Here is a 144179-nt window from a genome sequence, read left to right as displayed (position 1 = left end):
TTTCCTGAGTGGATCGAGGTGACCACTGATGGAGAAAAGGAATGAGGTGGTCCCTAAGATATTATTATTATTATTATTATTATTATTATTATTATTATTATCTTTATTTGTACCCCGCTAGCATCTCCCGAAGGACTCGATGCGGCTTACAAAGGCCAAGGCCACAAAACACAACACAAACAATATAACACCAAAAGTAAAATTAAAAACAGTTAAAGCAATATTAACGACATGCAATAGACAGTATATCAAGACACAATAAAAACTGGGCCGGGCCAGAGTAATGGGTACAGGATTAAAAGTGCTGATATAAAGGTCCTTGGCCATTTTGAGCTCTAAATGTCAGGATCAGTATCTTGTAAGAGATCCGATGTTCTATCGGTAGCCAATGCAGTTGTTGCAGAATCTGTGTAATATGGGATCTTATAGATGATCCCGCAAGCAGCCTGGCCGCCACATTTTGGACCATCCGAATCTTCTGGGAAAGCCGGCATATAAAGTATTGCAATAGTCCAACCTCGTGGTGACTGTTGCGTGGATTACTGTTGCCAATGCTTCTACCGAAAGGTAGGATGCCAATTTTCTTGCCTGGCGAAGATGAAAAAAGGCTTGCTTACTTATGGCAGTGATCTGGGCCTCCATCGTCAGCTATGAGTCCAACACAACCTCAAGGCTTTTAACAGTGGCAGACGGAACCAGAGCTTCCCCATGGAAATCAGGCAGAGACTGGATTAATTCTGGCGGCTGGCTGGGCCAGATTATCCCAGTTTTAGCAGGATTCACTTTTAGTCTGCTCGTTCTTAGCCAACTCATCACTGCTTCCAAACACAGCCTAAAGTTCTCAGGAATCGCGGTTGTCCCAGGTTCGAGATGCAAGAGTATCTGGGTATCATCTGCATACTGGTAGCACTCTATGCCAAAGCTCCGCACCAGTCCAGCAAGTGGTTGGACGTAGATGTTAAATAACAGGGGCGAGAGGATAACATCCTGGGGAACTCCACAGCAAAGGCAGGAGCTCTCAGAGCTTTGGCCTGACCACTCCACCCTCTGTCTCCGGTACCGGAGGAACGAATTGAACCATTTCAGGGCTAAACCTCGTACACCAGACATAGCCAATCGATGAATCAGCAAGTCATTCTCTCTCCTTTAATAAGTCAGGGGTCCTCAAACTTTTTAAACAGAGGGCCAGGTCACAATCCTTCAAACTGTTGGAGGGCTGGATTATAATTTGAAAAAAACTTGAATGAATTCCTATGCACACTGCATATATATTATTTGTAGTGCAACCCCCCCCCCCACTTAAAACAACACAATAATTAAAACGAAGAACAATTTTAACAAATATAGACTTATTAGTATTTCAATGGGAAGTGTGGGCCTGCTTTTGGCTGGTGAGATAGGATTGTTGTTGTTGTGTGCTTTCAAGTCATTTCAGACTTAGGGTGACCCTGAGCGAGGGCCGTGTAAATCATCTTGGAGGGCCGTATCTGGCCCCCGGGCCTTAGTTTGAGGACCCTTGCTTTAAGTCATTGATCACCTTAGAATTATACACAAACCTTAAATATAACGCTAATCATTCTTTCCTAATTCTTTAAGATTGGTTATTTTCTTTTGTTACAACATTTCAATCGTGAAGCCCATCCTATCAAGTTTGAGTGATGCTAATTAAGTCATATTTGCCTTCTTACCTTAAGAGTTAAGATTCAAAGTATCATCAAAGGCTTCATGGCTGGAATCACTGGGTTGCTGTGTGTTTTTGGGCTCTAAGGCCATGTTCCAGCATAATTCTCTCCTAATGTTTTACCTGTATCTGTGACTGGCAATCCTCAGAAGCTAGCCACAGATGCAAACAAAATGTTAGGAGAGAATGCTGCTGGAACATGGCCTTATAGCCCGAAAAACTCACAGCAACCCAGTTTAGGTCCATTTTGTTCATCTTGTTTCCTGTGATCTATACATTACAGTAAATAGATTTAAGATCATGGATCTTAAATTACTTCTTCATTGCTCCCCCCCCCCCCCGATAGATTGGGTTCTTGTACTATCAGCCCAGTTTCCACTGTATCACTGAGGGTATTGTTTCCAATCCATGGTGTCCTCTCTCTCTCTCTCTCTCTCTCTCTCTCTCTCTTATCTAACTCAATTTAAAACCCCTGTGATTATGGATCACTTGATGAGAATCACAGATAATCTGTTTCCAGCAACATGCCCAGAGGTCCTCCTTCATGGAACCATAAACAAAGCCAAAACTTTCTAGATAACCCCAGGACTAGTTTATGGTCAAATCACTGAAATGCTCCAACCCCACACTAACTAAGGTCCAGTCATGAAATAAAAGGGTGTATTTTCTTCCTCTCTTTCCACTGCTTCTTCCAGAATTTCCTGGTACTTAGATTTTGGAGAGATGAGACCACAATTGAAGAGAGATATTGACAAGCTGGAAAGTGTCCAGAGGAGGGTGACTAAAATGATCAAGGGTCTGGAGAACAAGCCCTATGAGGAGCGGCTTAAGGAGCTGGGCATGTTTAACCTGAAGAAGAGAAAGCTGAGAGGAGAGATGATAGCCGTGTATAAATATGTGAGAGGAAGTCATAGGGAGGAGGGAGCAAGCTTGTTTTCTGCTGCCCTGGAGTCTAGGACGCGGAAGAATGGCTTCAAATCACAAGAAAGAAGATTTCATCTGAACATTATTTATTTATTTATGTATTTATTTTGGTTATTTTTACCCCGCCCTTCTCAACCCCCTAGGGGGGACTCAGGGCGGTTTCCAGCCGGCACATATTTGATGCTTACAATTAAACACAGTAAAATACACAACAACAGTAATTATAAATAATTAAAACATTAAATTAATATAATAAAATCTAATAGCAAAGAAGCCAGCCTGGTGGCTGTCAGGAAGAACTTATGCGGAACAATGGCTTCAAACTACAAGAAAGGAGATTCCATTTGAACACGAGGAAGAACTTCCTGACTGTGAGAGCCGTTCAGCAGTGGAACTCTCTGCCCCGGAGTGTGGTGGAGGCTCTTTCTTTGGAAGCTTTTAAACAGAGGCTGGATGGCCATCTGTCAGGGGTGATTTGAATGCAATATTCCTGCTTCTTGGCAGGGGGTTGGACTGGATGGCCCATGAAGTCTCTTCCAACTCTTTGATTCTATGATTCTCAGACCAGAGAGGGCTGGAAGAGTGGGTGAAGGGTGTTATCAATTCCTCCTTAGAACAAGGTAGAAGTCCAACCTAACTAAAGGAGGTGGTTGTGATGCCTGCAATAAAAGCCATTACTGAACATTTCTATAATGAACAACTATCTGCCAGTGTCCAACCTTCTGTTTTAGAGCATGGTATTGGAGCATGTGGTGGTCTTTCAATGTCAGGAGTTTCTGGATGAAATGGATTGTCTAGTTTCAACCCTGATTATGGGACAGAGATAGCTTTTGTTGCCTAGGCGAATGACCTACACAGAGAACCGGATAAGGGGAATGTGTTCCTGTTGGTTCTACTGGATCGCTCAGTGCCTTTTGATACCATTGATCATGATGTCCTTCTGGACTACGTCGCTGAGTTGCAACTTGGGGGCACTGATTTACAATGACTCCATTTCTTCCTGGAGGGGCACACCCAGAAGGTGGTGCTGTGGGATTCCTATTTGAGCCCCTTATATGTTTTAATACATGTATGCCATTGATTTTAAAATGTATTGCCTTTTAATGCCGAACAAGGCATAGAGTTACAGCCTGTGTTGGATGGGGTCACACTCCCCCTGAAGACGCAGGTTTGCAGCTTGGGTGTGATCTTGGACTCATCACTGAGCCTGGAACCGCAGGTTTCAGCGGTGACCAGGGGAGCATTCGCACAGACTTGTGGCCAGACTTGGGAAGTCTGACTTGGCCACAGTAGTCCACGCTCTGGTTACATCCCGTAAAGACTACTGCAACACTCTCTACGTGGGGTTGCCTTTGAAGATTGCTCAGAAGCTTCAAATGGTCCAGCGTTCAGCAGCCAGGTTGCTAACAGGAGCGGCACTCAGGGAGCATACTACTCCTCTGTTGTGCCAGCTCCACTGGCTGCCAGTTTGCTACCGGGCACAATTCAAAGTGCTGGCATTAGCCTATAAAGCCCTAAACGGTTCTGGCCCTACTTACCTCTCTGAACGCATCTCCTCCTATGAACCAACTAGGACATTAAGATCATCTGGGGAGGCCCTGCTCTCTGTCTTGCCTGCATCACAGGCGCGCTTGGCAGGGACGAGAGATAGGGCCTTCTCAGTGGTGGCCCCTCGGTTGTGGAACGCCCTGCCCAGATCGGCCCCCTCCCTGCTGGCGTTTTGGGGGAAAGTGAAGACCTGTCTGTTCGAACAAGCATTTGATTAAACAGTGTAATTGAACATAGGAATACGGAATAATGGATGATGAGACTGGATTCTGATTTTACTGTTGAGGCGCTAATGATTGATATATGGATGTTTAATTATTTATGTTACAATTGTTTTTAATTGCCCTATACCTACACTTGTTTTGTGATGTTTTGTATCGATGTTGTTCACCGCTTTGAGTCGCCTGAGGGCTGAGAAAAGCGGTATATAAATAAAGTAAATAAATAAATAAATAAAATAAATGCTGTGAGACACTTTGTGTCTCAATCAAGAGAGAAAATAATAATAATAATAATAATAATAATATTAATGCAAAAAATACTTGGGATTAAGCTGTTGATATCACCAAGGTTGTTTTGTTGAAAATGAACTCTCACATAAGGATATTTATGTTGCTATCTATTATTCTTTTTATATTCATTTTTATTAATATGTTACATTAGTTTACATGCTAGTTTTCCTAGAATTTTTTGGAAGAAGAGTCCTATTTCAAAAACATTGAATCATCGTTATTTGCCCTAAGATAGAGTGTACTTAAAATACAGACAAGTACTCCACACAACTCTTTGGCATGTCTCAAATGGTTGTGATGTCATCCATCTGGAAACAATGAATAGTGCTAATCATCTCTGGGGAGCCATTGGGTTGTTCCTGCATTGCCACCCCCATCAGCATTTGTAATCTAGAGTGGATTTTTCCTTATTTTTAACTCTTGCACTAATCATTCTGTGAGAATATCCATACTTCTGTTTGACATATTGGTGACAAAGTCTGGATTGACTTTTTTTTCTCTTATCAACAAGAATAAACTTTCAATTCCACATCACATGGGATTTTGCACATTTCTTAAACGATCCTTACTCATTGTGATTCAACTGCAATCAAGAAACAAAACAGATGAGACAATCCATTTGGGTTGGACTAACAGTTAGATGGAAGTGTGCAAATTTTCAGCCTCTATTATGCTTCTTTCCAACAGAATTATTGAAACAATAGTAGATTCAAATGCAAGTTGAACTGGGCCCGGTCCTGTTCAACATCTTTATTAATGACTTAGATGAAGGGTTAGAAGGCAGGATCATCATGTTTACAGACGACACCAAATTAGGAGGGATAGCCAATACTCCAGAGGACAGGAGCAGGATTCAAAACGATCTTGACAGATTAGAGAGATGGGCCAAAACTAACAAAATGAAGTTCAACAGTGACAAATGCAAGATACTCCACTTTGGCAGAAAAAACGAAATGCAAAGATACAGAAAGGGGGACAATGCCTGGCTCGAGAGCAGTACGCGTGAAAAAGATCTTGGAGTCCTCGTGGACAACAGGTTAAACCTGAGCCAACAATGTGATGTGGCAGCAAAAAAAGCCAATGCGATTTTGGCCTGCATCAATAGGAGCATAGGGTCTAGATCTAGGGAAGTAATGCTATCCATGCTCTATTCTGCTTTGGTTAGACCACACCTGGAATATTGTGTCCAATTCTGGGCACCACAATTCAAGAGAGAAATTGACAAGCTGGAATGTGTCCAGAGGAGGGTGACTAAAATGATCAAGGGTCTGGAGAACAAGCCCTATGAGGAGCGGCTTAAGGAGCTGGGCATGTTTAGTTTGAAGAAGAGAAGGCTGAGAGGAGATATGATGGCCATGTATACATATGTGAGAGGAAGCCCCAGGGAGAAGGGAGCAAGCTTGTTTTCTGCTTCCCTGGGGACTAAGACGCGGAACAATGGCTTCAAACTACAAGAAAGGAGATTCCATTTGAACATGAGGAAGAACTTCCTGACTGTGAGAGCCATTCAGCAGTGGAACTCTCTGCCCCAGAGTATGGTGGAGGCTCCTTCTTTGGAGGTTTTTAAACAGTGGCTGGATGGCCATCTGTCGGGGGTGCTTTGAATGCGATATTCCTACTTCTTGGCAGGGGGTTGAACTGGATGGCCCATGAGGTCTCTTCCAACTCTTTGATTCTATGATTCTATCAAAACAATACTCCATTCACCTTTTTATCTTGGTTTCCTTGCATTAGGTGTTCTAGGCTCACAAAAAGAAAAACAGACTATCCTAGGGTTCAACTACCATCCGTTGCTTAGATGATTTCTAGGGCCTCATGATGCAGAAGCTATTTTAAACTTTTTGCTCTGCTCCCACACCACAGCTGTCAGAATGAAAGGACTGCTCTGAGCCTCTTTCTCCTTCTGTGGTGTGTTGTGTGTCAGACATGGAAAAGTGGGTGCCAGACCTGAATGCATTAATGGCTGGAAAATCAGACACCACGGAACATTTAAAAAGTGACATCACAGGCCAGACCCTCAAAATGCATAATCCAGTCAGCAATCCAGAGAAATGACAAGTACTCCCCCTGGACCAAAGGGTTTTTGAGGAACTATATCCAAAATCAGAAACAATAAGTAGAATTTTTTCTCAGCTTCTCTTGTCAACCTCCAAGCCTTTTCCTTCTGGCTTGCAAAAGCAAGTTGTAGGCTGGAATATCAAAGTGGTTTATCAGCACAATCGACTCCAAATCTTATTTTATCAAAAGGTAGGGGAATAAGGGATGATGGGTTGTTGTAGGTTTTTTTCCGGGCTATATGGCCATGGTCTAGAGGTATTCTCTCCTGACGTTTCGCCTGCATCTATGGCAAGCATCCTCAGAGGTAGTGTGGGTTCATATACGGAGATGCGGTCACGCAGGTAGGCGGGTCCCAAACCGTTTAGGGCTTTGTAGGTAAGCACCTGTACCTTGAATTGGGACCGGAAAATGAATGGCAGCCAATGGAGCTCCTTAAACAGGAGGGTTGACCTCTCTCTGTAAGGAGCACCAGTTAACAACCTGGCCGCCACCCGTTGGACCAGTTGGAATTTCCGGTCCGTTTCTTTGACATTTCTATTTTATAAGAGGTTTCTCATTGCATCCTATGTTGTTGTTGTTCATTTGTTCGATCGCTTCCAACTCTTCGTAACCTCATGGACCAGGCCAGAGCTCCCTGTCAGCCATCACCACCCCCAGCTCCTTTAAGGTCAAGCCAGTCACTTCAAGGATACCATCCATCCATCTTGCCCTTGGTCGGCCCCTCTTCCTTTTTCCTTCCATTTTCCCCAGCATAATTGTCTTCTCTAAGCTTTCCTTTCTTCTCCCGATGTGGCCAAAATACTTCATCTTTAACTCTAATATCCTTCCCTCCAATGAGCATTTGGGCTTTATTTCCTGAAGTATGGACTGGTTGGATCTTCTCGCGGTCCAAGGCATCCTATGTTATTTTCCACTAAATACTAAAGTTTACTTATAAATATTCGTAGCTCTTTTGTGATATGATTAAATGTGAGACACATCATTATGTAGAACAGTGTGATCTATATATTTTAGAGAACATAACTAATTTTGTGCTGTTCTTGTTAATACATTAGAATCATAGAATCATAGAGTTGGAAGAGACCTCATGGGCCATCCAGTCCAACCCCCTGCCAAGAACCAGGAATATTGCATTCAAATCACCCCTGACAGATGGCCATCCAGCCTCTGTTCAAAAGCCTCCAAAGAAGGAGCCTCCACCACACTCCAGGGCAGAGAGTTCCACTGCTGAACGGCTCTCACAGTCAGGAAGTTCTTCCTCATGTTCAGATGGAATCTCCTCTCTTGTAGTTTGAAGCCATTTTTCTGCATCCCAGTCTCCAGGGCAGCAGAAAACAAGCTTGCTCCCTCCTCCCTGTGGCTTCCTCTCACATATTTATACATGGCTATCATATCTCCTCTCAGCCTTCTCTTCCTCAGGCTAAACATGCCCAGCTCTTTAAGCCGCTCTTCATAGGGCTTGTTCTCCAGACCCTTCATCATTTTAGTCACCCTCCTCTGGACACATTCCAGCTTGTCAATATTTCTCTTCAATTGTGTTGCTCAGAATTGGACACAATATTCCAGGTGTGGTCTAACCAAAGCAGAATAGAGGGGTAGCATTACTTCCCTGGACCTAGACACTATGCTCCTATTGATGCAGGCCAAAATCCCGTTGGCTTTTTTTGCCGCCACATCACATTGTTGGTTTATGTTTAACTTGTTGTCCACGAGGACTCCAAGATCTTTTTCACACGTACTGCTCTCGAGCCAGGCATCGTCCCCCATTCTGTATCTTTGCATTTCGTTTTTTCATTAAATGGAATTATATCTGTTATTTTTTAGTATTGTCCTTGAGGATGCCCAACTTTGCTAGTGTTAAATCACTTTGACTTTTCACATGTGCTCATCATAGTCTCTTTCGGGAAAACCCTTGGAGAAAAAAGGCTTAGACTGAAGTTATGGGTATAAGTCTATGTGGATGAAATGTTCTCTTCTGGGAGAATATTCAGTCATGTAAGCCCCAACCTGCACTCTTGAGATGGTATGGCCCAGCCAATGTTGATCCACCTCATCTGAGAGTATGAGCAACATTTTCCAACATGCTCAATGACTGCTAGTGCTTTCCTGTTAATCTTCTCATTTCTGGACATTTATCTTTAGGGTAACCTGCTTTCTGTCAAAGTCAAAACAAACTGAGGAAGAAAAATATCATATCCTGTCTGCCTGTTCCAACCAACTTGAGACAGGGTCCTTCAGACTGCAAACAATCCATGATTGCTGGGAAAATGAAGATTTCCTGCAAAGCAGCAGACCTTCCCCCTCCCAGTAGGCACTTGTGGGTAAGTGTAGTGTCCTTCCATGGTCAAGGCAGTGCCACTTTAGAAGCTGACCTGTATTGATTTTTATGAATGAATGAATGAAATGAATGAATGAATGAACGAAGAGGGCATGCTGTGGTTCTTGAGGGATGGAGGTAACATAGCGCAGCTGTCTCGATGGGTATAAACAGGCATAGCTGCCTGCCTGCCTGCAGCAGCTGTGTTGATTACCCAATGTTTTCCTCTTGTCTCCAGACACCACTTCTCATAAATCCCTTGGCTGTTTTTACTTTGGAGCAGAGTTTGAGACTTTAGGCAAACGTGTTCCTTCATGCTCCTGACCTCAGGCAAACAAGAAATCATTGGATACAACCCTGGGAGTAACTCTGGCCTGGAGCGGGCAACCTTTTGGAGCTCACTGCAGACAAGCTTTGGAAAAGAAAACAACAGAAGGAAGTGCACTCAACCAAAGAGAACAAGTTTTGTATTGCAGCTGAGAATACAGAGGTTTTCTTCTTGAATAAAATAGTAAAAAAACAACAACCAACTCTTCAGGTTCCTATATGTAATCTGTGAGCGCTACCAGATGGCACCAAAATGTGGGTTCTAAAAGTGGGGCAAAAAATCCTGGGACCTGATAGCAAGTCTACACACAGATCTGTCAGTTTCAGGAAATGCTCCCCCAGTATCCTCACACCTTCCATTAAAGCGGATCAAGATGGGTGGCAGATGGGGGACATCTGGTGGAAGTTTTTTTAAAAAATTGTCTCCGAGATGTGCTGGACCTCATATGTGCACGTGCAGAGACAGGCCCATAGCCAGGATTTCGATTCGGGGGGGGGGGGGCTGAGTTTTTACAGGGGGGTTTGGGCGGGCTGAGTTTCGGGGGAGGGGGCTGAGTCTGAGTGAAAGAGGGTCTACCCTAGCAAACCTTTTGTATCATTACCCCAATACCCCCATGCATATGGGATATATTGAGTATGGTGATCAGATCATGATATGAATAAACATAGCAGTTTAAATAATGCACCAGTAAGGCCTTTTCGCGAACCACCATGAGAATTTGGGGGGGGGGGGGCTGAAGCCCCTCAAGCCCCCCCCCCCCCCGGCTACATGCCTGTGCAGAGATGATATCCAAATGTAATCACAAACAGATTTCTTATTCTCTCTCTTCATCTAACTGTTAAGTCAAGCTCTGTTTAATATTATAAAGATCTAAATAAAGAAACGGTTGCAGAGAGTTCTATTTGCTTTCCAATTTTGCCTCCCTTTAGCCACCTGTGTGTCCATGGCTTCATGTTTTGATAGCCTGATCAGTTGTTTTGGGCTTTTAAAAAGTGCACGTGTGCTGGAGCAGTCCACATAGGACAAAGGCAAGGAAATCACATGTTTTTCATGACTCCAGGGATATACAGTCATATGAGGCAAGCATTTTGGGGGCAGATTCGGGTTTTAAGTGCATCTTTTTAACACGTGCTTTTCAGCTGTTAACCTTTTATTCTATTTACTTCTGGTTTTTCGGCATATGTTGGGGTTGAGTTCAGAATTCCTATTACATTTAATATACCTTGGTTTTTTAAAAAACTGACAAAGAAGTTCATTTTGTAGTCTGTTCAACTCTATTTTTTCTTTGTTTTTATCTATCTGAAATTTTTATTTAGCAACATTGACATTTTGTCTCAGGTATCTACAGCATATAATGCAATAAAGCCTGAGCTGGGAAAAATGGGACACCACTAAAGGGATACTAGGGTCAGATTGGATCGCCCGAATGTGGTGTAATTTGAAAAATAAAATCGGAAGTTTTTGCCTTCCAAAGGGACTTCCACCACTTTTCCACAAGGCTGTAGTCCCCTATAGTTTCGACTCGTCTTGCGCAATTGATTTCAGGGATGTGGAAGTGAGTCAGAACTATGATGAAACATTTTAACGCAACTAATCCTGCTGGGAGATGAAGCCTAAGCTTTGGGGAGGGGTGTGTGTGCAGAAAATTAGGAATAAAATGTGTAACAGTGGTAAAAACCAGGGCTGTATATACACAGAACAATCAAAATGTGATCAACAAGACCAGGAAAATGAAGAGAGCCAAGACTTTATTGATAGGGCAGATGTTACTGATACAGGAAGGGAAGAAAAGCAGCGGGGCAGTATAGCAAATGCCTCCAAGAAGTAACTAGAGTTGATTCAAATGTGGTGGAAGTCTCTTTGGAAGGCAAAAACATCCAATTCTTTACCAATCTCCCCCCCCCCCCCCTCGGGAATCAAAATCCTGACTACGGGCCTGCATGACAGATAAAATTAACTTCCCCAACTGAGTGCCTTCAAGATGTTTTGAATTATAACTTGCATTTTTCCAGCTGTCTGGAGATGATGGGAGTTGCAGTTCATCACATTAGGACGATGATGGGTGCAGAAGAAAGTCCTGCAATGTCACTGCATTGTAGAAAATGAGAAGAAGTGGAAATCTAGTTTTTAAAAAGTTGGAGTTTTGAGCACATTTGTGCTCATGCACATGGCATATAAAGAGGCATAATCTACTAAATCAATCATTCAAACAATAGGAAAAAAGAAAGAAAAGCTATACATCTGTTTCGAATTACTGCGGATGATTCAAAGCATAGAGAATATTACAGTGAGTAATAGCATCATGGTTACTCAATGTATATAACTAGAAACAGAGATCTGAATGAATTGCTTTTTTTGTTGCCAGGCCAAAGAGAAAATAATAAATAACTAAATGCTACACAAATAAAAAGAACTGCAGAAATAAAGCTGAAACTTTGCCCTCAGCACCAGTACCATTTGATTTTCAGGGTGTGTTTTGATTTTCCTTGACAACAGGTACCTACATACACATATACAAATACCATTCATGGGCAGTGCTGTTACCGAGCATAGAAGATTCCCCCCTCCCCCAGTCTAAATAATTAAATTGATTAACTTAAACTGCAGCGGAACATTCCTCAGGTTAACACAGGCTCTTACTTTTATCATTATGAATTACCTGTCTGATAACGGTGGATCAGCGCTACTGGTACTTCTCGACCTTACCGCAGCGTTTGACACTGTTGACTATGATCTAATGATTCACTGTCTCGCCATGTCCGGAGTTCGCGGTCAGGCCCTCAATTGGTTCGACTCATTTCTCCGAAACCGGAGCCAATGCGTGGAGTATATGGATCAAGTCTCTGAAAGATCACCCCTCCTATGTGGGGTACTCCAAGGTGCAATTCTCTCCCCTCTTCTCTTCAACATCTATGTTAGACCTCTTGCTAGTTTGGCTCGGAGTTTCGGCCTAGACTGCTATCAATATGCGGACGACACCCAACTCCTTCTGCATTTGGAGCCTGGAGCAACGTCAATACCAGACAATTTCACCTTATGTCTGGAGGCTCTGTCGAACTGGCTACGTGCTAGTAGACTGAAGGTGAACCCGGCGAAGACTGAGATTCTCTGCAATGGCCGCTTGGTAGGTCTGACCTATTTGCTACCCACCTTCAATGGTGCTGCCCTATCTTCTTCGCCTACCGTTAAGAGCTTGGGTGTTGTTTTGGATTTGCAGCTGACAATGGAAGATCAGGTCGCTGCTGCCAGCAAACAGGCCTTTTTCCATCCACGACAAGCGAGGCAACTGGCACCCTACCTATCTGATGAGGCTCTGGCAACTGTCATCCATGTCACGGTCATGACTAGGCTGGACAATTGCAACGCCCTGTATGTGGGCCTTCCAATGTCTATGACCCGAAAGCTCCGTATTGTTCAGAATGCGGCAGCCAGGTTACTCACAAGAACGCCCATGAAATGCCATATAACACCAGTGTTGCAGCATTTGCATTGGCTTCCAACTGATTACCGTGGTCTATATAAGATGCTAGTTCTGACCCTTAACGCAGGGATTTTTCTATTTCTGCCTCTGCCTTGTGGAATTCCTTGCCACCCTATATGAGAGCCATGCGTGAGTTAGGGCCTTTTACCCTAGCACTAGGAGCCCCCGGTGGCGCAGTGGGTTAAAGCACTGTGCCGGCAGGACTGAAGACCGACAGGTCGCAGGTTCGTATCCGGGGAGAGGCGGATGAGCTCCCTCTATTAGCTCCAGCTCCCTATGCGGGGACATGAGAGAAGCCTCCCATAAGGATGATAAAACATTAAAAATCATCCAGGCATCCCCTGGGCAACGTCCTTGCAGACGGCCAATTCTCTCACAACAGGAGTGGTTGCTCCTGACACGACAAAAAACAAACAAAAACAAAACAAAAAACAAAAAAAACAAAACCCTAGCACTTAAGACCTGGCTTTTTACTAGAGCTTTTGATCTTTGTTAATTTTATCAATATCTGTATGTATGTATTTTTATCCTTTACAATTTTAGCTTGTAAATCACCTAGAGCATCTTGGATGGAGGGCGATTAATAAGTAATTAAATGTCTGGACAGCCCCTTCTTTATTGCAGGAGTTACAACAATAAAGCTACTGTCTGGATGGGTCCTAAGAGGAGAAACTGAGAGAAGGCATGAACATATCTACATCTATCTATAGTGGTATCAGTTTCTTGGGTTAATGAGTTGTAGGTGTTCAGTTAATTCAGAGTAGCAGGAATGGAATTCATCTTCTTCTCTTTGAAATAGAGGTATCCAATCAAAGTTGATGAACACCCCTCATTTCCTTCAGTGTGCTTTGCCAGCTGAATAGAGGATTTTCAAAAGGGCCACAACACTTCCGAATACTTTCCCCCAGTGTCTTTTAGTCTGTATTTTCATCATAAATGACATCATTGCCTACAAAATATAATCTTCTAAGAATAAACATGTGTGATTGCCATATAGGAAGGAATAAAAACATCAGTGTTAGGAGAAGACTTGTCATCGAGTTCACTCTTGGCATCAGCTATATTTAGTAAAAAAACACCAGTAAGTATCCGTTCTGTAATTTTTTCTTTAATTTGATTTCCATTTCTTAATTTTGTAAATGGATCTGAAAAACATGACTTTGAGCAGGCGTTTTAAGACATTTTAAAATATCCAGGTACAAATAATGACTTTCCCCCCTCTACACTGCCACTTTTTTTGAGGGTGGGGGAAAACACGCTGACAGATTTTAGAGTGAGGCATATTACTTTCTAACTTTTTATCTGGCTTAAGTGGAATGTTCCATACTTTGGAGTTTGGCATGTTGGTCTATTTGAGATTTTCATTTCAGGAATAATTTAAATTACATTTGACATTTTACTGTCTATAGAGTCATGGGGGTTGCCTTTTCTGCCAAATATTGTTGATGCCTCACCAAACAACAAATCCCAGGATTCCATATAATTGAACCAGGGCAGTTAAAGTGGTGTCAAACTACATTTGTTCTATATTGTAAATGCAGTTTAAAAATTAGTATGATAAAATAAGTATCACTAGAGACAGAGTTTGGAACAGTAGGTATAAAAATAAATTCATCAATAATAATAATAATAATAATAATAATAATAATAAATATTCGTTATAGGGTGGGTATAAATTTAATTAATTGCATTTAAATAGTTAATAATTAAGCCAAATACTTAAACTAGTTAAATCAATTGAATTGGTAGTTTTACAAGAAGCAATATAATCTATAATTAATAGCATGTTTATCGGTCACAATTTCCACCCATTTTGTTCTTAGCTCCTTCAGTGTCCAAAATGTAAATTTTATCGGTTTGGCCCAGTACAAATGTGATTAAAAACATAAGTATAAAAATTATATAGGTAGAAAATTGTATACGTAGATTGCAGTGCTATATACATAGTGAATCCTGTCCCTTTCAATCCCCATTTACAAGGAAGCAGCTGCTGTGATGGATGGGACTCTATTCCCCCAATGACAAGGAAGCAGATGATTGATGTCTCCACTTCCTTCCACAAATGATCTCCATTCTGAAAGGCAGGAACAGGACCCAGTATCAACTCATCTTGTTCATACAAAGAGGTGGGTGGGATCATCAGTCAGCTACTTCCTGATCAACAGGGGAATAGACCCTCACTGATCACAGCAGCTGCTACCTGTTGCATTGCAGTTGGGGACTTCAATGGCCCTGTGTAGCCCCCAAACTTTGGAATAGTCACAAATGCATGTCAGTGCTATGTCTTTATAACTAAGTAGAAAGAGGGCACCAGTTTAGCTTATCTCAGAAGAAAGTTCCAGAACTCAGGTGCAGTCACAGAAAATGCCCTTTTTCATGTTCTCATTATATGGGACACAGACAAAGGCCTCCCTTGAAGATCTCAAACCATGGGCTGATTCATATGGGAGAATGCAATCCCTCAGGTACCATGGATTTAAGCCATATGAGCTTCTAAACATCATCACAATATGATATCTCTAGGCAGAGTTCACGGGTTAGTACCACCCAGGTTCTAAGATTCCAGAGTCAGAACCTGAGCCCAAGGGATGGCTCCTTGTCATGTTACAAAGGGTGGGCTGTGATGATGTTATTAAGCATTGATGCATTGGCATAGATTACAGATGATAAGATTATATCATTGAAAAATTTAAAAAGCACACCCAACTTTCTTGCCCTGAAAGTCTTCTCTCTTGGCTTGAGGACCAAAGATGAAGGATGTGGTCTTGAAATCTATCTCCAACAAAGCTCCTATTAACAATCACTGCTTAAGGACAAGGGAAAAAGCAGCTTGTTATGCTGCCTCAACCTAAATCCCCTAAGGACAACTCCTTCCCCAAGGTAAGCAGATTTCAAGAACTCTCTGTATGTGTCCATATGCCTTCAACTGCCTATCAACCTATGGCGATGCCATTACTTTCATAGGGTTTTCTTAGGCATGGAATATTCAGAGATAGTTTTGCCAACAACTTCCTCAGAAACTTTGGCAGTCTCCTGTTTAAGTACTAATAAGGACTGGCCCTGCTTGGCTTCAAAGATCAGATGGGATCTGTTGCCTTAGGGCAGTGGTTCTCAACCTGGGGTCCCCAGATGTTTTTGACCTACAACTCCCAGAAATCCCTGCCATTTTACTAGCTGTTAGGATTTCTGGGAGTCGAAGGCCAAAAAACATCTGGGGACCCCAGGTTGAGAACCACTGCCTTAGGGGATTTAGGTTGAGGCAGCATAACAAAATGCAAATGTATTTGCCGCAAATGTTCTAGTGGTCCAAAGCAACAATTATAATGAGGCAAACCTCATTACACAAATAAATCAGTGAGTACCATTTACAGGAAAAATGACATCATTTGGGTTTGTTAGATGAGAGAAGGAATGAATTAATTATTAATATGTTGATCCTAACACATTTTCTTTGGGTTCTAGCCAGAGGAACACTTACCAAGTCTGGCTATGTTACAAAATCTACATCATCATCACCACCATCACCATCAACAGCATCATCATCGCCATCATATGGGGAAATATGTGGCTGAAAAACTCTGGAGAAACTTATAAAACTAATCTGCACTTCAGCTACTTGGCCTACTGAAAGACATGACTACTTGTTTTGAATTCCTTAAAAAACATTATGGCCTGAAGAAACATTATATGATCACTGAGAAAACCATTAGCTGGCATTTTCTGATATTAGAAGGTAAGCAGGGTCAGCTCTGTGATGAGAACGAATGTCAGGTGCTGTAGACTAAATTTCAGAGGTAGGGCCTGCTCAAACCACATCTAAGGTCCCTTCTACATCAAATAATCCACATTTTCTTATTTGAACTTGCTTATGTGAGTCTACACTGCCAGATAATCCAGTTCAAAGCAGATAATCTGGATTTTATATGGCAGTGTAGAAGAGGCCTGAGTATTGCTTGCCTAAGAAAGCCCTAAGGAATTTATGGGATGATCATAAGCAGAGGCGGCTCAACCCATTACGCAAAGTAAGCATTTGCAGTATAGTTGATTTTGCCCAGGGGCGCTCTTGAGGTGCTTTTGGGGGAAAATAGACCTTGACATATGTGAGTTGTAGTTACTGGGATGTATAGTTCACCTACAATCAAAGAGCATTCTGAACTCCACCAATGATGGAATTGAACCAAATATGGCACACAGAACTCCCACGACGAACAGAAAATATATATCAGTGATTGGTTGGGGGGTGGGTGCCAAAATACTGTTTGTTTACCGTTGAAAATTACCTAGAGCCGCCTCTGATCATAAGTCAACAAGTGAACACACACACTCAAAGATGAGAGTCTTGGTGCCCTCTCTAGTGACTTTCTCTTCTCTTACAGCCAAACCCATTAATTCCCCTGAAAACTTGGCACATGCTCAAGATTTCTCTTCTCTTCACATAGTTTTTAGGACAGATATTTTGATTTGCTGGGATATAATATTGTTTCCAAATAATTTTTCTCATGTGTACTATGTTCCTTTTCTTTGCTTTTTAGACTTGAATTCTATAAATAAGGGCCCTTCCACAAAGCCCTATATCCCAGAATATCAAGGCAGAAAATCCCACATTATCTGAGTGTGGACTCAGATAACCCAGTTCAAAGCCGATACTGTGTAATTTCTTACCTTGATATTCTGGGATGTAGGGCTGTGTGGAAGGATCCTAAAGCATGACCCTGAGCAGAGCAAAGTGCTACTGAAATAATTAGAATGGGTGTAACTTTGAGTTTAATGGCAAGTTTGGCACAAAATCAAACCTCACAATAATGGAGTGAAATCTCGGGAAGTGTATATGTGGTGGGGAACAAAATTCATGAGGTTTGTGGGATGGAGAAACTGCTGATCTGCATCTTCCTCTTCCCAAGGGGAGGCAGAATGCAGGACTGCCCTGACAAATAAGATTTCAGTTCCATGAACTTTAGAAATAGGCTTAACGACACCTAAAGGAAAAGGGCAGGGACAGTTATTTAGAGAATGGAAACATAACATATAGAAGAGTTGTCAATGCTGCACTCTCTGCAAGGTTAGAAATTTGGGGAATGTAGGAAACATTTCATTGGGGTAAGCAGAATTCTCATTTGGGAACAATGTCATCAATTTGACATCATTCTGTAGTTATATCCTTGCCCCAAACCCACCTCACTAAATCTATAGGTATCCCACAGACAATCGGCAGCTGAGCAGCTACAAACTGTAGGCTACTTACCCTTTTGACCGTGCCTTCTTCATTTCTTCCTAGTACTTGTGTAATGAAATGAGAGGGTGACATGACTACTTCAACCTCAAAAGCTGAAGGTCAAATGGTGCTCCTTACAGAGAGAGGTCAACCCTCCTATTTAAGGAGCTCCATTGACTGCCATTCATTTTCTGGTCCCAATTCAAGGTGCAGGTGCTCACCTACAAAGACCTAAACGATTTGAGACCTGCCTACCTATGTGACTGCATCTCTGTATATGAACCCACACGTTCCCTCCATTCATCTGGAGAGGCCCTGCTCGCGATCCCACCTGCGTCGCAAGCATGCTTGGTGGGGACGAGGGACAGGGCCTTCTTGGTAGTGGCCCTCTGACTCTGGAACACCTTCCCCAAGGACATCAGCCAAGCCCCAACGGCAGTCTTTAGGAAGAACTTGAAGACCTGGCTGTTCTAGTGTGCCTTTCCAGAACAGGAAACTCCCAGCATCGTGTCCCAATCGCACTTTATTAGAGATTTAAGACTGTCTGCACATTGCACCTACCCTAGAATCCTTACATTTCACCTGCCATGTCCAGCACTTTTAACTGTACCCATTACATTGGCCCGGCCCTAGTTTTAATGTGTCACGGTGTATTGCTTTATTGTTTTTACGGTTACTGCTTTAATGTTTTTGGTTTGCTTAGGAGTTTTATTGCGTATTTGTTATGCTTTTGTTTTATTGAGGCCTTGGCCTGTGTAAGCCGCATTGAGTCCTTCGGGAGATGTTAGCGGGGTACAAATAAAGTTAATAATAATAATAATAATAATAATAATAATAACCACTTTGAGATTGGAGGATAGCAGCAAGGACCTGATTTCACATCTTTGGCATGATCGAGGTGCTTCCATCTACACTGTAGAATTAATGCAGTTTGACAATGCTTTAACTGCCATTGCTCAATGTGATGAAATCATAAGAATCGTAGTTTGGTGAGCCAACAAATGACACCCCGCCCCCCCATGATTCCATAGCATTCAGCAATAACAATAAATGTGGTGTCAAACTGCATTAATTCTACAGTTAAATGCAGTCTTGGCGTGTGTAATACAGGGTGACCAAAAAGTCTCCATATATACTGTGGTGCTGGAGGAAAGTTCTGAGAGTGCCTTGGACCGCAAGAAGATCCAACCAGCCCATACTTCAAGAAATAAAGCCTGACTGCTCATTAGAGGGAAGAATAGTAGAGGCCAAGATGAAGTACTTTGGCCACATCATGAGAAGAAAGGAAAGCTTAGAGAAGACGATGCTGGGGGAAATGGAAGGAAAAAGGAAGAGGGGCCGACCAAGGGCAAGATGGTTGGATGGTCTCCTTGAAGTGACTGGATTGACCTTTTTTAAAAATATATAATTGTTTTTATTTAGAATAAGTGCTCTCAAGAGTGGAGCAAAATAGAAAAGTGATCAGACTTTGTAATGCCCTTAAAAAAGAAAATAAAGGAAATCTGTTACATGGAAAGTGGAGGAACAATATTAGCGGATAGACAGTGCAAAAAAACAAAACAAAAAATAATAATAAGAAAAAATAAGGAGGGGGGGGGGGGGAAGAGGGTTGAAAGGGGATGGATGGACAGATGATCCAAGAGCTGATCTCTGACGGCATGGTGTCTTCCAGGTTTTCCAGGTCAAATATTACTCTTCAATATGAAGACAATATGCCTTTTATTCCTCTTGCCTTGGGGACTTGTGTCCTTTCTTCCCATTTCTTATTCACACATTTTTAATTTTGAGATTTTTCTTTCCTTATTCTCCTTTTCGAGAAAGTTTAGAAGTTTATCCCAGTTCGTCATTTTTGTTTTATTTGTGTTTTGTGTCATCCTTTGTGTTAATATGTCCATATTAATTATATCTAGAGTTTTTTCTAACCACTGCTCTATTGTGGGTATTTCTTTGTTTTTCCAAAATTGTGCTAATTTAATTCTAGCTGCTGTAACTAGATGGAAGAATATTTTGTTTGTATTGCTATCTATATCGAAGTCAGTGATGCCCAATAAGAAATATTCTGGTTTAAGGTCGAATTTGAACTGTAAAATTAACTCAATTTTTTTGTGGATCTGATGCCAAAAGGTTTTTACTATTTTACCTTTCCACCACATGTGGATAAAATCTCCCACATTTCCAGCAGTTACCTTCCTTCCTTCCCTTATTAAATTTTGCCAATTGAACTGGGGTTAGGTACCACCTATGGAAGAGTTTTAGCCAGTTTTCTTTGAGGTCAATGGAATATGTAAATTTTCAGAATGGGAAGAAATATGGCTTAGTGACTGGATTGACCTTGAAGGAGCTGGGGGTGGTGACAGCCGACAGGGAGCTCTGGCGTGGGCTGGTCCATGAAGTCACAAAGAGTTGGAAACAACCGAACGAATGAACAACAAATATAAGAAAAAATTAATGAATGCATATAATTCTATATGTTTGCACAATCTGTTGGACTACACCCAAAACAAGGTTTGAGGTGACATCCTCCTTATCTTTGAGTCATCTGTGCCAAGGGGTACTTCTGCATTTTCATAACAACAAATACCTTGGAATGTGTTCATCATGAGCAGAGGAGAAGACTTCGTGCTTGTGTAGAAAGAGGTGGTTGACATGTAAATCATATTTTGTAAATGATTTATAATATTTCTAATGACTATTGTGTAAATAAAGTTGGGACCATACCTTTGGCTTTTAAATTATGACGCAAAGGCAACATGCACCCTTGGACTGTGTCTATATTATATTTTTGTTCAAGCCATACACTCAGGGGCAGCTTGTCCATTACGCGAAGTAAGCAGTTGCAGAACACTTTTTTTGCCAGGGGCGCAGAGGCGCCTCTGTAAATGCCCCTCGACCGCCACTTGAGGAGCGCCCCCTCAGCTCACAACAGCCCTAGCAGTCCGGGGGGAGCCTCAGCTTTCTTGCTTTGCTGCCGGGCGATCCTCTTCCCAAAGGGGCCGGGCCCTTGAGCCTCGCCTAGCCCCTCTCGTTCCTGCTCCACCTGGTCACCGGGTGCGTGAGCAGAGCCAGCGCTCAATCGTTCTCTGCGTTCGATCCCTTCCCCATGACCGGCTCCCTTTCCCGATCCCCTGGCGCTCCACCCGCCTCCTCTCCTCTCCTCAAGAGAGAGAGAGAGAGAGATATCCTCCGGCTGGAGGTATCTCCCACCTCCGCTCCCTCCTTTGTTTTTGCGCCTTCCTTCAGGAAAGGTGGGCATCTCCACCTCTCTCTCTCTCTCTCTCTCTCTCTCGGTCCCAATGGCTGAGGAGAAAGTCAGGAGAAGAGGTGACTTTTGGTGTACACGCATGCCTCCGGACCCAAAGCAGGCCAGGCAAGGGAGCAAGTGTGGCAAGTGTAGTTACTGGGATGTATAGTTCACCTACAATCAAAGAGCATTCTGAACTCCACCAATGATGGAATTGAACCAAATATGGCACACAGAACTCCCATGACAAACAGAAAATATATATCAATGATTGGTTGGGGGGGGGGGCGCCAAAATACTGTTTGCTTACCATTGAAAACTACCTAGGGCCACCTCTGCATACACTTGATTTTTTTTTATAAGTGTAGATGTTCAGAGCCAAGACTCAAGGAGATTAAGTTTTATGTTTCCCTTATTTATGGTGACTTTTGGGACATTTTAATCCTGTTGAATGAAGAAGAGTGGCAAGCCTGTCAAACCTGGGTGATTTCCACATTTCCTCCTCACATCACCTCACCTCCTGAATTGGGTGAGCATCAAGTTTTACAGGAAAAGGGATTCCATCTAAACACCAGAAGAACTGTCTGTTCCATTGAAGAAGAGATGTAATTCTCCTTGTTGTTTAGCAATAAACAGACACTGAACCATTCATGCTTGGTTAGTATGCTTTTTTCACATGTTCCCTGACTAAAGAATTAAATGCTGCTTAGTTATAGGGCATAATCTTCAGTAAGATGTCTACACTATTTGTAAAAACAATGTACACATTTGATAATGCTCCAATTCTGTACTGAAATGCATATAAAGGAAAGGGATCAACACTTCTTATTTTACGAGACAATTCTATAGAAAGCAAATGTGAATAGATATTATGCTGGTCTTGCTTGCAGGCATCTACAGAATATGGCAAGAGAGTTAATGGCATAGTTCTTTGATGAGAGCTGAGTCTGTTTTGGATGCTTGTGTTATAGAGTAGGAATCCCCTTCACTGGCTCCTTGATCTTAATCCAGAAGTGTAGGAGTAAAATAAACACTATGAGGAAAGTGGGCAGGAAATGGGAAGAACTAAATTTTCCCTCTCATGGTGCGTACATGGCTCACACCACGCAGAGGGGCATCAGCTGCTAGCACTGAAAATTAACCACTTTTTTGCAGAGGGAAAAAGAAAAAAGCTTTGTAAGTAGTTTGTAAGAGAGATCGCTAAAGTTGGGACCATACCTTTGGCTTTTAAATTATGATGCAAAGGCTACATGCATCCTTGGACTGTGACTATGTTATTATATTGTTCAAGCCATACACTTGATTTTTTTTCTTTTATAAGAGTTGTTCGGTCGCGCACTGGGCCTGTAAAGAATTTCCTTTAAAATAGGACGTGCAACCTTTGCCCAACGGGAAGCCAGGGCCCCCCAAAGAGAAGTTCTCAGGGATTTTCCTGAAGTGATGTTCTTTAGAGTCTTTAATGATGCAACAAAGTATTTATTATGGAACAAACAACAAATCTTCAATGGTTCAAACAACACTTCAAGGCTTTCTCAGTCTAGTCCTCAATGGACTGGTACCTGACTTTGATTAACTAAACTTTCTCTGTAGGAAAAACTCTTTTTAACTTCTCCTAGGCTGACTGTAATCTAATCCTTACTGATGTGGGCTCCACTACCGGGTCGATCTGCGTCTCGAGCACCGAGTGGGCCTACCAGGAAGGCTAGTAGATTCTCCAGCTGGAGTTCTTTGGTCTTTCAAACTGTTCACCCTCCGAAATTCCTCAACGCTTTAGGGATGGAGGTCAGAACCGCCCTGTCTATCCTGACATATAGGAAACGGGTGAAGACGTGGCTGTGGAGTCAGGCTTTCGATGAATGAGACAACACCCTAGGATTCTGGATGGAAGATGATGTAGATCTGATTTTAATACGACGACTGACCACCGTAGTTTTATATATAGTGTTATTTTAAATCTGTTATTGTAATTGTGATATATGATATTTTAATGATTGTATGTGTTTTTATGGTTGGAAACCGGGCTGAGTCCCTCAATGAGGTTGAGAAGTTCGGCATAGAAAACTTTGAAATAAATAAATAAATAAATAAACAAACAAATGTTTCCCTGGAAATCTTTGGAGAGCTTTGGATGCTCTTAAGACTGTTCTCCCCCAGAAAGTCTTAAGGGTTGAAGCTTTTGTACAGGAGAAGCTTGTACACGTCCTCTACATTAGCTTTCCTTACTGAGACTAACTAAAAATGGCTCCCTTCCCAATTGCCCTCAGCAAGGGACGGAACCAAAACTTAACGATGATGGACTATGACTGCAACCAAAGGAAGCCACCTTTCTGCAGAACCCTGAAACCTTGGACTGCAAGCAAACATTTAATACAAAGCAAATAAAGTTGGAGCTCCTGATACAGCTGTACCACAAGAGTAGATATTCAGAGCCAAGACTCAAGGAGATTAAGTTTTATGTTTCCATAAGTAGAACTGCTGGCTTTCCATGTAGGGTAGAATTATATGTGTGTCTTTTTAAAGAATCCAATTATTTTTGTTCTCAGCATTCATTGGTAGGTTGCTCAGAAGAACTCATGAGTTACTAGTCAAATCCAGTTTTACATTTGTTGGTCTGGAAAAATGCTGTGCTGTCTTTATTGGGAGTTGCAATGGCAACCCCCTTTAAACCAGTGGTTCTCAACCTGTGGGTCCCCAGATGTTTTGGCCTTCAACTCCCAGAAATCCTAACAGCTGGTAAACTGGCTGGGATTTTTGGGAGTTGTAGGCCAAAACACCTGGGGACCCACAGGTTGAGAACCACTGCTTTAAACAAATCTTATCAAGAAAATACAGTGATAATTTAACCTTACGGTTGCCAGAATTTGAAAACAACTTGAAGGTACACAGCAACATTTTTATTTTGGCAATTTCCCCCCCATGTCATAAGCTACTTGAGTCGCTTCTGGTGTGAGAGAATTGGCCATCTGCAAGGACGTTGCCCAGGAGATGCCCAGAGGTTTTGATGTTTTATCATCCTTGTGGGAGTCTTCTCTCATGTCCCCACATGGAGAGCTGGAGCTGATAAAGGGAGCTCATCCTCGCCCTCCCTGGATTCCAACCTACGACCTGTCAGTTTTCAGTCCTGCTGGCACAAGAGTTTAACCCACTGCACCACCGGAGGCTCCTTTTGCAATGCTGACAGGATATCTATATTTATATATTGATATCTATAACTACATTCTATCGCTATATATTGGACTACAAATCCCAGCTGCCCCAACCAACAGAACCATTTGTGAGGAATCTTAGGTTTGCAGAACAAACAACATGGGGGTGAGGGATGGCGCTGGCATGATGATCATCTCCATTTAGGCCAGTGGTTCTCAACCTGGGGTCCCCAGATGTTTTTGGCCTTCAACTCCAGAAATCCTAACAAGCTGGTAAACTAGCTGGGATTTCTGGGAGTTGTAGGTCAAAACACCTGAGGACCCACAGGTTGAGAACCACTGCTATAGCCAATCATGAAAAAAAAATCTAAGAAGACTGTGAGAGGGGGTGTTTGGTTCGCATCCTTTCCTTAACTCTACCTTTATTTATTTATTTCATTTATTTACAGTATTTATATTCTGCCCTTCAGGCGGATTACAACGTACACATATATGGCAAACATTCAATGCCAAAAACACACAACACATATAGACAGTCAGAGGCTATTTAACTTTTTCTGGCCGCCAGGGGAGCTGTCGCTTTCATCGTACATCTGTGACACCGATGAAGTACTTCCGCATTCCCCACATGCTTTTGCTGGAGTGCTTTGCTGGTCTTTTTTATGACCTCATAAATTAGTTAAATTAGCCTCCCCACACTTTAAGGTGGTACCTAATTTTCCTACTTGACAGATGCAACTGTCTTTTGGGTTGCAAAGGTTGACAACAAGCTGTACAATTGGTCAGAAGCTCACTCCGACCTGGGCTGGCTTCAAACTCATGGCCTTTTGGTCAGAAGTGATCTTAGTGCAGCTGACACTCAGCTACCTGCGCCACAGTCCCAGTGCCTTTGGCTTTGCTATCTCATCAACATTTCATAATCATAGATCACCCAGCATGGCAATGCACAATTCATTTTGCACAGGGACAAACTAATTCTAAATCGACCAACTGGTGAAGGCATGTGGCACAGCCAATTTCCTCTGTGATTCTAGGATAAGTGCCATTCAAATCTGTTATTCAGAAGGATTTAAAGGACATGAATGGGCGGCTGGAAATGTCCACGGTTTTTTCTAATCTGTTCCAAATTGTGTGTGAAATTCATTTTATTTTCCTAGAACAAGATTGCCAAAATCCAGCGTATGAGCCACATGCAGTTGGATTAGGGAGGAGAAACTCAAGGGAATCTGTGATTTGGTACCTCAAGGTTGCCAGAGACAGGTTCTGAATGGACGGCTGTTCTTTTAAGAAGGGAATTTCTGTGCCTTGTAGGTTGTTCTGTTCCTTGCAGAACCATGATAGGTAAAGCTCCGCCTGGCAAAACCCTAGCTGAGACCAGGCAAACCTGGGGCACTTGTGCTATGCGAGGGTGAGCCTGACCTAGATTGTGATGCACAGATCGTATGGCTAGGAATTCTGTCCAACAGAAGCTCATTCCTGGAAATGAGGGCTAGCCTGCAAACATATCCAAGCAAGCTAAGCTTCCATGCCATCAAGTCATTGGGATACTAAAATATTCCAGTGCCACCCTTGTTTGGTTATCCTTGTTTGGTGCTGTTTTGAGGTAGTTTCCAACCAGGAATTGTCATTTACAAGTGGAGATCTAGAGACCCAATTACAATCAGCAAAGTAGTATTATCTTACCTCCACCAGACTGGAGAAAATCTTGATTGGGATTCCATCAAAGGCTTTGCTCCCAATTTTACTCCAAAAATAATAAAAGAAGGAAATATTTCACACTTCCATTAAGCCCTGCTTCTAGCAGCTGAGGAAAGGCTCTCTCCCCACAGTCCAGTTAATATGGCTCTGACATCGGAGGGAGAGAAAAGCAGCTAGCATCTATTATTATTATTATTATTATTATTATTATTATTATTATTATTATTAAACTTTATTTGTACCCCGCTAGCATCTCCCGAAGGACTCGAGGCCTCAACACACAATATAACAATACAAAACCTAAGGCAAATTAAAAACAATTAAAGCAATATAAACTACTAGCTGTACCCGGCCACGCGTTGCTGTGGCGTAGTGTTGTTTTGGAAAATGTAGTTCTGACAAAGTAGTGGTATTCAAGAACTCCTTCTCCTGCTCTCTTTGCGTAATTGTCCTCTGCGACGCGTTGCTGTGGCCCAATCTGTGTGTATGTGTTTTTTGTGTGTGTATATATGTGTATATGTGTGTGTGTATGTGTTTATGCATAAATACACATGTGGTTATGCTGAAGCCCGCAGTGGGTTAAGCTGAGGAACTTGGTTACGGAAAGGTTGGTGGTTTGAATGCAGGGAGCGGCATGAGCTCCTGGTGTTTGCCCCAGCTTATGGTAACCTAGGAATTTGGAAATCTGAGAATGTGAGTAGATCAATAGGTACCTCTCTTGCGGGAAGGTAAGGTTGCTCCATGGTGGGCTCATGACTTTGGAGGTGTGTATGGATAGGGCCGGGTTTTGGGCTTAGAAATGGAGATGAGCAGCAACACCCCCCCATTCCCCGAATTTGGACACAACTGGACTTAATGTCAGGGGAACAATGTGGTTATGTGCATGCATTGTAGTGGATTTTTTGGGTTTGTAAGTCTTGTCTGCGGTGTTTTTCAGTGTTTTTATGAGTGATGGTTTCTCAATGGCCTGATAGATGTATTGTCCTTTCCTTCCTTCCTTCCTTCCATTTCAGTCTTCCCTTTCTGCTTTCCTTCCTTCCTTTTTTGTTTCCTTCCTTCCTTTATTTCTTCTGTCTTTCCTTCCTTCCTTCCTTCCTTCCTTCCTTCCTTCCTTCCTTCCTTCTCCTCCTCCTTCTCCTTCCTTCCTTCCTTCCTTCCTTCCTTCCTTCCTTCCTTCCTTCCTTCCTTCTCTTCCTCCCTCCCTCCCTCATTCCTTCCTTCGTTCTGTTTCTGCCTCCCCCTTCCCCTCCGTGATGTTGTGGCCGACTCTGGTGGTGGACCCACAACCGGTAAGAGGGGCGAGATTCCCGGGTCTTCCTGGAGAGGAGGAGGCGGCAGAGGCGGAGCCGGGCCCCTCCTGGCCCGCCCTCGGCCTTTCCCTCGTTCCCTCTTTCCTTCCTTCCTTCCTTCCTTCCTTCCCTCCCTCCCTCCCTCTGTCTTTCTCTCCTTCCTTCTGTTTCCTTTAACTTTATTTCCTTTTCTCCTTCCTTCCCCCTTTGCCTCCTTCATTCCTTCTCTTTCCCTTCTTCTCTCATTTCTTCTGGACTGTCCCTTTCAACGGTAATGCCGCGGGGGAGGGGGGGTGAGGGGCGGCAAGTGCGCGCGTGGCGGGGAGTTTGCGCCGCGCGCGCGTGTGTGCCGCGGGGGGGGGCGAGGGGCGGCAAGTGCGCGCGTGGCGGGGAGTTTGCGCCGCGCGCGCGTGTGTGCCGCGGGGGGGGGGCGAGGGGCGGCAAGTGCGCGCGTGGCGGGGAGTTTGCGCCGCGCGCGCGTGTGTGCCGCCGGGGGGGGGGGCGAGGGGCGGCGGGGTGCGCGCATGGCGGGGAGTTTGCGCCGCGCGCGCGTGTGTGCCGCGGGGGGGGGGGGTGAGGGGCGGCAAGTGCGCGCGTGGCGGGGAGTTTGCGCCGCGCGCGCGTGTGTGCCGCCGGGGGGGGGGCGAGGGGCGGCGGGTGCGTGCGTGGCCGGGAGTTTGCGCCAGTGCGCATGTTCAGTTGTTTTGTGGTGTTTTTGTCGTCGCAGTTGTGTTTATTTTATTTTGGAGTAGATTAGTTTGTAGCGAGTGGGCTGTCCTAGGGGCATGGCAATTTTGGTTCAGTTTCGTTGGGGGGTTGTGGAGTTATGCGGCTCTGTACGACGCCCCCTACAGATTTATATATATAGATAACAAGCAATAAACAATACACTAAGACACAATAAAACTGGGCCGGGCCAGAGTAATGCGTGTTGTTGTTGTTGTTGTTCATTCGTTCAGTCGTCTCCGACTCTTCGTGACCTCATGGACCAGCCCACGCCAGAGCTCCCTGTCGGCCGTCACCACCCCCAGCTTCTTCAAGGTCAGTCCAGTCACTTCAAGGATGCCATCCATCCATCTTGCCCTTGGTCGGCCCCTCTTCCTTTTGCCTTCCACTTTCCCCAGCATAATTGTCTTCTCTAGGCTTTGCTGTCTCCTCATGATGTGGCCAAAGTACTTCAGCTTTGTCTCTAGTATCCTTCCCTCCAATGAGCATTCGGGCTTTATTTCCTGGAGGATGGACTGGTTGGATCTTCTCGCAGTCCAAGGCACTCTCAGCACTTTCCTCCAGCACCACAGCTCAAAAGCATCTATCTTCCTTCGCTCAGCCTTCCCTAAGGTCCAGCTCTCACATCCGTGGGTTACTACAGGGAATACCATGGCTTTGACTATGCGGATCTTTGTTGCCAGTGTGATGTCTCTACTCTTTACTATTTTATCGAGACTGGACATTGCTCTCCTCCCAAGAAGTAAGCGTCTTCTGATTTCCTGGCCACAGTCTGCATCTGCAGAGTAATGGGTACAAGATTAAAAGTGCTGATGTGACAGGTGGTATATAAGGTTTATAGGGCAAGTGCAGTGTGCGGTGTGCAGCAATCTTAGTTCTAATAAAGTGCTTATGGGACTTGGTATTGGAGATTTCCTATTCTGGAAAGGCACATCGGAACAGCCAGGTCTTCAAGTTCTTTCTAAAGACTGCCAGTGTAGGGGGCTGTCTAAGGTCTTTGGGGAGGGTGTTCCAGAGTCGGGGGGCCACCACAGAAAAGGCCCTGTCTCGTGTCCCCACCAAACGCGCTTGCGACGCAGGCGGGATCACGAGCAGGGCCTCTCCAGATGACCGAAGTGAACACGTGGGTTCGTAGACAGAGATGCGGTCACGCAGGTAGGATGGTCCCAAACCGTTCAGGGCTTTGTAGGTAAGCACCTGCACCTTAAATTGGGCTTGGAAAATAAACGGCAGCCAGTGGAGCTCCTTGAATAGGAGGGTTGACCTCTCTCTGTAAGGGGCCCCCGTTAACATCCTGGCCGCTGCCCGTTGGACCAGTTGGAACTTCCGAGCCGTTTTCAAGGGCAGCCCCACGTAGAGCGCATTGCAGTAGTCCAATCTTAAGTGGACTTAATCCTCTCCCCGACTGTCACCCTTTTATCCTTTGGTTTCATGTCTTTATAAATCATAAGACTGAGGACAGGTCACTGTCAAATTAAGAATTGTGAACCACTTGTGTAAAGTGCCATGGCACTAAATAAATACAAATAATAAATAAATAAAAATATTTATTAAATAAGACAACAAACCATTTTAAAAACATACAATGAAATTCCAGAAGAAAAAGAAGGAAGAGGAGGAGGTAGTTGCTTTTCATACAGCTGAAGAGATGATGGAAAGCTCTCAGGTGCTGTCTTAAGTAACTCTGCTTAGGATAGAAACTGCAGCTACAGCCTAAATCAGTGGCTCTCAACCTGGGGTCCCCAGGTGTTTTGGCCTTCAACTCCCAGAAATCCTAACAGCTGGTGAACTGGCTGGGATTTCTGGGAGTTGTAGACCAACAACATCTGTAGACCACTGCTCTAGGTGCTCTAACTGCCTATTACAGGGAAAACCAGCTGATCCCTAATCCATCTAAAACACAGACATGTGCTTTTCACCTTAAGAACAGACAAGCATCCCGAGCTCTGAGGATTACCTGGGAAGAAACCCCACTGGAGCATGGCAGCACACCCAAATACCTGGGAGTCACTCTGGACCATGCTCTGACCTACAAGAAGCACTTCCTGAACATCAAGCAAAAAGTGGGCGCTAGAAACAATATCATACGAAAGCTGACTGGCACAACCTGGGGATCACAACCAGACACAGTGAAAACATCTGCCCTTGTGCTATGCTACTCTACTGCTGAGTATGCATGCCCAGTGTGGAACACATCTCACCACGCTAAAACAGTAGATGTGGCTCTTAATGACTTAATGAGACATGCCGCATTACCACTGGGTGTCTGCGCCCTACACCACTGGAGAAAGAGCCCGCGGTGGCGCAGTGGGTTAAACCCCTGTGCCGGCAGGACTGAAGACCGACAGGTCGCAGGTTCGAATCCGGGGAGAGGTGGATGAGCTCCCTCTATCAGCTCCAGCTCCTCATGTGGGGACATGAGAAAAGCCTCCCACAAGGATGATTAAAACATCAATTCATCCGGGCGTCCCCTGGGCAACATCCTTGTAGACGGCCAATTCTCTCACATTAGAAGCGACTTGCAATTTCTCAAGTCGCTCCTGACACAACCAAAAAACGACTGGAGAAATTACACTGTTTAGCTGGCATTGTACCACCTGACATCCGCCAGGAAGTAGCAACCAAAAGTGAAAGGACCAAGGCAGTGACATCTCCAGCTCATCCCCTGTTTGGGTATCAGGCAGCGCGTCAACGACTTAAATCAAGAAATAGTTTTCTAAGATCTACAGAGACACTCACTGGAACACCCCAGCAAGCGAGAGTCCAAAAGTGGCAGGCTCAAACACAGAACCTCAATCCATGGCTGATACCAAATGAGAGACTCCCTCCTGAGCACACAGAAAACTGGGCAACTTGGAAGGTGCTGAACAGACTGCGCTCTGGTACCTATTGGTCAAAGGACACTTAATCAACTACCAAGCCTGCAAACTTTGTGTTTTGTTTGTTTGTGTGTTTGTGAAAATGCAATACAACTGTTTGGTTTGCTCCTGACATGATAAATAAAATGACTGCAAAAACAAACAAACAAACAAACAAAAACCACAGCATGCATAGGCTGGGAAGGGCAAACACAGGCAGGAAGCAAAGCTTTATGGAAGAATAATCATGGGATTTTGCACCAACAAACTGCCAGTTTTACACAATTGCAGTGAGGTGTGAAAATGATAGTTCCAACAACTGTTTGCTTAAAAATATGGCTGCAATGAAACAATGGGATGGTATGATAAAGTCCAATAGTGGTAGCTTGAGATGACCATTTTGTTTCATCTTGTTTCTTATGATAATTTACAATTTTTCACAAATATCCTCATTTTCAAGATGAAGATAATGAGGTTTTCTAAAGTTAAAAATAGGAACTACAAATTTGATAAGCATGCCCTCTAATCTAAACCATCATCCAAGCCATTAAAAAGGATCTAAAGAAAAATACCTTTTTAACAATTAAAGTTAAGGACCCAAAAGTAACAGATTGCAAATTTTGCATTAGTAGGCACATTGCCAAAAGAATTTTGAAAGCGAAAATCTCACTTATCCATATGCATCACAAAAACTTTGCTCATCTTTTATTACCCTTCGAAGTTCAGGAATAAGCCAGCCACAGCTACCCTTTATGGTTTAATAATAGTTAAAAAATACATTATCCTCATGTTCGCATGATGATGTAATTGCTTAATTCTTCTTGAACAGCAAAAACAAATATCTAGCTCGTAGCTAGGGATTTCAATAACTTCAGCATTCAGTCATTTTGGTAAATCAAAAAAGGGAGCTATTCTTTCACCTAGGCAATTTTCTGTAGAAGAAATGACATTATGCTTCAGTACCAAGGCCAAATTATAGAACTGGGATTAAGTATACTTGATGAACTGCAACAGAGGATTTAGAGCAACCAGCTGTTCACTTATTTCATTCCAGCTCAAGAGCATCTTAAAGCTGCAATCCAATATATACCAGTTTGATTACTTTTGAATAAATAAGTACTGTAAAGAACAGACTTTGGACTTCATCATACGTGTCTTTGCAAGAGTCCTAGGGGCCCCACGCCACCCACTACATGACACATACTAATTTCCGGTGGGACTCCATCAATCAACTGTGGGGCAAGCATCTTATGTTGGTCCTCCCTGAAGATAGGAGGCATCTCATGTTCCGTTGGGAACAATGGGGTCAGTGCGGGGAGAAGCCACACAGCAACACTTCCCCATGTGTGATGGGGAAATATTGCTGTGGGCAAGCCAGGGTGTGGGGCGCGAGGTGCTGGGATTGCCCCGCTGCCCCATGGATTCGCCTGCATGCCCTCATCAATGTGATGAGGGTCTTCATCATGTGTGTCTTCACAAGTGTCTTAGGATACTTGCAGCACAGATTATGCATGGAGCCCTATGCGGCCCATCACACAATGGACACTAGGAAACTCTGCCCAGAACATGAGATGGGGGAGTGTTGGTGCAGGTGAGGTGGGGTGCAGAGGATTGGGATTGCCCTGTGAATTTGTCACAGAGTGTGGTAAATTGGCCTGTGCCCCTCAGTGTGATGAGGTCTAAGGTCATCACATTGACCTTGATGAGACCTAGATCCTATTGTTGTAGGGAAACAACTTCTGACTTGGTTGGAGGTGGGAAACATGAGACCAAAATACAAAAAAGGTTTTGACTTGGTTGGAGGTGGGAAACACGAGACTAAAACACAAAAAAAGTTTAACATAACCATCATTACGTTTATCAAGCAGTGTATCTGTGGGGTGAAGGGAGATGTGGGCATTGTCCACCAAATCAGAATTTTGCCCCCCAAATATTAGTTCCCCATTTTCTAGCCATTAAGAAAGTGAGCCATTGAAAATTAATACTGAGAATCTTTATACCTGTTCTCATTCCTTTTATAATTGCCTGTCCCTTTTCTTTGAATATGTATGCTCTATTTCTAAGTTGTCAACTTAAGTTTTAAGTTAATGCAATGCTAGTATTTTGTAGACTGTAGGAAACTTTCACTGGGGAGCATAATTCTGATTGAGGGAATGTCCTTATTTTGTCTCCTATATAGTTATACCTCTGCCCTGGATTCTCAGTCTGCCAGTCAGAAAGGGATGATTTTCTACATGCCACCCCTTGAATGGAAGAACTCTACAGGTAAATAGGGAGCATACAAGGGAAAGAGTTAACCAGCTCAACCCTTAAAGACATGTGGTGAGGATATCACAATCCCCTATGAAAAGGGATCTTATATCACCTTAAAAACAGAGAGAATGAAGGTGGTAGCATAAGCTTTCATAGATTGCCACTCTGCGTCCCCTTCAGGATGAGAAGGGAGGCATATAAATGTAAATAAACAAATAATAATAATAATAATAATAATAAACCTTTATTTATACCCCGCTACCATCTCCCGAAGGACTCAATGTGGCTTACAAGAGGCCGAGCCCAAATACAAAAATAAGAACAACAGCAACAACAACAATGCAATAACTCAAAAAACAAAGCAATAACATTAACAACACCCAATGATGTAATTAAAAACAATGGCCGGGCCAAATGTAATAATTAAAAATTAAAAGTGCTGGGCATGGCAAGGTGGAGTGTTTGGAGGGGGATGGGCAGATATCCAGAATCTCTGATAAAGTGTGTTGGGACATAATGCTAGGAGTTTCCTTATTCTGGAAAGGCACACTGGAACAACCACATTTTCAAGCTCCTCCTAAAGTTTGCTAGTGACGGAGCATGCCTGATGTCCTTAGGGAGAGAGTTCCAGAGTCGCGGGGCCACCACCGAGAAAGCCCTATCCCTCGTCCCCACCAATTGCGCTTGCGATGCAGGTGGGATCGTAAGCAGGGCCTCTCCAGATGAACGAAGAGATCGTGTGGGTTTGTACACAGAGATGCGGTCACGCAGGTAGGCGGGTCCCAAACCATTTAGGGCTTTGTAGGTAAGCACCTGCACCTTGAATTGGGACCGGAAAATGAATGGCAGCCAGTGAAGCTCCTTAAACAGGAGGGTTGACCTCTCTCTGTAAGGAGCACCAGTTAACAACCTGACCACCGCCCATTGGACCAATTGGAATTTCCCGGCCGTTTTCAAGGGCAGCCCCACGTAGAGTGCATTACAGTAGTCCAATCTGGAAGTGACTAAGGCGTGGACTATCCTGGCCAGATCTGCCTTCACGAGGTACCGTCGCAGTTGGCGCACGAGTCTTAATTGTGCGAAGGCCCTCCCGGCTACCGCTGATGCCTGAGCTTCAAGCGACAGTGATGAGTCCAGGAGGACACCCAGACTGCGGACCTGTGACTTCAGAGGGAGTGTAACCCCGTCCAGCACAGGTTGCCACCCTATACCCCGATACGGTTTACGATCGACCAGGAGGACCTCTGTCTTGTCGGGATTGATCTTCAGCTTATTCTTCCTCATCCAGATAGCCACAGCGGTCAGGCACTCGTCAGACACAAATAAATAAAAAGACTAAAGTCCCATCTACACTGATTATTCAATGCAGCCTCAAGATGATTTGAAACTGAGGAGGCTACAACACACATGCCACCAATGCACACTGCAAACCCATATTAAAGAGGTACAGAAAGAAAGCCATAGAAAACTCAAAGTTAAGCCTTTAATGTGCTGCAGCAGATCCCTTTGTCCCAGATACCAGGGCAAAATCGGTTCCACAGAATGCATTGTAGACACTCGCCCTTGCTGAAGCACTTTGTAGAATTCAGAAGGCAGAGCAAAGGAGCTGTTGAAAAGTTCTCCAAGAGTATGGCTGGCTAGCAGGAGGCTAATTGACCTCCTGGGAGGAGTAATTAATTACTTCAACTTCTAACTGTCACTTTCCCTTTATTTTTCATCTCTTAAGATTTTGGAACGCTGATGCGCTTCTCTTGAGAAAATGGGCGAAGGAACCCGCGTAGCATTTTAAGGCCAGTTTCTGTGGTAATCGTGACTACCTTCCTGGCCTCAAACCAGTATTTATATGTTTTTAATGCTTTTTACATGGTTTTTGTAATATGCGTTTAATGTTTTAATTTTGTTTTTATGATAGTTGTGGTATTGAATTGTGCCAGTGTAAGCCACCTCGAGTCACCTTTCAGCTGAGAGGGGTGGCATAGAAATGCAGTATTTATTTATTTACTGTATTTGTATACTGCCTTTCTCAGCCTATCGGCGACTCAAGGCGGTTTCCAACAAAACAGTATACACAGTATCATAGATCAATTTAAAACATTACAATTACATAAACCACAATAACAATAAAACAACATCATTAGAGCCTCCTTATTGTCAAGCATTGTCCAGTTCCATCGTCAATTGTCCATTCCTATATCATTTATCCATATCCGTTACTGTGTTTGAGAACGCTTGCTTAAACAGCCATGTTTTGATTTGCTTCCGAAACATGAGGAGGGAGGGAGCAGATCTAATCTCTCTAGGGAGGGCATTCCATAGCCGAGGGGCCACTGCTGAGAAGGCCCTGTCTCTCATCCCCGCCAAACTTACTTGCGGGAAGGAGGGAGGGTGCGCGGGGCAGCAAGAGCCACTCCCCGCACCTTCCCTATCACTGGCAACTGCTGGCAAAACAGTACAGCCCCAGGGGCTGTGTGAAAAGGTGGTAACACAGCAATGTCTTCAAATTCTGGATCCCTGAATGAGTCACCATAAGATATCATCACTGGAGACAAGGGGGAAAGATTAAAAATGAACAGGCAGCATCCATTTTGTTGTACAACCCAACATGGATCAACATCTTTATTAATGACTTAGATGAAGTTTAGAAGGCATGGTCATCAAGTTTGCAGACAACACCAAATTGGGAGGGATAGCCAATACTCCAGAAGACAGGAGCAGAATTCAACAATTAACAGATTAGAGAGATGGGCCAAAACTAACAAAACAAAGTTCAACAGTGACAAATGCAAAATACTCCACTTAGGCAGAAAAAAATGAAATGCAAAGATACAGAATGGGGGACAATGCCTGGCTTGAGAGCAGTACGTGTGAAAAAGATCTTGGAGTCCTTGTGGACAACAAGTTAAACATGAGCAAACAATGTGATGTGGCTACAAAAAAAGCCAATGGGGTTTTGGCCTGCATCAATAGGAGCATAGTGTCTAGATCTAGGGAAGTAATGCTACCCCTCTATTCCGCTTTGGTTAGACTACACCTGGAATATTGTGTCCAATTCTGGGCAGCACAATTCAAGAGAGATATTGACAAGCTGGAATGTGTCCAGAGGAGGGCGACTAAAATGATCAAGGGTCTGGAGAGCAAGCCCTATGAGGAGCGGCTTAAAGAGCTGGGCATGTTTAGCCTAAAGAAGAGAAGGCTGAGAGGAGATATGATAGCCATGTATAAATATGTGAGAGGAAGTCATAGGGAGGAGGGAGCGAACTTGTTTTCTGCTTCCTTGGAGACTAGGACGCGGAACAATGGCTTCAAACTACAAGAAAGGAGATTCCATCTGAACATGAGGAAGAACTTCCTGACTGTGAGAGCTGTTCAGCAGTGGAACTCTCTTCCCCAGAGTGTGGTGGAAGCTCTTTCTTTGGAAGCTTTTAAACAGAGGCTGGATGGCCATCTGTCAGGGATGCTTTGAATACCATTTTCCTGCTTCTTGGCAGGGGGTTGGACTGGATGGCCCATGAGGTCTCTTCCAACTCTATGATTATATGATTCTAAGAGCCACTCCCCACAAATTCCCTCTTACTATTAACTGCCAGCAAAACAGTACGACCCCAGGGGCTGTGTGAAGGGGTGGTAACATAGCCGTAGCTTCAAATTCTGAATCCCTGGATGAGTCCCCATAAGACATCACTACTGGAGAAAAGGAGGAAAGATTAAAAATGAGCAGGCAGCATCCATTTTGTTGTACAACCCAACATGGATCACATAGCCATTTAGAAAATACCAGTTTCTGTATAGCACATTCTGCTATGCTCTTCGCATGGATGTTCTTAAAGGAAAAGTAACAAAAATGCTGTTGGAGCTCATTTGTTGCATGAAATGGCAGATTATGGCTGGCCTCCTGTTAGTGACATAAGTAGGGAATAAATGGCACTCTGCATGAGGAATGTTTTTGATGTTGTTGTTAAGAATACATAACAGTTATATCTAGCTGATGGCAAGGAAAACAGAGTTGCACATTTAGGATTGTTATGGACATAGTAGCACATTAAAGTATACTGAACAGCGAGTGAAGCTTTCATGAGATTTGTGAATACAGAATCTGGATATCTGAGGCAGGAAGATGGATCTGAAGTGAAGGGGTGTTGGAATAGGACTGTGGCACAGCTGGCTGGGAGTCAGCTGCATTAAGATCACTACTGACCAAAAGGTCATGAGTTCGAAGCCAGCCTGGGTCAGAGTGAGTGTCTGTCACATTGCCAGGGCTCTGCCTTATTTAGGTAGAGATGAACCAAACTCCCAGTTTTATCAAACAGTTTAATTAAAACATCACTTACTGTCTGGCTGTTTCAATAATCCAAAATATAAAACACAAAGATAGCACTCAGCCACAGAATAAACAAAAGCTGATAGCAAAAACAACTCCGTAGTCAAAAGGTCCAGTCCAGTGGTGAAATGCAGAGAGTTCAATAAACAAAGTCCAGGGATCAAGAGTCTATACCATAGTCAAAAGCCAGTCCAGAAGTTCAAGGTTCCAGGGTTCCAAGGGTTCAGGAGACAGACCCAGATACCGGAAATCCACAAACCTGGGGGGAAACCAGCACCATCTACCACCAAGGCTAGCTCCTTATATCCAGAAACACCCAGCTGCAACCCATCTCTTGCATACCTCCACCCTTAATTGTTTTCACCCATGAGCTTTTACTTACAGATTACTCAACCCTTTAGAACTAAGTCTCACATTAACCCTTCCATCACCAACTGCTAGGCCTACCACCACCATCAATTACAGAACATAATATATGACAGTGTCCAACCAATTTTTGTAACTTGCTGTCGACATTTGCAGCCTGTAAAGCAGCTGCATCTGTCAAGTGGGAAATTTAGGTACTGCCTACTTGGGGAGGCTCATTTAACTAATTAACGATGCCATAAAAATCTTGAGCAAGCCTGCAAAGAATGAGAAAGTACTTCATCAGTGTCACGGTGAAGCAACAGCTCCCCTGGTGGCCAGAATACCCTCATAAAAAGTTAAATTGCCTCTGTGTCTGTCTATATATGTTGTGTGTCTATGGCATTGAATGTTTGCCATGTATAGAAGGGCGGAATATAAATACTATAATTAATTCATTAAATAAATAAATAAATAAATAAATAAGTAAATAAATAAGTAAATAAATATTTATTCAGCAGCCTGATCTGAATGTCTGTTCAGTAGTCATACCAGTTAGTACCTTTTTTCTCTCTTCTACAGCTCAGCTCCTGCCTGTAACAAGAAGCGTCTTTTGAAGTCTGTGTGGTGTTTTATCTATTTTAACACTTGAGTGTCTTTCTCTGAAAAGTGACTCATATCACACTTGACAGAAAGGGGCTCCTTGCTGGGCTCCATGGAAAGAAAACAGCTGGGAGATAATGGCAGTCCGATCATTTCCGGCAAGCATCACAAGGCAATCAACCTCTAGACAAGGATCTTCCTCCTCCAGGGAGTACATTTATATGTCAAATGACTCCCAGGCATTTTATTTAGGGACTAAAATAGAAAACAGTGTTCTGCAATTTGGATCAGAAGAAGACAAAAAAAGAAGTGCAAGTAGGACATAGCTTTGGAGGGAGGGTTGCCGTCTTTCCTTCCCAATAAAAATGTGCCTCCTCAATTTTTTCTTTCATCTCCAAATTTCTGGTATGGCAGAGAAGGACAATAAAAATAGTTCACACTTAGAACTTATCTATTTGCTGTGTTTACAGTTTCTTGGTCACTTTGTCTGCTCAGTTTCTTTGGATTTCTAAACTCTGTTTCAAAATGATTAATGGAAGCTTTAAGTGACTGCAATAAATCGAGATGCTGAAGGAAAAGCAGTAGCTAGTTTGGGGGCCTCCAGCAAAAACATCAATATATAAGGTAATTTGAAACAGCTAAAACAGTGGCAGTGACAGACTTTGTATTTCTAGGTGCAAATATTACAGCAGACACAAACTGCAGCCAGGAAATCAGAAGACGCTTACTTCTTGGGAGGAAAGCAATGACCAAGCTCAGTAAAGTTGTGAAGAGTAGAGACATCACACTGGCAACGAAGATTCGCATAGTAAAAGCAATGGAATTCCCCGTAGTCACCTACGGATGTGAGAGCTGGACTATAAGGAAGGCTGAGTGAAGGAAGATAGATGCCTTTGAACTCTGGTGTTGGAGGAAAGTTCTGAGAGAGCCTTGGACCGCCAGAAGATCCAACCAGTCCATACTTCAGGAAGTAAAGCCTGACTGGTCATTGGAGGGAAGGATAGTAGAGGCAAAGATGAAGTACTTTGGCCACATCATGAGAAGAAAGCATCATTGTCTTAGAGAAGACAATGATGCTGGGGGAAATGGAAGGAAAAAGGAAGAGGGGCCGACCAAGGGCAAGATGATGATGATGATGTTGATGATGATGATGATGATTATTTAAAACACTTATATTCCGCCCTTCTCACCCCAAAGGGGACTCAGAGCGGAGCACAACATATACATGGCAAACATTCAATGCCTGGGTACAATACATAAACATTAAAAACATTTATCTATTTTTGAAACAGATAAATTGAAATAGATAAATATTGGAAAGGGATACATGAAGAAATGCAGATAATATTCAACAAAAAATTCCCGAGAAAAGCTGAATACTATTTACTGGGATTCATAGACGGAGATATATGTTTAGATACAAATGAAGATACTTTATTTATCTACTTGACGACAGTTGCCAGAATAGTTTTTGCGCAACTATGGAAGCAGAAAGAAGTACCGGCGAAATTCCAGTGGGTAAAGAAAATAAATGAAATTAAGGACATGGATACATTAACCTTTTTATTAAAAAAGAATACAGGCAATCCAATAAAACAGACAGACTGGTCAATAATTGAAGATTACATTGAAAATAGGTCTAAGGACATGTAATTAAACAGAAGAGGTAATAAAACCTCACAAGGATGAATACATAAAAAGATTTGGCAAAAAGACAATGTACGGGCAGGGCCAGAAGGAGGTCCAATTTTTGTGGACTTTTTTTTCTTTTTCTTTTTTTCGTTTTCCATTTTTACCGCATTTTTTTCTATTTTTTACTTTTTCGTAATTTTTTTCTCCTCTTTTGTTGTTGTTGTGATTTGTATCTATAACTTTCCCACTTTTCTATCTTCTTCATATTATTCACCCTCTTTTGTTGTAGTTTATGATAATTCAATAAAAAGTTATTAAAAAAACATTTATCTAAATATTAAAATACACGATTTAAAATAACGCAATTTAAAACCATCCCAGCCATCCGTATCAAATCCATTGGCCCTGTCATCTTTCCCATTGTCGCTTCATTGCCCTGTCCCGAAAGCTTGGTCCCACAGCCAAGTTTTTACCATCCTTCTGAAGGACAGGAGGGAGGGGGCCGACCTGATCTCTCCAGGAAGGGAGTTCCATAGCCAGGGAGCAATCACCGAGAAGGCCCTGTCTCTTGTCCCCACCAATTGCGCCTGTGACAATGGCGGGACGGAAAGCAGGGCCTCCCCGGAGGATCTTAATCTCCGCAATGGTACATAGAGGGAGATGCATTTGGACAGGTAATTTGGGCCGGGGCCGTTTAGGGCTAGCACTTTTAATTGTGCCCGGTAGCAAACTGGCAGCCAGTGGAGCTGGCGTAACATGGGAGTTGTATGCTCCCTGTATGCCGCCCCAGTTATTAACCTGGCTGCCTCTCGTTGGACTATTTGAAGCTCCCGAGCAGTCTTCAAAGGCAACCCCACGTAGAGTGCGTTGCAGTAGTCTATTCTAGATGTAACGAGAGCGTGCACCACTGTGGCCAAGTCTGACTTCCCAAGGTGGATGGATGGCATCCTTGAAGTGACCGGCTTGACCTAGAAGGAGCTGGGGGTGGTGACGGCCAACAGGGAGCTCCGGTGTGGGCTGATTCATGAAGCCACGAAGAGTAAATGAATGAACAACAACAACAAATTCCAACCTGTATACAACTAGTTAAAAGGTAAGGAACCCATCACTGTTTTGATATGATTGGGGAGCTATGAGACCTCTTAAGTTGGACATGGCTTGAGGTAGAAATGAAGGTTGTGGAGTTCTCCAAAAGTTGTTGAATTGCAAGCTGGCATTCCAAAACATTGGCTTTGCTCTCTGGGGCTGCTGGGTGTTAAGTTCAACAATATCTGGAGAGCGGCATGATTTCCAGCCCTTGGTTTAAAACTTTTGCATGTGTTACTCTAGCCTTGGAAATTCTGGTGTCTCCTAATCTCAGATCCATGCCATTGACTCAGCAGCTTTTCTCCCCTAGTTGCTGACAGTGGCTGTGTATACAATCTTCATGATGCACCTGGTCTCCAAGACTCAGAGTCCAATTCTCAAACTACTACAGCACTCTTTAAATACCTTCATCAAACTATAAATCCCCAGATTCCAATAGACAGATCCATGACAATCGAGGCATCATTGCACTGATATGATTGCACAGGATACAAAAGAGAAAGAGAAAGAAAGGTAAAGAAGGAAAAGGTGTAGAGAATTTCCTAGAGAACAGGGAAGATAAAAATAGATAGGCAGTACCAGGGTGGAAATATAAGGCACAGTATGTCTTCCAGAGGGGCTGTGGTGGCACAGTGGGTTAAACCGCTAATCTGCAGAACTTGGTAACCAGAAGGTTGGCAGTTTGAATTCACAGAACAGGGTGAGCTCCTGTTGTTAGCCTCAGGTTCTGCCAACCAATAATAATAATAATAATAATAATAATAATAATAATAATCATCATCATCATCATCATCATCATCTTTATTTATACCCCGCCACCCCGCCACCATCTCCCCAGTGGGGACTCGGAGCGGCTTACATGGGGCCAAGCCCGGACAACATATTACAGCAATAAAATCAGAGCATAAACAACAGACAACAACATCATCAAAATTACATAAAAATTACATTAAAAAAACACACAGTCATAAAATAAGATTCCAATAAACACAATCACAATAAGGATAACAATGCGCGGGCCACATATACAGGATAAAACAATTAAAAGACTGTAATGAGATAAAATAGGAGTAAGACGTTTACAGGGAACTCATAAAACCCACAGAATTGTGAGGTTGAACTTCCCATTTGGAGGGCGCGAACTCCAGTCGCAAAAACAAAGGCGCACTACTCACCAAAGGCGCAGCAGAAGAGCCAGGTTTTAAGGTTCTTTTTGAACGTTTCTAGTGAAGGGGCTTTCCTGATTTCTCCAGGTAAAGTGTTCCAAAGTTGGGGAATCTAGCAATTTGAAAACATGCAAAAGTGAGTAGATCAATGGGTACCTCTCTGGTGGGAAGGTAATGGAGCTCCATGTAGTCATGCTGGCCACATGACCTAGGAGGTGTCTTCGGACAATGCCAGCTCTTTGGCTAGAAATGGAGATGAGCACGACCCTCAGTCGGACTTGACTAGACTTATGTAAAGTGGAAACCTTTACCTTTACCTTATGGCTTCCAGAGTTCCCTTTCCCCAATTTTGAAGCACTGAACTGTGGAAGGAGCCGGGGAATTGGCTCTGACCCATTGCTAATGAACTTCAGTTTTGCTTTCCTCCAGAATTCCAGTCAAGAGGGAAAAGAGTGATTCATGTTTAGAAAGTACCACCATCTGCCCACTCTCCTGTCCTTTAGGGAACCTTAAGAAGGACTTTCCTAATGGGAAAGGAGAAGTAGACAGTAAATTAATATAGGCTGAGTGAATCATCAAAATCCTCTTACAGTGTTATCCACATTTATAAATACTTGGGGGTTCCTTCGACATCTGATATCTTTCAAATGAGCTGTGAAAGAAATGCTATAACCAGACAAAACTGGTCTGCATTTTGGGTGGGGCCACAAATGAGAAAGTCAGACCAAGTTCAGAGAAAAAGTTGTAAAAAGTTCGTGAACCTTTCAAGTGCGCCCAAGGACCTCTTCATATGGCTCTTTTGGGCCGTGCCATTGTGCTAGCAGAAGAGAAGGCATGCAGGGTGGCTTGTGGAGCCCTGAATGCCCTTCCTGCTTCCCCTATCACATGGAGGGGACAAGACAGGGTGCATTGACTCTGTCCCCATAAGATGGGAGAAATGGCAGTTTGGGTGTCCTCTTGGACTCATCACTTGTGCTTGAGGCTCAGGCGTCGGCGGTGGCTGGGAAGGCTTTCGCACAATTGAGACTCGTGCACCAACTGCGACTGTACCTCATGAAGGCTGATCTGGCCGAGGTGGTCCATGCCTTGGTCACCTCCAGATTGGACTACTGCAATACACTCTACGTGGGGCTGCCTTTGAAAATGGCCCGGAAATTCCAACTGGTTCAACGGGTGGCGGCCAGGTTGTTAACTGGTGCTCCTTACAGAGAGAGGTCAACCCTCCTGTTTAAGGAGCTCCATTGGCTGCCGTTCATTTTCCGGTCCCAATTCAAGGTGCAGGTGCTTACCTACAAAGCCCTAAACGATTTGGGACCCGCCTACCTGCGTGACCGCATCTCCGTATATGAACCCACACTATCTCTCCGATCATCTGGAGAGGCCCTGCTCACGATCCCACCAGCGTTGTAAGCTCGTTTGGTGGGGACGAGGGACAGGGCCTTCTCTGTGGTAGCCCCCTGACTCTGGAACTCTCTCCCCAAGGACATCAGACAAGCCCCAACGTTGGCAGTCTTTAGGAAGAGCTTGAAGACGTGGCTGTTCCAGTGTGCCTTTCCAGAATAGGAAACTCCCAGCATCATGTCCCAGATGCACTTTACTAGAGATCTAAGATTGCCTGCACACCGCTCTTACCTCTGAAAACCTATACATTTTACCTGTCATGTCCAGCACTTTTAAAATTTTATTCGCTACATTTGGCCCGGCCTTAGTATTAAATGCGTCGTGGTGTTATTGTTCTAATGTTTATTGTTATTGCTTTAATGTTTATTGTTTTGCTTTATGAGTTTTATTGTATTTGTTATGCTGTTGTTTTATTTGTAAGCCGCACCGAGTCCTTCGGGAGATGTTAGCGGGGTATAAATAAAGATAATAATAATAATAATAATAATAATAATAATAATAATAATAATATAATGGCGGCAACATGCACTGCCCTGCCGCCTTTCCCCCCATCATATGGAGAAAAGGGGATGAAAGTGCAGGTAGCTCAATTGGACCTACGCAAACTACACCCCCCCCCCATAGTGATGGAGGAAGCACATTTTGTTGCTTCCACCCCAGTTTGGGAGGAATGTGGGTGGGGCTGCCATGCATTGTGTGATGGTACACAACAAAGCAGCAAAATGAGGCAAAAATGCCCCGTGAGAAGAGGTGGTACGTGAGCCTGGCTTTCAGGAGGAAGGAAAGCCAAAAAGTGTACCCAAATAATAGAACAATGCAGAATTTTGTAGCATTAGATCAGATGGGTTTCACAGGGCAGGAAACTCCCTTGTGGGTAGGGAAAGCCCTGGTCCACATGAAACCTCTTCCCCATTTTCTAAAACTTGTTTACTGATATTAAAGTGAAAAGGAATGATCTGACTCTAACTCAAAAGAACTCAATTTGCCTATTGAAGCCTCTACAAGTACAACATAGACCATGGGGGGGGGGGGGGGGGGAGACGCTTGGAAACAAATCACAACCCACAGCAACAGCTTCCTACTTCAAATAAATAGCTCATCTGTTTGTTTTCTCCCTCTAAATTTCCTTGGGAAAGCAAAGATACATCATAGAGCCCCATTTATTTGTGTGTGTTTGTACGTGTGTGTGTGTTTAATTGGTTTCAAAAGTATTCACAGAGTATATTGAGTGCTCTGCCCCCAGTTAGGAGCACAAGTGGATGCCAGGAAATGAAAATGTTAGGCATGAACCATTCACATCAGCCAGCACACTCAATTTCTCAAACAAACAAATACCTACAAGACAACCTATATTTTTTATAGAAAGGTGTACATTTGCAGATTTGACTTTTATAAATTTTATTATTCACATATTTGATTAAAACATTGTATCTACGTTCGCCAGTGCAATTCTATAGAAACCTTCCAGCAAAAGTTGACTGTAGACTCATACTGGAAGACATATGACCTATTCATATGCCCAGGGACAGGAGGCATGGGTGCTCCACTTTGCTGTGCCTCGCTTTTCTTGCCGACAGGGCAATCACATGGGGGGAAGTGTGATGCGCGCGGCTTCCCCCATTTATTGGGCAACGCAGGATGCCTCCCATGTTGCCTGGGTGGTGGTGGCATACCAGTTCCTCCCCTCTGCACCCACAGAGCCAGCACAACATTGTGTGAATAGAGCTGACCGGCCCCCGTGGGTGGTGGGGGCTAGATAGGTGTTTGCTCCCAAATTTAGCCCCATATGGTGAGGTCCACAGAAATTCCATAGCCCTCTTCTCTCTGTGTGTAAGGTTCCGTGTAGTTTTGGCCTTTGGATGGTTTGTAAGCTGAAGTACAAAAGAAAACACCAGTGCCTTGAGGCCGTTACTGGATGGTTGCGTGCCAGCAGGGTGAGGGTGAACCCAGCGAAGACGGAGATCCTTTGGCTGGGCCGTCCGGGTGGGAGGGAGATCCAGCTGCCTACCCTTGATGGTGAAACACTACGTCCGTCACCTTCTGTAAAAAGTCTTGGTGTCTTATTGGACCCTCTGCTCACAATGGAGGCCCAGGTCTCTGCGGTGAGCAGATCTGCGTTTTTCCATCTATGTCAGGCTAGGCGAATGCCTCCATTCCTATCTAGGAACGACCTGGCTATGGTGATCCAGGTGACGGTCATCTCGAGGCTTGACTACTGTAACACCCTCTACATTGGCCTTCCTTTGTCAGTGATCCGGAAACTGAAGCTGGTGCAAAATGCGGCGGCTAGTCTTCTCACCGGGGTGCCGGCGAGGTGTCGTATTACCCCAATTCTCCAACAGCTGCACTGGCTACCGATTGAGTACCAGATCACTTTCAAGGTGCTGGTACTAACCTTTAAGGCCTGGGGCCGGCGTACCTAAGGGCCCCCTTATCCCCCTACCAACCCCAAAGATTACTCCGGTGTGAAGACCAAAATCTGCTTGCAGTCCCCAACATCTGGACCTATCATTTGTCATCTACTAGGCAGAGAGCCTTCTCTATTGTAGCCCCTAATTTATGGAATGCCTTGCCTGTTGAAACTCGAACCATCCGAGACCTACTTGCTTTTCGGAAAGTCTGTAAAACAATCCGGGCTATGCCTGTTCTCGCTGCCTATTGTTATTGTTATGGTCATTTTACAGCTAATTGTATTGTTTTAATCTGTTTCTGTAAACAGCTCCGAGCCAAATTGGGAGTAGCGGTATACAAGTTGAATAAATGAATAAATGAATGAACATGCAGTCTGGGAAATCTATATCCACCACAATGTCACAGGATAATGTTTTTGAATAGCTGCTGAGGCTCACAAACCATGGAAGAATAAGTGATCAAGTGTCACTGGTAGTGAGGTGACATCAGAAGAGAGGGGGAGCAGCTAGGACATCTTCCCAGAGGCCCTAAAACCTGGAACTTCAAATGTGGAATGACGTACCAGAAGAAAGCCGACAGCTGTCAACATTTAAAACACTTCTGAAGACATATCTCTTCTGATACATCAATTTTAACTTGTGAATTTTAATCTGCATTTTATCAGTGAATTATAATCTGCATTTTCACTGTATCTGCTTATATGTATTTTAATACTTTTGTGTTTTATCTCTCTGTTTCAACCATTCTGTACTCAGTCTTGAGCTGCAAGAAGAGTTGAGTAATAACATGATTATTATGGTTGGTATTTATTTATCGTGTCATCCACAAACAGAACACTGTATTACATTTCTAACAGAACAAAACAAACAAGCAGATAAAAAAACACACAAATTTTGCAAACTTGGTAGCTGATTAAATGTCCTTTGACCAGTATCTGGCCACTTGGAGTGCTTCTGGTGTTGCCGCGAGAAGGTCCTCCATTGTGCATGTGGCAGGGCTCAGGTTGCATTACAGCAGGTGGTCAGTGGTTTGCTCCTCTCCGCACTCGCATGTTGTGGATTCAACTTTGTAGCCCCGTTTCTTAAGATTGGCTCTGCATCTCGTGGTGCCAGAGCGCAGTCTGTTCAGCGCCTTCCAAGTCGCCCAGTCGTCTGTGTGCCCAGGGGGGAGTCTCTCATCTGGTATCACCCACGGATTGAGGTGCTGGGTTTGAGCCTGCCACTTTTGAACTCTCGCTTGCTGAGGTGTTCCAGTGAGTGTCTCTGTAGATCTAAGAAAACTATTTCTTGATTTAATTCGTTGACGTGCTGGCTGATACCCAAACAGGGGATGAGCTGGAGATGTCTCTGCCTTGGTCCTTTCACTATTGGCTGCAACTTCCCGGCGGATGTCAGGTGGTGCAATACCGGCTAAGTAGTGTAATTTCTCCAGTGGTGTAGGGCGCAGACACCCTGTGATAATGCGGCATGTCTCATTAAGAGCCACATCCACTGTTTTAGTGTGGTGAGATGTGTTCCACACTGGGCATGCGTACTCAGCAGCAGAGTAGCATAGCGCAAGGGCAGATGTCTTCACTGTATCTGGTTGTGACCCCCAGGTTGTGCCAGTCAGCTTTCGTATGATATTGTTTCTAGCACCCACTTTTTGTTTGATGTTCAGGCAGTGCTTCTTGTAGGTCAGAGAACGGTCCAGAGTGACTCCCAGGTATTTGGGTGCGCTGCAATGCTCTCCGAAGCTCTAGGTGCCCTTACTGCCTATTACAGGGAAAACCAATTGATCCCTAATCCATCTAAAACACAGACATGTGCCTTTCACCTTAAGAACAGACAAGCATCCCGAGCTCTGAGGATGACCTGGGAAGAAATCCCACTGGAGCATTGCAGCGCACCCAAATACCTGGGAGTCACTCTGGACCGTTCTCTGACCTACAAGAAGCACTGCCTGAACATTATGGTTGGTAGAATGGATGAGACTTCGGAATAGAATTCGCCAAATTCCTGTTGATAATTCATGATACCTAAATGGAACTTCTATGTACAGAGGGCATGTAGTGCAATTTGGTGTGTGTGTGTAGGGATAATTCAACCAAAAATGAGAGCTGTTTCCAGTCCTTGTGGGCAGTTCAAGAAAACTCTCCATTGTAGAGGACTGTACAGAATGAGACATTAGACTAGACAGGCTCATCTGATTACATTCCCCATTTGGCCTCAGGGCTCTTCCTGTGCCCTTGTTGAACTAGTACTCATACATAGCTACTACTGATGCAATATACCACTTTTGCTCACATTCTCCTCTTTCAAGTAAGCCAAATCCAGACTGGCCTATTTGCATGGATGCAGCACATTACTGGACTATATCAGCCCACAAGATGTGTTTTTTTTTGGGAATGTTTCTTGGGTTCCCAAAAAAATATGAACCCAAGAAACATTCTGGGATAAGATATTGAAATCAGAAAAAAAAGTAATTAAAAAAATATACCAACAACTGTTAACGTGGGCTACCGAAACAGAACAGGTAAAAGGAGTCATGATACAATGGTCAAAAGACATAGGAAGATCAATACATATGACAGAATGGGAGGAAGTGTGGTGCAATAAAACAAAATACTCTTACGCAGCGGCGATGAAAGAAAATTGGTATAAGTCTTTTTATAGATGGTACCTAACGCCTGAGAAAATATCAAAGTTCAGCAGAGGTAGAATTAGAGATGTCTGTTGGAGATGTGGAAAACAAAAAGGTAACTATATCCACATGTGGTGGAAATGCAAAAAGATCAAGACCTTTTGGTGTGAAGTTAAAAAGATAATGGAGGCCATTTTAAAGGAAAAAATAGAACTTAAACCGGAGGCAATGTTGTTGGGAATCATTGACTCCATCAAAGATAAGAAATCAGAAAAGCTTTTTTTTTTACTTCACCACTGCCGCGAGAATAGTGGTAGCTAGAATATGGAAATCTAAGAAAGCACCAACAGTGGAGCAATGGTTACTGAAAACATGGGACACTATGAATATGGACATCCTTACCCAAAAAATGTCGCAAGGTATAGTTAAACCCCCTAGGACTAATTGGGGGGGCTTTATGGAATACATAAAAGGGCTATATAATGAAATATATATCAGTACTATATACTAAAGAAACTCGAAGGTATAGTAACATGAAGCTGGCGATTACGCTATTATCATTATAGACAGTAGAAAAGAAAGGGGGATTTAAGTATAGTATACTCCCCGGTGCCTGACCAGCAAATCCTGGAAGTATTTTAAAATCACTTTGGGGGATATTTGTGGGTGTTGGTAAGTGTTGTCGTTGATTCGTTGTGGTATTGTATTTAATTGTATGTCAATTTATTTATTCGTATGTTTATTCGTATGTTAGTTCGTATTGTCCCTGCACTAATACACTTCTCTTCTATCAGCTCATCTAAGAGCAATATATTCCAAATAAACATATTCAAAAAAAAAGATGTGTTTTTTTAAAATGAGTTTAGATCTTCGCTCAACTTGAAAGTTGTTCAGGCTACTCCTGTCCTTGTGAGACCTGAAGGCTCTGTGGTAGCCATAAATTCCTCTGTGGAGCACAGATGTGGCTTGAACCCACATCCTGAAGTGTTTTCACAGGCAGCATCCTTTGAATTTCTGTGTCGCATAAATACACACCTGGCCTGACCCATCTGGGAGATATAACCGAGTCCAGATGGAGTGGGTGGTCATGTCTGAGCAGTACGTAACCCACCCACACCAGACTTTGCTCATGCTTCATGCTGGCAAGCAGTGAATTGACCTAAATGATTTACAAGATGGTGAGGGAAGTGCAGTAAGATTTTTAGTCAATGCTAAAAAAAATGTTTTGCAAGTAATCTGAGAAGCTTTAAAATATCCTTCCTTCTCTAACTTTATGTTTACAATGATGGAATGAGTGGAGGTATAAGCTTTGGGAAATAAAATTCTGATGAGATGTGGTAATGCTGAAAGAAAAGTTGGGGGGTTTCTTGTTGTTATTTTGTGCCTTCAAGTCAACTCTGACTCATAACAACAGTATTCTAACAGTATTTCTTGTTCAGATTTATTCAGAGGAAATTTACCATTGCCTTCCTCTATGACTGAGAGGAGTCCAAGGCCTCTCAGTGGGTTCAAACCACCACATCACACTGGCTCTCTTTTCTTGTCTTGCTGACAATAGAATTACACTTCAATTGAAGCCACAGTTGCCATGGGGTGGCCGCAAAGTTGGTCTGCTTAGGTCATGTTTACCTTGCCACATTTATTTCAAGCCAAAGAACATACCACAAGAACTATGGAAGAACATGTTGAGATTAACTTCACAATTCAGCAGCAGATCAGTTGCACAACTTCAGTGCTTTCCAGTAGCTTCTTCCTGCACAGTATTTTCAGTCAACTGCTCCCACAGCCTGCAGTCACTCTGGAACCTTTTACAGACACTTGAGCACATGCCCGGCCATTGTCAGTTTTACCATTGTCTTTCCCCCAGTCTAGATGACACTACAAACTTACCACAGCACACAGTTATATCTTGTCTTAGCAGACTGGTTCTTTTAATTATATATAGCCTTCGACGAACAACATCACAGCACAAGGAGAAATATACACTGTACATGACTTCCTTATATACAATTCTATACAATTACACATAGCAATCTCTGATTGGTTCCCAACTCACTGAATCAACCCAAACCCAGGATTGCATCATTCACAATCACCTGGACTTGGCCAGAACGCACTCCCCAAATGAAGTTCTATATACAGTTAATGCATGATTCAGCATTTCCAATAGAAGCCCATTAGCAGTGCATGACTCAGCTATATTACATTACAATACATTGTAAAACCTGACAGAACAGTATTCAGACAAAAGACGCAATGGGTCTCACTGAAGCTTACCAGACAGCAGTATTGAGAGGCATTGTTAAGAAAATTAAAGAGAGGTATCGGGAGTTGATCACCTCTTCCAGTCCTTCCTCACTCATCTGTATTCATTCTCCTTCATTCTCCTCAGCAGACTTTTAGTGCTTCCCCATAGGTGTCCCCTATCTTCCTCATCACACAGAGGCAATAGGTCTCCACCCCCAGCTTTTTTCTTTTTAAATAAATTTTTATTTGCTCTAAAGGAAAAAAGTATAATTTCCAAGTAAAGTGGGGGAACATAGTATTTTGGAGAAAAGTAGGAAAACAAGGAGATTGAGGTAAAGAAAAGGAAAAAGAAAGAAGAGAAAGAAGAAGAAAAAGGACAAAATATTTATTTATTTATTTATTTATTTATTTATTGTGTCATCAGCAACCAGACTGAGTGATTCCTAGCTGGTTCCTTGATCTCTTTAACCTTCCTCACAGGAGTGTTGTGGGAATAAATCAGAAAGAAATGATAATACTTGAATATGACAGTTTAAAATAAATATGCAACATTTTTAACCAGAGTCAAGATCCTGTATCAAGACCAATTTCCTCCTGCAGAGAACTCCCTTCCAAAGTCATTTAGCAGTGGAGAGTGGTGGCGGGATGTCAGATATGCATCTGGCTATTTTCCTTGAGACAAACGTGAGAGGATGCCACAGGAATGGAGCCAGATGCTTCTCTGACAACCCACACCTCCATCCAAGGAGGAGGGGGGTGTCACTGTGTGAGTAAGGTAGTGAATTCCCTCCTCCACAAATGAAGGTTCAATCTGCAGACATGACTATGTGTGTGTGTGGGGGGGGGGGGGGGATAAATACATCTCTATATTTAAGCTGGAAGACACATTAACAACCTTAGATATCCAGATGACACCACTTTGATGGGCGAAAGCGAGGAGGAGCTGAGGAGCCTTCTAATCAAGGTGAAAGAAGAAAGCGCAAAAGCTGGGTTGCAGTTAAACATAAAAAAAAACTAAGATTATGGCAACAAGAATGATGGACAACTGGGAAATAGAGGGAGAAAACATGGAGGTCATGACAGATTTTGTATTTCTATGTGCAAAGATTACTGCAGACGCAGACTGCAGCCGGGATATCAGGAGACACTTACTTCTTGGGAGGAGAGCAATGGCCAATCTCGATAAAATAATGAAGAGTAGACACATCACACTGCTAACGAAGATCCTCATAGTTAAAAAGCAATGGTATTCCCCGTAGTCACCTATGGATGTGAAAGCTGGACCATAGGGAAGGCGGGATTGTGGGGCAGCTGGCTGAGTGTCAGTTGCATTAAGAACACTCTGACCAAAAGGTCATGGGTTCAAAGCCAGCTCGGGTGGAGTGGGTTTCCAACCAATTGTGTAGCCTGCTGTCGACCTTTGCAACCCGAAAGATAGTTGCATCTGTCAAGTAGGAAAATTAGGTACCACCTTGTGTGGGGAGGCTAAATTAACTAATTTATGAGGCCATAAAAAAAGACTCCAGCAAAGCATACGGGGAATGTGGAAGTACTTCATCAGTGTCGCAGATGGACAATGAAAGTGACAGCTCCCCTGGCGGCGAGAAAAAGTTAAATAGCATCTGTGTATGTCTGTATATGTTGTATGTCAAAATTGGCACTGAATGTTTGCCATATATGTGTACACTGTAATCCGCCCTGAGTCCCCTGCGGGGTGAGAAGGGCGGAATATAAATACTGTAAACAAATAAATAAATAAATGCTTTTGAACTGTGGTGTTGGAGGAAAGTTCTGAGAGTGCCTTGGACCACCAGAAGGTTCAACCAGTCCATACTTCAGGAAATAAAGCCTGACTGCTCATTGGAGGGAAGGATATTAGAGACAAAGTTGAAGTTCTTAGGGCACATCATGAGGAGACAGGAAAGCTTGGAGAAGACAATGATGCTGGGGAAATGGAAGGAAAAAGGAAGAGGGGCCGACCAAGGGCAAGATGGATGGTTGGCATCCTTGAAGTGACTGGATTAACATTGAAGGAGCTGGGGGTGGTGTCGGCTGACAGGGAGCTGTGCCATGGACTGGTCCATGAGGTCACGAAGAGTCGGAAACGACTGAATGAATGAACAACAATATTTAAGCTATAGATGGCAAAGAGATAGAAAATATATTCACTTGAATGACAGTTCTCTATGACAGACAGAGCACCCCTTGCCTTGGAAATCTGCACTGTGGCAAGTTGTGATGGATTAAATAAAAGACTTTCCCAACAGTGCACGTGTTTGAAAATGCAAACAATTTAAAAATGGAGACCTAACTGACAAATACATCTACATATTATTTAATTAATAGAAAAAAGCATACAAAAAGAAGCAGCATGGGGAAAATGTGTCTCAAAAACGTTCACAAATTTCCAGCTGGGAAGAAAACATGTCTCACAATCAGATATACAAAAGATATGAGAAGAGAGGGGGAAATCCAGTGAAATGCAAGAAGTTAAACACGGAAACTATTGGGTTGTTACAGGTTTTTTCGGGCTATATGGCCATGTTCTAGAGGCATTTCTCCAGACGTTTCGCCTGCATCTATGGCAAGCATCCTCACTACCTCTGAGGATGCTTGCCATAGATGCAGGCGAAACGTCAGGAGAAATGCCTCTAGAACATGGCCATATAGCCCGAAAAAACCTACAACAACCCAGTGATTCCGGCCATGAAAGCCTTCGATAATGCACGGAAACTATTTCCCATCCTCAATGATAGGATTGTTTGTGTGAAGTGCTTCTGCCCCACAGATTAGCATCAATCTAGGTTTCTTCCCTTGAACATAAAACACACATTATGGTGATGCTAAAAGCAAGCTCTCTGTGTTATTAAAACTGCTCCTTGACACCTTGGACTCTTGGCCTTCTATGGATGTTTACAAGATCACATCCTTTACATTCCTATTTAATTAATATCCTATTAATGTCCTTGTCTGAGTCTTCCTTTATAGTCACTGGTATTATACTTCCCAGTCCTTATATTACTGTAGACAAAGCCTTTACAATTCTGGGCTCTTTGCCAACAAATTCCTTATTTCAAATATCCAGACACAACAGCCGTAATGGTTTTGCCCACTCCTGGTTTGTATTAGCCACTGTCAGAGATGGGAGTCATTTTGGAAAAGTGGAAGAAAAGTGGAGACAGCCTTGCCAATGCTTTTTTTTTTGCTAAGGTCTAGTATGGCAGGGGAACTGTTAAACAACTTGTCTCCACTTCAAAGTGCTGATTCAGGAGACCACAAGCTCCCCTAAAGTCATTGCTTTATCAGGTCCTGGCTCAATGACAGCCAATTATGAGTCAAGGTGAGCCTGACCTATCCAAGAACTGACTTCTTTTTAAGGAAAACTTGTCTGGTGCACATTCTACAGCCCTTCCAAGCTGTCAGGATCCCACCCTTATAGACTTGCTTTACAGGCTTGCTGAGGAGTCCTATATTTATGGATATACATCTTTCAAACTCCTCCTTTGTTCCTTCTAAAAGACTGTGGCTTTCCACTCCCTTGAATGGCTAATGAACTCCATGGGGGATGCAGTTTTCCGTGGGTAATATCCTAGGAGAAACCAAGAAAATTAGCTAATGATCTCATCACTCAAGGGCATTCTTCTTGGAAGCTCTTCCGCACCCCCAGCAAAATGTTATTTTTCCATTTCTGCATGCAGGGGGATTTCTTGCACTGGATTCCTGTAGGAGGCATTTCCTTCTTGAGAACCTTGCCAGAAACAGTAAGGAAGCTTCAGTCCTGAAGACTGATTAATGCTCTTTGGGCATTTTTGGATGGTTTTTGAGGCTTAACATACCCTGCCGCTCCCTTGGTTTTGCAGGCATACGCCCAATTCATCTTCTGCTGTCCCATATTCCAGCTGCTTTTAAAAGGTTCCAGCTTTTCTCTCCCCCCTTCACCCTCTTAAGCCTCAGCTTCAGTTGTTGCCAACTGAATTCAAAGTGCAAAGCAGGTTGTACTCAACTAGCTCAGCAGGGAGAGGCAAGGAGGAGGTGGATTCCAACCTTTTCCAGGAGGCTGGGGCAAAAGCAAAGTGCTGCAGCCCCTCCTATCTTGTTTGTTCTTTCTGTTGACTTCCCATATTTACTTGACTCTTATTTACACCTTTTTTGGATAAATTACCTCACCAAAATTAGGGTGTGCATTAGGTTTGCATAATATGGAAATCTTAGAGCCATCGCAAACTCTGTTCCTGCGGGAGCAAACCTTGCTAGCACGTCCCTGACGTCATGAGCCTGCACCTCTCGCCCCGCCCCTTTCTCCGCCCCTTTCTCTTTGCCAGCGTGGTTTTTCCTTTGCTAGGGCAGCATTTCCAGCGTACTCTCTCAGTTGAATTCTGCCAACTGAGAGAGTATGCTGGCAATGCTGCCCTAGCAAAGGAAAAACCACTCTCACAAGGAGAAAGAGGCGGAGAAAGGGGCGGGGCGAGAGGCGGAGTCTCATGACGTCAGGGACATGCTAGCAAGGTTTCCTCCCGCAGGAACAGTTTGCAACGGGTCTTAGTGCTGAACTAAAGCAAAGGGGAAGCTGCCTTGGAGTCCTCGTGGACAAATTAAACATGAGCCAACAATGTCATGCAGTGGCAAAAAAGCCAATGGGATTTGGGCCTGCATCAATAGGAGCAGAGTGTCTAGATCCAGGGAAGTCATGCTCCCCCTCTATTCTGCCTTGGTTAGACCACACCTGGATTATTGTGTCCAGTTCTGGGCACCACAACTGAAGAGAGATATTGACAAGCTGGAATGTGTCCAGAGGAGGGTGACCAAAATGATCAAGGGTCTGGAGAACAAGTCCTATGAGGAGTGGCTTAAAGAGCTGGGCATGTTTAGCCTGAAGAAGAGAAGACTGAGAGGTGACATGATGGCCATGTATAAATATGTGAGAGGAAGCCACAGGGAGGAGGGAGCAAGCTTGTTGCTTCCCTGGAGACTAGGATGCAGAACAATGGCTTCAAACTATAAGAAAGGAAATTCTACCTGAACTTGTGGAAGAACTTCTTGACTGTGAGAGCTGTTCAGCAGTGGAACTCTCTGTCCCAGAGCGTGTTGGAGGTTCCTTCTTTAGAGGCTTTTAAGCAGAGGCTGGATGGCCATCTGCCAGGGGTGCTTTGAATGCAATATTCCTGCTTCTTGACAGGGGGTTGGACTGGATGGCCCATGAGGTCTCTTCTAACTCCTATGATTCTATGATTCTATAGGGAATTTTCTGATGTTTAATTATATATTTTTTGAGAACCCTTTAAAGCAGGTACATCTTAAAGAGAGCCAGCATGTTGTGGTAGGTTGAGGAAGGGACTATGGACTTTGTCATATGAGGGAGGAAAAGTGAGGAAAACTGTGTGTGTGTAGGTGCCATCTTTTTTAGCACCACGTTTTGTGCTTTTCTGTGTTGTTTACAACTGGATAATTGCTGTCACCCTCATCAAACGTGTTACTCCTACTGTTTTAACAGCAATCACCTGCTCAATTTGTCTTCATAAAATACAACGTAGACATACAACAATAGTTGCCATCACACCTTCAAGTACTCACCATTCCAAGTGAATTGAGAGATTGTGAGTCGATAGCTACCAAGCACCAAAAAAACACCAATTTTAGACACTTTAAAACCAGAGTCGCACAAGCAATCCCTGGAAGTAGTCTTGCATCATCTAATGGCCTCTGTGGGACTCTGTTTTTAAAGTGTCTAGAAATGGGGGGAAGCCTGGATGTGATGAGGTCCTAGAACTTTGGGAACCAATGTTCAATTCCCTGCTTGGCCATGGAAACCCACTGGGTCTTCTTAGGTGAGTCACACACTCTCACTACCATAAAAGTTGCAATCAGGTCTCCATAAGTTGGAAACAATGTGAAAGCACACAACAGCAACATCTTAAATCCTGAGAACCTGCATGGTGAAATGGTCTGAACATTGGACTAGGACACTGGAAGGCCAGAGTTTGAATTACTGTTCAGCCATGGGAAACCTTGACAAAGCCATATTCTTTCAGCCTCAGAAGAATTTAATAATAGCACTTAGACTATCTGTTCCTCAACTTTTGTGTGGATCACACCTTTTGTATTTGCCTTCATTCGTATCTATTTCAAGAGTTGACCAGTGCACCATTGAACAATCATGTTTGTCTCTCACATTATATGCCATGTGAAATGAATCAGGCCATTGGGTGGGAGGATGACCAAGAAGTCTCATCCATCCCTGTGGGTGACATGTTGCCATGGCATTGCTCCAGCGCCCAACTGTTCTGTGCATCATGTGGCCTGCAAAGTGATGTTTAAACTGGGCAACATGTCGTAGAAGATCTTTCACTTTTGATATTTTTTCCAAACATCCTCTTGTGCAGTCTGTGTTCTCACTGCTTTTGTAGAGACATCCCAATGAGCCATCTTTCGAGGGAGGCATGCGTGACCCGTAGTTGTTCCAAGAGAGCCTTTGTCATTGTTTTTGTCTCTGCACCATAGCATAAGGCAGGTAGCATGATTGAGTTGAACAATTGAGCTTGTAGAAATGTATTTCCAGTTGAGTCTGCAGCAGATTTGATAGAATTGTAAGCAGCCCATCCTACTTTCCTGAGTCTGTTCAATTCTGGCTTCAGTTCATTCCTTGATGTTCACAGCCTTCCAAGGTAGACATAACCTTCTACATTTTCAAGGCTGACGATATCTACTGTCACTGTCTTAGGTTCAACATTAAGCAGAAATGACTTGAAGGCACACCCAGCCATGATTTTTCTCACCTAAATCATTTGGAATTTAGTGTATTTTGTTTTGTAAGTGGCCACTGTAATGTAAGCATGCGTTTAACTTGGAATACTGATTGCTGAGACTTATCTCTAAGGGTACCCCATGTGGGGAGGAGAAAGAGATTAATTTCAGGGAATACACATTCCTTTTCATGCCCTACTTGACTTTCAGGTGCCAGTTGTTACACAGTGAGGTTACACAGCCCATATGGTCTTGATAAGAGCAGTTTTAAGTGTAAGTCCAGTGGCAACAAGGCAAAGAAGGCAGATTCATTTTCTTACTTCTACTTCAGATGTAGCCAGAAAAAAATGCCATTAGAGAAATGCCATTGGAAAGCAGATAATGCCTCAATTTAATATTCTGCCATTTAGGAAAGAGGAAGCCCTGTAACAAAGAGGTCCCCAAAACCTCACAAAACTAGTTATTCAGCATTTCTAGTATATTTTTCCAAGCAAAATAGTGAAGATTTAAAATTGCAGACTGAAATGGTTGCATTAGGCAGATATTTTTGGCCAAGCCTACTTGAGCCCCGAGGAGTCGCTTGGAAAGACACCAGAGTGAGTTTCACACAATATGAAGCACATGTAAAGTAACTCAAATGTCTTAAGCCATTTCCCCTTTCCACTGAAAGAAACAGGAATTCCAACAGAATGCCAAAGGGAAATGGCTTTGCCAGTCTTTGTGTAAATCTCATTTGAAACAGCATGTATTTCTGGATCTATTTTTCATGTAAAATGAAAATAGATCCAAATATAGAATTTTGTGGTACTGCTGTGACAGTCTAGCTGTGGAAGCATGTGTGCTTTGTTCCACAATCTAGAAAAGAGGATGAGACCTTCAAGGTCCATAAAAGAAAAATTTCCTTAGAATAAATTTCAAATATTATAATTCTTCCTTAAAAGTGATGCTCAGTTCTCTCAAAGGGAAACCAAAACTGCCGCATAGGTGTACTGGAGCATAGCATGTAAAACATTGTTTCAAATCAGAAGTTGACCCAAAAGCCATGATAAGGTGGAGACATGCTAAAGGAAAAAAATATGCAAAACCAAAGAAACATTCTAAAGCTGCAGAGATAGTAAACTGCCTGGGAAGTCAAGGTGTTCTGTCGTGCGCTGGGCTTGAAACAAATTGCCTTTAAACAGGACGTGCAACTTTAGCCCAGTGGGAAGCCAGGGGGCCTGAAGAGAAATTCGTAAGGATTTTCACCATAAACAGTCTTTAGAGGGCTTGTAAAATATAACAAAGTATTTTATTGGTGAACAATCAACAGAAACTTCTTTTGTCTTCAAAAGGTTAAACAAATGCTTTTAGGCCTTTGTGCAACTGGTGGCTTCTAACTGTTACTTTTACTCTAAAAGAAAATCCCTTTCCAAACTTCTCCCAGGCTAACTGTGATCCTAAACCTAACTGATGTGGGCTCCACTACCGGGTTGATCTGCGTCTCAAAGCACCGAGTGGACCTACCAGTAGGCCTGTAGTCACTTCAGCTGGAGTTCTTGGATGTTCAAAGCTGTTTTTCCCTCTGAAATTCCTCAGAGCTTTAGGGCTGTTTTCCCTGGGAATCTTTGGGAATCCTTTGCTCTTAAAACTGTTTTCCCCTGGGAGGTCTTAAGGGTTGAAGCCTTTGTACAGGAGAAATCTGTACACGTCCTATACAATGACTTTCCATGCTGAGACTGACTGAAAATGGCTCCCTTTCCTTCTCAATTGTTCTGAACAAGGGGCGGAACCAAACTTAATGATGATGGACAGGGTCCTGCCCTATAACTGCAAACTTCAACAGGAAGCCACCCTTCTGTAGAATCCCAAGCCTTGGGCTGCAAGCAAACACTTAATACAAGGCAAATAAAGTGGAAGCTTCTGGTAGAGCTGTACCAGCACACAAGGAAAGGCAGATTATGCATTCTTCCACCCTTTAAAAGGGTTATCCAAGGCGCTAAAGTATTTTGGTGGTGAGGTTTGGTTACTTGCATAGCTCATTAAAGCTCAGATTAAAAACAGGAGTGGAGTCATTGCCCCATGGACATAGGAGATACCAGTCACCATTGTCCAGTGTCAAGCTCCATTTTGCCTGGGAAAGGAAGGAAGAGACTGAGCAGAAGAAAGACTCACAGGATAAAGAGGAGGAACTGGCTCTGCCCATGGCCATGTCTTCACTTACCTGGTGGATCTGGTTCTTCCTTTTCATCCTGTTTGTTGGTTGCCTGTTGCCCCAGTATTCCTCTTTCTTTTCTTGGGAGGAACAGAGATCTCAGAAGGCAGGAAGCAGAACTCTTACTTGTGCGTCATGAGTCTATGGACCTCATCACATTGAGATCCTGAAGCCAGGTGACAGCAGGGAAATCTGTGGGACAACCTGGGGAATCTATTTAATGGTTAACCATCAGCTCTTTCGGATGGGAGATATAAAAAAGTGGAATGTTCCAAAAGAGTTTGTTCTTGTGACTTGGTCTCTGTTGAAACACTTCATATTTGAAAGCTAAGGATAATGGGCATGGAGAGGAAAGTATCATACTAGACATCTTGGGAGAAGAACAGGAAAAGGGAGGTGTGCTTTGGTCTACCGCCCATTTTTTGTGATGTTGGAATATGGCCACAGCTGACAAACCTTCCATCACAACCTGAATCCTTTGTCTTAATTTTTTTTGGGCAGAAGGAAACCAGACAACCCACTAGGCCTGTGTTTGGATGTTGCAAGAAAAACAAACAAACACATGGCTTCTTTAGGTAATTGATCTACAGTCCAAATGGAAAAGCAACCTTACTTCAATCTCTGGGACAGAGTCACTTAACAATAGGAGAAAACCTGTTTCACTGCAATGAGGAGACAATGAAAGTTTTCCTATGAGGATACCTAACAAAGAAAGATGGAAGACTGTCTCTCTCTTTCTCTCCCTCCCTCTCTCTCTGTGCAATTTGAATACAAATCAATACAAAACAAAACAGTACTTTCGAATCTTAGAAGAATGCAGTTAATCATTAAATATATCTATTTGCCTCTGTTTGGAAATGAGGAGCCATTTTTTAAAGGACTTTGGATCAAAGAGATATTTTCAGGACCCATAAACTTAAGATCTCAACATCACATGGTCTCAACCTAAAGGTTAATGCTTGAAACCACCATCCACTTAAGAATGCTATGGATATAACTCACTTTTAGTTTGGTCAGATGAAGAACACAGCATCTCATTCATTTCATAATTTTCCCATTTCATAAGAGGGCTATTTGATAAGTTTTTCATAAACGTCTCTGATATTAAAAATGCCTAGACAGCATTAGACAGGATCAGACAATATTTTAAAATGCTATAAGCTTTTATAAATATTAAAATTTTCCATAACAAGTTACCCTATAAAAGTATCAGAGCACTGTGACATTGAGTTAGCTGAGCTGTATTTTTAGGTTCCAGATTTAGTAAAGTGTTTTTGCAGGCCCTAGCCCTGCTAAACTCTCAGACCACAGGTCACAAACTTTAAAAACATGTTTCCAGTCAAAGAAAAGGGCAAATCTGGATTCCCTTGTTGCTTTGGGAGCAACCAATAAATATTTTCAATAGTTGGAATGCACATTCCCTCATTTCACTTTATGATTGAATTTTCAAATTCAGAAGTAGGGATTTTTGCATTTATTATGATATCAAAAACTAGACCCAAAAAGGATGTCTCCATAGGGATTAATATGGGAGCCTACGTTGACCATTTCCCCGTTTTCCAGCCACATTTCATTACCCCACTCCACAAATGTTGCATAAGCACCATAAACTTCTCAGACCTCAGGGGATGGCCCCACATTGGTTTGCATAATCTCTTCACAATATCCTGAGACGACCCATGAACACATAATGGGCTTAGAAGAAAGCCATGAGGGTTTCCTTTTTTTTTTTGTCGTGTCAGGAGTGACCTGAGAAACTACAACTCACTTTTGGTGTGAGATAATTGGCCATCTGCAAGGACGTTGTCCGGGGGACGCCCGGATGATTTGATGTTTTTATCATCCTTGTGGGAGGCTTCTCTCATGTCCCCGCATGAGGAGCTGGAGCTGATAGAGGGAGCTCATCCGCCTCTCCCCGGATTCGAACCTGTGACCTATCGGTCTTCAGTCCTGCTGGCACAGGGGTTTAACCCACTATGCCACCAGCGGATCCGGATAGGGCTTTCCTGATACAATCTGATTCTATTCCTGGGTACATTTCCTCGCCTTTATTGCCAAATTGGATCCCCTCCTTGGAGTCCCCATAGAATTTGCCCACATCCTGAACACCCTTTTGTTTATCTGACTGGCAAAAATCCAGCCCATTATCCCTTGCATATGTATTTTCATCATTCATGATATATCTGATTTGAATTGTATACTCTATTCAGGTGTGGTTGATGCTGAAAGGACACACCAGGGATGATCATTCAGTTGAAAGTTCTGGCCCTGAAATCTCAGAGCTTGGGATTATACAGGGTGAGGCAGCATAACTTCCTTTTTTCAAAACTTAATAAAACCCATTGTATGAATCAGAAATGTTTATTTTTTTAAATAATGTAGGTGCATACCTAAAGTTTTGTTTTATGTAGTTTTGAAGATCAAATTAGGTAGGTGACGTCCCCCATTCTCCATACACTGAGTAAACCGATTTCTGGACTTTGTCATGACTCTTGCCAGCATAGCAGGCGTTATGTTGGCAATTTCTTCCTGGATGTTGGTCTTCAAATCTTGTAGGGTCCTTGGACGGTTCACGTAAACACGGGATTTCAAAAAAACCCCATAGAAAAAAATCACAAGGGGCCAAATCTGGAGAGCAGGCCGGCCACTCCAAATCCGCTCGAAAAGTAGGCCTCAGTGGCAAAAGCACGCTCCTCACTGTTCCAATGCATGATGGCGACTGAACTGTGTGAGGACAAAACTTTATACTCCCGCCTCTCGAACGAGACCACCAGTGCTCAGTTACGTCTTCAACCGACTGAATGGCACACATTTTTAAAAAGGAAGTTATGCTGCCTCACCCTGTAGTAACCTGGAAACTAGTGTTGCCAGTTCAGGATTGTCCTGGATTCTGAATATTTTGGGAGACAACCTGATTGCTAAGGATGTCTGCTGCTGATGCCAGCAAGTATCATACATTGAGTTGCTCACAGGTTGTCATCTATATACTCACATACAAACTTTGTTTTCTGTTTGAAAATTAAGACAATGAAGAAAATTAAGGCAAAAACTTTTGCTAACAGATCTGTTCCCAGAACAATGAAATGAGGACATTATTTGTTCTAATTTATTTAGGAAGAGGCGATAAGTGTAAGTTGTAATGTAGTAGAGCCTAGGCGTACTAATGATGATCCTGTTGTAATAAAAGATCTCTCCTAGGAGTAAAACAACAACAACAACAACAACAACAATAATAAACCTTTATTTGTACCCTGCTACCATCTCCCGGAGGACTCGGTGCGGCATACAAGAGGCCGAGCCCAAATACAGTAGTCATACAATAACAACAACAACAGCAAAATAACTCAAAAAACAAAGCAATAACATTAACAACACATAATGACACAATTAAAAACAATGGCAGGGCCAAATGTTAAAAGTGCTGGGCGTGACAGGTGGAGTGTTTGGAGGGGGTGAGCATGTAGATATCCTAGATCTCTGATAAAGTGCATTGGGACATAATGCTAGGAGTTTCCTTATTTTGGGAAGGCACAATGGAACAACCACATTTTCAAGCTCCTCCTAAAGATTGCTAGCGACGGGGCCTGCCTGATGTCTTTAGGGAGAGAGTTCCAGAGTCGAGGGGCCACCACAGAGAAAGCCCTATCCCTCGTCCCCACCAATCACGCTTGCAATGCAGGTGGGACCATGAGCAGGGCCTCTCCAGATGAACGAAGACATCATGTAGGTTCATACACAGAGATGCGGTCTAAATCTAAACTGGGCAAAAAATCGGGCAAAAGTGCCAGTTCTTTCTAAAGAGTTCAGGAGATGTTTAAGGTTAGTGTTTTAAAAATGGTTTGACAAGGTGTGTGTGGTCCACTAAGGTTTCTAGGTGGCTCTGTGATGCTCAACAAATACGCTTTCTGTAATAGACATTGTATACTTGGATTTTGAAATATACTGGCTATTAGCATATATTCCTGATCAGCCATAGATTGAGAGACCAGGTTGTTTGAGGTATTGGCAATTAGTTAAAATAGCAGAAATTAGGACAAATGGATTATATTCAAGAGTCTATGCTAAGGCAAATATTTTAAATCTCTTTGTAAATGGATTGGAGTTATGATGATCATCAAATTTCCAGATGACATCAAATTGTTCTGAAAAACAAAAATGTACTGAAAAACAAAATAGGCAGCAAATTACTCCAGAAGTTGCTTTCCAAATTGGATGAATGGGCAAATGACAACAATAATAGCAGGGAATCAGAACAATTTATTTATTATTATTTATTTTATTTCAGATATTTGTACCCCACCCTTCTCAACCCCCCCCCCCCAGTGGAGGGGGGGGGAGAACTCAGGGCAGCTTTCAGCCAGCTACAATTCGATTTATTTATTTATTTAATTAATTATCATGTCATCCGCAACCAGAACATTGTATTACATTTCTAACAGAACAAAACAAACAAACAGATAATAATAATTTTTAAAAAAACAAACACAAATTTTGCAAACTTGGTAGCTGGTTGCATTGCAGCAGGTGGTCAGTGGTTTACTCTTCCCCACACTCACATGTCGTGGATTCAACTTTGTAGCCCCATTTCTTAAGATTGGCTCTGCATCTCGTGGTGCCAGAGCGCAGTCTGTTCAGCACCTTCCAAGTCACCCAGTCTTCTGTGTGCCCAGGAGGGAGTCTCTCATCTGGTATCACCCACGAATTGAGGTGCTGGGTTTGAGCCTGCCACTTTTGGACTCTCACTTGCTGAGGTGTTCCAGCGAGTGTCTCTGTAGATCTAAGAAAACTATTTCTTTATTTAAGTCGTTGACGTGCTGGCTGATACCCAAACAAGGGATGAGCTGGAGATGTCTCTGCCTTGGTCCTTTCACTATTGGCTGCAACTTCTCGGCGGATGTCAGATGGTGCAATACCGGCTAAGCAGTGTAATTTCTCCAGTGGTGTAGGGCCCAGATGCCCTGTGATAATGCGGCATGTTTCATTAAGAGCCACATCCACTGTTTTAGCATGGTGAGATGTGTTCCAGTCTGGGCATGCGTACTCAGCAGCAGAGTAGCATAACACAAGGGCAGATGTCTTCACTGTGTCTGGTTGTGATCCCCAGGTTGTGCCAGTCAGCTTTCGTATGATATTGTTTCTAGCACCCACTTTTTGTTTGACTTTTTGTCAAACAAACAATTTGATGCCTTCAATGTACAAATAATAAAATACATAATAAAATCCAATAATTACATACATTTAAAATATTAAATCATGTTAATTAATTAAAATCTGTTTAATTAATTAATTTTTAAAAACAAACAAAAGTGGCAAATGCATTTCAGTGCAAAAAAACAAACAAACCCCAAACAGATTTAAAGGCATAAAAGGGACATCTTCATACAGCAAAGAATTAAAACATGGAATTGAATGACACACAACAATTTATAGTATTATTTATACTAGTTGTTGAGGAAGGACAAGAGGGTGGAGGTGTTGTCTCTCTGCCCTACTTATTGGCTTCTCAAAGGTATCTGGTTCACCACTGTGAAAAATACCGGTAAGATGTTGGTTTTTTTTATCGTGTCAGGAGCAAACCGAACAGTTGTATTTCATTTTTTAAAAACAAACAAACAAACAAACAAAACACAAAGTTTGCGAGCTTGGTAGTTGATTAAATGTCCTTTTACCAGTATCTGGCCACTTGGAGTGCCTCTGGTGTTGCTGCAAGAAGGTCCTCCATTGTGCATGTAGCAGGGCTCAGGTTGCATTGCAGCAGGTGGTCAGTGGTTTGCTCTTCTCCACACTCGCATGTCGTGGATTCCACTTTGTAGCCCCATTTCAAGATGTTGGTGAAAAATACCTATAAGATGAGGAAGGACAAGAGGGTGGAAGTGTTGTCTCTCTGCCCTACTTATTGGCTTCTCAAAGGTATCTGGTTCACCACTGTTCTGGTACAACCGCACCAGGAGCTCCAGTTTATCTTGTATTTGTTGATTACTGCATGTATTTTAAAGTTCTGTGCCTTTGCAGTTAGATGGCTTTCCTTACTTTGCAGTTATTGGGTCAATTGCTTGTCAATTATAATTAGTTTTCCTGGTCCCGCCCTCCTTTTGGGCTTTGGAAGGGAAGTGAGCCATTTTGTTAGTTAGTCTCAGCCAGGTTAGCTTTTGTATAGGATGTGTGTAACTTCCCCTGTACAAAGGCTTCAAGCTTTAAGAATTTCCAGGGTTACAGAAATTCCAACAGAAACAGAAAGGAAAGAAATCCAGAGGAGAATAGCTTTAAGAGTCTCCTAAGAACTCCAGGGAAGCATTCCCACAACTTTGGGAATTTCCAGGAAAACAGCCTTAAAGACTAAAGAACTCCAGCTGGAGAATATCCACTGCCTTGCTGGTAGGTCCATTCGGTGTCTGAGAAGCAGTTCGGCCCAGTAGTGGAGCACACATCAGAGGGGGTTGGATTTCAGTCAGCCTGGGATAAGTTAAAAAGGGGAATTTTCCTTTAAAGAAAACGTTATTGAAGACAGTGCCTGTCCTCTGTGGACAAGATTGAGAGAACTAATACTTTATCAAGGAAGCCTTGAAGTTACTGTTTGATTTCATTAATAAAGGACTTTGTTGTACTTATCTAGCCATCTGAAGATTCTTTGTAGTGGAAACCTCTGAGAACTTCTCCTTAGGCCCCTGGCTTCCCGCTGGGCAAAGGTTACACATCCTATTTTTAAAGTCAACTAACTACAGGCAACAGAACAACCACTGTGAAAAATACTGGTAAGATGTTGGTGTCTATATTATGGTATCTGGTTGGGTTGTCCAATATGGCTGTTCTTTAATATGTATTTTATTTATTTATTTAAAAGTTTTGTATACCGACCTTCTCACCTCTCTTGAGGGACTCAGACCGGTTTCCAACCATAATATCACATACAGTCAATAAAACATCATAATTCATATTACAGTTAAACCTTAAAACAGCAATTACATTCAATAACTACAATGGTCAGTCGTCACATTAAAATCGTTGTTCATCATCCTCCATCCATATGCCTGTCTCCATAACCCCGTCTTCACCTGTTTCCTAAATGTCAGGATAGAAGGGGTGGTTCTGATCTCCAGTGGGAGAGAGTTCCAGAGTCGAGGGGCCACCACCGAGAAGGCCCTATCCCTCGTCCCCACCAGACGCGCTTGCGAGGCCGGTGGGACCGAGAGCAGGGCCTCTCCAGACGATCTTAATAATCTTGATGGTTCATAGGGGAGAATACGTTCGGGGAGAATAATATTCTTTTCTCATAAATAAGCTGATTTTTATGGAAGAATTTGAAGGAAAAGAGAGACAAAATTGCATGGATGGTTGTGAAATCAGGCATATGGGAAAAGGTGGGGGGGGGGAGCAAAAGATCTTTAGATGGTTGAACATATTGATTGAGCTAAAGAAGCAGAAGTCTTGGATAAGGAAATACTAAGATGCAAAGACTGTTGAATGTTGCAGTGGGGCCTTTAGTAAAACAACACTGTTTATTTTAATGACAATTGTGCTGAGATCACATTTTTTCCTTGTCTAGTCTGTAAATGAAACACACACTGTGGGTGTGTGGTTGGCTTTTAAAGAAACAGAGTTACAGGCAAGCAGTAAGGCTTACTCACCAGTTAGTCATCAGCCATTCATTTCTGGGGGTGATGAGTTCAGACATAATTCAGAAAGGTGACCTAGTGAAACAACTATAAAATGTCCCAGGTGAACAAAAACCTGGCTTGAAGTCTGGATATTATGTTATGTGGTTTGAACGGAAAAGCAGCATATGGTTCCCTCATCTAACCTAAAAGCCGTATGGATTGCTCAACATAAATTCATGCCAGGTTACTGAGTGAAACGGTCTCTTTAAAGAAGAATCACCACCACAGGTGTTACAAGAACACTTTCACTAAACCTATCCCCTGAAACTGTCTCCCAAGCAACTTTTTGAGGCAAAGCCTACAACCCACAAACATCTGGTGTCTAAATATGGTTGTAAATGACTTGTTTGATTACTCCAAGCAACCTACTTCTAGACAAAAATGTCTTTACAGTCTTACGAATCAAGGAATTTGTCTGCCCAGTACTGCCTTTTGAGACAAAACTCTTACAGATCAATCCAGTGTCAGTTGAGAATCAATTCTAGGAGTTAACTGGGCCAGATGGTGGGGGGAATTAATTGTTTTGGAGATACAGAATATCAAACTTTCATAGCTCAAACATTAAAAGCAAGCAGCTCTAAGACTAATTGGCAGGGACACTGACTGTTACACTTTATGGCTGTATTTTATTCTGGTTGGCAAGTTTCTATATTTCTCCACATGTATATGTGTTAAATAATTATTGTTGTATGATTATACCACTGAAGCAGACTAACTCAATGTTTTATGTTACAGATAAGAATTTTTGTATCATTTTGGAATGTTTAAAATCTGAGGTTTTTCTGATTTTGATTTTTTTCCAGGATTTTGGAACATCTGTATTTGCATAGACATACTGAATGAGAGATTATGGGAAAGGAGGCTAGTGCCCCGGCCGTGCCCTGTTTAGTTTTAACTCAAGGATCCCTGACAGAGGAAAGAAAAGAGGGTGAAGGAGAGTAATAATCAAGAGCCCTGTAAAAATGCAGATATCCCAGACATTTCTTAGTAGTCGGCACACTTTCCAATCTTCCAGCAAAGTAGCTGACAAGGAAAATCGTTTGACTCCCACGAGTCTTTTTTATTCTCATTGGGTTGGGTACAGCTGCCGGCCAAGGGGGCCTGTTGTGTCGCACGCTGGGCCTGTAACAGCTGTACTTTTCTATAGGACGTATACTTTAAACCCAGCGGGAAGCCAGGGGGCCTCAAAGAGAGGTTATCAGGGATTTTTTCTGAAGTGATGGTCTTTAGAGTCTTTAATGATACAACAAAGTCTTTATTATGGAACAAACAACAAATCTTCAAAGGTTCAAACAACACTTCAAGGCTTTCTTAGTCTAGTCCTCAATGAACAGGTACCTGACTTTGACTAACTGTATTTTCTCCGTAAGAAAAAACACTTTTTAACCTCTCCTAGGCTGTCCATTATCTATGCCTCATCGGTGTGGGTCCTACTACCAATTCCAAATGCGTCTGGGTATCGAGTAGACCTACCAGCCGAGGCTTGAAGATATTTCAGCTGGAGTTCAGTGGATCTGTAATGCTGTCCTCCCTCCGAGAATTCTTTGAAACTTCAGGGCTGTTTTCCCTCTGTTGCTGTGAGGCTGAGAGGCTGTGAGCTCTCAGCCAGAGCTTTTGGGACCTTTCTCCTGGAATTTCTGTTTCGGTATCCCCGGACATTATTTTTTCCCTGGATGGTTAATTCCCCTGGATACTCTTGAGAAAGGAAGCTTTTCTACGGGACAAGCTGGTCTACGTCCTATAGCTTAGCTACCTTGTGTGAGACTGCCCAAAAATTGGCTCCTTTCCCTCCCAGAGCCCAGAACAAGGGGCGGAACCAAAGCTTAATTATGATGGAAAGGAGGCGTGCCCTATGACTGCAAAACAGATAACAGAAAGAAAATAAAGTTGGAGCTCTTGGTACAGCCGTACCAGCACAGGGCCACTCTCCACTCAGCCTCCTGATCCATTTCCAGAGTGCACATCCCTTGCGCTGCCAATGGTGGGCATTGAATGTGTAACTAGTCCCCTTCCTCAAGGTGGCAGTGTGTGGTAGGCAGCAAAAAGTTGAGGGTTTTGGTGTATTTTGGATTTTAGATTTTCAAATAAGAGAAAATCAACTATTACATACAAATAATAATGGTGACATATTGCTTTTCCTTGAACATGTAGGCATGAAATGATGTGCTGTGTGCAAGGTAAGGGATAAGTGAGCATTCTACAACACTTTCAAGTTGAAAGTTCAACTAGCTGAATGCCTTTCTCTCCAAATTGAAATATATACTCACCCCTTTCCTTTCTCTTTCAAGGCAGAATTGCTGGCTCTAAAATATGAATAATAGAATAATAGAATCATAGAATCAAAGAGTTGGAAGAGACCTCATGGGTCATCCAGTCCAACCCCCTGCCAAGAAGCAGGAATATTGCATTCAAAGCACCCCTGACAGATGGCCATCCAGCCTCTGTTTAAAAGCTTCCAAAGAAGGAGCCTCCACCATACTCTGGGGCAGAGAGTTCCACTGCTGAATGGCTCTCACAGTCAGGAAGTTCTTCCTCATGTTCAGATGGAATCTCCTTTCTTGTAGTTTGAAGCCATTGTTCTGCGTCCTAGTCTCCAAGGAAGCACAAAACAAGCTTGCTCCCTCCTCCCTGCTCCCTTACATTCTAAAAGTTTGCATGGAAACAATGGCTTATGTGGAATGTTTATAAATAGTGATATTATGGATGTGGTAATGCTTTGTATGGCAGCCTATAATACTTGTATGGCAGCCTATAATACTTGTATGGACGGAATTCAATTTACCCAGAGTGAAAATGCAGCTTAATTTGGATTCCAACCCTTGTGTGTCTTGTGACATTTGTTCCTTTCTGGAGTAATCTCAGGGTCCTTCCAGACAGGCCCTATATCTCAGGATCTGATCCCAGGTTTTCTGCTTTAAACTTTATTATATGAGTCTGCACTGCCAGGACATCAGAGTTTTTAATTGCCTAATGTGGAGTATCATAATAGCATGTAATGTGGGCCAATTTGGAAGTTGGAATTTCAGCATGAAAAAATAGTCCCCAAATTCTACTTTTTTCTCAGCTGTAGCCCCCCCCCCCCCCCGAATTCAAGCCTCCAGCTTTTTTTCACAACAAGATGCAGATAATGTATTTATCTGCAGGTTCCTTTGTTATCCCCATGGATGCCTGTCCTCTTGGTGTCTCTTCACTACAGGAAAATAGACGGATAAATAGACAGATGCATGAAATGGCAGGGCTCAAGGGGGTGCAGCTAGGAAAAGGAAGGTTTGGAAGGTTGGTTGGGAACGATTGTAGGATTTATAGTTAATGTGTGATACTGAATTATAATCATGGTATCTTTGCTTGATTCATGGTGTGCTGTTGTAGTTGCATAAAAATCTGCTGGAATGGTTAAGGTAACATTTAAACCTGATGACTATTAGAAACTTATGGGAACAGGTTTCAGACAAGCCAAGGAACCCCAGAGAGGCATTAAAATGAATCAAAACCCAAGAAACCCTGCTAATCCTCTTCCCAGAAAGATGTTCATGGCAACCTAATAAAGAGCTAGAGACAATAATGAGAATTCAGTGTTCTCTGAATTCTTGCTAGGGGCTGAAGGGTAGCAAACTAAATCTGTTGCAGCAAATTTTTGTTGTGTGAGTACAGATCTTGTGACACCTCATAGGCTTGCAATTATATTTTTGCATTAGCTTTCATGAAATTAAGTCCCCAGTAATTTACAAAAGTTTGTGCCAAATAATTTGTATAACCTCACAACCTCTGAGGATGCCGGCCATAGATGCAGGTGAAATGTTAAGAGAGAATGCTTCTAGGACATGGCCATACAGCCCGAAAAACCAACAGCAACCCAATGATTCTGGCCATGAAAGCCTTCAACAATTATTTGTATACAGAGGCGGTCCTAGGTAATTTTCAACGGTAAGCAAACAGTATTTTGGTGCCCCCCCCCCAACCAATCACTGATATATATTTTCTGTTCGCCGTGGGAGTTCTGTGTGCCATATTTGGTTCAGTTCCATCATTGGTGGAGTTCAGAATGCTCCTTGATTGTAGGTGAACTGTACATCCCAGTAATTACAACTCGCATATGTCAAGGTCTATTTTGCCCCAAGAGCACCCCCGGAGCGCCCCTGGGCACAATCAACTATACTGCAAATGCTTACTTTGCGTAATAGGTTGAGCCGCCCCTGTTTGTATAATCCTTAAATTGCCCCCTTTGTGATTTTCTCCTAAAGGGCTTAGGGATCTTATCTTATCATCAAAATCAGAGAACCGAAAGTACTACTACATATAGACACTTCTTCCTTCTGTAAACATCAATTGATTTCATCATTCATCTTTGTGGATTTTTGGTGTAAAAAAGTGAAAAGTTGGCATATATACTTACACTTTTCAATTATTAAATATAATTTCAAGGTTTTATTTGATTAATTGTCTGAGAATTTTTAATTAAAGCAGCATATTATTAATTAAAGCAGCATATTAAAGCAGCATATTATTTGGGTTGCTGTAGGTTTTTTTGGGCTGTATGGCCATGGTCTAGAGGCATTCTCTCCTGACGTTTCGCCTGCAGTTTGGCAAGCATCCTCAGAGGTAGTGAGATCTCCTTCTACGTCCCGCCTAGGAATTTAAGATCTTCTGGAGAGGCCCTGCTCTCGGCCCCGCCCTTGTCACAAACTAGACTGGCGGGGACGAGGGACAGGGCCTTCTCAGTGATGGCCCACCGCCTGTGGAATTCACTCCACGGGGAAATTAGATCATCGTCATTCCTCCTCTCTTTTAGAAGGAAATTAAAAACATGGATATGGGACCAGGCCTTTGGGTTATCTGGCAGACTGACAAGGACAATGACGACAAGAGCTTTGGAACGGATTATGATAAGCTAAACGGACTCACTAATTACAGAACTTGGCGAAACGATGGCCACCAGGCTGGCTTCTTTTTTTATTAGATTTTATTTATTAACTTAATGTTTTAATTATTTATAATTACTGTTGTTGTGTATGTTACTGTGTTTAATTGTAGGCATCGAATATATGCTGGCTGGAAGCCGCCCTGAGTCCCCTCTAGGGGGTTGAGAAGGGCGGGGTAAAAATACCCGAAATAAATAAATAAATAAATACTGATATACATTTCTGTCTAGTCATATTTTATTTAGCATCTTGCATTCTATACTTCTACAGTATTTGTGGTGAACTCATCCTAGGACCAGAGTGGATTCATCAGTTTGCTAACATGGGAGCCGCCAGCTACCACTAGTGATAAGCCTACTTCCCCCATGGCATCCTAAAGCCACCAATTCACCCTGCCTAATGGGAGAGCTGGGTCTGCTCCCATGCTGTATCTTCTTTGGCTGTTGGTCACAATAATCTATGCTCGAGGGCACCCAATGGCAGAGTAGCAAATTCTGGTACCAAATTTCCAGTAAGCTATATGCACGTTCTTCTACATTTAATATAAGTTTAATAATGGTAATAATGTATACTGAAATGTATCAAGATGTGTTCAGTGTTTCATGTTGCTATAATATATTACTACCACATGAAAATACATGCTGAATATTCATTCAAAACCTTTTGGAAGCAAGCACCTTCAGAAAATGGAGAGACCAGACTAATAAAAGAAGTGGTAAAGTTCAGCAGAATGATTGTAAATACATTACAACCCATAAGGATGGTAAAAGATTTACTTGGTGTGTGTGTGTGTGTGTGTGTGTGTGAGAGAGAGAGAGAGAGAGAGAGAATGACTAGTTATATTTTGTAAAAAAAAGTTAAGAGTTTTAATTTATGCTTACAAAGAGAAGGAGAAAAAGCAAGAGGAAAAAATAATATAAAGGAAGGGAAAAGAGGAGAAATCCGCAGACTAGGATAATTGGCTAGGAGTAGAAGGCAGGGTTAGAAGGCAGAATCATCAAGTTTTCAGACGACACCAATTGGGAGGAATAGCCAATACTCCAGAGGACAGGAGCAGGATTCAAAACGATCTTGACAGATTAGAGAGATGGGCCAAAACTAACAAAATGAAGTTCAACAGGGACAAATGAAAAATACTCCACTTTGGCAGGAAAAACAAAATGCAAAGATACAGAAAGGGGGACGATGCCTGGCTCAAGAGCAGTACCTGTGAAAACGATCTTGGAGTCCTCGTGGACAACAAGTTAAACATGAGCCAACAATGTGATGTGGCGGCAAAAAAGCCAATGGGATTTTGGCCTGCATCAATAGGAGCATAGTGTCTAGATCTAGGGAAGTCATGCTACCCCTCTATTCCGCTTTGGTTAGACCACATCTGGAATATTGTGTCCAGTTCAGGGCACCACAATTCAAGAGAGATATTGACAAACTGAAATGTGTCTCTGTGACTAAAATGATCAAGGGTCTGGAGAACAAGCCCTATGAAGAGCGGCTTAAGGAGCTGGGCATGTTTAGCCTGAAGAAGAGAAGGCTGAGAGGAGATATGATAGCCATGTATAAATATGTGAGAGGAAGCCACAGGAAGGAGGGAGCAAGCTTGTTTTCTGCTTCCCTGGAGACTAGGACGCGAAACAATGGCTTCAAACTACAAGAAAGGAGATTCCATCTGAACATGAGGAAGAACTTCCTGACTGTGAGAGCCGTTCAGCAGTGGAACTCTCTGCCCCGGAGTGTGGTGGAGGCTCCTTCTTTGGAAGCTTTTAAACAGATGCTGGATGGCCATCTGTCAGGGGTGATTTGAATGCAATATTCCTGCTTCTTGGCAGAATGGGGTTGGACTGGATTCTTTGATTCTATGATTCTATGAGTATGTTCTGAGAAAAACTGTCCAAGAATGCATTTCCTTGAAATTGCTATCCAACACCAGTTTTATTTTATATCTGGATAGATGATCAGGAAAAGGAGGAAGCTGCGTATTTATCAGTTTCAGAATTGTTCTATATTCATCAGAACTGCACCCAGAAATATGAAATATGGACAGGAAATATTAAACACACAGAGAGTCCAGGAATAATTTGAAACAGAGATATTTAAAGAAAATGGAGAAACAAGGAAAGCTGAAGTGAAGATGTTGGGCAAATATGATAGGGCTTTAAAACATACGGCAGCAAACTAAAAATAAATAAGTTATAAGATTTGAAATAGAAACTTTCAACAAAGATACCTCTGATGTGGGAACTCCAGACTCAGACCGGGTCTAGGAGACACTTTCTACCTTGTAGAAATACCGCAAGAAAAGCATGTATTTTGAAATGTTGAAGTTCTATGAAATAGTCATGTGAATAAACTCTAAATCCAGCTCTAGATTCTCAAGATCTAATAGTTTGAATATCTCCCAATGGCTTCATTTATATGTTGAACAACATGGGGGACAGTATGGAACCCAGAGGAACCCCACAAGACAATGGTTGTGGAGTTGAACAGGTGTCCCCCAATAACACCATCTGGGTGTGACCTTCCAGAAAGGACTGGAGCCACTGCAGAACAGTGCCTCCCAGGCCCATTCCAGTGAGGCGTCCAGCGAGGCGTTTAATTAATGTGGAATAAATAAGGATATGGGGCCCCTGGTGGCGCAGTGGGTTAAAGCATTGAGCTGCTGAGCTTGTTGATCGAAAGGTCGCAGGTTCGATTCCGGGGAGCGGCGTGAGCTTCCGCTGTCAGCCCTAACTTCTGCCAACCTAGCAGTTCGAAAACATGCAAATGTGAGTAGATCAATAGGTACTGCTCCGGCGGGAAGGTAACAGCGCTCCATGCAGTCATGCCGGCCACATAACCTTGGAGGTGTCTACGGACAACGCTGGCTCTTCGGCTTAGAAATGGAGATGAGCACCACACCCCAGAGTCAGACATGACTGGACTTAATGTTAGGGGACTACCTTTACCTTTTTTAAAATAAGGATATGTGGAGTTTATATTGTCACTATATACTGTTTAGGCTCAGTATCCCTTATCTGAAATGCTTGAGACCAGATGTGTTTTAAATTTTGGATTTTTCAATATTTTGGAATAATTGTATTTGCATCTAATATCTTGGAGGTGTAGCCCAGGTCAAAATGAAACCCTTTTAAGGATTGCAAAATAATTTTGGTGGAGCTTTTACCAAATTGTGGCATTAATGTTGTATCCATTACACAAGGTTTTGTGGTAGAGCATAGCTGAGAAAGAGGAACAGCGTTTAGGGAAGCAAATAAGTTGCTGAAGTCATCCATCCTTTTTATTCCATCAGAAAAAAAACAGAAATTACTTTTTCTTTTGTTATGACTCTCACTATGAAGTGGGAGCATTGCTAGGTCACCCATTGATCACTGTATCATAGTGTGATATTATGGACCTCATCACATGGAGGCCGAGAAGCCAGGGGACAGAGGGGGAAATTGTGTGCCAGCGTAACACTGCATTACCTTACTCTTGTGGGTCATGGGATCCCTTCCCACGATATTTCTCTGCTGTACCCAAATTCCTCCAGCTTCCTCTGTGCTGCAAGTACATGGCCGACACAGAGCTCAACAGAGCCCTGCTGGAAGTAGCTCTGCATCATCTGATGGGCTCCGTGGGACTTCGTGCCGATAGTGTGCCAGCAGTGCAGAGAAGCAGGGAGAAGACACTTCTTAACCTCCATGTGATGAAAGTCGTATGAGTAGCATATTGACATCAATATGCTACTAGACTGGACTGGACTACTGTAATGCGCTCTATGTAGGGCTGCCCTTGAAAATGGCTCGGAAATTCCAACTAGTCCAACAGGCAGAGGCCAGGATGTTAACTGGGGCTCGTTACAGAGAGGTCAACCCTCCTGTTTAAGGAGCTCCATTGGCTGCCGTTTATTTTCCGAGCCCAATTCAAGGTGCAGGTGCTTACCTACAAAGCCCTAAAGGGTTTGGGACCTGTCTACCTGCATGACCGCATCTCCGTTTATGAACCCACGCGCTCTCTTCGTTCATCCGGAGAGGCCCTGCTTGCAATCCCACCTGCATCGCAGGCGCGTTTGGTGGGGACGAGGGACAGGACCTTCTCTGTGGTGGCCCCCCGACTTTGGAACACCCTCTCCAAAGACATTAGGCAGGCCCCCATATTGGCAGTCTTTAGGAAGAATTTGAAGACCTGGCTATTCCGATGTGCCTTTCCAGAATAGGAAAACTCCAGTAAGCACTTTATTAAAGTCCCAGAAGCACTTTATCAGAACTTTAAGATTCTCTGCACACTGCACTTCCTTGAAATCCGATAGACCACCTGTCACATCCAGCACTTTTTAACCTGTACCCATTACTTGGCCCGGCCCTGTTTTTATTGTGTTATGCTGTATTGTTTTGTTGTTTTTACTCTTATTGCTTTAATGTTTTTGATTTGCTTTAAATTGTATTGTTATGCTATTGTGCTGTTGAGGCCCTGGCCTTCGTAAGCCGCATCGAGTCCTTCAGGAGATGCTAGCGGGGTACAAATAAACTTTAATAATAATTAATAATAATAATCAACAGTTTCGGTACTGTATATTAAGAGATTAAAAATGTGTACCTGTACCTAAAGCTGGACCTCTATTTTGGACCAGATTTAATTTTGTTTATCTTATATGTGATGTCTATTTTCTTTATCTAGCACAGTGGTTCTCAACCTGGGGGTCAAGACCCCTGGGGGGGTTGTGAGGGGATGTCAGAGGGGTCGCCAAAGACCATAAAAAACCACAGTATTTTCCGTTGGTCATGGGGTTCTGTGTTTGGCCCAATTCTATCATTGGTGAGGTTCAGAATGCTCTTTGATTATAGGTGAACTGTAAATCTCAGCAACTACAACTCCCAAATGTCAAAGGCTATTTTCCACAAAGACCACCAGTGTTCATTATTGGGCATATTGTGTATTCGTGCCAAGTTTGGTCGAGATTCATCATTGTTTGGGTCCACAGTGCTCTCTGGATGTAGGTGAACTATAACTCCAAAACTCAAGATCAATGCCAGCCAAACCTTTCCAGTATGTTGGTCATGGGAGTTCTGTGTGCCAAGTTGTTTCAATTCCATCATTGGTGGAGTTCAGAATCCCTTTTGATTGCAGATGTACTATAAATCCCAGCAACTACAACTCACAAATGACAAAATCCCCACCAGTATTCAAATTTGGGCACATCGGGTATTTGTGCCAAATTTGGTCCAGTGAATAAAAATACATCCTGCATATCAGATATTTACATTGCAATTCATAACAATAGCAAAATTACAGCTGTGAAGAAGCAACAAAAATATTTTATAGTTGGGGGTCATCACGATATGAGGAACTATATTAAGGGGTCACGGCATTAGGAAGGTTGTGAACCACTGATCTAGCACATTGTGCAGTAGGTCCACCCCATTTATGAACCTGACTTCTGTGTATTTTATTAAAATGTTCTCTCTAGGAATCTCTAGGTCTTCCAGTGTACTTCTGGTGTAGGTTGACCATGGAATTGTGCTTGAGAACCTAGAGGATCCTGGAAAGGTACCCTCACATATAAAAAAAACAGTGTTTTATTCACATTTTTTTTATTCTTGAATCCAGCAAATGAGGAGGGATGACTGCATAACACATTTATATTCTGATTATTATATCAGAACACATTAATAAACCTTTATTTGTACCCCGCTACCATCTCCCGAAGGACTCGGTGCGGCTTACAAGAGGCCGAGCCCAAATACAACAATAAAATAGCAGCAGCAACAACAATACAATAACTCAAAAAACAAAGCAATGACAATTAACAACACCTAATGACGCAGTTGAAAACAATGGCCGGGCCAAATGTAATAATTAAAATTAAAACTGCTGGGCATGACAAGGTGGGGTGTTTGGAGGGGGGTGGGCATGCAGATATCCTGGATCTCTGATAAAGTGCGTTGGGACATAATGCTAGGAGTTTCCTTATTCTGGAAAGGCACACTGGAACAACCACATTTTCAAGCTTCTCCTAAAGATTGATAACGACGGGACCTGCCTGATGTCCTTAGGGAGAGAGTTCCAGAGTCGAGGGGCCACCACCGAGAAAGCCCTATCCCTTGTCCCCACCAATTGCGCTTCCGAAGCAGGTGGGATCTTGAGCAGGGCCTCTCCAGATGAATGAAGAGATCGTGCAGGTTCCCATTTAAAATGAAAAACATTGGTAAAATGAAACCTTTTTCTTAAAATAAAGTATAGATTGAGGATGCTTTCACACATAATGAAAACCTGTGTAGAAACAGGTTAAACTAAGTAACCTACTTTGGAGCGAGTTCTAGTCCGCATCCCTCAACCCAACCCCGGGCTTTCCATGGGGGAGGGGATATGTCAAATCAGGATAGCATGTCACCCCATTTGAGTTCCCAAACTTAATGGAGAGGTCTGTTGGCAGCACAAGCCTTTCCCAGTCCTCCTAGCACAAGAAAATTATGCATCGGGGGGAGGAGGGGGAGGAGGCAGGAGATAAGTCCCTAATGAGGTGTTTAATTAATGTGGAATAAATCAGGGAGATCCCGGTTTACTCTGCATTAATTTGCTTTTACAAGACGCGTCGTTTGGACATATTTGGTAAAACCGAGATGGGTCCCACATTTTGGGCCTGTCTGGATGGGCCCTGAGTATCTCTTATCCAAAATGCTTGAGACCAGAAGTATTCTGAATTTCTTGAGATTTTGGAATCCCTGTATATGTATATCTGTTCATCATGAGATATCTTGGGAATGGCACCCTAATCTAAACATGACATTCATTTTTATTTCATGTCCACCTAAACTGAAGATAATTTTATACAATAATTTTGTGACTGAAGCAAAGATTGTTTACAATGAGCCATCAGGAAGCCAAAGGGGTCACTATCCCGGCCACTCATGTGGACAATTTTGGCTTTTACACTATTTCAGATTTTGGAATTCCAGATAAGGGATACTTATAATAGGATTTCCAATTTTCTAATACACAGATTGCTAACTGCCTAGTTCCCATTTTCTCTAAACCTCAAACCATGACTGTGGGGGAAAATAACAGCCTGTTCTGCTTTTGAGTGTTACCACAGCAGGTTCCCATTTACAATGAAAAACACGCAATTGCTTCTATTTTTTTTCCCTTTGAATTGTAAACTGGAAAATTTCTACTTCTTGAATAGTCCTCCGCTTTGTAGACTGGAAACTGTTATTAAAGTAGTCAGAACTGCCAACATTGTGTATTAAAAGTATATGGCAAAGGAAACCCAATTATACTTTGCTTTGAAAAAATGGTTCTAGATCTGAGACCTCTGAGTATGTGGTATTTTTTCTTTTGAGTAAAACCAGTAATGGTCAGTGGCAGCTGAAACCCACTAAAGAGGAAGATATGGAGGAGAGAATTGCAATAGCTGGAGCCAAAGAGCCATGGTAGAGCAAAGGTGGGAATTGTGTTGCTTGTCAAATGATGTTGGACTAGTAGTACTGCATCCTACTTTCTTTCAAAGTCCTCATATATGGAATCATAGAATAGAGATCTTGTTGGCCATCCAGTCCAACCCCCTGCCAAAAAGCAGGAAAATCACATCCAAAGCACCCCTGACAGATGGCCATCCAGCCTCTGCTTAAAAGCCTCCAAAGAAAGAGCCTTCACCACACTCCGGGGCAAATTTCCACTGCTGAACAGCTCCCACAGTTAGGAAGTTTTTCCTAATGTTCAGGTGAAATCTCCTTTCCCATAGTTTGAAGCCCGTGTTCCTCTGCATCCTAGTCTCCAGGGCAGCAGAAAGCAAGCTTGCTCTCTCCTCCCTATGACTTCCCCTCACATCTTTATCCATGGCTATCATGTCTCCTCTCAGCCTTCTCTTCTTCAGGTTAAATATTCCCAGCTCTTTAAGCCACTCCTCATAGGACTTGTACTCCAGACCCTTGATCATTTTAGTAACCCACATCTGGACACATTCCAGCTTGTCAACATTTCTTTTCAACTGTGGTGCCTGGAATTGGACACAGTGTGATTCCAGGTATGGTCTGACCAAGGCACACTTCCATGGATCTAGACACTGTACTGCTATTTCACTTCACTTCACTTCACTTCACTTTATTTCTTAATTAGTCGCTCTCCACCAAGGTGCTCTGAGCTACTTACAATCTAAAATAGCATTTACACAATATAAAAACAATTCAACATAAAAACATTCAGCAGTGACTATTTGGCAAATTAGATCTGATTACTTAAATGCACAACCAAACAGCCAAGTCTTGAGTGCCTTTACAAAAGGTCGCAACTCTGACATTGCTCTAATGTATGGAGGCAAAGAGTTCCACAGAATTGGAGCATAGGCTGAAAAAGCTCTACGCCTTGTAGCTTCCAGGTGTACCTCCCTAGGGCCCGGTACGTATAGGAGATTTTCCTGGGTGGATCGAGGTGACCACTGATGGAGAAAAGGAATGAGGCGGTCCCTAAGATATAAAGGTCCTTGGCCATTTTGAGCTCTAAGTGTCAGGATCAGTATCTTGTAAGAGATCCAATGTTCTATTGGTAGCCAATGCAGTTCTTGTAGAATCGGTGTGATATGGGATCTTATAGAGCAGGGGTCCTCAAACTACGCCCCGCGGGCCACTTCCAGCCCGCCAAGGGCACTTATCTGGCCCGTGGAGGAGGAGCGCCCCCCTCCACACTGTGCCCCTCCCTTGGCTGGCTCACACTGTCCATCAGGCCTGATGGGCAGCGTGAGCCAGCCAAGGGCAGCTACTCCGCGCAGCCTACTCGCGCATAAAGCACATTATCATTTTTGTTACAACACTAAAATATGCCATATGTACATTAATTCCTATCAGTCAATACAAAACTAGAATAAAAATAGATTCTATCTTCACAGTTCCTGAAACTGAATTTGATGTTCTTGTTCACTTATCTATTCTTTCCTTACTATGTAAGCATACAAACAATGGCAAAAGGGTGCTAAAGAATAGTATAATTGTTTTCATCCAAATTGCTGCAACAGCATAATATGCACCACTCAGTGTATTAATTTTTCCCCCAATGTCTGTCTGAAAGTCTGTGGGTTTGAGTGTCCATCTTTCTGAATATCTGAGAAGGTCACAGCTTACTTTCATAATCTTTCTAAACTGTAATAATTGTATCATCAAATGCACATCTGTTTCCTGTTTCAAAAATTGAAATTTGGCATTTTCATCCTGCTTATCATCACTTGTGGGCAAATGACTAGGGCAACAAATTATTGTCAATTCTTAATGTGCAGACAAATTTCACAATGTGTTAGTAGCCAAGCTGTGATTGGGTTCTTTCTATGTGCCAGACATCCTCCCACATACCCCAGTTTAGGACCTGGAGGAACCAATAGTTATCTCTCTCCAGATTAACTCAAAGGTAAACTGTTCCTTATAGAATCATAGAATCAAAGGGTTGGAAGAGACCTCATGGGCCATCCAGTCCAACCCCCTGCCAAGAAGCAGGAATATTACATTCAAATCACTCCTGACATATGGCCATCCAGCCTCTGTTTAAAAGCTTCCAAAGAAGGAGCCTCCACCACACTCCGGGGCAGAGAGTTCCACTGCTGAACGGTTCTCACAGTCAGGAAGTTCTTCCTCATGTTCAGATGGAATCTCCTTTCTTGTAGTTTGAAGCCATTGTTCCATGTCCTAGTCTCCAGGGAAGCAGAGAACAAGTTTGCTCCCTCCTCCATGTGGCTTCCTCTCACATATTTATACATGGCTATCATATCTTCTCTCAACCTTCTCTTCTTCAGGCTAAACATGCCCAGCTCCTTAAGCTGCTCCTCATAGGGCTTGTTCTCCAGACCCTTGATCATTTTAGTCTCCCTCCTCTGGACACATTCCAGATTGTCAATATCTCCCTTGAATTGTGGTGCCCAGAACTGGACACAATATTCCAGGTGTGGTCTAACCAAAGCAGAATAGAGCGGTAGCATTACGTCCCTAGATCTAGACACTATGCTCCTATTGATGCAGGCCAAAATCCCATTGGCTTTTTTTGCCGCCACATCACATTGTTGGCTCATGTTTAACTTGTCCACGAGGACTCCAAGATCTTTTTCACATGTACTGCTCTCAAGCCAGGCATTGTCCCCCATTCTGTATCTTTGCATTTCATTTTTTCTGCCTAAGTGGAGTATCTTACATTTGTCCCTGTTGAACTTCATTTTGTTAGTTTGGCCCATCTCTCTAATCTGTCAAGATCGTTTTGAATTCTGCTCCTGTCCTCTGGAGTATTGGCTATCCCTTCCAATTTGGTGTCGTCTGCAAACTTGATGATCCTGCCTTCTGACCCTTCATCTAAGTCATTAATAAAGATGTTGAACAGGACCGGGCCCAGGACGGGACCCTGCTTGTGGCACTCCGCTCGTCACTTCTTTCCAGGATGAAGATGAAGCTTTGGGGAGAATCACCCTCTGGGTTCGTCCATTTAACCAATTACAGATCCACCTCACCGTAGTTTTGCCTAGCCCACATTGGACTAGTTTCCTTGCCAGAAGGCCATGGGGAACCTTGTTGAAAGCCTTACTGAAATCCAGGTATGCTACATCCACGGCATTCCCTGCATCTATCCAGCTTGTAACTCTATCGAAAAAAGAGATCAGATTAGTCTGGCATGACTTGTTTTTAATAAATCCATGTTGACTATTAGCAAAGACCACATTTGTTTCTAAGTGTTTGCAGACCACTTCCTTAACAATCTTTTCCAGAATCTTGCCTGGTATTGACGTGAGGCTGACCGGACGGTAGTTGTTTGGGTCGTCCTTTTTTCCTTCTTGAAGATTGGGACCACATTGGCCCTCCTCCAATCTGCTGGAACTTCTCCCGTTCTCCAAGAACTCTCAAAGATGATTGCCAATGGTTCCGAAATGACTTCGCTAGTTCCTTCAATACTCTTGGGTGTAGTTGATCTGGCCCCGGGGACTTGAACTCATTTAGAGCGGCCAGGTATTCCTGGACGACTTGTTTCCCAATTTGGGGTTGGATGTCCTCTAATCCCTCATCCACTCCATCTTGCTGAGGTTGAGGATGACTTTCATTTTGTGAGAAGACCGAGGCAAAGAAGGCATTAAGTAGTTCTGCGTTTTCCCTACCCCTGTCAGCATTGCCCCATCTTCTCCTCAAAGAGGCCCTGTCGCCTCCTTGTTTTTCCTTTTTCTACTGACATAAGAAAAAAAGCTCTTTTTATTGTTTTTATGTACTGATGGTTTTAAATAAAATATTCCACAATAAATATTCTCAACTGAAAACGAAACAAATCACAACATTTATATGTACTAAGTTTGATAGCATTATAATTGATTTCTCCTAATTCTTCCCCTGCAGCATTGTAAACACAGAATATATACCCAGAAACAAAACAAAAACTGTCTCTGTGACCATGTATTTTCAAATAAAGAAGTATCGGCACAACTTAAATTTAGGCTGTGAAAATACAATACAAAGGTCTCAATACAACACTTCTCTTGGTGATGGGACAAGGAAGTCCTCTCGGGGGGAGAGGACAGTATAGAAATAAAGTTTTTTTGTTATTAGTTTTATTATAAGGAAAACATAAAGCACCTCTGTTCAAATTTCTGCTACAGTTCTTATAGGAACAAGGAAACCAGGGGACATACCATCTCATCACATGCAGGGAGAGAAGTGTCCTCTCCCCACTTCTCTTATCTGCTGGCATGGACTCCCCCAGAGTTCATCTCATGATACGGGACTATTTCTGATAGGACTCTGTGGGGTTCTGTGTTGACAGCGTTGTGACAGTGGAGCCCAGAGGAGTACACATGACTCCTTATAGAAAAAAGGCAAAAAAGCCAAAGAGCCAGTGGGGGGCAGTGGAGAAATGTCATGGGAAGGGATGCTACAAACCCCAATGGTAGGGAGCACAAAGAGATGGTTCTCTATGTTGCCCTACGATTTCCCCCAATGTCCCCTGCTTTACAAAGGGCCATCTGATGTGGTCCATAGGTGCTCCTCCCCATTTTCCCACCAACCTGGAAGGAGTTGTGGTGACTGTAATGCTCTCTTGCTTATCTTTTAGTAGACCACACACAGGAGAAATGATCCTTGGCTTACTGGGCAGCTGTGGTTACATGGCAGGGTGGGACCATAGTGAGGTGGGCACTATGACAGTGTCAGAGGAGTTTTCTTCTTCCCAGATAACCAACCAATGGATTCAAACTACAATTTGAATTCGCTGTCTGGCTGACTTGGCTGTCCAACCAATGGATGACCTGGATGGAGATTTTCACTTTGGTCATGTGATCGTGTATTTATTTAGGCACTGAAAGAGCTGCCAGGCAATTAGTTTTGGGCTTCATCCCACTCCCCCTCTTTATATGTTGTGTTATATCACAGATGTGTTAACCAACTGTCACAACTTTGTAGATTGGCATAGGACTCAATGGTGTTGTAATGGCCTTGCCTAGCTTGGGGCAGGGTATTTCTACAACCCGTGGTGGTTGCAACACTGTAGTGGGCACCTGCACAACTGGATCCTTACATGCTCTAGTATACTCACGGAGCTGCAAGCTTATCAATCAATGACTTGCTTGATACCTGGATCCACACCCATTTGTGGGCCAGCACAACCTACAGCTGTAAAGTTATGTTATGTAATCAGAGGCGGCCCTAGGTAATTTTCAACGGTAAGCAAACAGTATTTTGGTGCCCCCCCCACCAATCACTGATATATATTTTCTGTTTGTCGTGGTAGTTCTGTGTGCCATATTTGGTTCAATTCCATCTTTGGTGGAGTTCAGAATGCTCTTTGACTGTAGGTGAACTATACATCCCAGTAACTACAACTCGCATATGTTAAGGTCTATTTTCCGCCAAGAGCATCTCAAGAGCGCCCCTGAGCAAAATCAACTATACTGTAAATGCTTACTTTGCGTAATGGGTTGAGCCACCCCTGGGCGTAGTGCCTCGCCATCCAGAGTGAATGAAGTCTGGTAGCATTTTTAACAACCTGGGACTCTGGCTTGGAGGCCCAGGTTTCCACTCCAAAATAGCAACCAAACCCATTTTTCTATAGAATTTTTACCAGAATACACACGATTGCAGCAATTGAGCAACAAAGGTTATGACATTCTTCCAAACTCAACAATAAGGAGCAAGTACATTTGCAAACTATGTATGTCACAATTGTTCTTTGTATCTTATTCTCCTCATATTCTAGCTGTTATCTTATCTCAGTGGAATATGCCAAGATGTTTTGGAACATGTTTCAGAATGTATTGTGCATGTTTAACTTAACTTGCAACCACTTCTAAGTTTAACAACATTTTCTAGGTCTAAAGAAACATGGTTCTGCTTCATTTCGGCCTTTCTGACTTTACCTCTTGAAGTGCTATACTACTTTTACTTTCTGGATTTGATATTAACAACTTTCATTTATTTTAATCCTATAGTTTATTACTGGGCTATTGACCTAAAATACTGGGATTTTAAAAAGTATTTATTATTATATATCTCTTTCTCAATTTCTTGATCTCTCTTTTCTAATGTAAAAAAATTCTTGGATTATTTTCCAGAAATTTCTGACACCAATGGCAACTTTTTATTTTCAGCTTTTTAATTCTGAAAATTAAAAAGTTTCTTTTTAATTCTGAGGTATAGTGCTACAGAGTTAGACTATGTGCTACTGTTGCAATATAGCACTATAATTCTTTAACTGTTCTGCAAAATAAAATAAAGGAGAGGAGAAAAAAAATCCTTCTTGAACAACATGACTCCCTTGGGTGCATTGGCAGTTTGACACCACTTTAACTACCATAGTTAAGACTATGGAAGTTGTGGATTTACAGCATTTTTAACCTTCTGTGCCAAAGGGTGCAGGTGCCTCATCAGATTACAAACCTCAGGATTCCATTGTATTGATCCACAGCAGTTAAAGTGATGTCAAACTGCAATCATTCTATATGGTAAACAAGGCCTTAGCTGCTGTCTTATACATTAACAACCACTAAATTGGAAGCCAACACTCAGCTACCCACTAAGGAGCGGGCTGAGAGTCTGGTGCCCCTTGCTACCTTGCAGACCAGATCAACATGCAAAAGGCAAAAGGAACAGAGGTTTATTGTTTTCAGGCCTGAAAGGATGTCTGATACAGAGTCTGCACTGAAAAAGAATCAACATAGTTATCTTCTTTGATAACCATTCAAATTCCCCACAAATTCCCCTGATTGGTCAGAAATTGACTTGGTTTCAATTTGGGCCCCCATTGGCTTGGAAATTCTGACATCAGAAGTGGATGGAGCCACCGCTGTGATGTGAAAAATAAACTCCAGTTGGTAGAAGGTTTGGAGCTGGAGTCATTTGGAAAGGTCCACCTAAATAAGTGGCAGGCAACATGCATTGAGGCAATATGTAAAACAGTTCATGATGAAATTATTGACCAAGTGTGGTTTCATTGACCAGTTCAATGAAAAACATACAGATCTTATCTGTATGCTGTTGGTGTCTGGTAGCAGCTTATCTCCAGATTCCTTTGGGAGAGTGAAATTTTCGTTGACACTGTTTAACTTTTATATCTGGCATTGTCCTCTCTTGATGGATTCACCTCCCAGTAGGTGGAGAACCGGAAAAGCCCCTCAGGCACATACACACAAGCAGGATATTTTGTTTAGGTTTTCCTAAAAAATGCTGGACTCCATATGTACAGATATGATTCCCTGCTTCAGGCCAGCTTAATTTTTTTTAAATATAAAGAGTACTCATATGTGCAGAGGCGGCCCTAGGTAATTTTCAACAGTAAGCAAACAGTATTTTGGTGCCTCTCCCCCAACCAATCACTGATATATATTTTCTGTTCATCGTGGGAGTTCTGTGTGCCACCTTTGGTTCAATTCCATCATTGGTGGAGTTCAGAATGCTCTTTGATTGTAGGTGAACTCATCCCAGTAACTACAACTCGCATATGTCAAGGTCTATTTTCCCCCAAGAGTGCCTCAAGAGCACCCTGGGCAAAATCAACTATACTGCAAATGCTTACTTTGCGTAATGGATTGAGCCGCCCCTGCATATGTGTGGGTGTCAAGGGTTATGACCTTGCTATGAATGATTTTAGGAAAACAGATGTACAGTTGTGAGATATGGAGTGAAACTCCTTTGGTCAGGGGATTTGGGGAAAGGTGTTTTGTTCTGGGTTTTGTGGACATACATTTCCTCTTCATATTCCCTTGGGATTATTTTGGAGAAAGGTTAACTACAACTCTGAAACATGTACTTTCCTAGATAGACAGCTGGAAATGAAGTCTACTGTGGGCCAGTGAAATGGCACTGTTTCAATAAGGTGAAAATTCATGTAGTGTAAGCAATATGTTAAAAATTAATATTGATTTTGAAACTCATGTTGACCTCATATTTTGGAAGGGGGCTCATTTTTTTCGATGGCATATCAACACTGCTATTTACATTAGTTAAGCATTTGAGCAGAATGCACATGTAGGCAATTATTTGAGTTGGTTGCATCTTTTTATTTACCTCATCCCCAGAAGTGTAAGTAGTACAGGAACTGATTTAAGAGATAAAATAAAATTTGTTTGGTATCCCATACCCTCTAACCTTTCATATATGAAAAGTGGAAATGCCATCATAGAATCATAGAATTAAAGAGTTGGAAGAGACCTCATGGGCCATCCAGTCCAACCCCCTGCCAAGAAGCAGGAATATTGCATTCAAATCACCCCTGACAGATGGCCATCCAGCCTCTGTTTAAAAGCTTCCAAAGAAGGAGCCTCCACTACACTCCGGGGCAGAGAGTTCCACTGCTGAAAGGCTCTTTTTTTAAAAAAATGTCCCTGGCAAGCCTGAGCTTGTTTTGTGCTTTAGCCTTGCGGACCTTTTCCCTACAGGTGTTGGCTATTTGTTTGAATTCTTCTTTGGTGATTTCTCCCTTTTTCCACTTCTTGTGCATGTCTCTTTTGTGTCTTAGCACAGTTAGATGTTCTTTGGACATCCATTCTGGCTTCTTTGAACTTGTCCTATTTTTTCTTCCTATCTGTCTTTTCCTCCCTGCTATGCTAACATAGTAAAACTGCTGTTTTTCTATGAAATCCATTTTCACCAAAGGGATTAAGTCATAATCAAAGAGGGAAAGTATCAGAAGAAGACAGAAGCTGGGATATTTTAAAAGCAGCTGAAAAAGTGAGATGACAGAGAATGAATGTGGACTTCTGTGAAATCTGGACAATTCAGCTTTGCATTTTAGAATATTTAACTTTGTAGTTTCAGCAAGATATGGGACACATGAATTAATACACAATTGTCTCTCCTGTCCTAATTTTTTTCGCATAACAATTGATATTACGGAGTTTGAAGAAGAATAATGCCCTAAAATCCTACATCTCAGCTGTGATGCTCCTGTGTTCATTTCTTCTAGTTCCTTCCACATTCTGAGATCTTTGTCTAATAATGAAAGAGTTAAATGAACTGCAGGCTTAATTCTTATTTGTTTTCATTCTGTAGATTGTGCAGGGAAACAAGGAAATAGAGCTGATCCCTTTGGAACCGTGTCAGCCTTTAAAGTGTTTAAACAGCAAGAGAGGGCATTGGTTAAGTTAAACTGTGATCATGGGAAAAAGAGATAAAGAAGATCCCTCTGGAGTTAGCGTGAACTTTGTGATGCTCAGTGAGCGAGTCTTGAAATGCAATTGCTGTGGAATTCAAGTAACACAACTCCTCCGAAAAATCCAAAGATGCTCAAGTATATGAGCAAGGCTTTCCCTTCAACGGATTTCTAAGGGACAGCAAATGAGAAGTTAGGGTGACTGTTCTTTAAAACTGTTGTATTCATGTGCTTGAAGTTTTGAATAGGGAAAGATAAGGAACTATTCAAAATGGAGCATAGAACAATTTTTAGTATTAGACTAGATGTCCCCTGCCTCGTGTTGCTGTGGCCCAGTCTGTTGATCTGGAAAACAAAGTAATGAGAAAGCGTTGGTTTCTAGTATATGTAATTTCTTTATACTTGTGAGTAAACAGTATTTCTTGCTGTTTCTTTGACAGTGTTAATGTGGAGAGTGTCTGGTTTGCCCACCCTGGGACATGCAACAAATGTATGATACTATATCTCTCTGTGTGTGAATCATATCTATCTATCCATCTATATCTATGGCTGGATGGCTCTTTATCAGGAGGACTTTCATTACGTTTTCTTGCCCTGATGAAGGATGGTTTTAAGGATGGCCTCAAGTATTTTCTGTTTGTCATGGGGGTTCTGTGTGGGAAGTTTGCCCCGATTCTGTTGTTTGTGGGGTTCATAATGCTCTTTGATTGTAGATGAACTGTGAATCCCAGTGACTACACCTCCAAAATGTCAAGGTCTATTTTCCCCAAACTCCATCTGTGTTCATATTTGGGCATATCGAGTGCTTGTGCCAAGTTTGGTCCAGATCCATCATTGTTTAAGTCCACAGTGCTCTCTGGATGTAGGTGAACTACAGCTCCCAAACTCAAGGTCAATGCCCACCAAACCCTTCCAGTATTTTCTATTGGTCATGGGAATTCTGTGTGCCAAGTTTGGTTCAATTCCATCATTGGTGGAGTTCAGAATGCTCTTTGATTGTATGTGAACTATAAATCTCAGCAACTACAACTCCTAAATGACAAAATCATAATTTTTTGAGTGATGATCACTCCTTGTGTTGTTGCCAAATTTGGTGTGATTTCGTTCATTGGTTCTTTTGTTTTTAAGGTACTCATTATCCACAGAGCATTTTAATATATATAGCTATAGGACCCTTTCACATGGGGCAAAAATGCCCTGTTTTGCCACCTTCATGCAAGGCTTTGATGGGACCTGCCGTGCACGATCACATGATGCATGGGTGGCTCCAATCACTTTCCTCCCAAAGTGGAAGCGAAGCACCAGAAGGTAGCTCCAACTGAGCTACCTACACTTTTGACCCTAAAACCCTGTGTGATGACAGAAAGGATGGTGAGGAAAAGTGCACTGCCATACGGTGCCACCCTTTCTGCCATGTGATAGGGAGGGGAGGGTGCGGAGGATGCCACGAGTCACCTGACGGCATCCCCTGCACACTCTGGGCCGTGTAACAAGGCCCCTGAATAAATGTGGCCCAGGCTCAAAGTCAGTGAAGATCTGCATTGCTACCATAAGAATTCTTCCTTCCCCTATGAACTTTTCTTTCAGTTCCCAAATGTATAGCATTGTAGAGTGGGTTATTGAAAAATTGCTCACACCCTAAAAGCCTTGATAGCTTTTCCTGCCCCTTTTTCTTTGGACACTTACATTGCAGCTTTAAATGGTTAGTTGAAGTGTTAAATCAGTGCAAAACCAGAAACTGAGGGACTGAAGGAAAATATGGATGTCAATATCAGAATTCGTTTTCTTTTGGTGGGAGGGCAACACTCAGGAAAAAGCAGCTTCTCACATAGGAAGCTACTTCTGAATTGCAGGAACTTCCCAAAACTGATTGTCTAGCAGTGTTTCTCAAATTGTGCTCCTCCAGGTGTTTTGGACTTCAGCACCCAGAGATCCCAGTCAGTTTACCAGCTGTTCAGAATTGTGGGAGCTGAAGTCCAAAACATCTGGAGGAGCACAGTTTGAGAAACACTGTTCTATACAATGGGTGGTTGCGAGGTCAGAAGCTATGGGTAACTAGAGAAAAGAAACTGTTTTGATAAGGGATGGAAATTAGGTGTGTCCCAAAGGTTGTTGGACAGTGACTCCCAGGATTTCTAGTCTGTACAGCTAACAGCTGGGCATATCTATCCTGTCTGATGTTGGCAGCTAAGCGGAATCAGCTCTGGGTAGTACCTGTATGTGAGACTGTCAGGGGTGGCTGAGACATTATGCAAAGTAAGCCTTTGCAGTATAGTTGATTTTGCCCAGGGGCGCTCTTGAGGTGCTCTTGGGGGAAAATAGACCTTGACATATGCAAGTTGTAGTTACTGGGATGTATAGTTCACCTACAATCAAAGAGCATTCTGAACTCCACCAATGATGGAATTGAACCAAATATGGCACACAGAACTCCCACGACAAACAGAAAATATATATCAGTGATTGGTTGGGGGGTGGCGCCAAAATACTGTTTGCTTACCATTGAAAATTACCTAGAGAGCTGGGCATGTTTAGCCTGAAGAAGAGAAGGCTGAGAGGAGACATGATAGCCATGTATAAATATGTGAGGGGAAGTCACTGGGAGGAGGGAGCAAGCTTGTTTTCTGATGCCCTGGAGACTAGGACAATGGCTTCAAACTACAAGAGAGGAGATTCCATCTGAACATGAGGAAGAACTTCCTGACTGTGAGAGCCGTTTAGCAGTGTGGTGGAGGCTCCTTCTTTGGATGGAGCCTCCAACTGGATGGCTATCTGTTGGGGGTGCTTTGAATACAATTTTCCTGCTTTTTGGCAGGGGGTTGGACTGGATGGCCCATGAGGTCTCTTCCAACTCTTTGATTCTATGATCCTATGAATGTTGAAGGAGGAATAGAGCAGCTCAGGAAATGCTTTTAGCTTTATTAAGCAATTTCAGAGTAAATTAAATAAGAAGGTAGACTATGCTTACTTCTGCTGAAAGGATTCCCTTTGGGTTTTTAATATTGATGAGAGCAATTAATTTTGATCTACAAACATCTTATGGCTGTAATGATTGCCTCTTTCCAGAGAGACAGAAGATCAAAGCCTGTGTGGGATATAGACATATATTCTGTTTGCTCTGGCCCTCTACTTTATTTTACCACGAATTGTGATTCTGTGAGGGGGGAAACACAAAGCCTGTACCATTCTTTTGCTTTTATATGATTTATGGACTTGGTAAAGCATTTAATTTGGATGTCCTCAACCTTAGCCTGCCCTTTCCTTGATGGAAAAAAGAGGAGGGTTATGATGTCATGCGTTCAATACTACTGTAGCTTCAGTAATTGAAATCTCATGCAAGGAACGCTCTCCCTCTCGAGAGTTATGTAGATGTGCGCTTAACTTTCAATAAACATATGCTTGTTAGTTCCCCCAGTGACCTGAGTGCTTTTTTTAAAGATCTTTCAGCCTCTGTAAAGCATTCTTTCCCACTTATTTGGTTAGACAGAGTTCTCTTTATTTTCATACACTCCCCTAAATTAAATGTTCTGGCATTGCTGAGATACCCGACATGCTCCCTAGGAAAATAAGGGATTTTTGATAGTTCTGTACTGGAAGTGTGGAAAATGAAGAAACAACATAATTTTGTGTTTGAGAGATGAAGGTTACTAACTGGAGCGACTTACAAGGAGCGGTCTACCCCCTGTTTAAGGAGCTCCATTGGATGCCATTCATTTTCTGGTCCCAATTCAAGGTACAGGTTCTTGCCTACAAAGCTCTGAACGGTTTGGGACCCGCTTACCTGCATGACTGCATTTCGACTTTGGAACTCCCTGCCATTAGAGATCAGAACTGCCCCCTCCCTCATGACGTTCAGGAAACTAACAAAGACCTGGTTGTGGAACGCGGCATTTGACAACTGATTTAATTCTTTGCCCACATGAAAGGAGGATGATGAATGGGATTGTGATGGTGTCGGACGATTTGGCTCTTTTAACTGTGATGATAATGTTTTAACGTGTATAGTGCTGATATTTTAATCGTGTTATGAAGTGGCATTGTGTTGTTATTGTATATTCTTTGTATGTTAACACATGTTGTGAACCGGTCTGAATCCCTCTTTGAAGGTGAGAGGGTCGGTATATAAAACCTCAAAATAAATAAATAAATAAATTTCTGTGTACGAACCCACACAATCTCTTCGATCATTGGGAGAGGCCCTGCTCTCGCTCCTGCCCCCTTTGCAGGCGTGATTGGTGGGGACGGGGAGAGGGCCTTCTCTGTGGTGGTCCCCCACTCTGGAACTCACTCCCCAAGTATATCAGGCAAGCCCCCACATTGGCAGTCTTTAGGAGGAACCTGAAAATGTGGCTGTTCCAGTGTGCCTTCCCGGAATAAAGGAAACAATGCCCTGCTTTGACCAATTCCCTGCAAAATGTCCTCAGAAGCACTTTAACTACCCGTTGGGTTGCTCTCCCTACATTTCATTTAAAACCCTCCTGCTTAGATACAAAGCACATATACATGGCAAACATTCAATGCCATGTAGTTTGTGCAGCAGTTCAGTGGCTTTGACAGTGTTTGAATGTGCAGATGGTGGCCACTTGGAACACCTATATTGAATCAAACATTCAAAAATACCTCCCATATCATTTTTGCTTTTGTATAAATATAGTAGGCACAATTTGGGCCACTCTGTATTTTTGCAATTTTCTAAAAAAAAAAAAATCTTATGTATTTCAATGGGATTGTACTAAATAAAAATAAAAAATTAGTAAGAATATGTGCAGCTGCTATTTTACCCAATACTGATAATTGTAATTTGATGGTTTCGCCTATTTTTGTATGCATATTGGTATAGTATTTTATAATTTATATAGACCAGATGAGATAATTTTTGTCTAAAGGATTCCTAAATGTTTAAAACCAGAAAAACTGATTGAAAATTTGATATCCTATTCAACTGTAACTGCTCTTCCTTAATCATATTTAAGTACTTCATCAGTGTCGCAGATGGACGATGAAACGATGGACGATGAAAGCGACAGCTCCCCTGGCGGCCAGAAAAAGTTAAATAGCCACTGTGTATGTCTGTATATGTTGTATATGCTGTATGTATGTCAAAATTGGCATTGAATGTTTGCCATATATGTGTACACTGTAATCCAACCTGAGTCCCCTGCGGGGTGAGAAGGGCGGAATATAAATGCTGCAAATAAATAAATAAATAAATAAGTTCAGCATTTTGTATTTCATCTCATTTATTTTGAGGCCTGTATAAATTTTGATTTTTTTTAAAAAAATATTAATTTGCCTGGTGCATTGTTGTGAGTTAGATAAAAATATCAAAATGTCATCTGCAAATAAATTTATCTTGCATTTACTGATTTTTATTTGTTGTATTTGGAAATTCCTTCTTATTGGCTCTGCTAATGGTTCTATCTCTAACGCAAATAGAATGGGAGAAAGAGGGCATCCTTGCCTAGTTCCTCTAAGGCAAAGCCACAACAGTAGCCGAGACTTGCTTTTTTAAGTCTTAGAATCAAGGCTGTGTATTTATCCTCCAAACAAGTTCTGCTATCTCAGTGTCCTTCTCCTGCTCAAAGTTACACAGTGTTCCAGGGGATTGAAAGCATCACCATTATATCCCATTGAATTGTGGGAGGTTAAGAAGGGCGGGTAGAAGTGCGAGAAATAATAAATGAAACTTTCCATTATCACTGCATCATACTATTGCTGACACATGTTTAGCATAAGGTTTAATAGCAGAAGCATGGGCAGATAATGTTTCCCCTTTCCCACCCACACTGGAAACAGGGTGGTGGAGGGATGTAGGCAGGAGTACCACGGATTTGAACCTGATATCATCTATCCTGGTGGGAATGTGAGGATTCAGATGCCTCACCCCAAAATGTTCTCCATGATGCTTTATTCCAAGTTATTTAGAAAGAATTTCTGGAACGGTATCCTATACAATGCTGTACTTTGTCACATTTCTCCAGAATGTGCCATGGCTGGGAAGCTACTGATGAACACCTCTGAGTATAATCCATTAACCAGCTACAGATCTACTCAACATTTCACTGCTTAGTCTACATTTTGTCAATTTGCCAATAAGAATACCTTGAATTATGAACAGAAGTCTTGCTAAAATCAAGATATACTACAGCCACAGTATTCCTTTGCTCTACCAAGCTTGTAGCAGTATATAAAAACAGAGAAGGGTTATACTATTTTGTCATGATTAGTTTTTGAGAAATCCATGCTGGATCTTTGCAATACACTATTTTTCCCAGTTAAAGCAATGATATTACCATTAGTAACCTATGGTTGTGAGAGCTGGACCATAAAGAAGGCTGAGCGAAGGAAGATAGATGCTTTTGAACTGTGGTGCTGAAGGAAAATTCTGAGAGTGCCTTGGACCGCAAGAAGATCCAACCAGTCCATACTTTGGGAAATAAAGCCTGACTGCTCATTGGAGGGAAGGATAGTCGAGGCCAAGATGAAGTACATTGGCCACATCATGAGGAGACAGGAAAGCTTAGAGAAGACAATAATGCTGGGGAAAATGGAAGGAAAAGGGAAGAGGGGCCGACCAAGGGCAAGATGGATGGATGGCATCCTTGAAGTGACTGGATTTACCTTGAAGGAGCTGGGGTGGCCATGGCTGACAGGGAGCTCTGGCGTGGGCTGGTCCATGAGGTCACAAAGAGTCAGAAGCAACTGAATGAGTGAACAACAAACAATGTTTTTGTCCAATTCCTAACCATTATGGCAAAAAAAACATGAACATGAAGGCACACCAAGAGCAAGATGGTTAAATTGTGGACAGAATACATCAGACTCCAATTAAGCAATATGCATGTGTCTGGCTTGAGCTTGAAGGAGCAGGAGGTGGCTACGGCTGACAGGGAGCTCTGGTGTGGGCTGGTCCATGAAGCCATAAAGAGTTGGAAATGACTGAACGAATAAACAACAACACATTTCCTTCAACAACACTATTTATTTTCTCAAAACTTTACAAATTGTTCTAGAAGTATTAAATTGCCCAAGTTTGTACTTGCCTGGATTCTTTCCCATGACTCCTTCCCTTTCTGACAAGTGTTTTCCTGCCTTGAATCTCATGGCGCTCCAACTGTTTTCCAATAGTTTCTAATATTTGTAGACAGAATCTTTGCAATTACACCACAAGTTCCCTTATTACCATTGGTCATTGGGCTTCAAGATCTGAATTTTATTTATTTATTTATTTATTTATTATTCAAACTTATATGCCGCCACTCGGAGCGGCTTACAAGAACAGGCTAAAATCTAACACAATTTAAAAACAATTTAAAACAATTTAAAAACAGCAATATTAAAAGTCAAAGGCCTGTCGAAACATATGTCTTACATGCCCTGCGGAAAGCTGATAAGTCCCGCAAGGCACGGACTTCAGGTGGCAGAGTATTCCAGAGTGATGGTGCCACTGCTGTAAAGGCTCTGCATCTGGTTGCTGTTAGACGCAAGGTCTTGACACTGGGGACTTCCAATAGATCTTGGTCCTCAGAACGGAGGGATCTCTGGGGTTGGTAGGGGGTGAGGCGGTCCCTCAGGTACATCGGCCCCAGACCATGCAAGGCCTTAAAGGTAAGTACCATCACTTTGAAAGTGATCCGGTGCTCAATTGGTAACCAATGCAGCTGTAGTAAGATTGGTGTTATGTGGCATCTCATCGGAATTCCCACAAGAATCCGAGCAGCTGCATTTTGTACTAACTTGAGCTTCTCGATCACCGACAGAGGAAGGCCAATGTAGAGGACGTTACAGTAGTCCAGTTTTGAGATGTCCGTAGCCTGGATCGCCATAGCTAGGTCATCCCTGGACAAGTAGTGGGCCAGCCGTCTAGCCTGCCGCAGATGAAAAAAGGCGGTTCTACTAACGGTGGAGACCTGGGCCTCCATCGTCAGCAGAAGGTCCAAAAGGACTCCCAGAATCTTTACCAATGATGACGAGCGTAGTGCCTCGCCATCCAGGGTAGGCAGCTGGATGTCCCCACTGCCCGGTTGACCCAGCCATAGGATCTCCGTCTTTGCTGGATTCACCCTCAACCTGCTGGCACGCAGCCATCCAGTAACGGCCTCAAGGCACTGATGGAAATAATCGGATACAGAGTCCGGTCGGCCTCAGCACCAGCTGAGTGTCACCAGCGTACTGGTAACACTCAAGCCCAAAATATCGAACCAGTGGGTAAGGTTGTTGAGTACCATCTTTTGATTTATCTTGTGCAACAGTTCTTCCCTTCTATCATTTCAGTTCTTTTTGCCTCACTGAACACAGTTTCCCTGTTACATAAGGCAAAGTAGAACCTGAATAGCTTTGCATTCTCTATCTTCAAACATCTGGTTCCTTCTTCTTGGAATGCTTATTTGACCTTTCTTTTGCTCCAAAGAAAAGCAATTTCCCCAACTTTTGTTAGACCATTGCTTGTCAAACTAATTAATTTTGGATTAATTAATTGCACTTCTTCCCCTTCTTTCCTTTTTTCTTTTAAAAAGGCCCATCAGCAGCTCTCAACAAGCTATTTTTCATAAAGTGCTTTGATAAGCATGCCTTGATAGTAAGGTGACACATGATACCATATTTCTGATGGGAAGCTGTGAAGAAAGCTTGCCCCTGCTTGACACTTGCACATTCCCAAGAGACTGTCTCCTCTGGAAAATACAGAGAGTGCTGCAATGAGTTAAAAGTTCAGCTAAAAATAGCTTCATAAGATTTAGAAAGCAAGAAAGGGAGAAGGTTTCCCCTCTTTTCATGAGGATTAAATTCAGCCACTCCATGAATGGGAAAATTTGGATATATTTTGAAGCCAACTTGATGAGGTGATCCTGTTTTCTCCTAATATGAGACAGATTAATTAATCTCATATTCAGCTTTTAACTGCATTATATGGGACCTCATCACATGGAAGTTCCCCCCATGTTTTCGCATGGTGGCAAAATGTAGTCCTATGGACGCTATCCCATGTTGCACCTCCATGTTCAATGACTGTCCAGGGGAATCAATTTTCAGACTCTGATTTCTGTCAGCAGGGAGAAGTGAGGGAATGTGGGAAGAAGACTGGGAAAGGTCATAGGATGGCTGGCCATCCCCGAAGACAAACCTTGATGGAAGAGAATGGGTTAAGACAGTTTGCCCACTCTTCCCAGTGCTTTCCCCAGCTTTTCCCCACTTCCCTCGTGTTCGTCTGATGAAGTCCATGGTCTATGTAGAAGGCCTCATGTGTTTTTGCATTGTCTATGCAATGACATTTCTGGTCTTCCTGCTCTCATGACTGATCAGAGCGCCTGAGTTATAGATTGTGACCTCAGTAGACCTCTTGGTCTGTGCAGGTGAGGCCAATGATCTGGGTGAGGATTCTGTAACATTCCAGTGCTGAGTCAGTTCTCTGAGATAGCATTTTTGTTTATATTTAAGTTACAGTCTTGCTTGAGGCATCCATGCAGTGTTGATTCAAAGGGAAGGCGGAGAACACCACTCCCAATGAACCAAGGGCTTTCCTGGCTATAGATCCAGGAAGAATATATTTCTTTTCCTCTTCTCCTTTTTTATTTTTGGTGATTTTCCATCCTGCTAGACTTTCATGAATTCTTTCACTGATGTGAGATGTTTGACTACTTGTCTAAGATTTGGTTCAAGACATAACAACTGGCATCTAATACATGACTGAAACTAGCAATTCAAAGAAATAACTGAGTAATTCCTTTTGGTGTAAAAGTACTTTTTGTACCCACATGCCCTCTCTTGTAAATACCATTACAGACAGAGTCTTGATTATATAAAAAAATGGTAACCTGGGGTTTATTGAATTTCAAAAGGAAGTTTTTTCACATGTTTGCCCCAGAGAATAATATTTTTTTAATAACAGCTTTAACAGAATGGGCAGCTTGGATGGGATTACGTAGACATTTTCTTTTGCTGTGAAACTTTCTAGATCCTTCCTTTTTTTCCCCAACATGTTTCCCTGCAAATTGAAATCATGCCTCCCCACCGCACACAGATTATCTGTACATACTCCACCTCATACATGGCATTTTGGTGGCAATGCTGCTCGAGTGTGATTGCTTTTAGGACTTTATCACACCAGCTTGCTGTTCTTGTCACAACTGTGTCAGTGTAAGGAATGGAAATATACTGGTTTTAGAATGTTCACTATCTCCATTAGTATGACAGTGCTGCTTCAGCAACCTGTGGCCCACACTCTGTCTTCCACATAGCCTCCATTAACCAGGTATCCTGCCCTCTTCCAGCAGTCACCAGCCAATTCCTCTCCAATGCCAGAGATACAGCTGCACTCGCAGAGCTCAGGCGGTGTTGTATTTCAGTGTCGATGTAGACTTTGGTGGAGAGGTGGCTGCCAAGTTAGCGGAAATGGTCAACATTTTCTAATGTTACACCATTAGGTGTAACATTAGAAAATGTTGACCATTTCCACTACCTTGGCAGCCACCTCTCCGCCAAAGTCAACATCGACACCAAAATACAACACTGCCCGAGCTCTGCGAGTGCAGCATTTTTCCGAATGAAGCAGAAAGTGTTTAGGAGTGTTTAGTCTTTAGGAGGAGCCTGAAAACATGGTTGTTCCAGTGTGCCTTCCCAGAATAAGGTAACTCCCAGCAATATGTCCTCTAAATGCACTTTACTATTGATCTAGGAGTGTCTGCATGTCCCATCCCTCTCTGAAAACTCTATCCTAGTTCATATTTAATCTGTTCATGCTCAGCATTATTTTTAAACTTTAACTATTACATTTGGCCCAGCCATAGGTTTTTAAATGTCGTTGTGTTACTGTTACTGTTTATTGCTTATTTTTTTGTTATGAGTTTTTATTTTATTGTTTTGTATTATTTGTTGTTTATTGCTTTTATTATTAATGTATTGTGGGCTTGGCCTCATGTAAGCCGCACCGAGTCCCTTGGGAGATGGTAGCGGGGTATAAATAAAGTTTTATTATTATTCTATTATTATGAGGACCGGGACATCCATAGGGATACCAAGGTGCTTGTTTATAAAGCTATTGTCCTCCCAACCCTGCTATATGCCTGTGAGAAGTGGACTGTCTACAGATGTCACATGCAACTTCTGGAACAATTCCATCAGTGCTGCCTCCGGAAAATCCTGCAAATCTCTTGGGAAGACAAGCGGACAAATGTCAGCGTGTTGGAAGAAGCAGAGATCACCAGCATTGAAGTGATGGTCCTCCGCCATCAACTCCTCTGGACCGGCCATGTTGTCCGGATGCTCGACCACCTTCACCCAAAGCAGTTGCTCTATTCTGAACTCAAGAATGGAAAATGGAATGTTGGTGGACAGGAAAAGATATTTAAGCCAACCTTAAAAAACTCTGGCATAGATACTGAGAACTGGGAAGCCCTGGCCCTTGAGCGCTCCAGTTTGAGGTCAGTTGTGACCAGCAATGCTGCAGAATTTGAAGAGGCACGGCCTTCTTTTCTTTATGGCATTGTAAAACACCTCCCCCGCTTTAGCAGTACCTAATTTTTCCTTTCTGGTGATATCATTACGCATCCAGTTCTTCTTGAGGATGTTACTGATTGCAAATGAAGCTAGTTCCAAGTGTGAGTAAAGCTGTCGGGGAAAGTATTGTATTCACTCTTAAGAGCTTTCAGTTGTCCTCCATAACATTATCATTCAGCCAAATCCAATTGTTTACGTAATCACATTACGTGACTTCACGTGGATATTATCACATGAAGCCACCACCCTCTGGCATTTGTACAACCTGGGCACATACTCGGATAGTCACCTTCATTACCTCCTGTTATTATGATGTTGCAACTACGTTGTTTTGTTGCTCTATGGTTGGACTTCCAGATGGGAAGGGAATTCTCCCCTCCCGCAGTTTTGTTTCTCAAGTTTGTCTTATTTATTTTAAAACGAAATTTGCAATTTTGTGAAGTTCTTTCTCTCCTGGAAGAAGGGGAAAGTGGGGGTATTGGATAATCTCATGCCTGGCATCACTTCTGTCCTGGCATGCTGACACACACAGTAAGTGCTGGGACTCTGAAGAAATCAGGGGCTATTGATGTGGACAATATTATTGTGGGGGAGGTGGCTGACCAGCAATGAGTATCACATGGTGTCATATTGCACTATTTATTTATTTATTTATTTATTTATTTATTTATTTACTGTATTTGTATACTGCCTTTCTCAGCCTATTGGCGACTCAAGGCGGTTTCCAACAAAACAGTATACATAGTATCATAAAACAATTTAAAAACATTACAATTACATAAACCACAACAGCAATAAAAGCAACATCATTGGCGTCTCCTTATTGTCAAGCATTGTCCAATTCCATCGTCAATTTCCTATATCAATTATCCATATCCGTTACTCTGTGTTTGTGAACGCTTGCTCAAACAGCCACGTTTTGACTTGCTTCCGAAACGTTAGGAGGGAGGGAGCAGATTTAATCTCTCTAGGGAGGGCGTTCCATAGCTGGGGGGCCACTGCTGAGAAGGCCCTGTCTCTCGTCCCTGCCAAATGTACCTGAGACGAAGGCGGGACAGAGAGCAGTGCCTCCCCGGATGATCTCAAGGTTCTAGATGGTTCATAAGGGGAGATACGTTCGGACACGTAAGTTGGGCCAGAACTGTTTAGGGCTTGAAAGGTTAAAACCAGTACTTTGAATTGTGCCCGGTAGCAGACTGGCAGCCAATGGAGCTGGCGCAACAGGGGGGTTGTATGCTCCCTGAGAGCTGCTCCAGTTAGCAATCTGGCTGTTGTCCGTTGGACCAGTAGAAGCTTCCAGACAGTCTTCAAAGGCAACCCCACGTAGAGAGCATCGCAGTAGTCTATACGGGATGTATACAATGTCCTGCTTCTATGCTAGTTTACCATCTACATGAGATGTGGGAAAGATCTGCTTTTGAGGTGAGATAGTCCCAGAAATCCCTAATGCAAAAAGATGTGTGTATGTGTGTTGCACCAAACATATGAAAGAATAAATTCAGTTTAGTCATATTTTGAAGATTTCTTTTTGTAAAACTGTTTGTCTTATGCTCCTTCTGATTGTGAGAGTTTAGGTAATGTTTGGAATTCACTATATAATTCTTCTTTTTTTCACTTTTCACTGAGGGAAAAAAAGGGAGAAATACTCATTAAAGGAAAAAAGGACCTCGACAAGATAAAAAAATGAAGCTATATTATATCACTATACTGCTGAGGATCACTGAATACTTTCCCAACTAAAAATAGCAACTTACTTCAGGGGTTTGGTGAGCTCAATGGGGAAATCTCTCTTTTAAAATAAAGAACTCTTGGTAAAAGTGAACACCACGGAAATCTTGTGGGTGATTCATTGGACCCACTGCATTTCTGTTTTTAGATTTTTAAATTTGAACTCACAAGGAAATTTTGTATTTGGCTGACTCAGCCAAAAAGAGAGAATTTTGTGTAATTAAATGCTTTATTTAGAAGCGGTTCTTTTAAATTTGGGACTGCTTAACTTTGTAAAAATGAGTTATTTTTAATGACAAAAATATACCAAGGAACCTTTATGGTTTGAATTTTTTAAAAACACTGGGTTTGACACTTCTTGACCATGTGACAGATGATGACATCCGTCAAAGACTAGGAATACAAGTGATCAGCAAGAAAATGCAAGAAGCAAGACTCTGGTGGTTCGGCCATGTCATGAGAAGAGAACAAGCATCAGTAGCACCAACAGCACAAAATTTGGAGATTGCAGGATGACGACTGTAAAGAACCCTTATCTTTTAGCAGCCAGGATGGAGGGCCTAGAAAAGCCTGTAAGATTAGTGGGATTAGTTATGAGCAAGGCGAAACATCAGCGGCCATTTTGGTGAAGGGAGACACCATCTTAGAGAGTTTCAGAGCAGGGGGCGTGGCCTAGTCAAGAAGCCAGCAGGGAATGGCCGGGATTGGTGGAGAAAAGGGGGCGGAGTTTAGGAGAAACTGAGAGGGAAAAGGAGCGTTTTAAGTTAGAGAGATTGAGTTTGGGGTTTGAAGAGAAAGGGTGTTTAGAAGTTTGCCAGCTGGGTAGCTAAAGCAAACTGACAGTATTAGGAGTATAGCTGGGTAGTAGCAGGATAGAATCAGGCTAGATTTATCTGGGCTACTGAAGAATTTCTGACAGAGATTTAGTCCTGTTAGGATTCTTGTTTTGTTTTGAGAGGGTTAGAGAGAGAGAAAGGCCTGAGTTTGGCCAGAGTTACTAGCGGGGATAGCTAGTAGTAAGTTAACAGCTATTAGGAAGATAGCTGGGAAGTAGAAAGATAGATCCAGGCTAGGACTATCTGTGCTGTTTTAAGAATTACTGTCAGACAAACTATCCTGTCAGTATTCTTGTTTGGAGGGAGAGAAGAAACTCTTTTGTAACAAAAAACAGAACCATTCTTGTAACCATCACGCTTTTAAGACACAACTTTCTGTAACAGCCAAGATATTAAAGCATTTGTACCCATTCTAATTAATAAACTTTGTTGATTATTGTTCATCTAAACCTGACTCAAGTGTCCCTCTATACTTGAAGATTTCCAAAGTAACTTTAATCAGTTTTGAAGAAACTAATGGTGACAGCATACTTTCAAAGTAAATAAGCCTTTTAAAATTTGGGTAACCCCTGACAATTGATGGCCGCTCTTAGTATTGATGGCAGCATTGATTAGTGATCTGAATAGATCTTTATAATTTGGTGGCAGCGATGCGGGATTGATTTATTCCGATCGTTATAATGACCGCATGGATGGCCAAAGAAAACATGGATGGAGACCATCAACGAAGCAGAGATGCCATCTATATCATATCTTGTCACGTAAAAATTGAGTTTTGTGCCATGTGCAGTCTAATTATTGTCCTTCCCATTATATTTCCCTGAGGGTTTATGTATACCAGTGAGTCTAATTCTTAATAGAGTGGAGAAGAAGTTTGGGGGTGATCGTGACAATAGCCCTGAGTAGATTTTTTATTCCACTTAGTGACCAGAACTTCAACAGGGTCATGACTGATACTGTTTTCATTACTAACAAACCAGAGGTTAACCAAACCCTTATAAGAAAAAGGGCACATACACACAAAAACTTTAATAACAAAATGTATGGGGACACAACATATTTTATGAAAACCTTTCATTTATTATACACACACACACACATACATACACCAATAGCCCACAAAGTCTGGGATGATCTGAATTTATTGATAGAAAAAGGAGTTGTAAACAATCCTTTATGTGCTAAGAGAGGCAGCGGGATTCTTCCAGTCTCACTCCTCAGGCAAGGAAATTCTTTACTATTAAATAGATCTGCTCCTTCTATATTTGACCTGGATTTACTGTCTTACTTAAAGATATTCCAACCAGGTTTGTAATCTGGAACCTTACAGAAGAATTGTCCTAATGTGAACAGTCAATGCAAGGGAGAAGGCTTGGCTGTTCTCATTAGGATAGCACCCAGCTCATCAGATAGCCTTAATTCCTGGTTGGGGGGGGGGGGGGGGGCAGAAGAGGTGCAGGGCAGGCCCGTAGCCAGGATTTTGATTTGGGGGGGGGGGGGGCTGAGTCTGATTCCGGAGGGGGGGGGGGCTAAGTCTGAGTGAGAGAGGATCTACCCTAGCAAACCTTTTGCATCATTATCCCAATACCCCCATGTATATGGGATATATTGAGCATGTTGATCAGATCATGATATGAATAAGCTTAACAGTTTAAATAATGTACCAGTAAGGCTTTCTCGTGGACCACCCTGATAATTTGGGGGGGGGGGAGGGGGGCTGAATTCCTGGTGCAGGGACACTCCCAATAAAGCTTTGTGAGTGGGAGGAGTCACCTTTGCTGTTCTGGCAGTCAATCCAAGCAGCCACCAAGCAAATGCAAGGGAGGAAGCTCAGTTGTTCCTATTGTTAAGGCGCATGGTTCAACAGACAGCCTTTCTTCCCAATGGTGGCAGCAGCAGGGGAATAAGGCCCGGGAAGCACATTTTTTCCCTCACACACTTTGTGTCCCAAGCTTTTTTCAGGCAATACACAGCCCTTCCACACAGGTATATAACCCAGAATATCAAGGCAGATTATTCACACTGCTATACAATCCAGTTCAATGTGGATTTTATACAGATGCGTGGAAGGGGCCCTACACACTGCAGGCAACATATCAGTGTGTTGAGACACACAGTTTGAGAAGCTCCACTTTAAGGCCTCCTGGAATATTAATAGGTCCATTGGTCTTCGAGGCCAGACCATTTTAATAGGTCCTCCACCCCTGCAGGTGTTGGTTGCTGTTGTAATACTAACCTTGTGGCTTATGCACTTAGAGCATGATCATGAACACCAAGGAAAGAGATACAACCTAGCAATATGGTACTTTTAGGGTTACATGTTGCCTACAGCACATGCTTCTCATGCATGGAGGGAGTGTTTAAATTAGGATGGCCAGCTGAAGGCATGCAAATCATTTTTGTGCCATGCAACCCTGATCCCACATGGACAATGTGAGGGAAGGGTGCATGCTGGCAGGGCTAGAACTGGTGTGTGCTGCCTCTCACATATAAAGACAAATATCAAGAAAGGGCTGGTGTCAGAGATTTCACCACCCCAAGATCATGGAATGATGATATGATGAAACCCATGCTCATCAGCACCCTAATGTGAATTAAATATTTTTCTTCAGTATAGGCCACTGAAAAAACATATACATCTAATTTATAATGTCTTAGAAACTAGAGTTTCAGAGCTAGATTAATAGGCTGTTTCCCAAGTTACATCACTTGCATGGATTGTAAAGATAAAACTGTGATGAAATTGCAATGGACAGTTCAGTTATGGTCTCTTGTTAAAAGAATGAAAGAGCTGCCGTTTCTAAGTTACTCAGCATGCAATAACTTAGCAGATGGGTTGCCCAAGGAAGGAATCTGGAATTTTTCACCGTCTTATATGGTCTGGTGGCAGCAATGATGGGAGTGGATGCATCATATTACATGTACAGGCTTTATATTCTAAACACCTGAGACATGACTCATGCTCAGCTCAATGCTTTGGTGGAATGAGAGTAGTTTCCTCCCTTAGATCATACTTTTGCAAATTGCAGGAAAAATCCCACATAGTTCTTCTTACACTAGACAGAACGGGACTAGTTCCAGGAGTATCTCCTTCATACAAAAAGAGGGACTGTCAGAGCTCCTTGTTCCTTCAAATTATTAGTAAGCTCCACCCACTGGACTGCAAAGGATCCTGAATGGCAGGAAACATATCTGTCAGGAACTGTCCCAAGACAAATCTACAAAAATTGAACAGTTGTATGTGCTTACACAGAGTTTCCTAGGGAAGCAGGAGTGCTATACTTCTAGCATTTCCCTTTGACTCTTTGATGGAAGCATTCTGCTTGAAGCTTTTCCTATGATGAAAAGGTTTGTTTTGCCATGAAAAAGTCAAAATAAAACCCAAAGAATCCAATAAAGGTTGGTTTACAAATGACAAGACAAGAAGCTGCTTTAAATCTGACATGATATGTGAACAAATACAAGCAAGGGTGATGTGGGAAAGGCAGTATAGGGGCATTTCTAACTCTTGGATTTTCTCGGAAGCCCTTAAGAAGATGGTCACCCATCTACAGTCTACCATAGTGGGATGTGCAGTGTTATGTGATAGGGCCAGTTTGCCTTTCTCATACAATAAAGTCCTGTATATTCTAAAGAAATGATCTATCATCTGTGACAAAGTGTTGCAACTCAGGTAGTTTTCACCTTGCTCCCAAACACCACCACACCAAAGCTGTAGATTTTGTAGTTTGTTGAAGAAAAGGCAAAGTCAAAACATAGTATAACAAATGCAAAGTTCCAAAAGGCTTAAATGCAAAGACGCAGTTCCCAAGATCCAAAGGCAAAAACATGAAGCATAATCCTTAAGCAATGGTTAAACAATAGTCCATGAAAAACAGTAGAACACAAAACCCAAAATCCCAGATTCAGGAAGCTAGAAGAGTGCTGCTTAAAGCCAAGGTTAATCCATAGAAGTTTGCACGGAAAGAGCCACGTTGAACTGACAATGCCTGTGTGTCAGTGAGAAGGCTAAATACCCTTTGCATGAACGCATTGCAGTGACCTTTGGTACACTTGGCTTCTCACTTACTAACCAAGCGAGAGATTCTCCGGACACTTAATTGCAGACGATCTTGCCTGCTCATTAATTCGTTATCTTCAAGGCTCACTAATTCCTTATCTTGGTCCAGCAGCTGGACCGGATCACCGTGAGAAGGCAAAGGAGGCAAAGACATCTCCAGCTGGCCATGTGGGAATTCACTCTCGTTATCAGTCTCACATATATTATTTTCCCCTGAGAACTGACTTGCTGTTTCCCCTTCTGCAGCCTTACCGTCAACCCTGTCTGATGCATGTACAGAAATCTGTAACCCATCCTCCTCCTCATCATCTTGTAGAAACTCTGGCTCACAAAGCCCACAGGGGTCAGCTTCAGACTCAGAATCAAGCTGAGTCACAACACAAAGATCCAAGTCTTCTCTGAAAGGTCATTACCATGCAGAGCACAGAATATCCCATCAATATTTGAAACAAACAAGCATTTTCCTGTTAGTTCTGCCAATCAATGTCAATTTCCCTTTTAAAACCACAATTTCACCTCCGACAAGGGTAAAGAAATAAGATAAGGCATAATTAGGAGGTGTTTTGTTTAAGTCTCTCTTGGACTTAATGTATCGGGTGGGGGGGGGGGGCAACGTTAACCCTTGCCCCATAGAAGACTTGAGCACATTTATAATTTCTTTCCAAACATTTTAATTTTTTTTCAATTGACAAGTAGTGGTCAGCCTTGTCCAAGTCCACTGCTGGGAACATAATTGTTAAGTAGTGTCTGTATTAATCTTCTGTTAGATTCCTGTATGCTGGGGAGTAATATGTCTGATTTTGTTTCCCAAACATTCTTTGGTGTGTGTGTGTGTGTGGCAAATCCAGAGGTATAATTTAAATCTCTGTTTCCACAAAGAAGGAACCATGTTTTATATTGTCTTTTGCAGATTTTACTTTTTACATAACTGCAATATTCCATCCCTGCTATGTAATTTCTTTTTTACATCGGGTATGATCTGATCCGATCCAGCTTATCATAGCTTCACTTTTCTTTCCAGCCAAAAATAAATTTTGGCATGGTTTAGCTCTGCTGCAGATCATCTGATTTCATTTTCCAAGTTTAGATCAAGGAATCAAGCAATCTTTTTCTTTTCTCTTTTAAAGACTGAATCTGGTATACCAATTACAGTTTGGTCTTTAATTAATATGCAAGTTCTCTAAAATTATATGCCTAGATTTAACAGCCGAAGATCTGTAATGAAAGATCCAAATGTTTTCCGCTCCTTTGGTGTTCTCATATGGAGCTGATATTTCTCCAAAAAAATTCTTTAGTTTTGGGCTGCAATGTCTTGACATTTCTGTAACAAAAATCTCAAAGCAACAAAGGCTGCTTTGTTTGTTGGAACAAAGCAACAAATAGCAACGAAGTTGCAATATATTATGCAGATGTATTATAATTGGAATAATTATATCTTTTGGAAACAATTGGGACTTTAAGAATTATCCAATTTAACTAAGGGTTTCTTCACATACTCACCACTGGCCTAATTACAGTATATTAAGCAAACCCATATTTTTCAGTTTCTTCCCTCACTGCATTTGCATTATGCCAAGGACCTGTAGCATATTTGTGCCAACTATGCACAGCAATTTCTTTCATCCCTGGAAGGTTTCAATAATTTGTTGTTCATTTATTCACACACTTCCAGCTCTTCGTGACCTCATGGACCAGCCCACGCCGGAGCTCCCTGTTGGCCGTCACCACCCCCAGCTCCTTCAAGGTCAATCCAGTCACTTCAAGGATGCCATCCATCCATCTTGCCCTTGGTCGGCCCCTCTTCCCTTTTCCTTCCATTTTCCCCAGCATCATTGTCTTCTCTTAAGCTTTCCTGTCTCCTCACGATGTGGCCAAAGTACTTCATCTCTGCCTCTACTATCCTTCCCTTCAATTAGCAGTCGGGCTTTATTTCCTGAAGTATAACTTAAATCTCTGGACTGGTTGGATCTTCTCACGGTCCAAGGCACTCTCAGAACTTTCCTCCAGCACCACAGTTCAAAAGCATCTATATTCCTTCGCTCAGCCTTCCCTATGGTGCTGGAATGTGTCCAGAGGAGAGAGACTAAAATGATCAAGGATCTGGAGAACAAGCCCTATGAGGAGTGGCTTAAGGAGCTGGGCATGTTTAGCCTAAAGAAGAGAAGGCTGAGAGGAGATATGATAGCCATGTATAAATATGTGAGAGGAAGCCACAGGGAGGAGGGAGCAAGCTTGTTGTCTGCTTCCTTGGAGACTAGGACGCGGAACAATGGCTTCAAACTACAAAAAAGAAGATTCCATTTGAACATGAGGAAGAACTTCCTGACTGTGAGAGCCATTCAGCAGTGGAACCCTCTGCCCCGGAGTGTGGTGGAGGCTCCTTCTTTGGAGTCTTTTAAACAGAGGCTGGATGGCCATCTGTCAGGGGTGATTTGAATGCAATATTCCTGCTTCTTGGCAGGGGGTTGGACTGGATGGCCCATGAGGTCTCTTCCAACTCTAGGATTCTATGATTCTATGGACATAACTTAAGAGATTTACGAACTATGTGTCCTTGAATAAGAAAGTTAAAAGCAAGACTAGAAAGAAATATTTTATGACTAATGTCTTGATGAAATCCTGCTAAAATATAGGGATGACATGTATCCAGTCATTTTGATATTCTGTCTGGCAGACTACTGATTACACTAAATGATGACATCTCATGAGACTCAAGGAATTGTTCATGGTTCACACTGCGCTTGTGAGTTAAGGTATGCCCTAGAGTTGTGTGTGTGTGTGTGTGTTTTAATCAAATACTTTGCTGTTTGTGCCCAATACTTCCAGCACATCTCTGAATACCAGATGATATACTGTCGAAGGCTTTCATGGCCGGAATCACTGGGTTGTTGTAGGTTTTTACAGGCCAGATGGCCATGGTCTAGAGGCATTCTCTCCTGACATTTTGCCTGCATTTATGGCAAGCATCCTCAGAGGTAGTGAGGCCTGGGGTACCTCTCAACAAAAGTTTGCCCCAGGCACAGTCAGCCCATTGTATACTAATCAAGGTGGTCAGTTGAAACATTCACACCCAGCTCCAGCAGACAAGAGTCCTTTGTCTCACCCTGGTCATTCCACAGATATATAAACCCTTTTGTCTAGTTCCAACAGACCTCACTACCTCTGAGGATGCTTGCCATAAATGCAGGCAAAACATCAGGAGAGAATGCCTCTAGACCATTACCAGATGATAGATACAAGCAAAAGACAGTGGTGCCATCTTCACACCTTTAGGAAAACCTTCCAGCAGCTTTTGTTTAGTCACTGTGGAAACAGCACACGGAAGATGAGTTTCAGCACAACAAGACAATTCTTACATTTGTATGGCTGTAGAAAACTTCCACCCAGGCAAGTGGAAAAGAAATGTCATCTGGATTTTCACTTCTTAAAACAAGTTAAATGAAAATAGGTTTTAGCCAATGTTGTGTGTCAATAAGTGGTGTGCTACTTTGCACATAGTGTTCTTAAAGGGCCAATAAAAATGAAAGTGCCTGAGGCTACAAACATCTTTGAAAACATTGCTGTCTACATTTTAACAAATTGCTCATGATTCTTCATCTAATTCAAATCTACTAAGGCATTTAGGGAGTCCAAATTTCCTCAAGAGGTTGGAGAGTGAGGTGGAGCAGCCTCCCCATCCCGCCACTTGTTGCCTTGTATAGGTTGGGGATAAACATTTGCAGCAGATTGTGTAGGTTCCTCACGAGATGTAGACAAACAATGCCTGAATAAGGCTAAAAAGAACTACAGTTACTCCTCCACATTTGAAAGTTATTTTTTCAGATTTGATTATTCATGTAATCAGGAATTCATCTGTAGAATCCCCTCCCCAAGGAAATCAGGTCAGCCCCTCTTTCCTGACCTTCAGGAAAAAGCTTAAGACATGGTCCCCCACCAAGCATTCGAGCAGTAATTGTAGTCGTGCAATAATGATAATGAATTCCTGTAATTGACATATGGACAGGCCTAGAATTATGTTTTGTATTTGCGTGATTTTAACTGTTGTTTTAATTATGGATCTTTTAATTGATCCTTTGTCTCTCCCTGGTCATTCCACAGATATATAACCCCCTTTTCTTAGTTCCAACACACCTCACTACTTCTGAGGATGCTTGCCATAGATGCAGGCGAAACGTCAGGAGAGAATGCCTCTAGACCAGGGGTCCTCAAACTTTTTAAACGGAGGGCCAGGTCACAGTCCCTCAAACTGTTGGAGGGCCGGATTATAATTTGAAAAAAAAAACACAAATAAATTCCTATGAACACTGCACATATTTTATTTGTAGTGAAAAAACCATTTTAAAACAATACAATAATTAAAATGAAAAATAATTTTAACAAATATAAACTTATTAGTATTTCAATGAGTCGTGTGAGCCTGCTTTTGGATGATAAGATAAAATTGTTGTTGTTGTTGTGTGCTTTCAAGTTGTTTCAGACTTAGTTGGACCCTGAGCGAGGGCCGGGTAAATGACCTTGGAGGTCCGTATCCAAGGGCCGTATTAGTTTGAGGACCCCCTGCTCTAGACCATGGCCATACAGCCCGAAAAAACCTACAACAACCCAGATCTTTTAATAGTTTGGATTTTTATATATTTGTTTGTTTTTGGATTGATATGTGTTGGCATTAAATTGTTGTCTGTTATAAGGCTGCCCTGAGTCCCTTAAGGGGTGAAAAGTGTGGGGTTGGTAGGTAAAGGTAGTCCCCTGACATTAAGTCCAGTCATGTCTGACTCTGGGGTGTGGTGCTCATCTCCATTTCTAAGCCAAAGAGCCAGCGTTGTCCATAGGCACCTCCAAGGTCATGTGGCCGGCATGACTGCATGGAGCGCCGTTACCTTCCCGCCGGAGCAGTACCTATTGATCTACTCACATTTGCATGTTTTCAAACTGCTAGGTTGGCAGAAGCTAGGGCTGACAGCGGAAGCTCACGCCGCTCCCCGGAATCGAACCTGGGACCTTTCGATCAACAAGCTCAGCAGCTCAATGCTTTAACCCACTGCACCACCGGGGGCTCCAAAAAGTGTGGGGTACACATGTGAAAAATAAATGAATTGTGATGGCGTGAGTGGCGCCACCTATGTGTAGAACTGTTAGTTGCAAGATTTAAACTGTTGTATCATGCTTAATCCTGCCCTTTTAACCTGCTTATGTATAGTTGTATGGATTGGTTACTTATAGCTGTCAATCAGTGCTGTTTGGCTCCACCTCTTCCTGCAGGAGGGGAGTGCTTCCTTTCTTTTCAGTCTGCCATCAGAGTTTGTACCAGATGGACGTGAGCAAGAGACTTGACTCTAAAAGACCCTGAATTACATTACTTCTCAGCACCAGTTCTGAGGTTTTTTACCCTTGAAATTTGTGCTTCATGTTCAGACCAACCTGAACGACGTTGGAAGTCTCAAGCGCCTTCAAACTGGTTCTTTTGGCACCAAAAGAAGATCCCGAGTCTTCAAACATAGGCCATTTGAACTGGGATTGTGGTTTGCTCCGGCATTCACAGCCATTGAGGAAAGAGGAAACTTGGAAAGGCTTCTCAGCTTCAAACACCTTGGACCCAGGACTAACTGAGACTGTAACGTATATTTTCCTTCACCCCTCTGAAGTTTCCAGCTCATTGCTTTAAAGAAATAACTCTTTGTGATCAATAAAACTTATTTTGAGTTATTTGCAGCGTTTTGGGTTTTTCAGAGTTCCAGTTTCCTATAGGAGGGCAAGAAGCAATCCCCTGGGGAAAGATGCCACGTCCATCCCTCCTTCATTAAGAATAATAGCTCCCAGGCGCGACGGCACATGAATAAATAAATAATGTATTTGATTAATGCATTTTCTCAAGGAATCTTAATGCTTTCTTTCTGACAAGGACTCCAGGAGACAAGGGTGCAAATTCCTGCATAGTAAAAGAAACTCCCTGTGTGACTTTGAACAGGCCATCCTCTCTCATTTTGAGAGGGGCAACAGCAAACCTCCTCTAAGCAAATTTTATCAAGAAAACTCTAGAATAGAGTTGGCATATACCGGGGTTGACTTAAATGCACAGAGTAAAAAGCCTTGAGCTAACAAAAAGACCAACCTGCCCTGTCATCACTCCCTAATGCCATTGGGTTAGAGAGTGATAAAAATAGGGAGATAAAAATATGAGGAGCGGCTTAAGGAGCTGGGCATGTTTAGCCTGAAGAAGAGAAGGCTGAGAGGAGATATGATAGCCATGTATAAATATGTGAGAGGAAGCCACAGGGAGGAGGGAGCAAGCTTGTTTTCTGCTTCCCTGGAGACTAGGACACGAAACAATGGCTTCAAACTACAAGAAAGGAGATTCCATCTGAACATGAGGAAGAACCTCCTGAGTGTGAGAGGCGTTCAGAAGTGGAACTCTCTGCCCCGGAATGTGGTGGAGGCTCCTTCTTTGGAAGCTTTTAAACAGAGGCTGGATGGCCATCTGTCAGGGATGATTTGAATGCAATATAACTGCTTCTTGGCAGGGGGTTGGACTGGATGGCCCATGAGGTCTCTTCCAACTCTTTGATTTTATGATTCTATGATTCTATGAATGGGGCTAACAGGTTATAATGGGACAAGGGAAGAAGACTGTTCTTAGGTGGTCTGGGCTAAAAAGGAGATCATGGCGAAGAAGAGAGATGGGGAAAGTCATGATAACCTGGGAGGACCTGTAGTTGGTTGGGAGTGCAGACTACCTTTCGCACTGCCACCTACCAAGGGACAATATTATCTCTTGGTTGGGAATGACCCATAAGCACAGTTGGTTATAGTCTTTACTTTCAGCTGGCTTTTGCAATGAATGAATTAATGGCTTTGTCTGTAAAAGCTGTAGACCAATAAAACAATTTACATATACTACTACCTAGAGCAGGAGTCCGCAAACTTTTTAAACAGAGGGCCAGGTCACAGTCCTTCAAACTGTTGGAGGGCTGGATTATAATTTGAAAAAAACATGAATGAACACTGCACATATCTTATTGGTAGTGCAAAAACACTTAAAAACAATACATTAATTAAAATGAAGAATTATCTTAACAAATATAAACTTATTAGTATTTCTTTGGGAGGTAGGGCCTGCGTTTGGCTGATGAGATAGGATCATTGTTGTTGTTGTGTGCTTTCAAGTCATTTCAGACTTAGGTGGACCCTGAGTGAGGGCCAGGTTAATGACCTTGGAGGGCCGTATCTGGCCCCCGGGCCTTAGTTTGAGGACCCCTGACCTAGAGCTTTTAGATGTTATTGAGGGAACCATGGATCACTTGGCATGTTCTCTGTTCCTCAAACCAACACATAGTCATTACCTCAGATGCCCCTGTGGACATACTTCAGCTCTTAACACAATACACTAGTATAGCACTATATTCTACTAAATGATAAAGTAACATTCTGTGGAATTATGTGGTTTTTAGTTTAGTGGTTCACAAGAGCTCTCTGGTTGTGAATTCTAAATGCCCCTGCCTAAACTACAAATTCCAGGAATTCTAAATGCCCCTGCCTAAACTACAAATTCCAGGAACTCTAAATGCCCCTGCCTAAACTACAAATTCCAGGATTCCATGACAGTATAGTGTGAGAAAGATGCTGATAGCTTTCTTATATGAGGTGGTGTCCTTTGACCCTTTCTCCCTATTCGGTAATGCAGTGTGAAAAGCCCTGTGGAAAGTCATTTAGTGGAACTAACAATTCCAGGCAGTGCAAGTTCTGATTATGCATTATGGGAAAACATAGACAGCCTCAATGGTCAACAAGGTCAAAAATTCTACTGAGTACTTAGTAACTCTAGGCTCTTCCATTCTTATCTTTGAAGTACCCACAAGGAAGTTAGTCATCGGCATTTATTCTGGTCTCCCTTCTGCTGAGTAAGGGGCCAAGAGCCACAAACATTGCTTGCATAGCAACATCTACCCCCTTTTCCTGGTCTCCTCTCAGCCTGAGACTCAACCTCTTCTTCCATGAGTTCATGGAGAAAAATCCTAATAACTGAACATGGTAAGGTATGCATTATTTACAATCACATGGATTCTCTTTCATGTGCATGTTGTAAACACAGATTGGATCTGGCAGAGACCCTTTAGATGTGGATTCCTGCAGCAGTCTGACAATGGGGGATCCGCGCTATTGGTGCTTCTCGACCTTACCGCAGCGTTTGACACCGTCGATTACGATCCAATGATTCACCGTCTTGCTATGTCTGGAGTTTGCAGTCAGGCCCTTAATTGGTTCAACTCATTTCTCCGGAACCGGAGTCAACACGTGGAGTACATGGATCAAGTCTCCGATAGATCCCCCCTCCTATGTGGGGTCCCCCAAGGTGCAATTCTCTCTCCTCTCCTCTTCAACATCTACGTTAGACCCCTTGCTAGTTTGGCTCAGAGTTTCGGCCTGGACTGCTACCAATATGCGACAGTTCCCCTGGTGGCCAGAATACCCTCATGAAAAGCTGGAATGTTAAATAGCCTCTCTGTGTCTGTCTGTATATGTTGTGTGTCTATGGCATTGAATGTTTGCCATGTATATGTACATTGTAATCCGCCTTGGGATGTAATCCCCTGTGGGATGAGAAGGGTGGAATATAAATACTGTAAATAAATAAATATATATATATATATATATATATATGGCCCCTTTGAAACCTTTCATGCAGAGACTTGTGGCAAAATGTCCCAGAGAGCTTTCATTCTGCAAACCAGTGGTGATGGTTTGAGAGCTCATGATCCATGTGGCTAAAGCACCAGCCAAACCAGGGGTCTGTTGCAAGGAGTGTGTTTGTGATGCACTTGCCAGAACAAAACACTCCAGAAATGTTCTCAGCCCTGTTTCAGCCACCCCCAATCCTCTGTCTTTTTTGGTGACAAACAGTGGAATGATTGACGATAGGATGTTTCTTTCATTAGAAAAAAAATGAAGGAAAATGTTACGGTGTGTGTGGACATTCCCCAACCATCCTACTTTATTTTCCACACACATCCAGTAACTTGAAAGCATTTATGAGGAGGAAATGAGGCCTTTGAAAAAGAAAGTCTACATATAATATTATTTACCTTTTGCGGCTATGGCATAACACTTAGAGGTCATGAGAATGTCTTTTTGTTTTAAGAAAAGCAAAATTGCATTAATGTCAAGTCACCATCACTGGCGATTTATTGAGCTAGATGCAGCCATTCTGAGGGAAACTGGAATTAGTTGCTAACAATTTTTCATCCTGTGGTGTAACCACCAAAGCTGAGTGGAAAACCAATATGCCTCACAACTTTATTCTAAACACAGTTATTATGATGTAATTACCATTGATTTTTTTTTATTATGGGCACAATCTAAAAAACATCTGGTTTAATTCAGTAATCTAGATATGGGCAACAATGGAATGTAAATACTCTGAAAGTATCAGATCTCATCTGATCTTACAATCTAAGCAAGGTCAGCCATGGTGATGGTGGTGGGGCAACCAAGGAAATACTGAATGTTGTAGGTTATCTTTCAGAGGAAATTAAGGGCTAACCACGTTTAAAGATTCCTTGCCTGAGGAAACTCCTTGTGATGGACTGGATGAGGGCCAACAGGGGACTTGAAAATATAAGGACAAGAGATGTAAGTCATTTATACCACAAGTCTGCGTTTGTCTATTCAGACTTAGCATCCATTGAGTACAATAGTATTTAGTTTCAGTGAAGAATATACAGTAAATAATTGGATACTTGGGGCTTTCCTACACTGGCCAAAAAAGCCAGATGCACCATGAATTCACACTTCTTGGAGAACGGGAGAAGTTCCAGCAGACTGGAGGAGGGCCAATGTGGTCCCAATCTTCAAGAAGGGAAAAAAGGATGACCCAAACAGCTACTGTCCGGTCAGCCTCACGTCGATACCAGGCAAGATTCTGGAAAAGATTGTTAAGGAAGTAATCTGCAAACACTTAGAAACAAATGCGGTCATCGCTAATAGTCAACATGGATTTATCAAAAACAAGTCATGCCAGACTAATCAGATCTCTTTTTTCGATAGAGTTACAAGCTGGGTAGATGCGGGAAATGCCGTGGATGTAGCGTACCTGGATTTCAGTAAGGCCTTCGACAAGGTCCCTCAAGACCTTCTGGCAAACAAACTAGTCCAATGTGGGCTAGGCAAAACTACGGTGAGGTGGATCAGTAATTGGTTAAATGGACGAACCCCAGAGGGTGATTCTCACCAATGCTTCCTCTTCATACTGGAAAGAAGTGACGAGCGGAGTGCCACAAGCAGGGCTCCGTCAAGGGCCCGGTCCTGTTCAACATCTTTATTAATGACTTAGATGAAGCGTTGGAAAGCAGGATCATCAAGTTTGCAGACAACACCAAATTGGGAGGGATAGCCAATACTCCAGAGGACAGGAGCAGAATTCAAAACGATCTTGACAGATTAGAGAGATGATCAGCCAAAACTAACAACATGAAGTTCAACAGTGACAAATGCAAGATACTCCACTTTGGCAGGAAAAACGAAATGCAAAGATACAGAATGGGGGACGATGTCTGGCAGTACGTGTGGAAAAGGTCTTGGAGTCATCGTGGACAAGTTAAACATGAGCCAAAAATGTGATGTGGCTGCAAAAAAAGCTAATGGGATTTTGGCCTGCATCAATAGGAGCATAGAGTCTAGATCTAGGGAAGTAATGCTACCCCTCTATTCCGCTTTGGTTAGACCACATCTGGAATATTGTGTCCAATTCTGGGCACCACAATTCAAGAGAGAGATTGACAAGCTGGAATGTGTCCAGAGGAGGGCGACTAAAATGATCAAGGGTCTGGAGAACAAGCCCCATGAGGAGCGGCTTAAGGAGCTGGGCATGTTTAGCCTGAAGAAGAGAAGGCTGGGAGGAGATATGATAGCCATGTATAAATATGTGAGAGGAAGCCACAGGGAGGAGGGAGCAAGCTTGTTTTATGCTTCCCTGGAGACTAGGACATGAAACAATGGCTTCAAACTACAAGAAAGGAGATTCCATCTGAACACGAGGAAGAACTTCCTGACTGTGAGATCCTTTCAGCAGTGGAACTCTCTGCCCCGGAGTGTGGTGGAGGCTCCTTCTTTGGAAGGTTTTAAACAGAGGCTGGATGGCCATCTGTCAGGGGTGATTTGAATGCAATATTCCTGCTTCTTGGCAGGGGGTTGGACTGGATGGCCCATGAGGTCTCTTCCAATTCTTTGATTCTATGATTCTGGTCAGCATCCTGGGATTTTGGTATTTATTCTAACTTTGCCCCACTTTAGGCAAAGTTGGGATATTCCAGAGTTTGCTTGAAACTCCAGGGCATCATTGGCCTTTGAGGCAGCCTGGATAGGTGGACTAGGTCTGTCTCAGACTGATTCAGGGATTCTTGGATGAAACTAATTATCTTGATCCCTGCAGTCGGGTTTTAGGCCTTGTCACAGAATTAAGGCCACTTTGGTTGCCTTGGTGGATAACCTCTGCAGGGAACTAGACATGGGAAGTGTGTCCCTGCTGGTTCTCTTAGATCTCTCAGCAGCTTTCGATACCATCAACCATGGTATCCTTCTGGGTCAGCTCTCTGGAATGGGTCTTGGGGACATTGTCTTGCTCCTTCCTGGATGATTGTACTCAGATGGTGATGCTGGGGGACACCTATTTAGACCCTGGCCATTGACCTGTAAGGTCCTGCAAGGTTTGATTTTATCCCCCATGCTTTTCCATATCTAAATGAAACTGCTGGGTGAGGTCATCTGGAGTTTTGGAGTCGGGTGTCATCCTATTCCAAGGAAGCTCCCTAGATCCTGGACTGGAGCCTGGCAGCTGTGATGGACTGGATGAAGGCCAACAAGCTGAGGATTAATTCAGACAAGACAGAGGTCCTCCTGGTCAGACATGAGGTCAGTTGGGGTAAAGGGTGGCAAGCCATGCTCGATGGGATTACACTCCCCCTGAGGACACAGGTCTGCAGTCTGGGGGTCTCCCTGGACTCAGCACTGTGTTGGCGGTGGCTGGGAGGGCCGTCACACAGTTAATAATAATAATTAAAAAAAAACTTTATATATACCCCGCTACCATCTCCCCACGGGACTCGGTGCGGCTTACATGAGGCCGAGCCCACAATACATCAATACAAGCAATACAAGCAATAACAGACACAATACAAAGCAATTGAAATAAATCTCATACACAAACAGCATAAACATTAAGCAATGTACAAGTTAAAACTTGTGTGCCAGCTGTGACTGTACCTTGAAAAGCCTGACCTGGCCATGGTGGTCCATGCCTTAGTTACATCTAGAATGGATTACTGCAATGCACACTATTAGGGCTGCCTTTGAAGATGGCTCAGAAACTGCAGTTAGTGCAAAGGCCAGCAGCCAGATTACTAACTGGGGCTAGCTATAGGAAGCATACCATGCCCCTATTAAAGCAGCTCCACTGGCTGCCCACAGGTTTCCGGGCCCAATTCAAAGTGCAGGTTATTATCTACAAAGCCCTACATCAGTGGTTCTCAACCTGGGGTCCCCAGATGTTTTTGGCCTATAACTCCCAGAAATCCCAGCCAGTTTACCAGCTGTTAGGATTTCTGGGAGTTGAAGGCCAAAAACATCTGGGGACCCCAGGTTGAGAACCACTGCCCTACATGGTTCAGGTCCACCTTATATTCATGACTGCATCTCCCGCTATGAACTGGCATGGGTTCTAAGATCTGCTGGGGAGGCTCTCCTCTCGGTCCCACCTCCAACTCCAGTGCGGCTAGTGGAGATGAGAGAGAGGGCCTTCTTGGTGGTGGCCTTCAGCTTTGCAACACACTCCCCAGAGAAATTAGGCTAGCCCCCACACGCCAATGTTTTCGGAATAACTTGGAAACATGGCTCTTCAAGCAGGCCTTCAAACATGACTAAGACTTCAAATGTTAAAACTTGAGGACCAACTGAGTCATCTCACTCTGGCACTTGATGTGACTGAAATTGAATATGGCCTATATTAAATCCACAGTCATTGCTGTGTTTTACTGAGTATCTTTTTTTTAAATTAGTAGGGGTTTTATCTGATGTTATATGTATATTTGTTTTACGTAAATTTACATTGTTATTGTTTTAGAAATGTTCATCTGCTTTATTGTATCTTGTATATTTTGCTACACTATTAAGTGCTTTTGAAAGCCACCCCGAGTCTCTTCTAGAGGATGGTGGCAGGATACAAATAAATAAATAAATAAATAAATAAATAACTAATAATAATTATTCCTTGTACAAACAGACACCATTGTCATAACCCTTTCTCTGCACTGATCAGCACAGGAAAAGGAACGACTTGATTCCATGTCACTACTGCCATAGACACTCCCTACTAGCCACAGAGCTCCATCCAAGCACATGGCCATTGCAGCTGCAACTGCTGTTGTCTGAACATCTGCACAATTAGTGAGAAGGAAATCAAAGTAATCTCAGTATCTGGACAGATTTAGCATGTATGTGCTAGACCTGGGGTTGCTCTGGGTCAGATTTACACCAGACTAACCTGTCTGTGTGGACAAACAGACAGGTTTATCAGCAATGTAAGCGCAGGGATGCTATCATATCAAAGTACTAAGAATAATAAAAAATAAAAAACCTTATTTATAACCCGCCACCATCTCCCCAAGGGGACTCTGGATCGCTAACATGAGGCCAAGCCTGGAAATGACAAGAAAGCAAAATAAAATGCATACAAACAAACAATAACATCTAATAACATGAAATAAAATGCAGCAATAACAAAATAATGCAATGAAATAAACATCGATATAAATAAAAATGTAATGTTCGTTTGTGGGATTAACATAACTCAAGAACCACTGGATGAATTGACACCAAATTTGGACACAAGACACCTAACAACCCAATGTATGTCCTTCGCTAAAAAACCCTCTGATTTTGTCCTTTGGGAGTTGTAGTTCCTGGGATTTATAGTTCACCTACAATCAAAGAGCATTCTGAACCCCACCAACAATGGAATTGAACCAAACTTGGCACACAATTCTCCCACGACCAACATAAAATAATGGAAAGATTTGGTGGGCATTTACCTTGAGTTTTGGAGTTGTAGTTCACCTATATCCAGAGATCAGTGTGGACTCAAACCGTGATGGATCTGGAACAAACTCTACACAAATACTCAATATGCCCAAATGTGAACACCGGTGGAGTTTGGGGAAAATAAAATCTTGACATTTGGGAGTTGTAGTTGCTGGGATTTATAGTTCACCTACAATCAAAGAACATTCTGAACCCCACCAACGATGGAATTGAACCAAACTTGGCACACAGTTCTCCCATGACCAACAGAAAATACTGGAAGGGTTTGGTGGGCAGTGTCCTTTGGTTTTGGAGTTGTAGTTCACCTACATCCAGAGAGCACTGTGGACACAAACAATGATGGATCTGGACCAAACTCTACAGAAATACTCAATATGCCCAAATGTGAACACTGGTGGGTTTTGGAGAAAATAGAATCTTGACATTTGGGAGTTGTAATTGCTGGGATTTATAGTTCACCTACAATCACAGAACATTCTGAACCCCACCAACAATAGAATTGGGCCAAACCTCCCACATAGAACCCCCATGTGGGCCACAGCAACGTGTGGCAGGGGATGGCTAGTAAAATATAAAATGATAACAGAATTGAATCCAATACAATGGAGCCATACATTAATATGTGTAGTAGATCACTCAAAGTAATACAGTAATTAGGGAATTATTTGGAGCCCAAGGGAAGCTTTATGGTACACATTGGGAACAACAAGAACAACAACAACAATGTGGCAAGACATCTTCTTTGCTGCTAGAGTTCTTTTTTTAACTTTACTGATGACTAATTTTTCAGTAAAAATGCTGAATGAAAATATTTAACCCCATGTTATGAATATTCTGCGTGTATTTGGCAAGACAGCTTGACAACAGCCAAAATAGAAATTGGTCTCTTCGTTAAATAAACGTAGGTTGTCTGCAACATTCACCATCAGACATTGGCATCAGAGGGAGTGCAAAAAAATGAGTCATCAGAAGACTTAGACACCCGAAAGCCACCAAAAATGTCCTAATGGTATTGCAAAGGCACCCAGTACTTTGGACATTGAACTGGATCATATGAGCTGGACAAAGAGAAGCTCCATCCCTCACCTCCTTTCATAAGAGCTTGAAGACCTGGTGGTTTCAACAAGCCTTTGAGAATGACCAGTTCTAGTTCAGCTCCAAACATTGTTGGAATATGGCCTTATACTTCCTATCTATTACTCCGGTCATCACTCTAATAGGTCCTGGAAATGAGCAGCCACAGACCTGTACCTGCTATTGTTGTTAGCCTGTTCTAGCATTGTACTTCATTCCCGGTCCACTCATATTTTGGGTTTGCACTAGCCTTGGCCCGGCCTTTTAATTGCTCTGTACAGGCAAGATTATTTTTAATATATATGTGTTATTGTGATAATTTTATGTTTATGTTCTTTTGTTAATTTTATCTCATGTTGTTTACTCTGTATGTTTTGGTGATGTTACTTGGAAACTGCCCTGAGTCCCCCTTGGGGAGATAGAGCGGTATATAAATATAAAGTTTTATTATATTATATGATTGTTATAATAATGGAAATGGCTCTTTGATTGTATAACAAATGCCATTGTTTTAATTTATTGTGTATTTATTGTTTTATATTGTTGTTTACTTTGATATTGTGGCATCGAATTGTTGCCAGTGTTTGCTGCTCTGAGTCCCCCCTCGGGGGTTGAGAAGGGCAGGGTAGAAATATTTGGAATAAATAAATAAATAAATAAATAAATAATTCAATTTTCTCTCCCTCTCCCCCTCTCTCTAGTTGGTGCCCAATGCTGACAAACCCGCAACAGGAAGCTTAACATGCTTCTTCAGAAATAATCCACATTGAGTTTATGTTCTGTCGCACGCTGGGCCTGTAAAGAATTTCCTTTAGAACAGGACGTGCAACCTTTGCCCAGTGGGAAGCCAGGGGGCCCAAAGAGAAGTTCTCAGAGGTTTTCTACCACAAATAGTCTTTAGATGGCTTGTGAAGTATAACAAAGTCTTTTATTAATGAACAATCAAACAGAAACTTCTCTTGTCTTCAGAAAGTTAAACAAATGATTCCAGGCTTTTATGCAACTGGTGGCTTCCTAAACTTGCCCACAAAGGACAGGCAACTGTCTTCAATAACTTCTTCTTTACTTTAAAGGAAAATCCCTCTTTTAACTACTCCCATGCTTACTGTAATCTAACCCTTACTGATGTGGGCTCCGCTACCTGGTCGAACTGCGTCTTGAAACACCAAGTGGACCTACCAGTAAAAGTTTAGATATTCTCCAACTGGAGTTCTTTGGTCTTTAGGGCTGTTTTCCTGGAAATCTTTGGAGACTCTCAAGACCGTTTCCCCCCGGAAAGTCTTAAGGGTTGAAGCTTTTGTACAGGGGAAGTTTGTACATTAGCTTTCCTTGCTGAGACTAACTAAAAATGGCTCCCTTCCCTTCCCAATTGCCCAGAGCAAGGGGCGGGACCAAAACTTAATGATGATGGACAGGTGACTTGCCCTATGACTGCAACCAAAGGAAACCACCTATCTGCAGAATCCCTGAAACCTAGGACTGCAAACAAACATTTAATACAAATCAAATAAAGTTGGAGCTCCTGGTACAGCCGTACCAGCACAGTTTAGTTGGAACTAACTCTTAAGTTAGAATTTGAGTATAGGATTTTGCCCTGTGCTATGGAGCAGAAAATCCTTGGTACTAATCAAATCTCTCCTGTGAACTCATGGAAGCTATTGTGCTTGCTGTTTCTTCCATTAGAAAAGAGATTACACTATTCATCCTTCTACCATATTTTCAGTCATCTTTTTCTACCAGCAATTTCCAGCAATGCTTGATCTTGATTTCAACTCATTGCCTGTAATACAGGGATTGGCATTTTTTTCTAATTTATTTGGAAGTATATTTGTAAGAATCAGCAATATGACTGTATGTAAAGTATAACACCAGTTGTTAGGCTGCAAGCTGATGGTTGCTGAGACAGTGTTCTAGGGGACCTAAGATTTGTTTGAATTTACCTCATGGGAATTGGAGAAAAGACCACCTTTGGAGAGGACATATATCCTCAGATCCCCCTTCCCACATGAAATTCTCCATTGCTGTTCTCTTTTTCCAGTGCTAGTGTTCTGTTGCGTGCTGGGCCTGTAAAGAATTTCCTTTAAAATAGGACGTGCAAACTTTGCCTAGCGGGAAGCCAGGGGCCCCCAAAGAGAGGTTCTCAGGGATTTTCCAGAAGTGATGGTCTTTAGAGTCTTTGATAATGCAACAAAGTCTTTATTATGGAACAAACAACAAATCTTCAATGGTTCAAACAACACTTCAAGGCTTTCTCGGTCTAGTCCTCCATGGACTGGCACCTGACTTTGATTAACTAAACTTTCTCTGTAGGAAAAACCCTTTTTAACTTCTCCCAGGCTGACTGGAATCTAAGTCTTACTGATGTGAGCTCCGCTACCGGGTCGAACTGCGTCTCGTACACCAAGTGGACCTACCAGTAAGGCCAGTAGATTCTCCAGCTGGAGTTCTTTGGTCTTCCAAAACTGTTTACCCTCCGAAATTCTTCAAAGCTTTAGGGCTGTTTCCCTGGTAATCTTTGAAGACCTTTGGATGCTCTTAAAACTGTTCTCCCCCGGAAAGTCTTAAGGATTGAAGCTTTTGTACAGGAGAAGCTTGTACACATCCTCTACATTAGCTTTCCTTACTGAGACTAACTAAAAATAGCTCCCTTTCCTTCCCAATTGCCCCGAGCAAGGGGCGGGACCAAAACTTTACGATGATGGGCAGGTGACTTGCCCTACGACTGCAACCAAAGGAAGCCACCTTTCTGCAAAACCTCTGAAACCTTAGCCTGCAAGCAAACATTTAAAACAAAGCAAATAGAGTTGGAGCTCAGAATATCAATATCAATAGGCACCAACCAGGCTAGGGCTTCTTCCACAATATTGAGTCCTTGCACTACAATTCTATTTCAGCTTCCATGGCTGTGTCCTATGTAATCCCCCTGGGATTTACAGTTTGATCAGAAATACCAGAACATAATTTTCTGACTGAGGGTTCTAAAGCCCTCTTCCCTATACTGCAACCCAGGATTCCATTGGATGGAACTACTAACAGTTTAAGTGGAATCAAAGTGCTATAACTATATAGTGTAGTCACACTGCACTGAGGTTCCAGAAGGGAAGCTATGAATTCAAAGGATTGTCTCCTTCACTCTACAATTCTATGCACATACAAATTGGTTGATAAATTAGGGTAGGTAGAGGTTAATTTCTTGTGCTGATTTCAGGTAGTCTCCAAGTTACATACATCTAACTTACAAATGACTCATAGTTACAAATGGGAGTGAGACAACAGGAAGTGAGGGAAATCTATCCCTAGGAAGGGAAATTCACTTATCATGGGGAAAAGGTGTCTCCATTGAAGCATTATCACCAATCCTTGTTTCCACAACACGCCAATTTTGCAAAATCCAGCTATCTGAGGGACAGAAAGCGAGGTGAAATTTTCTGAACAGGGGCACAGACTGTAAAACAATTCCCACAGGGGTGTTAACCCTTCCCTATGCTATCTATCATCTGTCTGTCTGTTTGTCTGTCTGTCTGTCTGTCTGTCTGTCTGTCTATCTAATCTATCTATCTATCTATCTATCTATCTATCTATCTATCTATCTATCTATAGGGGGAGGCTGGAGTTCACTTACAAATGTACCTGTTCCGACTTACAAATTCAATTTAAGAACGTTTAAATTGAATTGAACATCTTACAAGTCATTATCTGTTGATGAACTGTCCTTTGCCCTCTCCTCATCACTGTCAGCTGCTTTAGCCTCTACAGCTGAACGCCAACGCCCTTCTCAACTTTTCCATCTCTTATCAAGACTTAGGTCTTCCCATGTATCACCAGATTGCCAATCTCCAGAAAACCCCTCAAATGTATCACTGGACATAGGTTGTGTACACACATCTCTGATTTCCTTCACACGAGTCCAATCCAACCCATCCTCCTCCTCGTCACTATTCCCAGACCCATCACTTCCAGTGAAGCCCATAAAATCCTCTTCTTCAGTTGGAGCAGTAAGTATGTCACGGATCCGTTTCCTCTGACGCTCTTCGTCTGACTCCTGCTCCTGAGTAATCCTTTTTACACCTCTACTCTCATCCCCTCCCTCCTCTATTTCACCTTCTGAGAAGCCCTCAAAAGAGTCTTCGTCTGTAGGGGACATGAATATTTCCCTAATTCTCTTTCTTTGTTGCTCCTCGTCCAAACTCTGAGCACCTCTCTTCCCTCCTCTACTACTCCTACCATCAGTTGTAACGTTACTAGGTGACTCAACTGCAACATTAGAAGATGGTGGGGTTTTTTTTATAAAAAGGAAGCTTTATAGTTACAAGGAAATATTCAGAATTCAGAATTCAAAATATCCCAAATCCACCCCACAACACCTATTCCTGCTGTGTTTCTTCCTTTGCTCACAGTGGGTTTCACAAAGGTGAGGGTATCTTTCCCCTTCTATGTCATCACAACATGTGTTGAGAAGTAAAATAAAATGTAGACAAAGACTTCCCCCTAAAACAGCTGTAAGGTCAAGCAAAGTTCTGTCAGAGGTTATATTAGTCACAGTTGCATTATGCTGTAGTTTCCACGTAATATTTGGTTGCTTTACAGTTTGACCTTCTTGGTAATTTTTTCATTAACAACGTGAAATTGTGTAATGCAGTTTGCATTTTACAAAGGAGACATTCTTGGAGCAAGCAGATCTAGTTTAAGACCGTCTCCTAAATCCAGGCAGTGATGATAGTTGGATGCATCTAAACCCAATGCATTGGTTTCTTTCCAACTTAAGTAATGGACTTTATGCTGTCAAATCACCTAGAACATGCTTCAGATTGCCATAATGTTTCTGCACTTTGCATAATAGAAGACACTCTTCCCTCCTTTTTTTTTTTTTTTTGGCTTTTCGAGTTTGCTGCTGGCTTCAGATCTAACAACCTCTGCTAGCATAAATTATCCCAGCTGAGTCTGATCATAAGTTTGCACTCAGAAAATTGGCTCCATATTTGTTTCCATTGACAACACCAGCAAAGAATGTATGGATCTTGATAAAACTGCCCCATATGGACACAGACTGAACACTTTTTGGAAAAGAGCTGTGACTGGAGAATTGAGCACCGATAAATAGCCATATGATGTTGGAGCAGCATTTCAGGCCGAAAAACTTCCACTGCTTAGGTCTTTTGACAGATGACAAGAAGTCTATGATGCAATTGTAAAGGAATGGCTACAATCAAGCAAGGAGAAGCATCTCAGCACCAACTATTAGTCACATGTGTTAGACCAGCGTTTCTCAACCTGGAGGTCAGGATCCCTGGGGATCGGAGTTGGGAGGGGTTTCAGAGGCATCACTAAAGACCATCAGAAAACATATATTTCCAATGGTCTTAGGAACACCTTCGGCAGAGAAGGCTGAAGATCTCCCCGCCTGTCCTTTTCTTCCTCCCACCAAATCCCTCCACCGCTGTGATTGGCCAGTCTCTCAGTCGGCCTCTCAGCCAAGGGGAGGACTGTTTTTTAGACTCCAAGTGGGGAGAATAGGCATGCTTGGTGCATGGCAGCATGATGCACATGGGTGGGCAAGGGAGAGCGTGTGAGACTGTAGGGAGGCTCGTACCAATGAATCTCTTCAAGACATGGGGGTTCTGTGTGGGAAATTTGGCCCAATTCTATCGTTGGTGGGGTTCAGAATGCTCTTTGATTGTAGGTGAACTATAAACCTGGTGGCGCAGTGGGTTAAACCCCTGTGCCACCAGGACTGAAGACCGACAGGTCGCAGGTTCAAATCTGGAGAGAGGCAGATGAGCTCCCTCTATCAGCTCCAGCTCTTCATGCGGGGACATGAGAGAAGCCCCCCCCCCCCCCCGGCTACATGCCTGACCAGAAGCGACTAGCAGTTTCTCAAGTCGCTCCTGACACAACAAAAAAAAAACACAACCCAGCAACTACAACTCCCAAATGTCAAGATCTATTTTCCCCAAACTCCAACAGGGTTCACATTTGGGCATATTGCATATTTGTGCCAAGTTTGGTTCAAATCCACCATTGTTTGAGTCAACAGTGCTTTCTGGATATAGGTGAATTACAACTCCAAAACTCAAGGTCAATGCTCACCAAACCTTTCCAGTATTTTCCGATGGTCATGGCAGCTCTGTGTGCCAAGTTTGGTTCAATTCCATCATTGGTGGAGTTCAGAATGTTATTTAATAAAATAATAATAATAATAATAAACTTTTATTTGTACCCCGCAACCATCTCCCGCAGGACTTGGTGCAGCTTACAAGAGGCCGAGCCCAAAGTACATCATTAGCAAAAACACAACAACAAACAATACAATGCAAAAATAAATAACTCATAACAAAGCAGAACATTAACAAAAACATGACACTATTAAAAACCTGTGCCAGGGCCAAATGTAATGGTTAAAATTCTAAAAATGCTGGGCATGTCCAGGTGAAAAAGGATGAATATTTTGGAAATAAAAGGGTGCGCAGACAATTCTAACTCTCTCGTAAAGTGCATTAGGGACATTGCTTGGGATTTCTTAATCTGGGAAGGCACACTGGAACATCCATGTTTTCAAGCTCCTTCTGAAGACTGCCAGTTTTGGGAAGTGCCTGATGTCCTTGGGGAGGGAGTTCCAGAGTCATGGGGCCACCACCGAGAAGGCCCTGTCCCTCGTTCCTACCAATTGCACTTGCGATGCCGGTGGGGTGGTGAGCAGGGCTTCACCAGATGAATGGTGAGGGTTCGTATACGGAGATGCGGTCACGCAGGTAGGAGGGTCCCAAACCGTTTAGGGCTTTGTAGGTAAGCACCTGCACCTTGAATTGAGCCCGGAAGATGAACGGCAGCCAATGGAGCTCCTTGAACAGGAGGGTTGACCTCTCTCTGTAAGGCGCACCAGTTAATAGCCTGGCCGCCGCCCGTTGAACCAACTGAAATTTCCGAGTTGTTTTCAAGGGCAGCCCCACGTAGAGTGAGTTACAGTAGTCCAATCTGGAGGTGACTAAGGCATGGACCACCCTGGCCAGATCCGCCTTCATGAGGTACGGTCACAGTCTAAATCCCAGCAACTACAACTCCCAAAAGAATACATCAATAGCCCAACCCCACCAATATTCAAGTTTGGGCTTATTGGGTACTTGTGCCAAATTTGGCCCAGTGAATGAAAATACATCCTGCATATCAGATATTTACAGTATGATTTGTAACTTGTAGCAAAATCAATGAAGTAGTAACAAAATAATTTTATGGTTGGGGTCACCACAACATGAAGAACTGTATTAAGGGGTTGCGGCATTAGGTTGAGAAACACTATTAGACCAGTCTACTGATGTATCTGAGCGCTTAGAAGATTCTGAGAGCTATAGCAGACTGAACATGAAAGCCGAACTTCCTCATTGTTGCATTTGATATATCGTAATGCATATTTTGTATTTGCATTACATAACTGAGCTAGATACTTCTCGTTTTCTAATAAATCTGTAGCAGTTTTAGAGTAGAGCTCTAAAATATAGAAAATTCTTAAGAACTTTCTGCTATGAAGCATCTATTCTATGGAAGTTTGCAATTGCCAAAAATCAGCTGTGTACCAGAATAAACACCTCATTATTACACCATTCTCCATTTGCCCAACTGTGCTGATGGCCAATCCCTGGTTCTGCACTTATATTTCCTCACAGTCTCATAGCCCCACCTTTCTACACTTCAGTGACTCTGTAACTATTAAAAATTATTTCTTTTAAAGCAATTTTATTTGTGGCTCTTCCAGACAGGCCAAAATGTGGGACCTATATTTATTTATTTAGAGGTTTTCTATACCGGCCTTCTCAACCTCAACGAGGGACTCAGGTCGGTTTACAGTGCATATCAAATATTTATTTATTTATTTATTTATTTATTTATTTGCTGCATTTGTTGACCGCCGTTCTCAGCCCTAGGGCGACTCACGGCGGTGTACAACATATAAAAGACAATTTACAATAAAGCAATAATGAAAAATCAACATATCACTAATACACAATAATATAATTACACTAAAAATAATCCGCTCCGTCATATCGTAGAATCATAACCAATCTCGTAATCCATATTCCGTTCCAGTTGTCATTACCAGTTAGTGTAGCACTCAGTTAAATGCCTTCTCAAATAGCCATGTCTTTAGGCTCTTACGGAAGGACATAAGGGAGGGCGCCTGTCTGATGTCAACAGGGAGGGTGTTCCACAGCCGGGGGGCCACCACCGAGAAGGCCCTCTCTCTCGTCCCCGCCAGACGTGCCTGTGAAGCAGGCGGGATCGAGAGAAGGGCCTCCCCAGACGATCTCAAGGCCCTCATGGGCTCATAGGCCGAGATGCGGTCCGAAAGGTATTTTGGGCCGGAACCGTTTAGGGCTTTGTAGGATAACACCAGCACCTTAAATTGGGCCCGGTAGCAGATCGGCAGCCAGTGGAGCTGGAACAACAAGGGCGTTGTATGCTCCCTGCGTCCCGCTCCTGTTAGTAACATGGCTGCCGCGCGCTGGACTAGCTGAAGCTTCCGAGCTGTCTTCAATCATATAAAACAGCAAATACAAATCATTACATATTAAAATAGTACAACTCAGTACAATAAAAACATCATCATTACATCATTACAGTTTCCTATGCCAAATCGTCAATCCAGTCATGGTCATAATCATATTCATAGTCACAGTTCATCATAATTCATCACAGGGAAGGTTCTAGGTTCAGTCCTCGAATGCTACATTCCAGAGCCATGTTTTTAGCGATTTCCTGAACATCAGGAGGGAGGGGGCAGATCTAACCTCTAGTGGGAGGGAGTTCCAAAGCCGGGGAGCCACCACCGAGAAGGCCCTGTCTCTCGTCGCCACCAGCCGTGATTGTGACGGTGGTGGGACCGAGAGCAGGCCCCCCCCGGAAGATCTTAGTAGCCTTGATGGTTCATAGGGGAGAATCCGTTCGGACAGGTAAACTGGGCCAGAGCCGTTTAGGGCTTTATAGGTCAACACCAGCACTTTGAATTGTGCCCGGAAGCTGATCGGCAGCCAGTGGAGCTGGCGTAACAGAGGGGTCGTATGGTCTCTGTACCCTGCGCCTTTACTTGAAGCATCCAAACAACACCTAAAGTAAAATTAATTATTATTATTTGATGTTTTTAATTGTAGTGTTTTATTGCTGTGTTTTAATTGTAATTTTTGGGCTTGTCCCTTGTAAGCTGCCCCGAGTCCCCTAGGGGAGATGGCTGGCGGGGTACAAAAATAAAATTATTATTATTATTATTATTATTATTATTATTATTACGGAGAAAACTGGGTTTTCCAAGTTTGCGCTGCATTAATTAATTAATTAAGATCCAAATCTTTCCAGGTGCTGGGTTTATGGGGATTGACTCAGTCCTGGGGATCAATCCCCACAGCCATTCTGGTTCTTCAGGTTCCTTATTTTAACGCGCTTCCTCCTGGGGTTTAGGGAACTATAGAAGGGCCCTTAGACACCCCCAAGAGGTCCATATTCAGTGAAGTCATGGGAAGATGTCCCAGGACTCTTATTTAGGTACTAGCCTTGCATTAGCACCTTCAGGTGAAGGATGTGAGACCATTGCTGCCATTTGTCCAGCTAACCAAACTAAAATGATTAAGGGTCTGGAGAACAAGCCCTATGAGGAGCGACTTAAGGAGCTGGGCATGTTTAGCCTGAAGAAGAGAAGGCTGAGAGGAGATATGATAGCCATGTATAAATATGTGAGAGGAAGCCACAGGGAGGAGGGAGTAAGCTTGTTTTCTGCTTCCCTGGAGACTAGGACGCGGAACAATGGCTTCAAACTACAAGAGAGGAGATTCCATCTGAACATGAGGAAGAACTTCCTGACTGTGAGAGCTGTTCAGCAGTGGAACTCTCTGCCCCGGAGTGCGGTGGAGGCTCCTTCTTTGGAAGCTTTTAAACAGGGACTGGATGGCCATCTGTCAGAGGTGATTTGAATGCAATATTCCTGCTTCTTGGCATGGGGTTGGACTGGATAGCCCATGAGGTCTCTTCCAACTCTTTGATTCTATGATTCTATGATTCTAACCACTGCTGTTAGCTCCTTTTTCAGTACTCTATTGAGTATCATGTAACATTTTTTTCCTGGATTATACACATCATTTCCTAATTGGTTCTGCTATAAAAACATAGAAAAAATTTATTACATTTTGTTTTTGTTGTTTAAAAAATTGCATATCTTCATTAAGGAAAAATACAAACAAAGTGCCTAAACTGAGGAAAATAACAGCATTACCTTCAGCCACAAAAATGAAGTTTCTGGAGTATAACCACTACTTTCAAAGTAAGTACTCCACAATTAAACAGGAAAAAGCAATTTCAAACCAGTAACAGCATTTATTTTTCAAATCTTGTTTCATAATGTACTCTGTCTCCTGGAGTGATTTTACACAATTTTCCGAAGTGATTCTGGAGTCACCCTGGGACACTATAGTTGATCAAACATTTTCAGAGATGTGTAACTAGCAGGTTTCTGATTCTTGCAAGCCTTCCCTTTTGCCCCTGAATCCATTGTAATAAATAGGAAGAAGAGTTGACCCCAACCATGTGATTCCCTCCATTTTGAGGGCTTTCCCAATTCTTGAGTAACCCTTCTATGCCACTTAGCAGTGGGTTCATCAGAGATACAGTATGTCTGAATATAGTGGTACTATATACTCCATTTGTTATGATCATCAGCTGTGCAGAGACTTCCATATGTGTGAGTAAAGCACCTCGCGAGGTGCTTTACGCACGAGTAGACCATGCAGAGCAGCTGCCCTTGGCTGGCTCACGCTGCCCATCGGCCTGACAGATAGCGTGAGCCTGCCAAGGGAGGAGCAGCCCCACGTGGCCTACTTGCGAGTAGACCACGCGGAGCAGCTGCCCTTGGCTGGCTCACGCTGCCCATCGGGCCTGATGGATAGCGTGAGCCAGCCAAGGGAGGGGCACTGTGTGTGGGGGGGGCACTCCTCCTCCGCAGGCCGGGTAAGTGCCCTTGGCGGGCCGGAAGTGGCCCATGGGCCGTAGTTTGGGGATCCCTGGTCTAGGGATTAAAGAGAAACCTATGGAAGGATAGGAAAAGCATGTTGCAGGTAATGGCAGCAACTGCCAGAATATAATTTGGGACACCAGAATACACACACACACAAAATTCACTCTCAAACTTGCCTTCTTATAACAATTCATAAAACAATTTACAATAAGGATTTTACCATGAGGAATGTTCCGCTCCCTCAATAAATTATGTGGTTGTTACCATATACAAATCAAAATATTATTTTAAAACATCAAATTGGTATGTTTAACAGCTGGGATGTTCTTAGCTTTTGAAATGGCCTCACTGGTTTTCTTGTCGTTGCCATCATTGTCAGAACGGGATGTAGCCATCCTTTCTGTGTATTTTTCTTTTAAGCTGCAAGTGGCCATTTTGGCAGGTCACCACTAATATTTCATGACAATGTGTTTGCAAAATGTTTATTTTCTCCAAGCTCATCTCATCAAATCAGAGCTAGGGATCCTAGCCAAACCCTTGAGTTGTGTCCAAATGTATGTCTCAAACACTTGTTCTGGGGAATCAGATGATTCAGCTATATTTTGTGATGTTCTCATGTATTAAGGAGCAACAAGAAGAACTGTATTCAATAAATGTGGTATTCTTGTTGAGGTAATGTTTCAAAATAACAATAATTCCCAGGGCCACTGGAATTTGTGGAAAGTTTCAGAAAGTTCCAGATAGTGATAATCTCTCCCCCCCCCCCCCATTCATATAAATACTCCACCCTCCCTCCAAGGAGTTCTGTACAAGGCTTTACTTCATTTTATCCTCACCACAATTCACAACAGAGATCATGATTATGGGGGAATGAAAGTAGACAAGTTTCACACAAAAAAAAAACTCCAGGCGATGAGCAAAGATCCAGTCCTTGCAAGTCCCTCTGGTTCAGATCCATCACAGGATCACTGTATTGACTCTGCTGAATTGTCTATCTTGGCTATTTCTGGGGCTAAAGCATCTATATTTGTGTGCAACTCAGTTCAGGGCATTTGGGGCTTAGATTTCTTTCCCTAAAACCATTCCTACAATAATTATTATTTGTTTAAATAACTGGCAACTGTTTCTTTCTGGAGCCCTTTCACACTACATCTTTCTACTTCTGTGATTCCACTTCCAACTGGCATGACTGCATCATATGGAATCCCGGGCTTTGTCAATTAGATAGTAGATAACAGAGCTTGGGCAAAGTAAATGTTATCTTGAGTTACAAGCTGGGTAGATGCAGGGAATGCCGTGGATGTAGCGTACCTGGATTTCAGTAAGGCCTTCGACAAGGTCCCCCATGACCTTCTGGCAAACAAACTAGTCCAATGTGGGCTAGGCAAAACTACGGTGAGGTGGATCTGTAATTGGTTAAGTGGACGAACCCAGAGGGTGATTCTCCCCAATGCTTCCTCTTCATCCTGGAAAGAAGTGACGAGCGGAGTGCCACAAGCAGCGCTCCGTCCTGGGCCCAGTCCTGTTCAACATCTTTATTAATGACTTAGATGAAGGGCTAGAAGGCAGGATAATCAAATTTGCAGACAACACCAAATTGGGAGGGATAGCCAATACTCCAGAGGACAGAAGCAGAATTCAAAACGATCTTGACAGATTAGAGAGATGGGCCGAAACTACCAAAATGAAGTTCAACAGTGACAAATGCAAGATACTCCACTTAGGCAGAAAAAAACGAAATGCAAAGATACAGAATGGGGGAGAATGCCTGGCTTGAGAGCAGTACATGTGAAAAAGATCTTGGAGTCCTCGTGGACAACAAGTTAAACATGAGCCAACAATGTGATGTGGCGGCAAAAAAAGCCAATGGGATTTTGGCCTGCATCAATAGGAGCATAGTGTCTAGATCTAGGGAAGTAATGCTAGCCCTCTATTCTGCTTTGGTTAGACCACACCTGGAATATTGTGTCCAATTCTGGACACCACAATTCAAGAGAGATATTGACAAGCTGGAATGTGTCCAGAGGAGGGCAACTAAAATGATCAAGGGTCTGGAGAACAAGGCCTATGAGGAGCGGCTTAAGGAGCTGGGCATGTTTAGCCTGAAGAAGAGAAGGCTGAGAGGCGATGTGATAGCCATGTATAAATATGTGAGAGGAAGCCACAGGGAGGAGGGAGCAAGCTTGTTTTCGGCTTCCCTGGAGACTAGGATGTGGAACAATGGCTTCAAACTACAAGAAAGGAGATTCCATCTGAACATGAGGAAGAACTTCCTGACTGTGAGAGCCATTCAGCAGTGGAACTCTCTGCCCCGGAGTATGGTGGAGGCTTCTTCTTTGGAAGCTTTTAAACAGAGGCTGGATGGCCATCTGTCAGGGGTGATTTGAATGCAATATTCCTGCTTCTTGGCAGGGGGTTGGACTGGATGGCCCATGAGGTCTCTTCCAACTCTATGATTCTATGATTCTATGTAGACTACCATGGCCAGATCTGACATCTCAAGGTATAGGATTTTATGATTTTGTGTTGTTTTTGATTTGGTTTACTTTTCCCATTGTGTTTTATTATTATTTGTGTACTTGATAGAATACACCTTTTGTAGAAATATAGTAAGTAAATGTTTCTCCCTCCAAGCAAATGCACATATCCCTGCCTGGGTAAAGTACCCTAGTAATGATGTCTATCTTCCCAAATCATCACTTCTCTAAAATATGGGAACTAGACATATTCTTCTGCCAAGTTCTCCATCAGGAGAGCCCTTGTTTATCCTAGTAGAGCTTGGCAGATGGAAATGACAGCATCTGAGTATTCATCACAACTATTTTTATGCCTTTGAGAAGCCATGTCTTCAATCACACACACACATAAAATCCTCCAGATGGGATGTTCATTAAAGCAAACAAGACTGGGAGTCTGACGGTCCTTTTACAAGTCTACCATTATAACCAGGCCTCTCGAAGGCAGAAATAAAAATGTGTTGAAATCTAACTCCCAATGAAACCAGTGGAAATCTTTCCATTAATTTCTATCTGGTAGGAAGTAGGTTAAATCTCAAATTACTGTAAAGCAGTATTGCTTCTGCTCTAATAAACTTCACAGATCTCTCTAGATGGAAATATGCAGTTCTTCATTCAAGCCCATCTCACTTAGGCCATTGCTGGGAGTGCCGTCAGTTCCACCCTAGCTAATAAACTCAAAGTCACTGCAGCTTTTGTAGTTCTTCATTGCATCACTTAGTGTGGAAAGGGTGGGATGGAAAGTTCACAATTCTAATTATAGTTTGCCAGCAAATAAGAACTCACTTATTTCTGAAGTATCTCAAACACGTCTGTTTTATGCCATGTGCTCAGAAACTCAGTTAAGTGTAAATGTTCCTGAGTTGTTGCAACTTTCGTAAATCTAAGCATCTTCTTTGTTTGTTGTTTGTTTCAAACATTTGTAACCCGTCCTTCTCAACCCCCGAGGGGGGACTCAGGGTAGCTTACCACGGCAACAATTAGATGCCAACACATACAAAACGAAGGCTGCTGAGACGTCCAGCAGAACTAATAGGGACACACTCCCCTGTCTAGTTCCCAGCGTACCAAGGCGACTAAGGCTGTTTCAGTTCCATGTCCCCGCCTAAAGCCAGACTGTGCCAGATCTAGATAATAAGTATCTACCAAGAACCCCTGGAGTTGTGAGGCCACCACATGTTCCATGACTTTGCCCAAGTAGGGGATATTGGAATCTGACTGATAGTTGACGCATTGAGTGGGATTCAGTGATGGGTTTTTTTTTCAACAAAGGTTTTATAACAGCTTGTTTTAAGATGGCTGGAATCTTGCCCTCCTGTAAGGAGGCATTAAGCACCACCTTCACCCACTCGGCCAATCCCCCTCTGGCTTCCTTTATCAGCCAGGATGGGCAGGGGTCTAGGATGCATGTGGTAGGCCTCGTCTCTCCAAGGATCTTGTCCACATCCTTGAGCTGAACTAAATGAAAAGAATCAATCAAAATTGGACAAGGGTGTGCTCGTGTTACATACTCAGAGACTGCCGTTAACGTGGCATCAAAGTTGGAACGGATCAGAGTGACTTTGTCCACAAAGAACCGAGCAAATGCTTCACAGCAAGCTGCCAAGTTGTCTAGGATCTCATTCTGAGGTGGATTTAACAGCCCTCTGACAACTCAGAACAGCTCACCTGGCCACAAAAAAAGATTTCTGTGCAGACTTTATTGCCATGTCATAGGTCCTTAAAAAGGTTCCCAGGCATGCTTGGGCTGATCCACTACATTTTCTGTGCCACATACACTCTAGTCTCCTTTTCTTTCGCTTCATCGATGCCAGCTCCTCATTGAACTAAGGGGCTGGTTTAGCTCAGTTACTCGAGGGGTGTGTGTGTTCCAGAGTGATCATGTCTATTGCCCTGGTCATGTCCATATCCCATCACAGAGAGAGACCAGAGAATTGGCAGGGTCACCTACCAAGGAGGCGGGAAAATCCTGAAGAGCAGTCAAGAATCCACTGTGATCCATAAGTCTCCTGGGGCAGACCATTTTAATGGGTCCACCACCCCTGCAGAAGCTAGGAGGCACAGTCGGTCCATGGCAATGGAGCGATGGTCAGCTCCTTCACCCCACCACTTTCTTCTCATCCCATGGTTGCAATGGTGGCCATGAAGTCCCAAGCTGCACCAGACAGAGTGGTCTTGGCATGAACATTGAAGTCCTCCAGCACTATGAGCCATCGAGATTTCAACGCCAGGCCTGAGACCACTCCGGCTAGCTCAGGTAGGGAGACTGTAGTGCAGCAGGTGGTCAGTACGCTAACAGAATCCCTAAGGGTCACCTACCCTTTGGTAGACACATTCAAAAGCAGGATGGGGCACCTGGTCAGGGAGATAGAATCCTTATAGACTACTGCGACTCCACCTCCCCACCCTCCAGGTTTCGACTGGTGCTGCATGGAGTAGCCTGGAGGACAAAAGGTCTAAGGTGCTACCCTATAGAAATTGATTCTAAAAAGGACTTTGTTAGTCAAAATGGTTGGGAACCACTGCCTAGGACCAATCCAAGACATTTTGCTACCTTACCCTGTGCAGAACACTCAAAGGTGCCTCTATTGACAGTGCTGTGTCTCCAGAACCCTGAGCCGTCTCCAGACAAATTGAAAATAAATGTGTCTCACTTAGTTATGAGCTTTTTCTGTATTTTGGAGAGTACTATTTAGCTGAAATTGTACTACAGACTTCCGGAGCAAAGCCACCTTTGGAAATGCTTCAAAACGTATGGTTCCATGTAGGATAATTCACATATTTGGCCAACAAAAATGTGTAACTTGCTGTGCCAGCAAAAGAAAAGAGCCAATATGAGACTATAGCATCATAAATCTCAGTGGGTGGTCATGAGCAAGTCACAGATTTACCCTACATCAGTTTGTTATGACAGAAAATGAGGCCAGAATTATAAAGTCTTCTGTACAATGAAAACATCTATAGAATTTGTAATTGTTCATAAAATGTAGGCAAGAAAGTGAACTGTCAAAATTTTATAATGCCCTCTCACTATATGCAACTGTGGCATATGCAAAGCCAGAAATAATAAGCCTCCTGATCAACTGGGACGACAACAACAACAACGACAACAACAACAGAAAGAAGTTGTCTTCTTTTCTGTTTTGTTTAAGGACAAACTAGTACAAGATAGCGATATTTTATTTTGTCTGTCCAGGAATGAAGAAGTAATTGAGCATCAAGTAAATGCATTGAAAATAAATAAAGTAAAGCTTGAAAGCTGAATATTGTATAATGTGTTAAATGCTCATAGATGACTATGACAATTTCAAATTGAAAAAGGCAATCAAAGAGATATTTTTGCACAAAATAATTTTTGTGTAGGAATCTCATACCCTGAGATAAGAGGGCTGAGACCATTGTAGAAAAATGAAAAAAAAAAGGGGGGGGGGGAGGGATGGGCATGATGTAAGCTTGGGGATGGGGAAGAAGTTCACTTTCTTCCCTACATCTTCCCAGTTATGAGGAGATAAACAAATTTGGCTCAGAGACCTGAGCTGACCTAACCTTATAATTAATCAAGGAATGGAATTCACACAGGGTTTGTGGTTCTTTGTGCTTTTCCTGCATGGCAGGTGGTAGGACTGGATGGCTCATGTGGCCCCTTGTACCCTGCCTTATAATCCAGATTATCTGCATTGAGTTGGACTCCATGGCAGTGTAGATTTATATAATCCAGTTCAAAGCAGGTGATGTGGATTTTCTGCTTTGATAATCTGGACTATATGGCAGTGTAGAAGAAGTCTGAGAGTCTTATCTAGTCCTAATAATAAGTCTGCATTTATCTGTTTTCCTAATTCTTAAACTTGGTGCGCTTTCAAAAAATAGATGGTGCGCATTGTATAAGGCCTGAATATCCTAAAAGGACCAGATCACTTCTTGGAAGTTAAGCAGGGTCAGTTCCAGGTACTACTTGGCTAGGAGATCATGAACAAATACCAGGTGTTGTACATTATATTTCAGAGGCAGGAGCTGGCAAAAATATCTCTGAGCAGGGCTTGGTTAAGAAAACCCTGTGAAATTCATGAAGTTGACATAAACTGATAGGCAACTTGGGCCCCATCTACACTTCCATATAACAACCATATAGTGACGTCTTGTAACATCATTTTAGTAACATCATCTAATGATATCAGATCTCAGGTGGCTCATACCTGGAGTAGCAAAAGGTAATATTCTGGGCTTGTTTTTTATTTTTTTCTCAAGGCAGCATATTCCCAAACTTCATATCACTTCACTTTATTTCTTAATTAGTTGCTCTCCACCAAGGTGCTTCGAGCGACTTACAATTTAAAATAGCATTTACACAATATAAAAACATTCAACATAAAAACATGCAACAGTGACTATTTGGCAAATTAGATCTGACCACTTTACTTAAATGCACAACCAAACAGCCAAGTCTTGAGTGCCTTTACAAAAGGTCGCAACTCCGACATTGCTCTAATGTATGGAGGCAATGAGTTCCACAGAATTGGAGCATAGGCCGAAAAAGATCTATGCCTTGTAGCTTCCAGGTGTACCTCCCTATGTAGAGGAGATTTTCCTAGGTGGATCGAGGTGACCACTGATGGAGAAAAGGAATGAGGCGGTCTCTAAGATATAAAGGTCCTTGGCCATTTTGAGCTCTAAATGTCAGGATCAGTATCTTGTAAGAGATCCGATGTTCTATTGGTAGCCAATGCAGTTGTTGCAGAATCAGTGTAATATGGGATCTTATAGATGATCCCTCTAGCAGCCTGGCCGCCGCATTTTGGACCATCCGAATCTTCTGAGTTGTTAACTTCGGAAGGCCGGCATATAAGGCATTGCAATAGTCCAACTTCGTGGTGACTGTTGTGTGGATTACTGTTGCCAATGCTTCTACTGAATGGTAGGATGCCAATTTCGTTGCCTGGTGAAGATGAAAAAAGGTCTGCTTACTTATGGCAGTGATCTGGGCCTCCATTGTCAGCGATGAGTCCAACACAACCCCAAGGCTTTTAACAGTGGCAGATGGAACCAGAGCTTCCTCATCGAAATCAGGCAGAGACTGGATTAATTCTGGTGGCTGGCCGGGCCAGAGTATCTCAGTTTTTGCAGGATTCACTTTTAGTCTGCTCGCTCGCAGCCAACTCATCACTGCTTCCAAACACAGCCTAAAGTTCTCAGGAATCGCGGTTGTCCCAGGTTCGAGACACAAGAGTAAACTTCCCATTCCTTCCTGAATCTCCCACCCATCATATAGTTTTCCAAAAAATAAACTGTGTATGAAATAATGCAGCAAACATTAGCAGTAATATTTTCAGTTCACATTGGGTGTTCTTCTTTGATTTCTGACATCTGGTTGCGAATGCTTGAATCCTCCACCTGAGCTTTGAGGTTTATAAACATGAGGTATTAAAAATGCAGAAACATGCTTGCAATATCTATCCACCCAGAGAGGAATATTTCTTATTTTCAGACTGACTGAATCTTTTCTTTCACCCCGACCCCTTTCTTCTTTCATGAGTTCATGAAATGGTGGTAGGTTAAGCCCTTTGATAAAACGAATTCATGCATCGGATCCTGGAAGTTAGCAGACAACTAGAAACCCACAAACCTCGAGACTAAATAGGTGAGCTGAGGAAAAAGTGGTGATTGTGGTAAACATTTATTTCTGACCAAATATCTTACATGGAACTGAGACATGCTCTTTCAAGAGGCTTGAAAGTTTGGCTATAAATAATTGTTATATTAATAAAAGAAAGCAGTGGAAGAAGCAGGAGCAGAAGTGGAAACAACCATATGTGGCACTGGGGTAGGTAGGGTTGTTGTTGTGTGCTCTTAAATAGTTTCTGACTTCTGGAGACAGGGTTTTCTGGGTCTGAAATTGTCTGTCTTAGCACCTTTCGACACAGCCCTATATTCCAGAATATCAAGGCAGAAAATCCCACAATATCTGCTTTGAACTGGGTTATCTGAGTCCACACGCAGGTAATGTGGGATTTCCTGCCCTGATATTCTGGGATATTCTGTGTGGAAGGGCCCTAAGCCAAGGTTACTGAGTGGGTTTCCACAGCTGAATGGAGAATTGAACCCTGGTCTCTAGAGTCATAGGCCCTCATCACAAAAGCCCGTGGGGTCCTGGAGGAATCCATGTTGCTCCATGCCTTGCATTGTCCCCATTACTTTGACCGCCATCCGACGGGGGAAGTGTCTCTGCTCAGCTTCCCCCCATTGCCCCTAAGGCAACATGAGAAGCTTCCCATGTTCCTGAACATGCCTAGTTCTGATCACATGGTCTGCAGCCCCTCCCACAACAAAGAGGTTAGGTAAAATTGCAAACCAATACACAAAAATAATATAATAAGCAATTATATAAATAAAAAAAACTAGTGGAGGCTTGGGAAGTTTGCTATTTCCAACACCATCAGATGATGTAAGGGCACTTATGGTGGGGAGTCCATGGTGATTCATTTCCCAAGTGCATGGAAACAGAGTCCAAAGAACTCTATCAGGAGTCAGGTATCAAACAGCTCCTGATAGAGAAAAGCAGGGGAAAGTGGGGAGAAGACAGGCAAAGGCACAGTAAGCACATGGGAAGGCTGGCCATCCCTGAAGATGGGGAAATATGGATTAAGATATTTCTCTCTGCTTTCCCCCACTTTTCTGCCTGACTATCTGATGAAGTCCTGTGTGGGGTTTCTTTGGGGTAGTAGTGCTGGTTTTTTTTTTTTTTTATTGATTTTGACTTTGCATAAATGCATCATGAAAAATAAGAATTGCCACCATCCACTAATATGTTTGATAATCAAACTGCTTATCAGATTACTTCATTTCAGTTACAGTTGGGGGGGGGGTGTATTTGGTCAGATATCAATTGTACAAGTTCTCCCACTTAAAAAGATGAGAGAGGCCTGTAATTGGCATCATAGGTGGACCTCAACTATGAGAGACAACATGAGAAAACACATCCGGAAAATCACATTGTCTGATTTTTAACGAATTTATTTGCAAATTATGGAGGAAAATAAGTATTTGGTCCATAACAAAAGTTCATCTCAATACTTTGTTATAAATCCTTTATTGGTAATGATAGAAGTAAAACGTTGGCACACGCTGTTGCTGATATGTTGGCCCATTCCTCCATGCAGATCTCCTCAAGAGCAGTGATATTTTGGGGCTGTTGCTGGGCAACAAGGACTTTCAACTCCCTCCAAAGGTTTTCTATAGGGTTGAGATCTGGAGACTGGCTAGGCACTCCAGGACCTTGAAATGCTTCTTATGCTGCCAGTTTGCTACCGGGCACAATTCAAAGTGCTGGCTTTAGCCTATAAAGCCCTAAACGGTTCTGGCCCTACTTACCTCTCCGAACACATTTCCTCCTATGAACTGGCTAGGACACTAAGATCATCTGGGGAGGCCCTGCTCTCTGTCCCACCTGCATCACAGGAGCGCTTGGCGGGGACGAGAGACAGGGCCTTCTCAGTGGTGGCACCTCGGCTGTGGAACGCCCTGCCTGCAGATATCAGATCGGCCCCCTCCCTGCTGCCGTTTCGGAGGAAAATGAAGACCTGGCTGTTCGAACAAGCATTTGATTAAACAGTGTAATTGAACATAGGAATACGGAATAATGGATGATGAGACTGGATTCTGATTTTACTGTTGAGGCGCTAATGATTGTTATACGGATGTTTAATGATTTATGTTACAATTGTTTTTAATTGCCCTATACTTGTCTCGTGATGTTTTGTATTGATGTTGTTCACCGCTTTGAGTCGCCTGAGGGCTGAGAAAAGCGGTATAGAAATAAAGTAAGTAAGTAAATAAATAAATAAATAAATTTTGATCTCATTAAATGATAGCAGAAGAACATTGCATGGTTCAGTACTGGCTTATGTTGTGCCTCGTTCTGTACCCTGTGTTGACTGACACTCTGTTGTAGTTGTTGAAGCAACCACAAGACAGAGAAGGGGATTTTTTGTGCCACAAATCACATTCAGATGTTTCTTTTCAAGGTAATGCAGATCATTAATTTTGAGAAATTGGCAAGTAAATTTAACCATAAGAACCATTTGACTTTAGACCTCTAAATAATATTTTAAAGTAACTTTCCAAGCTCTGGGTGAGCTACAATTACAACTGTTTAATTAATATGTAACAGCCATCAGAAATATGCAATATACAGTGAGCCAGATGCACAGATTTACAACAGCTGGAC

The sequence above is a fragment of the Anolis sagrei genome, chromosome 1 (genome assembly GCF_037176765.1).
Source record: "Anolis sagrei isolate rAnoSag1 chromosome 1, rAnoSag1.mat, whole genome shotgun sequence".
Taxonomy (NCBI): domain Eukaryota; kingdom Metazoa; phylum Chordata; class Lepidosauria; order Squamata; family Dactyloidae; genus Anolis; species Anolis sagrei.
The sequence above is the reverse complement of the archived record's forward strand: the minus strand, read 5'-3'. Positions refer to the sequence as shown.